The sequence below is a fragment of the Furipterus horrens genome, unplaced genomic scaffold (assembly GCF_987537825.1).
Source record: "Furipterus horrens unplaced genomic scaffold, mFurHor1.1.pri manual_scaffold_11, whole genome shotgun sequence".
In the NCBI taxonomy this organism is placed as follows: domain Eukaryota; kingdom Metazoa; phylum Chordata; class Mammalia; order Chiroptera; family Furipteridae; genus Furipterus; species Furipterus horrens.
In genome coordinates, this window is record NW_028327181.1 from 90,443,858 (window position 1) to 90,588,036 (window position 144,179).

A 144,179-nucleotide genomic window follows, 5' to 3' on the forward strand; every position below is an offset into this window, starting at 1 on the left:
CCCAGCACAACATCAGGCTCACCGCGGGTCCCACATGGGGGCTTTGAATGAGTCCATCCACAGAAGGCACTTGCTACTTGCTGGGGAGCATGATTATCACAGGGGCAGACCTCATAAAGGCAAATGCACTCAGGTTCAAGTTTCCATCTTCCTTTGGGTACCTAGCTCACTCTAAAGTTGGGAGTGGCCCACATTCCCCTCCCTCTCAGTGGTTCAGACGGAATCACGTATTACTTGCCTTGTCCTGCCCCCAGCGTGGTCTAGAGCAAGCATTTTTGTTCTGGGTCCTGAACCCATCAGAGAATCACATGAAAACTTGGGCCCCTCTTCCCAGAAATAATCTGAAGCCCAGACACATGAAGTTTTTTCACACACAGAAAAATTTGCATTTATCAGTGAATTTGGTTATTTCCCGAAGTCCATCAATAAAGAACCTAAAGGCATTTAGACCTCAAATTAGAGGATGGTCTGAGAAGCTTGGGAAGCAACTAGTGTAAATAGCAGAGGGCAGGGCACTGGGGTTTCTGGGTAGAAATCAGTCATAGTGAGTCCCAGAGGGCAGCCCAAACCGGCCCTCCCAGACCTTCTCTGGCCACCCTTTCTCCCTTGGCCCACCTTCTCCGGCTGAGAAAGCCTCCGTTCTCCCGGCCAATTGCGCTCTGCCAAGGAGGGTTATCTAACGTGAGTTGTTTTGCATTTACTTCATTAGAAAGCCTTTTAAAATTCATTTTCAGGCCTGTGTGTTCAGTACAGTGTGTCTCCATGTAAAAAATTTCAAGCAAATCACGTTAAGGAGGTTGTTTTTTTCTTCCGCCCAGGCTCACCACCCTCAGCCAGTGCAAACCGTGTGAGCTCATCATAAACCAAAAAGCAAATTCAGGGCTTCCAAGACCCCAGGCCTGCCTGATTTTCTCCATTGCACCTAACTGGTTGGGACTCCTGGCTAGTGTCTGCGCAGCTCAGCTGGAGACGTCCGTGTCCTCTCTCACTCCCAGACCCATCCCATGCTGACCTTGACCACAGCGACAAAAATCGCCCTTGACAGGGGTTATATTCTCAATTTTGCAGATGAGGAAAAAGAAGCCCAAGGAGATGACGGTGTCCTGCACAGTCACCCAGCAAATCCGTGGCCTGGTCTTCCAACTAGATGGAGGGTTGGGGGGAGGCTCAGAAACCTCTGCAGGTTTGTCGTTTTCTGCTGCTTAAAAATTCTAGGAGAAGAGAAAACTGTCAGAGGTGGTATGCAGAACCTAGCCTTGGTCAGGACTTTTCCAGACACTGCAGTTCAATCAGCTCCAAAAGGCCCAGACAGTGCTGGGGACAACTGCGGGGACAGGGCTGACAGCTGGGCTCCAGACCAAGTGTTCAAGTGCAAGCTGCTGACTCTGCATAGTGATGCTCAATATCAGGCCCATGAGAGGAGTGATGTGTCTGAGAGAAGGGCCGCAGCAAACAGCTGAGCTTCTGTGGCACAGCAGGCTGCCGAGGTCTCTGCGAGGTTTCTGCGGGGAGATTTCCTTCAGAAGCAAGACAGAGCCACACGGATTTCTCCTCTGAGCACACGGGCCCTGATGTCTACAGATGAGAGCCTGTGTCTTCAGGTCACATGTAGCCCCGCTCTCCTATCTGGATTTCTGTGCCCATTCTCTGTCTCCTCCTGTGCCCTGATGCTGCCTCCGTGGGCTAAGGAGCTCCCAGGCCAGGACCGATGCTCCCTGGGCTGGGACCCAACTTATCCTGTGACAGAGGCTGGTAATGAAGGGCCCAGCCCTGTACCTTGCACATGGTAGCCATTCAATAACTTTTTTGCTGAGTTAAAGAGTAGGAAAAATTCATGAGGGTGATCTAGAATCTGGGAAAGCAATTCTGCTGGGGAAGATGCTTTGGAACTGACCAAAGGCTCAATGGGCCTACCCTGGCCAGAGGAGGGAGCTAATAAATTCATGTTAGAGGCTCTCCACTTGCAAGGCCTCTTTCAAGTCGTGGGCCTAATTTTGTGTCCATAATTTAGAATTACTTTTCTTACAGAAGGTACCCAATGTAGTATAAGCTTCACGTTTCACAGAATCTGGATCCATCCCTGGTCCTGGTCCTCTGGCTTTGCAAACTCTGAGGCCTGCATATTTGAGAGTAGAATCCCAAAATAAGGTGGACTCTCAAAGATGATCTGGTCCATCTATCAAGCAGGTAGATCCATCAATTCTCAGGAACTCTTTTCTTAGGGGTCTGCAAGGGTAGATGTCACTCTGAATTGCCCATTCTAAAGTTTGACTTCCTTAAAGTCAATACATTGTTTTTATTAATGTACAATTACTGTTTCCCACGTTAGCAGAACATTATTTCCTCTTGGCCAGGCATTGTGCACATGGAGACCATATTGTCCCTTCCTCTAAGAATATTGCCATTTCCTCATAAAATCTTGTAGACAGGTGGCCAAGACAATACAGTATCCTTACCACATTGTATCCTCCTTCAGACTTCCCAGGAAGACCACATTTCCCATCCTCCCTTGCAGGTAATTTGAAACTGTGTGATGGAGTTCTGGCCAATGGATGTGGGTAGAAGTGATATAAACCACTTCACATCTCGGCCTTAGATCTTCCATGATCTTCCAGTTCTCTCTCCCCTTTGGCAGAGCCTTGGAAAGTCTTGTGTTTCAGATAGGTTAGCTATGAGACAGATGTAGCCTGGGTCCTGCAGCTACCACTTGAAGAAAGCTACCAAGCAACAGTAAGATGGTGAAATGAGGGAGGAATGAACCTTAACTGTGTTAAGACACTGACATTTCAGTGTTTGTTACTGCAGCATAGCCCAACCCACCCTGATGGGTACAGTCTTATTTTCTCCCCACCCTTCCTCTCTCTCAAGTTTCAGATGCCTCTTCTATGGAAACTTAGAAGTTCATACCCTCACAAAATAGGACAGTGGGGGCCATATCAGTACAGAAGTCACTTTAAGGAAAATGAACTCGAATGCATGACCGAACCATCCCTGAGCTTCCTCTCCGAGTTAAACAGCATCAACACCTTCAAACTTCCCCCTGGATCCAAGGTTCCATCCCTCTGATCACCTCAGGCTCCTTTCTCAGAATTTCCTTCAGTTTTCCACATCTCTTTTAAGAGCCAATGACCCAGGTTAGAAAGATCTGTCTGATAAGAAGAGAATCATTAACGTATTTCGTATAGAATACAGGAGACCAGCTCTGGTTCCTCCTTATGGCTATAGCTGCAAAAACACAACATAACTTGAAAGGTCCCATTTCAGGTTAAACTTGGCAAATTGAGTATATGGATTTATCATTGTACAAATTTTATTTTTCAATTACAGTTTACATTCAATAGTATTTTATAGTAGTTTCAGGTGTGCAGCATAGTGATTAGACTGTTGTATACTTTACAACGTGTTCCCCCTGGTATTTCTAATACCCACCTGGCACCTACATAGTTATTACAATATTATTGACTATACTTCCTATGCTGTACTTACATCCCCATGACTACTGTGTAACTACCAATCTGTACTTCTCAATCCCTTCACCTTTTCACCCGGTCTCCCAATCTCCCTCCCCTCTGGTAACCATCAGACTGTTCTATGTATCTGTGAGTCTGTTTCTGTTTTGTTTGTTTATATTGTTCTTTAAATTCCACATATAAGTGAAATCATATCATTACTTTTTTCTGAAATTCCACTAAAGTATGAATTAAGGAATAAAGAATGGTATAAGCCCACAAGAATGAAAAGAATGAGAACAAACCCAGCATAAGACAAAAGGTGTCAACAGATTTTTGGAAGACGGAAAACAGGTGGAGGAATTATCAGAGCTGAGAGATCTGAATACCATGTGCCTACACAGGGGGATGCTAATGAGAATAGCTCCAACTCAAGCTGCGGATTCTTGGCAAGACACTGGAATTGCAGGGACCAGGGACCACAAAGCAAGGATGGAGTGTAGAACTGGAAACTGGGCACCTTCAACCTAACCGGAAACTGGGGGATTTGTAGAAAAATGCCCGAAGTTCCTGCCCCTGGTCAGTCCAGTCCAGTGAACAGCATTCTCCCACCTCCGTAAGGCATTTATTAAGTAGAGAAATTGAGGGTCTAAACCGAAATCAACAGTAACAGGAGACAGAGGCATCAGACAGAAAATTACATGAAAAGTCTATCTACAAATGGTTGTACCCTCAGCCCCTCTGTGTTATACATCTATTTTCAAGGTTCTTAGCAACCAGATCTGCACCAGCTCACCCCAGTCATCCATCTCACCCCAGAGAGGATGTTGGTGGATTCTTCTCTGGAGAAATCAAATGGTCCCTAGAAAGAACCCATGCAACTGACATTTGGGGGACCCCAAAGAAATGGACCCCATATAACTCCTATGATGAAGCTTATTGATGGACCAATGACACCTATGCATACAGAGTGTCCAGAAGATGGTTTTTTAATCATGTTTTACTCTTAGCTAGTAGTCAAGTGGAAAGGAAAACCAAGACTGTGAGGAAAATCTCTGATACAGAAATCGGAAACAAACCAGCTGACCAACAGGGAAAGAGAGGACCCTGGAGGAATGAACATATCAAAGAAATGGTCATTAATATCTGTGGAAGGATAAGGGAAGATACTGTATTTCACCCATAAAACTAGAACAAAGGACTATACAAGAAGGAACAGTCCAGACTGGATTGTGATAATCTCTGAAAATTTACTAAAAATCATTGAATCATACACTTAAAGAGAATAAATTTTACAGTAAGTTGTATCCAAAAATTGTTTTAAAAAAGAGAATAATCAGAAAAAAGTGAGTAAGCCCTTGGATATTAAAAACATGATAGCAGAAATAAAACAGTCAGTAGGAGGATTTGAAAGATAAGGTCGAGGGAATTTTTCAGAAAGTGGAAAAAGAAAAAGATATAGAAAATACAAGAGGGAAAAAACAGGGAAAGTAGAAAATCCACCATGAAGAGCCAACAAAAGAACTAGAGAACAGAGAAAATGAAAGGGAATCCATTATCAAAGAAGTAATACAAAAATATTTTTTCAGAACCGAAGGACCTGTATTTCCAAATTTTAAAAGCCTGCTGAGCACCCAACACAATGAATGAATAAAAGCCCACACTGATTTCATGGTGATGTGTGTGAAAAACAAAGATCTTAAAAGTTTCCGGGGGGGCAGGGGGGGGACCACACAAACAGAATGATCAGTACTAAGAATGACATCACCCTTCTCATTCTAGAATCAGAACACAACTGAGCAATGAGTTGAAAATTGCCCCCTTAGAATGGTAAGAACAACAGCAGATAAACAAAAACAAATTTTTAAAAACAAGCCTTTGATGAGATCAATGTTTCTACATTCCCGTCTTCCATCTCTCTCAAAGACCTGCCCCCCAGCCCCCCCCTGCTTTCTTTCAGGTAATTGTTTATGCATCCTGCTCTCCTTCCTTTCCCTTTCCACTTCCTGTTCTCTCTTCTCTGTTGTCTCTCTTCCTTAACTGGCCATCACATTCAACAAAAATCTTTTTTTTTCTAAGTACTTTCGTCATTTGTTCAGTCATTTTTGTGTTCTTTGTTTTTCATTTTGGAAGCAAACATATGGAACATTTCATGTTTCTGCATTACAAAATAGAATTTTTGTTTTTTCCCCTCTGTGGTCTGGGAGGCATCTCCCTGGATTTCTGCCTGTGAAGCCCTGCCTCACTTCCGACTCGGGTGGGAACAGTTCATATTTTATGACTCACCTCGGATGTGTAAGGCACAAGGAAGCTAGTGACTCCCAAACCGGTAGGAAATAATTAGCAGCAAAGGGAAAATGCAATTAGAGGGTCTCTGAGCCAGAGTTAACAGTATTACCGTATCTACAAATCAGAAAAGGGGCATTCCGCAGCTCTGCACGAATGCCTCTGAGGACAAAGGATGTCTGAGATCAAAGGGGGGTGTAGTCATCACCAAACTCCGGGAAGTGGGAAAATGTACCTAGACAGCCCAGCAAACAAGACAGAGAAATTTCAAAGAAGAGCTGGAGACAGACCTATAACCAGGTCACCCCAAGTTAATTTTCACCCTCAGTTAATTTAGTGAATCGTGTGAGATTGTAACTCCGGAGTATCCAGCATGGAAAAACAGAGGAGGAGGGGGCGAGGGGAAGGGAGGGCTTTACTCACATTAGGATAAAAACAGCCAGCTCCATCTTTTCGGCGCACACCTTGATTTGGCTTTTAGGCTGCGCCCAGAGCTGCAGATCTGTGAATAAACAACTGCCTCGGTTACTGCTCAAGTCCTGTGTCCCGGTGTTTTATTGTGAGCATTTCTCACAGATGGGAATAAGAGATTTAACTAGTTCTGAGCTCAAACTCACCATGTACATGTAAAGACAATTCCAAACTGGTGTCTCCTAGTTCATTAGGAAAAAAGAGCTTAGATTTGGTCCTCAATAGGAAAGAGCCTCATCATTCTAGATCCTTCTATCTAGCTGGCCTTCTAAACACCAGCCTCCTAGGAAAGCAGGTCTGTTGCTCTAGGCCAGGCATCAGCAGGGACTGGATCCTGCTTGGTGTCAAGACTTGTGTGCAGGTGGATGGTGACAGCAGACAATCCGTTCCTCAGCACACGTATGCTGAGTGCCAACTATGTGGTCAGCCCTAGGTCTAAACAAACAACCTCACTGTGTCCGCTGTGATAGTAAATGTATGAACACGGCCTCAGAGCAACATGGAAAAAGGGTGGGGGTTTCCTTCCATCAAGGAGGAGGTGACCTGGGAGTTGAATCTTGAAGGATATATGAGACCTTGTCAGAGGAAGAAGGCCTGCGGTAGGGGAGGGGCAGGCTCTGCAGAAGGGATGACCTGTGCAAAGGCACTGAGGTGTGGAAGAACATTTCTGTGTGACTCTGGTGGATGTGAAATGATAGAGAAGAGGGTATCTCAACGGTTCCCTCAGAGCTCCCCAGGCCCTCATGACATCTGTCACTCTGGGGCGAGACAGCAAGTGTCTGATTCTGCACGGTTCCACGGTGAGTGACAGCTCTGTCATTAGCAGGCCAGAGGCATGTTGTCCCTGAATGAGGAGCTCCTGGATCTGACAGCTGCATTGTCAGCCACCAGCCCCACTGCCAGCCAGACTCCTACCTCTGCTGCCCCTCCCCGAGAATCACCAGCTCTCTCTGGAGACTGAGGGTGAAGGCAGCCCTGTCTTTGGTGGGGGCTGGGCTGGATCAGTCTTCAGGGGCTGGGAGGCCAGCTCCTCTGTAGCTACAGCAAAGCAGCAGCAGTGTGCATAGATCACAGCTCTGACAAGCTGTGGAGCCTCGGACAGTCCCGGGCAGGCTCACTGCACAGTCCATTTCTGTGTCCTCAGTACCCTTCCCGCCTCCTCAGGGCCTGACATGTGGCAGGCACTTCATACACGTTTGTTGAATGAATTCTGTGCTTAAGAAAAGAAAAAGGAAAGTAAGAGAAACAGACAGAGATTGACTGATTTTTAAAAGGGAGAAAAAGAGATGAGATGTTGGGGCACCAGGCACACAGCAGTAGCAGATCACACGTGATAAAGGCCAGGACCTATTGTAAGCACCTTACATGCATTAACCTGATGAACCCTTACGAGAACTCCACTTGGCAGTTGTGAAACTGAGGCAAAGTGGGGCTAAGTAACTTGCCCACGGTCACACCTGGGAGCTGGGTCTGAACCCAGGCAGTCCGGCCTCAGAGGCTGCACTGTGGAGTGTGATAAATACCACAGCTGTGGTCGGGAGGAGTCTTCAGAGAACACCAAGGAGATATGGGATCACTGGCCAGAAGGCAGGCACAGTACCAGACATCTCTTTTGCTCAGTGCAGGCTCTGGCCCTCAGGCCTCTGCACTGGCTTCCTGGAGACCAGCTCCCACGCTCACCAGCTATGGCAGCTTGCTGGCCTGAAACTGCTCACCAGGAACGTGGTGCTCTCCAGTGCGGTCTCCAGGAGGCCTTGGCCGCCACTGCCAGCTGCGGGCCAAAAGAGCTTGGCTCTCAGAGCCTCTCACACCATCTATTTTTAAAAAATTTTATTTATTTACTTGTAGAGAGAGGAAAGGGAAGAAGAAAGAGAGGGAGAGAAACATCGATGTGAAAAAGAAATATCAATAGGTTGTCTCTAGCATGCACCCTGGCTAGGGACCAAACCTGCAACCTGGGCATGTGCCCTGACCGGGAATCAAACCGGTGACCATCTGCTTTGCGGAATGATGCCCAACCAACTGAGCCACACCAGTCAGGGCTGACACCCTCTCTTTTTGTTGCAAAACAGCTGGCCAAGTGGTCAGCTCATTTTGCCTTATGCCCAGATCCCTGCCAGCACTGCTGCCCAGGGGTTCAGCAGAGGAAGGGTGGGTTTCTACAGGGCTTTCAAGAGTCACCAAGGAACCCTCCTCTCCAGAGCCCACCATCACTTCCCTCCCACAGGCCTCCCTCACTAGCTGTCCTAGTTTGCTCCCCGGTCAGAAACCCACCACCCCACTTGAATATCACCCTCTGCCAGGCACTCGGACCAGCCTAGTGCATGACTCATCTCAGTTAGTCTTCACTATTGCACCCTACAGGGCAGCTGTCTTTCTCTTCTTGTTGCAGGTTTGGGGAGGGAGGCTTAGGGCGTACCCCTCCTCACGCCCACTTGTCACAAAAGTGCTGGAGGTGGGGCTGGGATCCTGACCTGGCAGTGTGGGAGCCAAGATCTGCACATTAGCCTGGGCCTTTGTCTCCTGAGCACTGCGGGGGATCCTGGGCCTACTGTCTTTAGGTCCTTTCTCATGCCTAGCTCCATCCTGGAAAGGCAACAAAATTAGAACAAGGATGGCCTCTGACATCCCTCCTGTCACAGGTGGTTGTGCTAAGGATGCCCCCAAGGGATTGAAGGAGCTGCAGACACACCTGCTGCAGTGATTCCCAGAAGTCAGAGCTCATGGCCGGGCAGGAGATGCCTGGGCTCTATGCACTGGAGAGGGCAGAAAAGGAGAAATAGAGGATCACTGATTCAGCAGGTAGCTGGCCCTACGAGAAGCCAAATGTGACAGTGGGGACCTTTGTGGGGGCACCCATTCAGGACATACAGGAAGTGGAAACCCAGGTTACACCCACCCACCTATTACCAAACTCGCGAGTTTAGTCCCACCTGTCACTGGTTAGTCCCCAGAAGCGTTCTGTGGGCCACAGCGCCACCTGCAGGGCAGCACCGCAACAACACGGAGGCTACTGCAGCTGGTCTCAAGAGCTATTCCCTACTGGATCGTGAGCGTTCCCTGGAATGATGGTGGGCGACAAAACCAGCACCCATACAATTGTTTAACGTGTAGGGCAGTCAAGTAGGCACCCCTTTCCAGCAGCCTTCTAGCCGATTCACATCGACATGATCGTACCTATTTTGCGGAAGGAGAAAATGGGCCTCAGAAAGTTAGAATCTCCTAACCAGTTGTTGGTAGAGCCGTGCAGGATTGCAGCTCAGGCCCTTTGACAAGAAACTGTGCTCTACAGCTGTCCCTCCTGTAGCAGAAGAAAGAGAAGGTGCGTGGATAGTGGAAGATGAAGCAACAATCTGCTGGTTGGAGGGGTCAGAGAGGCAGGATCTGTGTCTTAGTTCTGTCACGCCAACTCTCAGAAAGGACCCTCCTGACCCCAGCTAGGGAGAACAAACAGCCCCAGATGACCCACCTTCCTGGGTCTGCCAGCAGAACACTGAGCTGCTTAAAGGGGATTGCCAAGGGGTAAGGTGGGTTCAGACACATCTCAATGACTGGCAGGGTAACTGAGAACGTTATTCTTATTCCCTTCAGAACCCGTCCTAGCAGCAAACCCTCGTCAGCCAGAACTAGGCGGCTGAGGCTGTCCACCCCCACGAGAGGATGCTCAAGTGGTCTAAATTCATCAACTTTTCTGAGATCTGGAATCTATACTTTTCTGTGAGTTAGCCCTCACCTTCTTGAGCTTGTGTTTAAGGCACGAATATGTATAAGACATTTAGCCCAGTGCCTAGAACAAGTAAGCCTCCAATAAATATTAGATGGTATTATTATTAATATTATTGAACCCCAGAATGACAAGGGCTTGCAATAAAATGTAAATATCACAAAAGCAGACTTTAAAAGTAAAATATTTTTCATAGCAAGAATACCAGGGAAAAGATAGACACCCCTGTTCAAGGCGCATGACATAATGTTAATAAAAGACTGAAAAAAGGTAAAGCCTTTTTTTTTTCTTTTTTTTGCCCCTAATCTCCTCCCATTTCCTTTTTTAAAGAGAATGATCTTCAACCTGGAAAGGTTACAAAACATGATTATGAGGTAATTAGGGCCCAAGATAGATAGTGCAGTGCTCAAGGAGAGCTGAGCTGCTATGCATGAGCTCAGCTCTCCTGATTTCAACTACATACATCCGAGAACCTTCCAGTGTGACTGTAGGACCCCCACTGGTAAACACCCAGAGAGACCAGGAAGCTGAAAGGTGGTGGTGGTTGGGGGGGGGTGGGGATTAGATATGGGAAATATTGTCCAAGTTTGAGAAAGCAGATTCCAGAAATCACGCATTGGTGTGTCTGGTGTTGATCTGTGGTCAGACAGATTTTCAGCACAGAGCCCGCGGCAGCAGCTTGTATTGCAAGGATCTGGGCCCCAGTGCCCAGACCTGCATTTGAGCCATGGCCACGGGGCCTCCAGCAAGCCCCTTTACCTCCTTAAAAGTTGGTTTTCCCTTTGGAAAAGCAGATGTAATACCCATGCCTTGCCAGGTATGAAGATTGCAGGGGATGTGTACAAAAGTGCCTAGAATGGTGTTCAGTATGCTTAATAAATAGTAGTGATGACAGCTTTACGGTTATGATTATTGCTGCCTGTATTATTATTGGCACTCACAAGTCCTCTGCCTTGGGGGCCTATTTTGCCTTTCTCTTCCAGGCATATCCCTGGCTGGTAGTTCCTGTTTCCTGGGTTGCCCTTGGTGTCCAGGCAAAAGGATGGATTCTCCTACACTTTGGGAATGCCCCTGGCCCACTGCAGCAGGTAGGTCAGTGGCATGGAGCGGCAGTGACACCCAGTGGCAAGCTACTTACTGGTCACATTAGTAGCTTGTCTAAGATCAGCCACCTTGAAGGCCACCTAGTTCAGAGGTCCCTCCAATGTGTGCATGGTCCATTCAGTGCTTACACGTACCACAGCGTACTCAAAGAGGCTTTCCCATAACATGCATTTGAGAAAAAGAAGAATGAAAATCAAAATAGGAGAAAAGTCCTACTGTGCTGCTCCTGAGAGACCACGAGGTGACACAAAAGCAAAGTTTAAAAGGCGTCCCACCAAATCCACAGGGCAGAAAGGAGAGCAGTGGTTAGTGGTATGAAAGAAACTGGGGAGTGGCTTTTAAAGGCCACAGGGTTTCTTTTAGGGGTGATGAAAATGTTCTAAAAATTGATTGCAGTGATGATTGCACAAATCTGTGAGTGTACTAAAAACCACTAAGCTGTACATTTTTAAATGGGTGGACCGTATGCTATGTGAGTTATATCTCTAAGCAACTACCAAAAAAGGTGAAAAGAATATCAAATTTGCAAAGGAAAAAGCATCTCCACAGCATATCATCAGGTTTTTTTTTCCATATTGTTTGACAATCTCTACCAGATACCTGTGGACCAAGGACTCCAGTCATGATAGGGTTTCTGTCACATCTCATCTGAAAACTACCTATACAGGAAAAATATAAACCCTGCCATCCTGAGCAACTCACATGCAAGTATTCTCAGCCCTAAGGCATTATTTAAAATAGATCAAATTACATCATCTACAATATATAGAATTGACTCACGGAGCTCCCCCTCATTACCCCATATTCTTGGTATCCACACAGAGCTATACCCCAGGTAAGCCTGGGAACTTCCTTTCCAGGTGAGGAAACCAAGGGTCAGAGGTGCAGGAGCCCAGCTGAATGCAGCTAGTGGCTGGATGGAGCTCTGATTTCAACCTCAGCCTTTGACTCCAGACTCAGCACTCTGGCCATTGTGATAGGGTGACTGCACATCCCACTTCATACCCGTGGTCCCTGCGTAATTCTTAGTGTGTTATTAGTAGCATTCCTCTCCCCCTTGAGATAAAAAATTTCATGGCAGCCTAGCTATGGGGCAGTCTGTAGCTCAGAACTGTGGTCAGTACAACAGCATATCAGCACTTTATCTAAAGCACCCTCCCACTCCCCAAACCTTATCTAAAGCACCCTCCAACTCCCCAAACCCCAAAGCCGCCCAGAATCGGCAACCCACAGAAACAGAGTAGATCAGGCATTGCTGGGGGTCTTGGGAAAGAGAGGAGTGGGGAGTGGGTGCTAATGAATCCAGGGTTTCTTTGGGGGGTGATAAAAATAGTTGAGAATTAGTAGTAGTGGTTGCACAACTTTGTGAACATACTAAACACCACAGAATGTTTAAAAGGAAAAAAGTAAGGACAGGACACAGCAATGTGCTCTTCTGAACCAGCGTCCCACCCGGTCTTATTAGCACTCCCCATGGTTAGAAAAGGACGGCAGTCAGCAAGGAGCACTGGGTGAGCAGAACAGGAGAGATGAAACGTAGCCCCCACCCCACGCCACTTCTCCTGTAACAAATGCTGATCACCTTGTGGTAAGCACTACTGTTTCCACTTGGGCATCAAGATAGCCCCAGGGGAACAGCAGAGCAGGGCACACAAAGGGCTGGGACATGTAAGCCTCACAACCCTATGAAGTAGGTATTGGCCCATTTAACAGTGAAGCAAAGTGAGGCTCAGAGACAAGGAAGTTGAGTACCTGGCCTGAGGGCAGCAGCAAGTGAGGGATAGAGCTGGGATGTGAATATGGCCCCAGTCTCTGCTCAAAGCCACTACACTCAAGTGTCCCCACTTATCCCAACTCATCAGCTCCAAAGTCACTGAAGGAGAAAGACTGGAGTTGGAAGTGTCATGAAAGCACCAGTGAGGAGGCTGCTAAAGGCCTAGCGCTGGGGTAAGTCCCCCTGTGGTCGTCTTTCAGTCTCATCGCTTAACTGTTTATAATGAACAGCAATCAAATCCAGAGCGTCTTTTTAATTGATCAAGTTTATAGTACTTAATGAATGCATGAGCTTTACAGGCTGAAATACTTTTCAAGTTCCTGAAAATATCCAAGATGAATGAGAACTTGGTTATTATCTTAAGGTTATACCTGCACCCACAGAATACAAATTAGAATTATCTAGTTAAATTTGAACAATTTTTCTACCCTCAATTGAGTAATTCCAGGATAAACATTGCTTTGGGAATTGTATTTTCCATTCTGTTCTCTTACTGATTATGCAAACTAGAAAACACTCAAACACCCACTTTATGCCACAGTATATATGGGCTCCATACATACTGTAATTCTTTAAATGGAATTACATATTAGAATAATTACACTTACTACATTTTTTTTTAAAAAGTGAGGTGATTTTATCAGCATATTTTACAGATGATCACAGGGAGTCGGACAGCGTAGGCATCAGTTTTATTCATCAAAGCTGCTTGTGGAAAGTGGCAGAATTTGAGTTGGGCTTCTAGGGTGAGCCAGCTATGAAGAAAAAAGAGGGGTCTCAGTTATAATGTGGACTATGTTCCTGTAGCCTGCACAGCTCTCCTTCCTCCTCACTAACAGAACCCAGGCTTTGTGCAAGGAGCAATGCATCCAGATTCCAAAAACCAATTTTCCCAGTTTTCCTGATATAATCAGGAGTTCCTGGGTAGCAACTGTTTAAAGAGATGAGGGACAACTTAGCAAGTGCACCCTCCTATCCTTTGACCTTCTTATCTTGCTTACAACGTAGATATGAGGATTCAGGAAGCAAAGCCATTCTGCACCCTCATCAAAGCCACACATTAAAGATGACATGGTGAGGCTGCTGTACCACCTACAGACTGCCTACTCTCCACGGAATATGTAGGTAAGAAAAATAAGCCCCTGGTGGCTGAGACACTGTAGTCAGATTTCTGTTACCTGCAGCCAAATGAAAGACCTAACTAAAGCAGTTGCTTCAGAGTTAAAGGAGAAAGGACGCCTAAGGGCTGGGTAGGAAAAGTCATTCCATGCCCAACAAGTTTTTACTTGTCACCCTCCTAGTGAGTGACTTTTGAAGAGCACACATAGGGTATAGGTCCTATCTGTGATTATTGATGTTGTTGCTCAATACGTGGGGATATTATTTATTACATTTTTATTTGTTTCTACATTACACAGCCCACTATAGTAGTTATGGGCTGGCACTGGGACAAAAAGGATCCCAGAGCTGAACAAGGAAAAGAAGGGGCTTAGTCCTTCAGTGAGGCCACTGGCTTCTGCCCCCGCCCTCCACAATCTGTGGTGTCACCGACGAAGGTGATCTGGGGGTAGATTCCTACTGGATGCTCCAAAGGGAGGAAAGAGGAAGCTGGCCACACCTCCGAAGAACAATGCATAGCGCCCAGGACAACCACGTTGAATTGGCAAGAGGGAGACCAAGGTGTCCTGTCAAAGGCACTGATTTTTAACGAGGCAATGAAGGGAGGGCAGTGTTGGGATGGGACGATGCCAGCAGTGGAGTTCTGTGGTGTGTCCCTACTGCCAGAGGGACACACAAATGTCAGCCTCATAGCCAAGAAGGCCAGCAGCCCCGTGCTCCCGCACTCTAGCAGGGGTGGTAGGAGGCAGGCTGCTCCTTACAGATCTGATGGCCCGGGCGATGGCAGAGACAAACAGGACTTGGAACAACATCACGCAAGGCGAGCGGCTGTACGGGACTTTGGTGCGTGGGCATACACGTAGGTGACAGAGAGAAGAGCTGACGAGACCCAGCTGTATCTCCGTCCCTGTCTGTCAGGCTCGCTCCCTCTGTTGCAGCCATACTGGCCATGTTTCAGTTCCTCTGATCGGCCAGCATTAATTCCTCTTTCTTCCACGACATCCATGGGGGACCCACCCCCACACTCCATGGGCACCTATTCATCTTTCAAGTCTCACCGCCTCACTTTCTAAGGGAACCCTTCCTAAATCAGCCTGGCTGGACCAAGTTCCTCTGGGGGCCCCAAAGCACCCTGTTCCTTTCCTTCACAGCACTCACTTCAGTGCAAAATCATACGTACATGAGATCATTGATTAACATCTCTTTTTCACACTGAAAAGCTCCAAAACAGTAGATCTGTGTCTGTTTCGCTTGCCACCATATCCCCACTACTGCGGCGCAGAGCCTGGCATAGAGGAAGTTTTTAATCAATACTTAAATAAAAGAATTTTACAAACCAGACAGTCATTGCTAAAGTGAAGATGAGAATCCTCACTATCTCACAGACTTAGGAAGTCTAAATATGTGAGTACATTATAAAGCATAAAGTGCCATTAAAAAATTATTATTATTATTAAGAAATCTGCTGAGATTATGATTCTAAATAAATGAAGAAAAGGAACCAAAAACATTCTTTTTTCCTAAAGGCTTACCTGAAACTTTTTCCTCAAGGCCCTTGTCATTACTGGGGTCAGCCAGTTCCTGTTTCCATATTTTCTTTATTGGTTATTGGGGTCCCACCTGGGCTCCTGAAAAGGTAATGAAAATATCAGAAACTGTGTTTTATGCCAATTACCAAGTGGATTTGGAAAGCATAAAGATAAGACAGTGTATTACCTTTCTACATCGACTTTTCTAAGTAGTTTCCGCAGATCTATCTGACTTTTACCAGGAGTACTGATAAAACAAAGGCATCAAAGTTAGCACTTGCTAGATTTTATCATTCTTCCCAAAGCAAAGCAGTCATTTTTATAGGCAACATACTAGAAAGTAGTTCTATTGGTACATTAACAGATAGCAGTAGATGCTGATAGGAGCATAAGGTGATATAATAATTCTTATATGCAATACCTCTTAACCTAGTAATTACATGTGCAAAAACCCATCTTAGGGAAAAGCTCAGCTATGCACATAGATAACAGACAAGGATGTTCATTGAAGAGTTATAGTAATAAAGTCATAAACAATCTAAAAGTCTCAAAATATGATTTTATCTATGAAATTTACATATAATAAACTGTGTTTATTAAAGAAGTCAAAGTGATGCTTTAAACTAATTTTTAATAAGCTGGGGGAAAGCTCATGACACATTGAATGGGAAAAGTCATAACTATCTACAATATGATTAGGCACAGGTATGGACACATATATAACAATATTGCCTTGATTCTAAGACAGACTAGTTTTCATATTTTATTATTTCTGAAACTAAGCTGTTTTAAATTTTATTTTGAGATATAAGTTACTAAAATTCTTGAAATATTTTTCCCCTGAAAGACTGTTATTAAATTAATGGTGTATCTTATAATAAACAATAGATTACATCCTAGAAAACTATTACAATGATAAACAATAATATGTTAACAGTGGCAACCTTCAATGATATATTTATTTGTATGATTTTTTGTTTTCTTCTTTAAACTTTTTTGTAGATAGCATTTTTTCCTACATACACGTATATGATTTTTAAAGTTAGAAAAAAGCAAAAAAAAAATCATCTTTTAAGTAGTGCCAGAGCATGACATGGTGTAATTCCTTACATTAAGACATTTGTCACTCGAGTCGATAACACTTTGGAGTTGGGCTTCAGGGTGACACGCTGCAGGTCAGAGACTGTAACTAGTGGATTCCGTGCCTTTGGTGATACGACCAGCTTTAATCACAAAATGAGACATTATTGAAAACACATGAAAAATATTCAAAATGTAAACATGCTGAAACAGTGCATATTTGAGTGCTAAGCATGTGTAAGATATACCCATTCCTCCACTCAAATTTTTATTTCAAAGCTACAAAGTACCTGCATGTCTCTACTTCTTCATTCAGACTAATGGTTGGTACATGAAACGGCCTAATTAAGTAATTTTGGAATCTACACATTTTGTCGCAGAGATCCACAACTACTTAAATAAAACATCAACCATTTACCTTGGAAGAGCTTCTGTACATAAGGCTTATATTTTATTTCCATAAAGGGATAACCAGGCTAATAACTGAAAGACTATGTGTATGGTCAATGATATCATACCTTCTTCCTTTCATCAAAACTCTGTGTTTTCTTTAATTTCACAGTCTGTAGATCTTTAACTGTCATCTGCATGGGTCCATCTTTTTTTAACGGTCCAGCTTTAAAACACATGGAGAGATTAGAATTCAATTTGGAATCATGACACCTAGTCAAATACAAATGCAAATATAGTTTTTAAGGACCTAGAGTTAAAAGTTAACTCTTATTTACCCTAGGAACCTATCAAATTTTTTTCACTCAAACAAGAATGATACTGTTTTCACTACCCAGAGATATGAAGGCTATTGTAAGTATTCTTCAAAAGGTACAGCTTTGATAATAAGACGGGCTAGTTCCCTGCTACCAGGTATCTTCCTCAGTGGTCATTACACTAGGACAGGAGTTGAGGTAGTTCCTCGAATCAAAGTGAAGTTTACCTGAACTACATGAAAAGATGATTCAGTTCCCATACAGCAAAAACACATTGTCAGAGAGGTATACATTAGGGCAAATGTAGCAATAAGCTTACTCTGGCTTTAACTCAGCCATTATACATCAAATGCATCTACGGTGGAAATTCAGATTTTAAAACAGGGCCATGACTATTTTAGTGATTCACAAATATTCCAGTCCCCTTAGCAGATAAGAAAATCTAACGGAGACTAGTTCTCCAACCTAATAGTATTGTACTTTAGGATCCTCTGGCTCTTTTTTTTTTTTAAGTATATTTTATTGATTATGTTGTTACAGTAGTTCCAATTTCTTTTCCCTTTGCTCCCCTTTTCCCAGTACCCTCCAGCAATCCCCACCCCCCTTAGTTCATGTCCATGGGTCATGCATATAAGTTCTTTGGCTTCACCCTTTCCTATATTATCCTTAACTTACCCCTATTTTGTACCAACCAATTATGCTTCTTAGTCCCTGCACCATTTCCCCATTTCTCCCCCTTCCCCCTTCCAGCTGATAACCCTGCAAATGATCCCCACAACTATGATTCTGTTCCTGTTCTGGTTTTTTGCTTAGTTTGTTTTGTTTTTATTTTTTAGAATCAGTTGTTGATAGTTGTGAGTTTTTTGTCATTTTAATGTTCATAGTGTTTTAAATAAGTCCCTTTAACATTTAATATAATAATGGCTTGGTGATGATAAACTACTTTAGTTTTACCTTGTCTGGGAAGCACTTTATCTGCCCTTCGATTCTAAATGATAGCTTTGCTGGAGAGAGTAGTCTTGGTTGTAGGTCCTTGCTTTTCATCACATTGAATACTGCTTGTCAGTAAAGTTTCTTTTGAGAACTCAGCTGACAGTTTTAGAGGCACCCCTTTCTAAGTAACTGTCTGCTTTTCTCTTGCTGCTTTTAAGATTCTCCCTTTATCTTGAACCTTTGGCATTTTAATTATGATGTGTCTTGGTGTTGTCCTCCTTGGGTTTAGCTTCTTTGGGACTCTCTGGGATTCCTGGACTTGTATGTCTATTTCCTTTGCCAAATTTGGGAAATTTTCCTTCATTATTTTTTCACATTAGGTTTCGATTTCTTGCTCTTCTTTTTCTCCTTCTGGCACCCCTATGATTCGGATGTTGGCACATTTAAAGTTGCCCCAGAGGTTCCTGAGCCTCTCCTCTTTTTTGTCAATTCTTGTTTCCTCATTTTGTACTGATTGACTGTTTTTTTCCTCCCTTATATTCCAAATCATTGATTTGAACCTTGTTTTCCTTCTCTTCACCATTGGTTTTGTGTGGATTTATTTTCCTTTGTTTCACTTAGCATAGCCTTCACTTCTTCCCTTATGCATTTGCCGTACTCATGCATATCTGTCAAGCCTGTGAGCATCTTTATCACCAGTGTTTTGAATTGAGTTGGCTATCTCCTCATCTGTTAAGTTGGCTATCTCCTCGTCCCTTAGTTCTCCCACTGGAATCTTGATCTGTTCCCCCTTTTGGGCCATACTTCTCTGTCTCCTCATTCTGACAGGCTCTTGTAGTGGTTTGCCTTGGCATCCCAGGTAGAGCTGTTGCTCCTGTTACATTGTAAGAGGCGGAGCCTTAGAGATTCATCAGTACAGGGCAACCTGTTTCACCACGTTGTGGCGCTGTATGTGAGGGAGGGGTCTGAGAGGGAGCAATGCCACCTGCCCAGCACTCGCCCCTTTTCCAGGTACCTCTCACTTCCACACCAGACTGGTGCCCCTCTAGCTACTGCCCTGGCCATTGTTCCCAGAGTGGGTGGGTCTGTGTACGTTCTAGGACCATTGTGGCACTTTAAACAAGCGGACTCTGCTGAGACTGGTAGTTTCTGCCTCCACCCCAACCCCCACTGGTTTGCACAGTCAGAAGCAATGAGGTTTGATTTTCCCCAGTGCTGGGGCCATGAGCTGTGAGGTCGGATGAGGAGCTGGGAACACTCCTCAGGTGTCCTTCCTGACTTTTTAAAACGTGTGACTGCGCTTTCTGCCGACCTGCCGCTGCGGCCACCACACCATGTCCTCTGCCCTGGCTCCGCCCCTCCTACCTGTCTGGATGAGTATTTCTTCTTTATATCTTTGCTGGACTTCCATGTAGTTTGATTTTCTGGAACTTCTGGTTGTTTTTAGTTTTGAGGTAGTTGTATTCCTTCTTAGTTGTGGAGGGAGACACAGCATGTCTGTCTACGCCTCCATCTTGGCCGGAAGTCTAATTTTTTATTTTTTAATTTTATTTTTTCCATTACCATTTAACCCCCTTATACCTCCCTCTCCCCTGCAATAACCACACTGTTGTACATGTCCATGAGCCCTTTCCTTTTTGCTCGATCCCTCCACTCCCTAACCTCCCCCTGCAGTAGCTGTCATCCTGCTCTCTGAGTCTGTCTCTGTTTTGCTTGTTAGTTCAGTTTGTTCATTAGACTCATATATAAGTGAAATTATATTTGTCTTTCTCTACCTGGCTTATTTCACTTAGCATGATGTTCTCCAGGTCCATCCTTATTGTCACAAAGGTTAAAACTTTCTTCTTTTTTATGGCATAGTCACATTCCACTGTGTAAATGTCCCATAGTTGTTTTATCCACTCATCTACTGATGGACACTCGGGCTGCTTCCAGATCTTGGCCCATTAATTAGTTGATTAATTTCATTAATATGAACGAATGGATTCTTATATTATTAAATGGTTTAGCCCATTTACTATTATAATGTATTACTCAGATTATTCAAGACTTAGCCAATGGGAACCTATTAAAGAGCTAACTCGTGTGTCCTTTTGAGATGTCCTCAAAATAATGCTGCATAGAACATCAGGTTGTTTATGTTCTTTTGAATTAGTGTTTGGATTTCTTCGAATATATTCCCAGAAGTGGAATCACTGGGTCAACAAGCACCAACCAGTGCTGATTTTTAGATTTTAAACCAACTTCACACTGCTGGGATGAATCTCACTTTGCTGTGCCATGTAATTCTATGTTTTGCTGGATTTTGAGAGCCCTTTTTTATGCTCTTCATGGTGTTACACATTTCTTTATGGCTGTTTTTCAACATGCTACTCCCCTAGGCAAAACTCAGAGCCACCGTTCTGAAGCTGGAATGAGTGCGAAGGTGTGCGAATTTCTCCCACTTAGAAGTTGAGCCAGTAGGTGGTGGGAGAATTGGGGGTTGTAGCCCCAAATCTTCTCAGGCCTGGGACCTGTGCTGTAGGAATGAGTGGGGCACGGGTGATCTAGGCCCCAGTGTTCTCAGTCTGCGTGTCACGGAGTTGGGAGGGGAGGCAGGAAGGAGAGAGGCCTTGGTTCAGGGACCACAGATTTGCTGTTCTTACCAATTTTACTACATTTTTTTGAGATGTTTTTCATTTGCTCTGTGCTCCTAGAACTCTATTGCTAGAGTCTTTAAATGGTTGTTTTCAAAGTAATTTTCACCAGTGTCATTGGAGAGCAGGTCTGCAGAGCTTTTCATGCTGTCAGGCTGGGAGTTGATCTTGAGACTTCTTTAAACACCCCAAACTAGCATTGATTAGTGCTGCTCCATATAGTACTTTGTCATTTAAAATAGAAACAAAGCAATAGTGTGTTTTGGTATGAGAGACTGTGTGAGGACTTTGATGGAAGGTAACACCACTTTTTATGAAATAATATTTTAAGAAAATATTTAGTATACACAAAATTTGAGTATCTTTCCTTGTTACCTTAAACTGTAGTGTTTTAAGCCTAATTTACTGCCATTAAGTTACAAATTCTATAAAGCTGTAATCTCTTATGCTTTACAATGGTTCTCAGGTTTTCTCTTTTAACAATTAAATGTTGCTAAGCTATCTTTCTATTTTTTTTTTTTTTAGGGCAATTTGACTGTTAATACTACCTGTACATGTGATAAGGACCAAAGTCTTTTTCTTCATTTTTGTATTTAAAAATATCCTGTCTTCACAGGAGAACGCTATTATGCACTGTTGTTAAAATTCTTTGCGGTGTGACGGTAATGTTAGTTATACTCTGTGGGCGTCATGAGTTGTGTGCATTCTTAGGTCTGGGGAAAATGATGTGGAGTACAACAACATGGAATTGGAAGAGGGGGAACTCATGGACGACGCAGCTGCTGCAGGACCTCCAGGTACAGTAAACAAGGAGTGAAGTAAAATAGAATATAAAAGGGCTGTGAGGGAAGCAAACTGGGTGCTAGTTACAGTGTCTGAAGAAAACGATTTAACGTGCCGGCTTTCACACCGGAGTGTCTTCTCCACGTGTGCGCACAGGGCAGACCTCTGAAAGGGCTGTCTGTCCTTACTTTGCTAGATCAAAGGCTGTGTTGAGCCAAGTGGGAGGGGCACCTTTCCCCAACCATTGTAAAGCATTGTTTACTGGGTTTCAGACCCTGTTTCCCAGAGTGCATTGCTCACTGTCAAACCCCATCTAGAAAAATTTTGGAGTCATCCCTGACTCAGTGGTAGCCCCCACCTAACAAGAGTGGCAAGTGAAGAATCAGACATGGATTCTGAGAATTTCCAGGAAATGACAACATTTTAGAACTATAAAGTGTGTCCTACAGCCATAATCCCCTGGGTGCATCACTCATGAGTGAAGAAGGCACACTCTACAAAGGATCTTGAGTTGTGGACCATCCATCTGGTGCCCTCACAGCCCCTGTAACTCGGACTGCAGTGCAGCAGCCTAGAAGCCAGCAGGAAGGGCACCTGAATGGGTTATTGCCCACAGTGGCTCCTCGTGCCTACCGGAAACTTCATCAGCATCCTTGGAATTGGACTGGCAGTCACCGCTCTGGCAGGATGGACCTATTAGCAGACTCCTCCTCCTAATTGTTTAGGTGTGTTTGGTATCATGTTTTGGCTTTTTATGCTGCTTGTCCCCTTCCTCCGGAGTACTAGTGTTAGAGACTGCCCCTCCGAGTGCAGTATACCGGTCACTTGGCCAGCTGTAGAAGGCGGCTGGAGATACCCTGGGGCCACTTCACTTATGGCCCAGACCGTGCTTCCCACTTATTGTTATGACAAGTCCAAAGCTATCTTATGAACACAAAGGGGAAACAAGTATTGGACAAGGACCCTTGACCTTGCTGGGGTAGTGAAAGGGCTGTGCAGAACATACAAGAGAAATGGGGAGCAACTATGCTGGACTTACTACCCTCAAGTAGGGCAGTCAAACAGGGGAGGCAAACAAGATGAGGCCCAGGAGCAGCTCTGGGAAACCATTAAGGAAAAGACCTTCGTAAAGTTGAGGGAGGAGGCTAAGTAAAACAGACTTAACCTCACAGTCATTGGAAGCCAACTTGTTTGGGGAATACCTTCCAATGAGCAGACAAGCAAATTAGTTCAAGCAGCCTGCGCGCTCTATCAGAACACCAGCACTCAAACCAGGACTTGCGGGACCTGCTTGCCGCTAGGCAGGGAAGCACTCACCGGGGGCCTCTGGGATGGGGGCTGGACAATCGGGGACCCAATCAAACAGCACCAACAGGGCCTGTAGCCACAGGAGTTTAACTCTATTATACCAACAACAACCGGACCTGTCTGCGGGGCACAGGAAAGCCCCTAGGCGCCCAAAATGTAGGAAACATACCTAGTGCCTTCTGTGGGAAAAATCAAACAGTCTCTTATAATCAGACCTGTTGCAATCCTTTAGGGTTATTCTACCTCTGTGGAGACACTGCCTACCGCTGCCTTGAGGTGAACTGGACTGGCTCTTGTATAACGGTATTCTTAGTGCCCAACATGTCTGTATACACTGAGGCTGAAGTAGAAAGCAGGCTGATTCCTACCAGGCAACACGAAAGAGCAGTGTTAGCAGCCCTAATAGGATTAGGAATTGCAGCAGGAGGGGGAACAGGAGTAGGGGGCATTAGTACATCCATCGGGCACTATTACAAGTTATCGCAAGAGATGAATGAGGGCCTGGAACGTGTAGCTGACACAATAGTATCCCTCCAGAACCAGATGAGCTCCGTAGCAGCAGTAGCCATGCAGGACAGGCGAGTATTAGATCTGCTCACAGCAGAAAAGGGAGAAAAACTTGTGTCTTCTTCAGAAAAGAGTGCAGCTACTATGTAAACCAATCCAGTATAGTAACTACCAAAGTGAAGAAGCTAAGAGACAGAATCCAGAGAAGAGAAGAGCTAAAGGAAGGGGACTACTGGGGCCTAGGACAATGGTCATCCTGGCTCCTACTGCTTAGCGGGACCCCTCGTCACTATCTTACTACTTGCCACTATTGAACCTTGCCTGGTTAATACCCTTATAAAACTGGTTAATACCCTTATAAAATTTATAGAGCAGACAGTCACCCGAAGAGCAACCACCAAAACCTTAGCCCTGAGGGGATATCACCCATTAGCTCTAAGTGATGCCTCATAGAGAAATAACAGCATCAAAGGCAGGAATGACAGGAAAGATAATCACCATGTTCTGTCTCTGTAACTGCTTGTATTTGCATCAGAAAAACTTTTTGAACAGTTTGCCCATGAACAATCTGCCAATAAGCATTGATTCCCACACTTCCTGGCAAAATACCAAAAGAGCCTGTAAAATGTGCAGCTCGGGGTTCAGACCTCTGGAGGCTACTCCTCTGGGCCCGCACGAGCGAATTGAAGTTTGCTCCTCCGCCTCTCCAAGTGCTGCTTGAGTTTCTCGCAATAGGTGAGTTGCTGCTACAATAGGGAGAGCCCCTGAATGTTTTCAACTGAGAGAGACAGGTGATTAAAATAAGAGGGTTATTTTAAATTCCATATGTAGAGTGATCTCAAGAGGAAAGCTTGATTCAGGGAGACTGGTAGAATACGTGAGCAAAATCTAGCAGTAAAGCAAGAAGAGTGGTTGTGATAGGAGGAGAAAGAACATCCTGGGAACAGTGTAAAGAAAAACTGACAGGCTGTAGTAACTGGCTGGAGTTGGGGAATGGGGTGTACAGGAAAGATAAAAATCAAATACGACCCTGTAAAGTTTCTGTCCTGGGTGATGAGGAGAACCACAGTGGTGTACGAGGTGGACAAAGAGCATTTGGAGAGGAGAGCCAGATTGAAGGCGATGAGTTCAGACTGGGCAGTTTTTATTGGGGAGCCGAGAGCAACCAAAGGATTCTGGTTGGGTGGAAGTGTCCACTGTGCAGAGGGACAGACAGGGACCTGTTTGACTTTTCTCACCTTCCTGGGAAACGCGCATATAAACTGGACAGGTAAGTTGTCGCTGAGGGACGAGGACAAAGCTAAAGGTGAAGATTCAAAGTTACCCACGGAGTTAGTGATTGAGACTGAAGCTCGGGAATTTCACAGCTTCTTTTAAACACTTGTAATTCATGGGTACAGCCTCCCTGTGTTGTTGGTGTTGGTGTTAAAGTCACAGAAACACACAGGATAAATGTGAAAATCCCACGCAGCACTTCCCGCCACTCCTGTTACCACTTTGGCATGTGTCTGTTCTTGCAATCTCTCTCTCCTTTTCTTCTTTTCCTTTTCTTTTGCAATTTTCCTCCTAAAGAGGTAATACCTTACTCCTTGCTCAGTGATTTGTGCTTTCCCTTGTCACATATGTCTGTGAGATCTTTCCTTATCAGTCCTTCTCATTTCTAATTGCCCTTATCTTCTAACACCTGGAAAGATTCCCACAGAGGGCACTGACCCAAAGTTTTGCTGTGGCCTGGCACAAGGTTTATTTATGTTAATTTGCTGATAATGATACATTTCTGCCATTTTTCTATTGAATTATTATTTTCTCCTTGGTTTGTACAAGGAGTAATTTTAGATGCAAGTGGTTTTGGAGAAAATGCAGTCAAAGTAATTAACTGGCATTAACTAGCCAAGATAGGAAGTTCAGGTTCTGAGGAGATGCCTCATGGTTTGTGCCAGGGGCCCCAACTTATGTCTTTATTAATTTGTGCAGACTGGGAAAGCTGATAGCTGTGGAAATTAGAAAGCTGGTATTTTCTGCATTTGTTTAACCCCACGAGGTTGCCATGGCTGTTTTACTTACTCTGTTCATTCTTTTCCTGCCTATTTAAAGATATTAACTGTGTTTCTTCGTAGAAATTTGAAAGGGAACTCTATTAGTCACCTTGCTAAGAATTCATGGAGGTCATACTGTTACAGAGCGAAAGGGGGTTCTTTCACATGGCGCCTTGGTGTAAAACCCAACAACTAGTGTTTAGGAAAACAGGTCTTTATTTACAATATTCCAACTTGGGGAGGACAGTGAGCACTTCAGCTCAGAGCCCTGTTCTCCCATGGGACCCAGCAATTCCCTTGCTCTCCAAAAGGCTAGAAGCCAAAAACATGCCCAGAAGTTCCCCATCCCTTATCTGTCAGCTGTCTCCTTCAGGATCTGGGGTATGATGTCATCAGACTCCACATAACAGTCCAGGAAAACATGTGCCATGTTGCACTGGATCACGCATGGTTCTCTCTTTGCTCTTTCAAAGCCGCATGGAATTCTCCTCTGCCCTCCTTGCAAACCGCGTAGATCTCCTCTCCTCCTCTCTCCAAAATGTTTGCCATCTTATTTTTAAATCCCTGAGTGCATCCTGTGATGCAGTGCACATGGTAACCAGTTCTGACCATTCACAGAACCTTGCACAGGCTCTGTATGCTCTTTCTGCACCATTCCATGGTCAAAACCACTCCCATCTTCTTGGGGCCTTGGCAGTACCAAAGACACTAGCCACTAGCCATAGTCATGCAAAGTCATCTTAAAAGCCGTTCCCTTTTCCCCATCCCCCAACCTGCAGGCTCTGGGGACTTTTGGAGACCCCCACTCTGTAACAATACCACACAGTTGAGAAACTGTGAGTATTCTCTCCAAAAATGAATACAAACAAACCTGACTGCATTGTAAGGTCCTTCTTGGTCCCCAATTTTGAGGTCAGTATCTCTGAGGAAAGGTATTCACCTCTGTATCCCAAATCAACCTCTATTGATTCCAAGTCTGTGTTTATTTTAAAAATTGGCAGGCTCTCTTTAAAATGAGTCAATTTAACCTTATTCTTCACTATAACAAGTAATACACGATTATATTCTCAGTATATAAAAATGAAATACAGGCATAGTGAAACCTTCGCTTCTGCCCTCATCCCCCACCCTTAAGGTGAGGCTGTTCTGAGCTGTTTACTGTGTGCCCTTGCAGACCTTTCCCCGTGCCTTTGCCTACATACTGAGAGCACAATAGGCATGTTGTGTGATTTTCATTTTTTTTTTTTTTTTACATAAATGGTAACAACTTGGTCCTTTCACCTCTTGCTATGTCTTAGATTTGTTTCCTTCCTGGTTAACAAATTCATTTAAACTCCTGCATAATATTCTACAGGATGGATGTGTTACAGTTAAAAATCCCCCTACTGATGGATGTTTAGATTATGTCATTTTCCTGTTGCATGTATTGCTGCAATGAACATTCTTGTACATGCATCTTTGTGAACATGGACAGGCTTTCTGCAGAATAGACATTTAGAAATGGAATTGTTGGGGCGAAGAGTATACTGATATAACATTTTGACTGCCCTCAAAGAAGTTGTGCCAACTTATGCTCCAGGCAGTAGTAGGCCACGAGAGCATTCATTTCCAGCACTGATAGTCTCCATTTTTTGGCTGATGTAATGAGTGAATAAAAGGGGTCCCATCTGAATTTGAATTTTTCTGGTTACTTGTAAATTTAACTGGAGAGTATCATGCTTTGTGGAATAAACCAGGCGGTGAAAGAAGAATACCATATTATCTCACTTCATACAGGAATCTAATGAGAAAACAAACCAACGAGCAAAGTAGAACCAGAGACATGGAAACAAGGAACAGGCTGACAGTGACCAGAGGAGAGGGGAGAGGGGAAAAGGGGGGAAAGAAGGGGAAGGGTCTAGTGACGAAACTAGTGTAAATGACCCATGGACATGGACAACAGGGAGGGGGTTGTCTGTGGGAGAGGGCTGGGGGTGGGCAGGGCAGGGGGAGCAATGGGGACAATTGTAATAGAACAATAATTGAAAAAAATTCTTTAAATATTGAACATTTATATTTTTTCTCTGACTTTGCCCTGTCCTTTTTTGCCTATTTTTCTTTTATCTTTTTTAAATCAATTTATAGAAAAGTCAGTTTAGGTACATAAGTAGTTTGGGGAAAATATTTACATTCAAAGTAATTAACTGGCATTTTTCATGAGAATTTGTGTGTCATATTATTAATTCAACTTGAATAGATATTATAAATGACCTCTGAATTAATAATAAGAGACCTAATAGCCATAGTAATCTAAAAATAGGGTTTATGACCACCCTCTAAGATATGTTATTGGTAACGAAAAATGCTAGAACCAGGCAGTTGTTTTCTTTTTAACTTATGAATTTCTTTAAAACTATATATAGTTTATATTTTCCATGATAGGGTCTGACTTGGAAATTTTATTTCCCAAACTTGTAAGAAAAACAAAAGTCATTTGGCACAAGAAATACAGTATTCCCTCACTTATCGCGGTAGTATGTTCTAGACAGCCCCCCCCCCACCCCCGCAATAGGTGAAAATCCGCAAAGTAGGAACCTTACATTTATTTTAGTATTTATATATATTTTAAGGCTTTATAAACCCTTCCCACACACGTATAAACCGTTCCCAGCCCCTTATTAACCTTCCCCACTCCCTTATTAACCTTTTCCACACTTTTATAAACACTACTTATGTTCTTAAAACATATTCTACGCTCTGAAACCTACGTAACTTTAACAACATATGTATACAGTACCACAAAATCGCATGATATAGCGAAAAATCCGCGATAAATAATTAAATATATTTTTAAAAATCCCACGATACAGTGAGGCCACGATAAGTGAACCGCGATATAGAGGGACTACTGTATACAAAAATTACAGTGGGCTTTGGTTTCCAGACATTTCATGGCAGTCATCACTTGATGATTATTCATGTCCACAGTACTAAGCAATATACATTGATTGTTTCCCTATTAAGAAATATTCATTTAAGATATTTTTTAAAAGGACACAAAATTTAAATAAGAAAAGAATGGGACAACTGTAATAGAAAAACAATTTGAAAAATGTTTAAAAAATACAGAAAATGATTAATTTTTACAATATACCTTACATATACTAAATGTATGTAAAAAACAAACAAACAAAAAAAACAAAAATAAACTTACCCTGGTACAGATGGAACAACAAAACTTGAAACAATGAGGACACGGGCGAGCATCCTGCAATTTCTCCATACAAATGAAACATCGGAAAACCTCAGCAATGCTCTGAAAATAATAAAAGATGTAAAGCCCACCAGATTAGGCTACTGAATCAAGAGTAAAAAGGATAACATTTTACTTTTAACTTTATTCCATATCAGGACTTGGTCAGTTAAGGTCCAGGGTACCTGAGAACATCTAAGCTTCACAATGGTTCTATTCTAAGGAAAGACTATCACATGCAAACAGACAGACTTATACACAAATATTTTCATGGAAGCATTAATTAGAATGGCAGGAATCTGGCTAACCCAAATGTCCAAATATTAATTAAATTGTCACAGTTAATTTACAGTCACTGCAAATATTTCTCCTAAAACCAAGGTAAAGTTATCAAACCTTTAAGAATTAAGAAGAAAATTACTAGTCTAATCATGACTCTGCTGGGCCAGAAAGAACCTGTGAGGTGCAGATGCTGGGGGGGTGGGGACGGGGAGGTGTGGACAATAAGACCATTGGATGAACTAGTTTCAAGTGGGGTGCCCAGTGACACTGTTGCCCTTACTAAGAAGCAAAAATTTATTTAGTATTTAGAAGGTTCAAAATTAGACATTATACAATTATGTCCAATAACCAATCCTTAAAAAAAAAATGTTCCTAGCCTTTACATAAACACACAGCATTTTAAATCACAGCTTACAAATGTCATATAAAAAGAATAGAGTTGTTCTGGCACACTACAGCCAAATTAAGACAGTAAGTCTTTAATTTTTGACATTTTGATTATAATGTGTCTTGGTGTGGTTCTCCCTGGATCCAGTTGTTTTGGAACTCTCTGTGCTTCCTGGACCTGTAAGTCTATTTCCTTCCCCAAGTTAGGGAAGTTCTGCTTCATTAATTTTTCACATAATTTTTCAATTTCTAGTTCTTCTTCTTCACCTTCTAGCAACCCTATGATTCAGATGTTGGCCTGCTTATAGCTGTGCCATAGGTTTCTGAGCCTGTCCTCATTTTTCTCACTTTTCGTTTCCTCTTTCTGCACTGGTTGACTGTTTGCTTCTTCCCTATGTTCCAATTTGTTGATTTGATCCCTGGTTTTCTTTCCCTCGCCACTAGTTTTGTACGTGTTTTCATTCATTTCAGCAGGACTAGCCTTCATTCCTTCCCCATCTTGTCTAAGATCTGCTGTTAGGTCTGTAAACATTTTTATAACCAAAGCTCTGAACTGTGCCTCAGAAAGATTTCCTATCTGCTGCTTCATTAGATTAGATCTTTGCTGTCTGGTCAGCTGCCTCTCTGGGATCTCTATCATGATCTGTGCCATCCTGACAGTTTTGTGTTTACCTTTGCTCCCTGGGTGGGGCTGTCACACCTCCTTTGCTATAGGAAGTGGAGCCCCGTACACTTGTCACAACCAGGCGATCCTTCTCACCACGCTGTGGCATTTTCTGTGGGGGTGGGGGTCCAAGATGGATTCTTGCCGTTCACTCTCCGCCGAGAGACCAGGAGCCTCTGCCTCCATCCCCACCCCCTCTGGGTCTCACAGACCGAGGCAATGGGGGTCTGCCTTCCCCGGCATAGGAATCGCAAGCTGACGGGTCTGGTCTGCAGCCAGGGGTGCTCCCAGGCGCTTTCACCTCCCCTTAAATACGGTGTCTGTGCTTACCGCTGTCCCGCTGCCATCACTGCTGCTGCCACTGCCAGCACAGCTTGACCTCTCTGCCCCAGCTTCACCCCTCCTACCCGTCCGGACAAGCACCACTTCTTTATAACTTCATACGTTGGACTTCCATTTATTTTCTGGAACTTCTGGTTATTTCTAGTTTTGCGGTAGTTGTATTCCTTCTTAGTTGTGGAGGGAGACGGAGCGTGTCAGTCTAGGCCTCCATTTTGGCCAGAAGTCAAAAGTATTATGTTAAGTGCAAGAAATGAGACACACAGACTGCATGCTGTATATAATTCCATTTACATGAAATTCAGTGGTTGTCAGGGAGTTTGGGAAGAGGAGGTTGACTGCAAAGGGGCATAAGGAAACTTTCCTAAGTTTATGAAATTGTTCTATATCATGGCTGTGATGGTGGTTTCATGAGTGTACACTTTTGTCAAAACTCACCAAGGTGTACAGCTACAATGGGTGAGTTTTAGTGTATGCAAACTATATCTTAATAAAACTCATTACAAAATAAGATGCTGGATTCACACTTTATTATATCTCATAATATTTTTTAAAGGCCTTTAAATCAAGCATCCTTAAGTTTTAAATTTGAGCATTTACTACATAATACACAGATTAAGATATGCAGCAAGTTATCATAGGAAATATACAAGTGACCTTGTTTTCATCACTTACTAATTCATCTTAAAATTCAGCTAAATAAAACCTGAGATTTGCCAACGCCTATCCAAATCTGTCACAGAAAGAAGCAAATTACAAAGTAGTACTCATTTAGATTAGCCATAACAACTTTAGCTATCAATTCTCTTAATGTGTTTTATAATGCATTAGAACAGTGAGTTTTTAATTAGCTAAATACATTTTTTTAATTGTAATTTTTTAAAATACTTTTAGTAATAACATTTTTTATAATAAAAGACAAAAATTTTCAGCAACAAAGATTTTCATAAATTACCCACAGGTACTGAAGATGTAAGGCAAGAATGAAAATTGTGGTGTGCATCCTGCTTTCAGATGCTTTGACAATACTATTGCACTGCTAGTGTAAAGTACAGTAGTGCAATAAAGTCAGAGCATTCGTTAGCAGTGTGGTAGGAAAGGGACATAAAAGCATCTTGCATCAGTTGAAGCTTCAGTGAGAAAAGAATTTAAAGAGAACTGCCACTTTGGACAGAAGGCATGCAAAACCTAAGAACATTTATATCAGTATTTTTAAAAAAGAACTGGACTCACATATCAAAGTGATGTTTTTTGATGACTAACCAATGATTAATATTGAAATAGAAACATGCATATAGGTATATAAAGGAATTTTGTAAATATGTCCTAAGCTTTACAAGTTATTAACATGGGTATAGTTAATACCTTAGAACTGGTATTAACAAAACTGGTTATAATTACTACTAAGGCTAAATTGTGAAAAATATCTCTTCTGCTGAGATATGTTGGTTAATTCCTCCCTATCGATTAACTGCCATATTAAACAAGTCTTTTGAATAAGAATATCAAAGAAGAAAAATAAGTAAAATAATATTTCCCAATCTCCATATACCCAATCAATCTCTGGAATTTAAACTAAAATACAAAAAGCACTTACCATCTTAGGGCTTTTTCTCTAGGGAATCAACGTGACCTAAACATGACACCATTATCCCTACCTAGGTGAATATTATGAAAAAGGACTTTAAATTTTCAGTTAACCTCTAAAACATCTTACACATAGGAGGAAATCATCTCCCTTTCTTCCAAACTTAAAATCAGAGAATATAATAATGAAATAATGGGGGTGGGGGCTAGATGTAAAGATTTAAGTATCAGGTTTCCTTGAATTCAAGCCAGTTAACATCCTAAACTTCTACCTGGTAGGAAACCATTTAAAAGTCAGATGTAACCCCAGAAATAGACAAATACCCCTGATTGAGTGTAGGAAAAAAGTTGGAGAACAAAGATTACCCTACAATAAGCATTTTCTTCCATTAGTAATGTTCACTGATGCAAAAATACTTTCCATTACTTTCACTAACCGTTCCTTAACATGGTCCAGTTCAGCTACTAGCTGGAGTGAACCTAGGAAGAAACGAACTCAGATTCAGGACAGCAGGAACATGAGTGTCTTGACCTCAAATCCTGGCCCACGTAATTCAGGTATTAGAATATTTCAACTAAAAATCAGAGGATTGTGCCAAAAATAATTTACCTTTACAATCTGAGAAACTAAACTGGTTCACAGATGCAAGGAATTTAAGAAGGTGCTTTCTTCTCTTTCCTCTCTTAAAAAGATTGTTTTAAAAACTACCCCATCATTCAAACATCTACAAGTTTGAGTCTGGCTACCTCATAATTTTCTAAAACCTACTTTTCAAGATGTACACTTACTCATTTTCCCTTTAAATAAAATATGTTCAATCTAAAAAAAAAAAAAAAAAAAAAAAGTCCTGTGACAATATTAACTCAATGTATTCAAAGTCCAGAAAAGGCTTAACTGGTACCTCAAAACTAAACAGCCAACCTGAAGGGTAAACTGTTAAAAGCAAAACTAGTATCATTTAGTATCTTACAATTGCGCAGAAGTAAGGATCTAGAGGGAGGATTTCAGAAGAAGGGAGAAGAGCAATACAATGCTAATAATTATGCCTGTTGATAGAATTGATCTACAATACTTTAACATGTTTTTTTTTTCTAAAGACAATTAATGATAAAAAATAACAAAACTCTGAACTAAAGGCTCATTATTACAGGTTTGGAAAGCTGCAGAACATCCTTCTTCTCTGGCATGTCTCTCCCTCCCTATCTCCAACCACTCCACTCCCACCCACCCAAGGAAAGTGAAGCTCAAAACACTGGGAACAACTGAAAGTTCAAATCGAATTAGTATATGAGGCACTTACAATTCATTGATACATCAGAAGAAAACGGTAAGTTATATCAAGGCCTCACACTTTCTGGGGGTGGGAATAGGGGCCAGGATGGTATTCAGTTTCTTCCAGGATCATTACACGTGCCGATGTTAACGTCACGCAAGATTTCGCTTGGAAAGAGTAACGCAGGCACAAATGTGTGATACCGAAGGAGCAATGCCAGTGAATGGCAAGGGAAGGAGGGGCGGATTGCGGGGGTAGAAAGCTTTTGGCTTCTTAATCTTACTTTTCTTTACCGAAAAACCGACAGGAGCTCAATGACGGTGAGTCCTCCAAATTCTGTGTTTTAAAGGAAGCCAGCCCAATTGAAAAAAACAAAACTGGTAATGCAGGAAGGAAAGAGGGCTGAAGGTAAAACAAGGGAACTAACAAGATAAGAAAAACGCAGCCGATCAAGCTAGTAGCTAGTAGCCTAGGGACGGAAGGGAGTGAATAAAGAGGGCAAGGGAGAGGAGGATCCGTAGAAGAAAACTAGGACACTCTCCAGCTGGGCGCCCCGGGCAGGTCAAGCAGCAACGGGAGTCCTTTCCAATGATTCGCCCCCGCCCCCTACTTTCACAAACGAACGAAACCAGGCAACTCAAGAGCAGGGTGCCTTCCTCGTCCGATCCCGCCCGTGCTCCAGGAAAGGAACTTAGGGTGCAGGTGGCCATCGCTCGCTCCCCCACCCAAGGACTGCCTGCGCCTTTGGGTCATACAAAAACTGGTCTAGGGCCGTTCTTGGCCGCTAGGAAGTTGAGCCCGCAAGTCTGGCATCCTTTCTCAGACTTCCCAGCCCGCCTAGGAGGATTCGAACAGTTTAGCCGTGATGGGATTTCTCTCCGCTCCACTCCGTTATCCCCACCCAACCTCACCCTCCATCCCCTTTTTCTGGAGTGTGAACGAGCTCTCCCCTTCTAGGGGCGTGTGGGGACCATTCCTGTCACATCTTTGGGTGGAAATACAAACGTCTACACCAGCTACAGCTCCTAGAGGGGCAGAAAGGTGAGGGCAAGGAACAAACAATTCCAATGGCCCCACACCCTCAGCATCTCCCGCCATTTCCCTCACCAGTTTCCCGGATGTTACCCCTTCCCCCGCAGCGGTTAAAAGACCAGGCTTTGGTGCAGGAGGAGGGAACTCAGGTTTGGTCCAGTCTCCGCCGCCCAGGGTTTCCGGAGACTCCAAATTGCGTCCACTTTGGAGGCCATGGGCGAAACATAAACTACCCAGTAGGTCTTCACTTTACACTCACCATCAATTCCAGCCTATCGACCACCTCCTCCATGTTGAATAGTTGACATTCCTCAGGCCGCCGAGGCGCTTAAGCCGCAAACCAAACTAGCACTGAGGGTCCCTATTGGACAGCTGTCACTCAAGGTCTTACACTCATTGGCTCCACCGCTAAACCGGCACCCGCCCATCGGGGACTAGGTAACGCCTTTCTTCATGAAACACACTTTCCTGTTGGGCAAAGATTCAAAACGCCACAGAAAGATTGGTCGCTGTTCTCTTACTTTTTTTCATTGGTTGCACCTTCATCTCTGCTTTCAACTTATTAGTTAGGGCTCAGCAGAGAATATTGCGATTGGTGCAATAGGAAGAAGAGCCAACCAATTACACAACGGCTTCCACAAACCCCATAGGAGGAGCGACACACCTTCTTTCCTCTCCTGCTTCTCCTCCCCTCGCTCCCGCCTTCTCCTTATTCATACCAGAAGCGCCTCAGCTCTGATTGGCCGGAGCGTGCTGCTCTCTCAGCCAATCACAAGCCAGGCCGTGTTTGCACGGCAGTGGGAACGCTATTCTTGGAGAGACCTTGGCTACGATAGCTCCCTCCACCGTAAGGTTTTAAGTTTGAATTTTTCTTCATGGCGAGGACGAGGCCACTCCCTGGACTTCATCTAATCCCCAGGCTCTTAGACCAGTAAGTGCAGGGATGTCTTCCTGTGTTACCCGGGCTCGCGTCTTCCATGGCTGGGCCTGTTGCTGCTTGTGTTGTTAAGGTTTACGGAGGTGGGAACCGGCTGGACTCCAGGGAAGATGGAGCCGGGTGTGGGTCTGAGGGGTTAAGACTGTCATGCCGGGTTCCACCTTCACCATGTTTCTAATACTTCTATTTTTTTTAACCCTCACCCGGGGTTATATTTATTGACATCAGAGAGAGAGGAAAGGAATGAGATAGAGAAGAGAAGAGAGTGAGAGAAAAACGTTGAGCGGTTGCATCCCGACCTGGGCTAAAATCCGCAGCCCAGGCAGTGCCCTGGCCAGGATCAAACCCACAGACTTCTGGTGTGTGGGAGAGCGCTCCACCCAACTGAGCCCTGGGGCCAGGGCGGGCCAGGTAGTCTCCTTACTCTTTTGGAAAGGGAACTAGTTATGTATTTTAACCTCAAGGAAGACTGCTGTGTACTCTTTCAGTTGGACAATTGTCCTCTACGGAGTATCTAATACTTTAATAAAGCAATGGTAATACAAACAAAACTTAGCTTGCCGAGTCCTTAGTCCTGTTTCAGGTAGGAATTATTATCTTTCATTTTTGATAGACCTGTGGTTATATTTCAATGTAACATTAATTTGAGAATATCTCAGACTGCACCTTTTGATACTGACAGATTTGACTTAGTCTCTAAATTCTCTGTATGTGCTAATTACTGTATTTATTTACAAGTCTATTAGAGTGACAATGACCCAGAGCCGAAGATATACACTCTCTCTCTTTCTCCCACAACCACATGCACAGAGCCAGAGAAGAGGAGAAAAGATGACTTAGTTCCTAGATTTTTCTTTTTTCTTTTTTTGAGAAATAATCTCCAGAATGACATACATCAGCTTTTGTAGGACTTTTGAGAAATTTGAGTGCATGGGCACTGGAACAACCACCAGGAAAGAGCTAGAAAGAGATGGCCCAGTTCCAGAATGGTGGTACTGTGTTCTTTTTTTCAAGCTAATAATGTATACCAAAAGTTAACTGTCAACTACTAAAACAAAGCTTATTGTAGTGAGAAACAAACAAAAAATGGCAGTGCTCTGAAGTCTCTCCCTATAATCCTGACTCCCACTTGCCAAAGGCAACATTATTTACTCTTGTAATTCTCCCTGGCATTTACCTCCATGCTTCTAAATAATATGTTTATAATACTGTTTCTCTCCCCCCCTCTTTTTTTCTCAGTATTAGACACATAAATTTAGACAACTACTGACTACTACTTTCTCTTTCTACCCCAAATACCTATGTCATCATTTTTGAATAAACATTCATTACTCACACTATTAAATATTGTGTAACAGCGGAACATATAGTATTGCATGACTGCATTTTTTTCTCGTGCAACTTCTTTCCTAACCATTTATATATGCTTATTTTTTAAAGCACTTAGCAGTAATTTGGCCCCAACTTTACAAAAGTACAGTCAATTCTAGAATGGACAGCTACTCTAGGTAATTTATCTGTTTCCTTTTTTTTCCTTAGAGACATTGTTACTGAAGCTCTGTTATACGCCTGCTCACTTCACTGGCTGTGTGCGCTCTAAGCCAGGGGTTGGCAAACTTTGTTTTTACAGGTCTCATGAACTAAGAATGGTTTCACAATTTGTACTAGTTGGGGTAAAAGTCAAAAGAATAAGGTTTTGTGACACTTGAAAATGATATGAAATTCAGACTTCAGTGTTATTGGAACACAGCCACCTTCATTTGTTTAAGAATTGTCTGTGGCTGTTTTGGTGCCACGGTGGCAGAATTGAGTGATTTTTAACAGAGACCGGATGGCTTGTACAGCCTAAAATATTTGTAATCTGGCCCTTTACAGAAAAGGTTTTCTGATCCCTGCCCTACACGTGCTTCAAAGTTGTCTTCCCAAGACTTGTGGTCACCATGACCCTGGAAATTCCCACAATTTATCATTATTCTGTTCTCACACTTGACTGAAAGTTTGGCCAGATATAGCTTCTAGGACGGAAAACATTTTCCTTTAGAATTCCAGTGTGGCTGTTGAAGTGTGATGACATTCTGTTCTCAGTCCTCTATATCTAGACTTCTGTTTCTTTTTGGAAGCTTTTAGAATCTCTTTATCGTTGGTATTATAATAGATGATGTGAATGTTGGTTGATATTTTTGTTTACTCTATGGAGTAACACAACAGCAAAACCCAAAGATTAGGACTTATCTTTAGTTACGTAAGCCACTTCTCTGATAAATCAGATAATCGTTTTCAAATACTAGAATAATATCCCTCAATTTTTTGTGCTATTCACAATGTAATGACCACAGACAAGACACACTTTTAAGTTTAATCTGCATTATTAACATTTTCTTCCTCACTTTCTTAATCAACAAAATAACAAATCAAGCTCTAACTTGTAGTATTTTATAGTACTAGTGGTATAAATACTCCTATCATGGCCAACTTCAAGTTTCCAATGTGAAGTCACTGAATGTGGAGTTGGGGAGAAACTGAGCAGTAATACAGCATTCTGTAGCATTTTTTACTATATAGGTACAATAAGGTAAACAACCTCAAGAGCATAGATAATAGGAAATCATTAGATAGTGATGCGTTTTGCATACTGATTACCTTTTTAAAATAAATGATCTAATTGTAATTTTACAGAATTTAATTGTAAGTGTGGATGTGTTAAAACTGACTTGCAGACTTCCTGGAAATGTAGCACTTGCCAACTCCAGGACACCATTGGAGTGGAGATAAAGATATGGAGTCCATCCACCAAGTTTAAGCAGAATGTGCATCCCCTTTGTAAAGCCTACTTTCATAACTTAGACATTGGTGAATAGAGGGGGAAAAGGAAGTGGGAGGCAGGAAGCCAGTTCTCTGTGTTAGACATCAAGGGTAGAGAGGGAACAGAAGGGGGAGGCTGCAAAGGGGCAGATGGGAGGCAAGGAAGGGGAGGTTACCATGGGAGTCTTGGATTCAAGGGATCTCAAGTGAACTCTGGGCCTTGGATAGAGGTTTCCAGTTACATTTCTTCATTTGTGGGCATGAGTTCAATGAGGTTTGTTTAACCTTATTTTCAGGCAGTCACAAGATTGCTGCTTCTTCCGATGCCTTCCCAAATATCTGCATTCAGAGTATTTTCATTTTGTGTTAAGTTTTTTTGTTTTTGTTTTAAACTTAATCCTTCAGACATCCCTTGTATTTAATAGTCCCTGTTTGGCCAACCTTCATTATTTCAGCAGAAAGAAAAAGTCATATAATAAAATTGAAATTATTGACGGTGAAACGGCACCAGGTATTAGATGAGTGGAGTTGGTCCAGGCGTTGGTTCAGCAACCTCAGTACTTGAGTTCTGGCTAAGAAAGAATTCAGACCCAAGGTAAACCCTAAGAAAAAGTTTGTTCAGAAAGTCACAAAGGTAGAAGTGAGCCGTAGAAGAAATGGGCTCAGAAAACAAGTTACTGAGGCAAAAGAAGGGCCCTTGGAGCTTAGGAGAGAGAGAGAGACCAGGAAAAATGTGCCAGGGTAAGGCGGTGGGGAAAGGTACTGGCATGCTCCACAGAGAGGGCCACACTGAGCCCTTGGTAAGGGCTTTTAAGAGCAGGGATTTTAGGGGAGGCCCCAGGGGAGGATCTCAATAGAATACTCATCAGCCTTCCAGGTGTGTCCTTTCAGGGTCATGGTCTCCACAGATTGGCCCACCCCAGGGATGGGGGACATTAAGTCATTACAGCTGGTCCTGAGGTCAGTGTGGCAGGTGTTACTCTGCCTGGTTTTGCTGCTTTTCTGGGCCTGGAGCTGAAACACAACTGATGCTTCGATGTTATCTCTAGGGCTTGATGCTTACAGGGTGGTTTTGCAAGGGCTTGTACGGGGATTCGTGTGAGGCTATTCTCCTGCCCTGTGCTCCTCCTCTGAAGGGGGCTCTAAAACCTCAGGACTAGTGCTGTGCAGGTGGAGGAAAGGTCAGGGGCTTTAAACCACGTGACCAGCAATATGCTTGGGGAGGAAAGGTCACCCTGAGACCGTGGTCCTTTGTTTTCCCAGTTTTTCTCAGTTGCATTCCACCCAGGTGACAGTACCTGGCCCATCGTCCTTGCTCTGCTCCTGTCTGTCTGACTGCCTAGCACAAAATAAACTCTTTTGGTGTGTCTTTCAAGCCTCTAAGGATGAAGGAGAATGCTCTGTTAATTTGAGATCTGGCAATTCGTTCAATAAGATGCTGTTAAGAATCTTTACTCCTAGAAGGCTGTTGATATTTGCACTGTCACATATTGCCATTAGGGCTGCCCTCTGCCAGGTCCAAAGCTCTTGGAATTAGGCCACTTCTCAGTTTTTACAACCCCCAGCAGGCCGGGGGCAGGTTCTTCTGTCAATGGAACCTGAGAGCCAAGCTAGCTTAGAGCTGCATACGAGTGCTGGAAGGTTCCCAGGTGAACCAAAGTGAAATGAATGTGTATTTTAAAGGCCTGTTGTTCCTATTCAAATGTGAGTGTGAAGGGAAGGAGGACCAGCCCTTGAGATCATTTTTAGTTCTGCTACTTGAATAAAGACATCTTTGTTCCCCACGGGCTACATCTAACTAAACCCAGAGTGGGGGCCTCTGGAACTTCACATCAAGCGAGCTCCACCTTAATTTTCATAAGAAAGGAATCCAGAATGAAATCTAAGTCTACTAGATAGTTTTAAACAGTGCTTTGAAATAAATGTTTTGAAACCTCCGGGTTTGGGATGTGGGGTAATTGTTATTTCGTTGTGTATCGCCTGCTGAACTATTGTGCCACAACATTGGAAAGAACATGGTGCTTGGAGACTGAGGGGTTTGGACTTAGGACAATACATTATTGCATTACATCGGGCAAATCATTCAACCTTGCCAAGCCTTGCCGCATTCTTACATAAAAATGGGAATAAAAATCCTCTTCCTTAGGGATAATGTCTTGTAGGATAGAGAGGATTCACTGAGAAAATGTATGTGGTGCCTAAAAGTAAATGGGCATTCAGTAAATGGTTAATTTTCTTTCTTCTGTTACCAGCTCCATCTATCACAGTGAATGCTCAATGAATGTTACTGGCAAAGAACGTTAAATCCTTTGAGTAGCATACCATTCATTAAACAACTATAGCTATTTTCTCAGTTATAATGAAAGGGAAAGTCACCTAATGAAGAAAAGCGAGACAAGTGAAATAAAATTAGTCATGTAATGCCAAAGCCAAAGTCTCTCTAGAGATTGTTTAAATCTGGGTTTAAATTTTTCTCTACATCAGGGGACTTCTGGGGTGCTTGTGGTGGCCTATTTCCCAATCAAGGTGGTGGTTACAGGGTGTGTCCTAGTTTACTTTGTGATAATTCATTGAACAATACACTCAAGATTCGAACATTTTCTATATGTTTATAGTATTCTTCAAGAAAACATGTTAAAAATTTTTTTCTCTACAGAAATCATGCTTAAGTTCAAACAACAAAGAGGAAAGCTAAAAACAAAAGAGAAAAAATTATTCAAAAAGAAAAAAAAAGCCTCTCACTCTCGGTCGAAGCTAATTACACCTTCCCCTCCACCACCCTCAGCAGAAAGGTAGGTATAATGTAGAACAGAGAAAATATTTAAAATCCCATCAGTTTAGGATAAAGTTACTAGATTCAGCAAATTAAAATATAGAATTCCCAGTTAAATTTGAATTTCAGATAAACAATGAATACTTCTGTATTTTCCCATGCAGCATTTATAATATACTAAAGCTTATTATTTATCAGAATTAAATTGTAACCGAGTATCCTTGAATTTTGTGTGGCAACCATAGTTTAAGAATTCAAGTGAAGTAATAATCACAAGGTAGTGTGTTGAAAGTGCACAATAACTATTTTCTCTTTTCCTAGTCAATTCAATTATATAAATATGGAAATGAAGTGATGAAAGAGAGGAATAATACTAGAATTCACGTCTTAGTTTTGGTGAAGTTTGGTCAGTTATTGACTGGGACTCAGGGCTTAAATGTGTTGTTGAAAGAGTACTAGGTGTCACAATGACGTGTTTTATACACACTGTTGTGATAGCTGTCTTTACAGAAGAACATTATGACAAACAGACCCTGAAAAAACCAGTAATCATGATACCATCCTCTCCTCTCTCCCGAATGTTGAGAAGGCCCCCTCACTGGTCTCCTGCCTCTGCCCTTGCCCCTCCGCAGTGAGCCTGTCAAACTCATGTCATGCGGCTTCTCTCCATAAGGCTCTTCAGTGTCTTCCTCTCTCAGAGTAAAAATTAAAGTCCTTTGTATGTGTTTTATGATGTGACTGACATTATTTCTTCATCTCTTCCCTTCCGTTTCTCCACTCAAGTCATCCAGGCCTCCCTGCTGTTCCTCAGAACAGCTCCTGCTTCCGTCTCAGGGCCTTTGCACTTGCTGTTGCCCCTGCCTGAACGCTCTTCTCCCAGATTTGTGCCGTGCTAGCTTCTGTACTTCCTTTAGGTGTTTTCTTCTCAAAAGTCCCCTTCTCAGTCAGACTTTCCCTGGCTCTGCTATCTGAAATCTCACCTCCATCCAACATTTCACATCCTCCCCACCCCCCACCCCTGATTTTTAAAGAAGATTTTATTTATTTTAGAGAGAGGGGAAGGGCGAGAGAGAGGGAGAGGAACATCATGTGATGTGGTTGCCTCTCTCGCGCCCCCAAACGGGGACCTGGCCTGCAACCCAGGCATGCGCCCTCACTGGGAATCGAACCAGGCCAGCACTCAATCCACTGAGCCACACCAGCCAGGGTCACATCTCCCCTCTCTTGCTTTATCTTTTTCTTATTAGTATTTATTCACTAACAACCCATATGTGCTACTTATTTATTTGTTTGTTTATTTTTACCTTTCTTCCATGAGAGCGTAAACTCCATGAGGGTAGCGCTTTTGCCTGTTTTGTTCATTACTGAATCCCTGATGCCTATTTATTTACTATTTTATTTATTGCTGTTTATTTACTCAACAAATATTTGTTGCATAAGCAGTTTCTAGAATTCTAGGATTTACTGAAGAATTGGGTGTTAGGTATCCTCTGTTTCTGACTTATACTATAAAACTAGCTTGTTGTTTAATTAAAGGCTATTGTTCCAACTCAGGAGTTTTTAAAAATTTATTTGGTTTTGTTTTTCCTACAGAGTGGTTATTTCTTCAACAGATATACCCCTTAGCAGAAGTTGGTTAAGCTCATCCTGGAACTTCAAATTTCCCAGTATCAAAGATGCAATAAAACTTTGGACAAGTAGAGGATGGTCTATGTACAGCTGGTGCCAGAACTGCATAGCCCAGGTATGGGTTCGACGTACCTGTTTTCAGCAATACGGTTGGTTTTTCTACACACTTGCTATGCGTGTCCACCCAGGTCAGCATGGCACTCAGGCTAAGCCCAGATATGATGAAATTGTGGCGTCATGCCTGCCTTCGTTTTTATAAAACATACATCGAACTACTTTCCTGTCCTCTTGCCTTGTCCTTATCTTGTTGCTCATGAGAGTCAAGCTTGTGTATTTTTGAATTTTAGAGTTTAGACGTATTGAAAGACGCCATCATTCCTTCCCGTTTCTGCCGACAAGAACTTCAGAGTCTGCAACAACGGTTTTGCATTTTGGAAAGTAAACTGTGCAAGCTCCAGGAAGCACTGAAGGTCAGTACCGTCGGATAAAAGACAAGTCTGGGATCAGGTAAGGAGGGAGGGGGGTGTCTCCCACAGGCGTCCCCAGGCACTTTCACTGGAAGAAAGAATGGCTACAGGAGAGCGCTAGTCCCGGACCTGTTTGCCCTCAGACCCGTCCCTGAAAACTTGGAGGCTCTGCCACGCACTGCAGGGATGCTGACCGCTGGGGGCCGTATTTCCCACGCTCCGTGTCCCCTGGTTCCGTGGTGCTGGGCTAACGGTAGACACTGATGGGAGACTGGACAGAGGGGGAAGACGGGGTGTTTTTCCCTTTCATTCTCTGTGTTGGGTAATTTCTCCAGCAGTGGTTGTAGTTGTCTCTCAGATTCCGGCTCCCACACGGGGAGTCCACCGCATCCTTGGTTCTCTGGGTTAACCTAGCTCCGGAGAGCTGGCTCTGCTGCTCTTTGCTGTGTGCCCCCAGCGTCAGGGCGCTCATGGCTTTCTGCCGTTGCTGATTTCCGGGCTGCCTCACCGTCCCCGGTGTGCTTCTCAGCTCTTCCATCAGCCGTGGGGCCGACTGCCCACGTTACATGCCCCCTCTCTGCCGTCCTTGACTGATAGAGGCAGGAGAAAGCCCTGTAACTATCTACCCTCTCCAGACTCTCCTAAGCAAGGCCTCTATTCTCAACAACCAAAACTCAAAGAATAAACTTTACACTCATTGGTTTGGAGAGAAGTTTCTGGGGTTATATTCCTTTCCCCAGAATGTGTACCTCAGGATGAACTAGCCAAAGGGGGGAAGACAAATCACCTCACACCTCTAGGCCTCAGTTTCATCATCTATGAAACGGGAATGATGCCATCTGTAATGGGCTGAATGGTGGCCCCCCAAAAGATATGTCTAAGCCCTAATCCCTGGATCCTGTAAATACTACCCTATTTAGGACAAAAGGGTCTCTGCAGATAACATTAAGGATTTTGAGTTGAGGAGGTCATTCTGTATTACCTGGGTAGACCCTCAGTCCAATGGTAAGTGTCCTTATAAAAGAAACACACAGAGCAGAACACGTGGAAAAGGAGGAGCAGCGGGACCACAGAGGCAGAGATCAGAGGGATACGGCCTCAGCCCAGGAGTGCTGGTAGTTACCAGTAGCTGGAAGAGGCAAGGGACAGATTCTTCCCAAGAGCCTTGGGAGGGAGCACAGCCCTGCTGACACCTTGATCTTGGACTTCTAGGCTCCAGGACTGTGAGAAAATGAAGTCTGATTATGTTAAGCCACCAAGTTTGTGATAATTTGTTACAGCAGCCACAGGAAACTAATACACCATTCTCCTTCATAGGGTCATTGTATTCGTTTGCTCGGGTTGCCATAACAAAGTAGCAAAGACTGAGTGGCCTGTATAGCAGAAATTTGTTTTCTCACAGTTCTGGGGGCTAGAAGTCTGAAATCAAGGTTGGTTGGTTGCTGTTGTTTTTTTCCTGAGGCCTCTGACTATGGTTTGCGTTCTTACATTGTCCTCACATGGTGTTTTCACTTTCCCTGGTGTTTGCTGTATAGTCTAACTTCCTTTTTTATAAGGACACCAGTCAGATTGGATGAGAGCCCACCCTGGCAGCCTTATTTTAACTTAATCACCTCTTTAAAGAACGCTATCTCCAAATACATTCTGAGGTACTGGGGGTTGAAACTTCAACACATGATTGGGGATGGGGGACATACAAAATTCAGTTCATATAGTCATGTTACAGCCCTTGGCCTTTTTATCAATTCCTTAAATATACTGTTTTCTTGGTTGCTAAGTGTTTTTCCCTCTGCTGGGAACCTCCTTTCACCAGTCCGTATCTGCCTTCATTTGGTAAATCTGAATTTGTTCTCGAGACTCTGACTAACGGTTACTCCCCGGTCTTCTCACTCTCCGTGCTCTCAGCACACTTCATCACTCCTACTGAGTTATTATTTCGTTTGGCTTTGACTCTATTTGTGTGCGTTTAGTGTCTGTGTTCCTCACCCGACTGTCAGCTCCGTGAGGTGGCAGGCAGGGCTCACATTGACCCATGGTATGAACGAATGAATGAACAAACAAGCATGTGATAAATGAGAAAATATTATGAAGCACAGGGTATACTGAGAAGGTGTTCAGTATAGGAGCTACTATTTTAATGATTCTCAGCTACAAGAAGCAAATTAATCTGGTATTCCTTTGCTAGATGTAATGTCTTCTTTCAGATCATCTCAGAAAATTCTTGTCCAGGCTGTGGTCAAACGTGTTACAGGAGCGGTAAACTTACAAATGTGCCTGCCTGTGCGCTGACGCCCCCTGGAGAATCCCGGGCCGTTGGTCCTGCCGCACTGCTACAGCCGGGGGGCTCTCTTCCTCCTCCTCCTGCTCCCCCGCCGCCGCCGCCTCTGCCTCCGCCTCCACCACCCACAGCGCCGTTGCTGCTCAGAAAATCCAATCTCACTAAAGTACTTCAGGTAAAACCACCTAGTAAAAGGGTGTATTGGTCAGTGTGTAATGGAGCAGTAAAGACACGTGTCCCTTTAAACTGGGCTAAGGACTTGGACAGGAAAGCTATATATTTTTCTATTCCATATCTTAATTATGTCAATTGTGTTTAGAAAAACACAGTCCGCTGGGAACTCACAAAAGTTGGATATAGAAGTGAAAGTGATTTTTTTTTTGTAAGGATACACAAATGAAACTTGTTGGAGTGGAAGATTTCTGTTGGTTTCTCAGCATATCTGTTTTTTTTTTCTCTTCAACTAAACCATTTTGTTTCCCTTGAAAACTGTGAGCATATCTTTTAACCGAAAGGAAAACCTCCCTGGGAAACCAAATTAAGAACAGAGGATGGCTTAGTGAATGAACTTAGAATAAAAAGAGTCGGAGGATCCTAAAGTATAATACTATTAGGTGGGAGATCCAGCCTCTGTTAGATTTTCTTATTTTCCAAGGGGACTGGAATATTTGTGAATCGCTAAAATAGGCATGGCCCTGTTTTAAAATCTGAATTTCCACCGTAGATACATTTCATTTATAATCGCTGATTTAAAGCCAGAGCAAGCTTATTGCTACATTTGCCCTAATGTATACCTCTCTGACAATGTATTTTTGCTGTATGGGAACTGAATCATCTTTTCATGTAGTTCAGGTAAACTTCACTTTGATTCAAGGACCTACCTCAACTCCTGTCCTAGTGTAATGACCACTGAGGAAGATGCCTGGTAGCAGGGAACTAGCCCGTCTTATTATCAAAGCTGTACCTTTTGAAGAATACTTACAATAGCCTTCATATCTCTGGGTAGTGAAAACAGTATCATTCTTGTTTGAGTGAAAAAAATTTGGTAGGTTCCTAGGGTAAATAAGAGTTAACTTTTAACTCTAGGTCCTTAAAAACTATATTTGCATTTGCATTTGACTAGGTGTCATGGTTCCAAATTGAATTCTAATCTCTCCATGTGTTTTAAGGCTGGACCATTAAAAAAAGATGGACCCATGCAGATGACAGTTAAAGATCTACAGACTGTGAAATTAAAGAAAACACAGAGTTTTGATGAAAGGAAGAAGGTATGATATCATTGACCATACACATAGTTTTTCAGTTATTAGCCTGGTTATCCCTTTATGGAAATAAAATATAAGCCTTATGTACAGAAGCTCTTCCAAGGTAAGTGGTTGATGTCTTATTTAAGTAGTTGTGGATCTCTGCGACAAAATGTGTAGATTCCAAAATTACTTAATTAGGCCGTTTCATGTACCAACCATTAGTCTGAACGAAGAAGTAGAGACATGCAGGTACTTTGTAGCTTTGAAATAAAAATTTGAGTGGAGGAATGGGTATATCTTACACATGCTTAGCACTCAAATATGCACTGTTTCAGCATGTTTACATTTTGAATATTTTTTATGTGTTTTTAATAATGTCTCATTTTGCGATTAAAGCTGGTCGTATCACCAAAGGCACGGAATCCACTAGTTACAGTCTCTGACCTGCAGCGTGTCACCCTGAAGCCCAACTCCAAAGTGTTATCGACTCGAGTGACAAATGTCTTAATGTAAGGAATTACACCATGTCATGCTCTGGCACTACTTAAAAGAATGGTATTTTTGCTTTTTTCTCACTTTAAGAATTATATATGTGTAGTATAGAAAAAATGGTATCTATAAAAAAGTTCAAAGAAGAAAAAAATCATCCAAATAAATATATCATTGAAGATTGCCACTGTTAACATACCATTATTTATCATTGTAATAGTTTTCTAGGCATATAATTATTGTTTATTATGAGCTACAACATAATTTAATAACAGTCTTCCAGGGGAAAAATACTATCAAGAATTTTAGTAACTTATACCTCAAAATAAAATTTAAAACAGCTCAATTTCAGAAATAATAAAATATGAAAACTAGTCTATCTTAGAATCAAGGCAATATTGTTATATATGTGTCCATACCTGTGCCTAATCATATAGTAGGTAGTTATGACTTTTCCCATTCAATGTGTCATGAGCTTTCCCCCAGCTTATTAAAAATTAGTTTAAAGAATCATTTTTACTTCTTTAATACCTAGTTTATTATATGTAAATTTCATAGATAAAATCCTATTTTGAGACATTTACGTTGTTTATGATTTTTTATTTCTGTAACTCTTCAATGAACATTCTTGTCTATCATCTATGTGCATAGCTGAGTTTTTCTCTAAGATGGATTTTTGCCCATGTAATTACTAAGTTAAAAGGTATTTCATATAAGAATTATTATATCATCTTATGCTCTTATTAGCACCTACTGCTATTTTTTTGTATGTTTTATTGATTATGCTGTTACGGTTGTCCCAATTTCTTTTCCCTTTGCTCCCCTCCATGTAGCTCCCCACCTCCCTCCAGCAGTTCCCCCCACTTAATCCATGTCCATGGGTCGTGCATAAATCTCTTCTCAACATCCCCCTGTCCATTCCACACCCTCCTACTATGCTTCTTAATCCCTGCACCATTTCCCTACACTCCTCCTTTCCCCTCCCAGCTGAGCTCCCCCCACATGCTCCCCATACCTATGATCCTGTTGCTGCTCTGCCTGTGCTTGGTTTCCTTTGTTTCAGTTCCCTGGCTTCTGTTGTTGATAGTTGTGATACTGTTTTCACTTTAATGTTCATAGTTTTGATCTTCTTTTTCTTAAATAAGTCTTTTTAACATTTCATATAATAATTGCTTGGTGATGGTGAACTCCTTCAGCTTTACCTTGTCTGGGAAGCACTTTCTCTGCCCTTCCATTCTAAATGATAGCTTTGCTGGATAGAATAGTCTTGGTTGTAGGTCCTTGCTTTTCATCACTTTGAATATTTCTTGCAAGTCCCTTCTTGCCTGCAAAGTTTCTTTTGAGAAATCATCTGACAGTCTTATAGGTACCCCTTTGTAGGTAATTTTTCTCTTCTCTCTTGCTGCTTTTAAGATTCTCACTTTATCCTTAACCTTTGGCATTTTGACTATGATGTGTCTTGGTGTGGTCCTTCCTGGGTCTAGTTTGTTTGGGACTCTCTGTGCTTCCTGGACCCATATGTCCATTTCCTTCCCCAAATTAGGGAGGTTTTCCTTCATTATTTTTTTCACATAATTTTTCAATTTCTTGCTCTCCCTCTTCATCTTCTGGCAACCCTATGATTCAGATGTTGGCACGTTTATAGCTGTCCCAGAGGTTTCTAAGCCTCCTCTCCTTTTTTAAAATTCTCATGTCCTCCTTCTGTACTGGTTGACTGTTTCTTTCTTATGTTCCAATTTGTTGATTTGAACCCTGGTTTCCTTTCCTTCACCACTTGTCTCGTATGGATTTTCCTTCATTTCAGCCAGGATAGCCTTCATTCTTTCCCCTCTTGTTTAACCTTTGCTGTCAAGTCTATGAGCATCTTTACCACCAATGCCTTAAACTGTGCATCTGTTAAGCTCTCCATCTCCTCATCCATTAGGCGTGCTATCTGCTTGTTGCTTAGTGTGTCACCGGGACCTTGATCTGCCCCCACTCTGGGCCATACTTCTCTGTCTTCTCATCATGAGTTTTCTGTGATTGCCTCTGTGATTTGGGTGGGGCTGTCACACTTCTTAGATTATAGGGGGCGGAGCCTTAGGTATTTGTTAGCACTGGCAACCGTTTCACTGTGTTTTGGCACTGTATCTGGGGTAGGGGTCTGAGAGGGAAAAGTGTTGGTCACTGCTGCTTTTCCAGGCACTTCTCCCCCTTCCCATACTGTGAGAAATGCTCACAGTGAAACACCGGGACACAGGACTTGAGCAGCAAAGCAAGGCGTTTATTCATGAGTCTGCAGAGTCGGGGACACCACCAGCCAGGAGCATGTGTGCGTGAAGTAGACAAAGAAAACTGGTTTTATACTAATGCGATTAGCTCCCCCTCCCTAACACGATTGGCTCACCCTCCCCTCTCCTTCTTCCCCATTTCTCCATTATTGGTTAATCCAGGTTCACAATCGAACACAATTAACTACTTAATTCAGGGTGTGATTAATCTAGTTATAGGTCTATCTCCAACTTATTTGCAAAGTTATCTGGCTACATCTTCCCATTTCTCTGTGTTTGATGAGGACAGTCTTCCTCCTTTTGATCCCAGAGATATGTGTGAGGAGCTGGGGGATGTCATTTCCTCGCCCCCTTTCCACGATTCATCTGTTAATTATCTCCTTCTGGTTTGAGAATCACTGGCTTCATTATCCCTAACGGTACTAAGCAAGCTGCCTCCTTTTTGAGACTAGTAGCTTCTTCCTCCACTCCAGCCCCCACTTGCTTTCACAGTCAGAAGCAGTGAGGCTTTATATTTCCCAGTGCTGGGACCGCAAGCTGCGTGGTCTGGTTTGGGGCTGGGATTGCTTCTTGCGTTTAAACGGACTGTGTTTTCACCATGGCTACTGCTAGGTGCCCCCGCAGCCGCTGCTCCGCTTCTGTTTCTCTCTGTCCCGGCTCTGCCCCTCCTACCTTCCTGGCTGGTTTTTCTTCTTTGTTTCTTTGCTGAATTTCTCTGTAGTTTCAATTTTCTGGATTTTCTGGGTTTCTTTTTTTCTTTCTTTTTTTTTAGTTTTAAAGTGGTTGTAAATTTCTTCTTAGTTGTGAGGAGACACAACTAAGAAGTCCTCTCTACTGCTATTTGTCAATGTACCAAATAGAACTACTTTTTAGGGTGTTGCCTATAAAAATGACTGCTTTGCTTTGGGAAAAATGATAAAATCTAGCAAGTGCTAACTCTGATGCCTTTATTTTATCAGTACTCCTGGTAAAAGTCAGATAGATCTGCGGAAACTATTTAGAAAAGTCGATGTAGAAAGGTAATACGCTCTCTTATCTTTATGCTTTCTAAATCAACTTGGTAATTGGCATAAAACACAGTTTCTGATATTTTCATTACCTTTGCAGGAGCCCAGGTGGGACCCCACTTACCAATAAAGAAAATGTGGAAACAGGAACTGGACTGACCCCAGTAATGACAAGGGCGTTGAGGAAAAAGTTTCAGGTAAGCCTTTAAAAAAAGAAAAAAGAATGTTTTTGGTTCCTTTTCTTCAAAATCATTTATTTGGAATCATAATCTCAGCAGCTTTCTTAATAACAATAATAATTTTTTAATGGCACTTTATGCTTTACAACGTACTCAAATATTTAGACCTCCGAAGTCTGTGAGATAGTGAGGATTCTCATCTTCACTTTAGCAATGACTGTCTGGTTTGTAAAATTCCCTTATTAAGTGTAAAGATTAAGCACTTCCTCTATGCCAGGCTCTGCGCCACAGTAGTGGGGATATGGTGGCAAGCAGGACAGGCACAGATCTATTGTTTTGGAGCTTTCGGTCTAGTGGGGAAGAGAGATGTTAATCAGATGATCTCACGTACGTACGATTTTGCACTGAATTGAGTGCTGTGAAGGAAAGGATCCCATAGGGGAACTTGGTCCAGCCAGGTTGATTTAGGAAGGGTTCCCTTAGAAAGTGAGGCGGTGAGACTTGATAGATGAATAGTCCTTAACTGTGGAGGTGCCCATGGGGTGTGGGGGTGGGTCCCCCATGGATGTCGTGGAAGAAAGAGGGATTAATGCTGGCCGATCAGAGGAACTGAAACGTGGCCAGTATGGCTGCAACAGAGGGAGCGAGCCTGACAGACAGGGACGGAGATATAGCTGGGTCTCGTCAGCTCTTTTCTCTGTCACCTACGTGTATGCCCACGCACCAAAGTCCCGTACAGCCGCTCGCCTTGTGTGATGTTGTTCCAAGCCCTGTTTGTCTCTGTCATCCCCAGGGCTGTCAGATCTGTAAGGAGCAGCCTGCCTCCTGCCACCCCTGCTAGAGTGCGGGAGCACGGGGCTGCTGGCCTTCTTGGCTATGAGGCTGACATTTGTGTGTCCCTCTGGCAGTAGGGACACACCACAGAACTCCACTGCTGGCATTGTCCCATCCCAACACTGTCCTCCCTTCATTTCCTCATTAAGAATGAGTGCCTTTGGCAGGACACCTTGGTCTCTCTCTTGCCAATTCAACGTGGTTGTCCTGGGCGCTATGCATTGTTCTTCGGAGGTGTGGCCAGCTTCCTCTTTCCTCCCTTTGGAGCATCCAGTAGGAATCTACCCCCAGATCACCTTCGTCGGTGACACCACAGATTGTGGAGGGCGGGGGCAGAAGCCAGTGGCCTCACTGAAGGACTAAGCCCCTTCTTTTCCTTGTTCAGCTCTGGGATCCTTTTTGTCCCAGTCCCAGCCCATAACTACTATAGTGGGCTGTGTAATGTAGAAACAAATAAAAATGTAATAAATAATATCCCCACGTATTGAGCAACAACATCAATAATCACAGATAGGACCTATACCCTATGTGTGCTCTTCAAAAGTCACTCACTAGGAGGATGACTAGTAAAAACTCGTTGGGCATCGAATGACTTTTCCTACCCAGCCCTTAGGCGTCCTTTCTCCTTTAACTCTGAAGCAACTGCTTTAGTTAGGTCTTTCATTTGGCTGCAGGTAACAGAAATCTGACAACAGTGTCTCAGCTACCAGGGGCTCATTTTTCTTACCTACATATTCCGTGGAGAGTAGGCAGTTTGTAAGTTGTACAGCAGCCTCACCATGTCATCTTTAATGTGTGGCTTTGATGAGGGTGCAGAATGGCTTTGCTTCCTGAGTCCTCATATCTACGTTCTAAGCAAGATAAGAAGGTCAAAGGATAGGAGGGTGCACTTGCTAAGCTGTCCCTCATCTCTTTAAACAGTTGCTACCCAGGAACTCCTGATTATATCAGGAAAACTGGGAAAATTGGTTTTTGGAATCTGGATGCATTGCTCCTCGCACAAAGCCTGGGTTCTGTTAGTGAGGAAGAAGGAGAGCTGTGCAGGCTACAGGAACATAGTCCACATTATAACTGAGACCCCTCTTTTTTGTTCATAGCTGGCTCACCCTAGAAGCCCAACTCAAATTCTGCCCCTTTCTACAAGCAGCTTTGATGAACAAAACTGATGCCAACGCTATCCAACTCCCTGTGATCATCCGTAAAATATGCTGATAAAATCACCTCACTCCTTTTTAAGAAATGTAGTACGTGTAATTATTCTAATATGTAATTCCATTTAAAGAATTACAGTATGTATGGAGCCCATGTATACTGTGGTATAAAGTGGGTGTTTGGATATTTTCTAGTTTGCATGATCAGGAAGAGAACAGAATGGAAAATACAATCTCCAAAGCAGTGTTTATCCTGGAACTACTCAATTGAGGATAGAGAGGTTGTTCAAATTTAACTATAATTCTAATTTGTATTCTGTAGGTGCAGTTATAACCTTCAGATAATAAGCTAGTTCTCATTCATCTTGGGTATTTTTACCCTGTAAAGCCTGTAAAGCTCATGCATTCATTAAGTACTATGAACTTGATCAATTAAAAAGACCTGCTGGATTTGATTTCTGTTCATTATAAACAGTTAAGAGGTGAGACCATCCTCTATCCAAACCCAACTATTTTCCAGGAGATTTGGAAGCAAAAGATCTAATGTGACCTTAAAAATTAGAATGTGTAACTTTTAGTATATTAGATAGGTAGTGATATCTGACTCACTGAATTCTGAGATATTTGTTATTTTGATGTCTGCTGTCCACATTCATACAGCTAAATATAAATTTCATGAAGACTCAACACGAACCTTGTATTTTCCACAGTACCCCGTGAAGGATTCTTCAAGTCCTATAGAAGGTTCACTGTAAGGCCTGATACCCTGTCCTCAATACCCTGTTGTTTCAATAACAGTAGTAATGCATACCTAACTGTATTTGTTTTCTTTCCTGCCAGTCCAGGGTTGCCAGATTTAGTAAACACAAAAATGTAACACCCAATCAAATTTGAAATTTAGATAAATAACAATGAATTTTAAATATAATATGTTCCATTAAACAATGAACAAACCGTTTTTTTTTGTATAATTGTGTCCCAAATATTACATGGGACATGTAACAAAATGTATTGTTTCCTGAAATTCAAATTTGACTGGAAATTCTACATTTTATTTGGCGACCCTGTCGGTCAGTCCCCTGCAAAGTTGCCAAGTATTTCTGGGAGCCCTCAGCGTGTCAGACTCACCTGCTTAGCAGTGGGCGTCATTGTAGCTTCAACCAGGCCCAGCACCGATGCTCTCAGTGCCTTGGAGGGAGGGGAGCGCTCGTTAGCGTGAATGTGCCTGGATGGGCCGGACCAGCTTTAATGCTGTAACCCCCACTGCAGTTCCGGGAATAAGGCCAACAGTTTTTCATGGATAGTCACCAAGGGATTTCACATATTCACTGCACTTTTTAGCCTGCGAGGAAGCAGCTACATACATGATATCCATGAAATATCTCTGGTTAGCTGAGGCTAAAAAGTTATTTTAGCAATTTCCCAGATGAATGTTGCTTTGAGGTGCCAAATAGTGTTATAAAAGTTACCAGACTGGGAAGCAGACCTGGGGACACTTTTGTTTTTATGACACCCACATTTATGTCTACAACACACTTATAGATAAAAATTCAACAGATAATAAAGTTAAGAAACATGTGCTTCCAGTAAGTTTTTTAAAACCTGCTAGCTGCATTTATATTACATGTGAGTAAAAAGAATGATTACCGAGAATAAAGCAGTTGAATATTTGTACAAACTATTTTATGAGGCATTCATAGTGTTTCTAATGTTAGTAAACCACTGTGTATTATATCAATTTAATTTAAATGATTTGATCATTCTTGTGGAATAAAGGTTCATTAAAAATGTTATAGAAATACTGTAGATAAATATTTGTAAAGCTGCTATTGCCATTGTGCCAGTATTAAAATGTATTCTACCTTGGATCACTTAATAATTTTTATGACATATTTTATATTGTACCTATTTGAGAATCCTGTAAATGCTATGGCTTCATTAAACTGTTGCTGATCATATGCTCCCATTGTTTATCCTGAGACTAAATGACAACCAGAGAACATAAACTACCAAGGTGTATCTGGTTATGTTTTTAGATAAAGAGCAATAATAAAAAACCTTTGATTTTTTTCTTTTTTAATGTTTTCACTACAACTATAGCACATCCAGAAAGGTATATAATACAAATATATAAATTAATGAAGCATAAAGCAAACACCCATTTAACCATCAAGAAAGAGGCATTATAAATGTCTTTAGAAGCCCTGTCTCCCTCCCCTATTATAACCTTTCCTCTAAACTAATTATTGATATACTTGTTACAATACATAGTTCTTGCTTTTGCCCTCTAAGAATGCATCCCTAAATGCTATGGTTTGTTTTGTTTGCTTCTGAACTCTACATTAATAAAACCATACATTATATATTCTTCTGTCTTCTTTCAATCAACATTTATTTTTTAAGATTCAGCCATGTCATTGTTCAGTACTATTGGGTTGGTCAAAAAGTCTGTTTAGATTTTTCCATAAAATAAAAGACACATTTTTAACTTTCACCAGTAATTTTGTTGACTTGGATATTTGAGTATGTGAACTACCTCCTGCTATTGACTTCTATAGGGTAGAGGCCAGGAGTGCTGCTAAACTTCTTTCAATGCAAAAGATAACCCCACAGCAAAGAATTCTTTGGCTCAAATGTCAACAGTACCAAGAAACTTTGCAAACCACTTTTGACATGTTCGATCAGTCACAGCCCCTTCTCCACACACTACACAATTTAAAAAATATTTCAGTTGCATTTTTTTACCTATTTTGCAGTAATAAAGCATATGTGCTCAAAATGTTGTCTATTTTCTATCTTTAGTATTAAAATGACTGCACAAAAGTTCACTGATTTTGCAGGGCTGCCAACTTGTTAATACAAAATCAAAATCATCCAGCCTTGTTTAAGCTAGAGGTACTTGGCTGAATAAGGCTTTTATTTATTTTTCTTGTTAAAATTCAAAGTTATTTCAGCCTATAGGTTTTATGATATACTTTGCCAATATCTTGAGAAGGCTGGTCTAGAAAACCTATTTAGAATAGGTATTTAGTAAAGTACTGTCAGCACCTTGAAATCAAGCATTTGCTAATTAAAGAAAAATTAACTTGTAGTTGAAATAGAATAGTTCTTGCATTTAACTTGTGTGAGCCTGATGGGAATACTTATGTGGAATTTTGAATTTGGAACCTCTGATGGCTACAGGAACAAAAGCTCTGGTGTCCTGGGCTTGAAGAAGCCTGTCTTCCTTTGAATTATGTGAGGAAGGGATTCCATACTGATGCTAAATTTTCAGAAACCTGATTCTAGCATGAGAGCCATTGCTATATGAGGGCAATCCTGGAATCAGTTCCACTTTGAAACCAGTACTATGTGCTAGACACTGGGAATAAGATGCTGCTCCTTCTCTCTTGAATTTATGTGCCAGAGTTTGTGCCAGGCAGTAAACAAGGAGTGAAGTAAAATAGAATATAAAAGGGCTGTGAGGGAAGCAAACTGGGTGCTACTTACAGTGTCTGAAGAAAATGACTTAATGTGCCGGCTTTCACACCGGAGTGTCTTCTCCACGTGTGCGCACAGGGCAGACCTCTGAAAGGGCCGTCTGTCCTTACTTTGCTAGATCAATGGCTGTGTTGAGCCAAGTGGGAGGGGCACCTTTCCCCAACCATTGTAAAGCATTGTTTACTGGGTTTCAGACCCTGTTTCCCAGAGTGCATTGCTCACTGTCAAACCCCATCTGCAGAAATTTTGGAGTCGTCCCTGACTCAGTGGTAGCCCCCACCTAACAGAGTGGCAAGTGAAGAACCAGACGTGGATTCTGAGAATTTCCAGGAAGTGACAACATTTTAGAGCTATAAAGTGTGTCCCCTTCCCAGCCACCCACACTGGTGTTTATTCTGTAGGCCAGCTACTTTTCTGAGAGCAGTGTAGCCAAAGGGAGGACGAATGTCACTCAGATTTCAGCTTTAAGGGGGAGTTCAGGTTGCAGGAGCTTGACCAGCACCTGGGCATTTCCTGGGATGCCAGGCCCTGTGGCTTCCTTGGGAAGCTCTGCATGCAGCACGCACGCCTGCCCCGCAACTTCCCACCCTCTTTACCGCCCGCGTCCCACCACCCCTGGCTGCTGGCGTCCGTGGCCACCCAGGTGTGCAGCCCAATCCCGCCTCACTGTGAGGGGCAAGGGGAGGCCCGTCAGGAGGGAGCTGTCCCCTCTGCAGGGAAAAGGACCCTGATTCTGGAGAAAAAGGCTCGCTCTCCTGTAGTACTCTCACCCCAGACTAATATAACTGCCTAAGTGAAGGTTGGAACCTGAGGCGGGGGAGGGGTGCTTTGTGCTAAGGGGCACGTGCATGATATGGCTGCCAACTGTGACACGGCTGGAAATTGTAGGCTCCTGCTCAGTGCGTGTGCCTGCACCTCAATTGTCTGGGTCTCATTGCGTTGCCCCAGACCCCCTGACCCCCACTCCAGATCGCTCACTGGGCCCTGGGCCCCCAGGTCACTCACTGTGCCCCAGCCCCTCCGGGTCACTCCTTGTGCCCCAGCTTTCCTGGGTTGCTCATTGTGTCTCCCGGACCTCTGTCAGCATGTCCGGGCTGCACCTCTGGGCTCCATTGATTATTTTTTTGGAGCTATTGTGGCTGCGGGCCGGACAATCGCCCACATCATCTCTACAGGACATCCGAGCTCAGGAGCCAGACGCCACTGAGATGAGAGACCCTCCTGAAATTACAATGGAGCAAGAGAGCTCAGCTCTGCTCCAATGGCCTCTTTATCCAGGAGACAATGCAGAACCTTCCACAGGCCTGCAGAAGTCTCCAGCTCAGCCTCCCAAGCCAAATACATATTTTAGAGTGACAGGTCGGCCTTTGGACCTGGAGCTAACTGTTCAGCCAGAGGCTACTGTGGAGGCTGAACGTCCGACACCGACACCGCTGCAGCAGACCACCGCTCCTCCGAAACACCCTGAGGCGATGCTTCCAGGTCCAGAGACTGTTCAGCCCCAGCAGCCACCCTGGTCTGAGCAGTTTCTCAGGGCCCATCAAGCAGTGTCATCTGAGGCCGGGCCTCCAGTGCCTGAACAGAAGGCTGTCATCAATATATGTGAGATCTGTTCCTGCCGAAATGAGACGCTGTCTTGTTCTGGTCTCGGCCCAACGCAGGCGCTCCACAGAGTGCCTGTGCCAGACTCCGACACGTACAAGGACATCTTCACCACCTTGTAAGAACTGCCTTTCTTCCTTTGTTCTCCGCAACCTGCCTGACCTGCCAGCCTTCTCCTCCTGGTTTCCCTGGGCCGTCCTCAGCTTCTCAAACCCACACTGACTACTTCCTGCTTTTATATTTTGTTTGTCATCTATTCCTTATCTTCATTCCCATTCTCACCATTGTTTCCTCCTCCGCATGTTTCCTTACTGGTTTTTCTTTAGCCCCATCGCTTCATTCCTTAACCCTCTACTCCCCTCCCACTTCTATGCCATACTCTTTACAGCTTCGTGGCCCTCTCCGAATCTCATTGGTGGTGATACAACAAATTGGTTAAGAGAAGAGATTCTAGAGCCAGAGTGCCCGAGTTTGAATGCAGTTATGCCATATATTAGTGTTTGGGTTCAATTTCATCATCTGTAAAGTTGAGATTATGATAGTTACCACCTCTTAGGATTGTTGTGAGTTTTAGATGAATTCACCTATATCAGTGCCTATCATATATCCAGTTATACCCAGAACTCACATTTGCCACCTGGCTTTCTAAATATATCACCCATTCTGTGTCCAGCCAGGGCTAAGTACTATGGGAGCCACAGAAGTATGACATTGTCTATGAAACGTGACAATGACAGGTGGGAAGAAAGGGAATATGACTAAAAAGGGAGATGATATATAGTTAAGTACTAAAAAAGATACAGACCAGAGGTGGTATAATTCAGCAGAGTCGGTAGTCACTGGCCTATGGAAGTCGGAAGACTGCATGGTTAAGCTGTAACTTTAACTGGGACTGAAAGGTGCCTGTGGTTTGTTACATCGAGGAAAAATAATGCGTACAGTCTTGGCAACAGCATGACTGCAGGAATGATCAGGACTTATTAGGCTAGTCTTGCTGTCAAGAATTGGTTTAGGAAGTGGTGAAAAATATGATTATGAAAAACTTTGGCTCTAGGAGTTTGGAAGTTGCACTGAGACTGGGAGAGCCCCTGAATGTTTTCAAGTGAGAGAGACAGGTGATTAAAATAAGAGGGTTATTTTAAATTCCATATGTAGAGTGATCTCAAGAGGAAAGCTTGATTCAGGGAGACCGGTAGAATACTTGAGCAAAATCTAGCAGTAAAGCAAGAAGAGTGGTTGTGATAGGAGGAGAAAGAACATCCTGGGAACAGTGTAAAGAAAAACTGACAGGCTGTAGTAACTGGCTGGAGTTGGGGAATGGGGTGTACAGGAAAGATAAAAATCAAATACGACCCTGTAAAGTTTCTGTCCTGGGTGATGAGGAGAACCACAGTGGTGTACGAGGTGGACAAAGAGCATTTGGAGAGGAGAGCCAGATTGAAGGCGATGAGTTCAGACTGGGCAGTTTTTATTGGGGAGCCGAAAGCAACCAAAGGATTCTGGTTGGGTGGAAGTGTCCACTGTGAAGAGGGACAGATAGGGACCTGTTTGACTTTTCTCACCTTCCTGGGAAACGCGCATATAAACTGGACAGGTAAGTTGTCGCTGAGGGACGAGGACAAAGCTAAAGGTGAAGATTCATAGTTACCCACTGAGTTAGTGATTGAGACTGAACCTCGGGAATTTCACAGCTTCTTTTAAATACTTGTAATTCATGAATACAGCCTCCCTGTGTTGTTGGTGTTGGTGTTAAAGTCACAGAAACACACAGGATAAATGTGAAAATCCCACGCAGCACTTCCCGCCACTCCTGTTACCACTTTGGCATGTGTCTGTTCTTGCAACCTCTCTCTCCTTTTCTTCTTTTCCTTTTCTTTTGCAGTTTCCCCCCTAAAGAGGTAATACCTTACTCCTTGCTCAGTGATTTGTGCTTTTCCTTGTCAAATATGTCTGTCAAATCTTTCCATATCAGTCCTTCTCATTTCTAATTGCCCTTAGCCTTCTAACACCTGGAAAGATTCCCACAGAGGGCACTGACCCAAAGTTTTGCTGTGGCCTGGCTGACGCAAGGTTTCTTTATGTTAATTTGCTGATAATGATAAATTTTTGGTATTTTTCTGTTGAATTATTATTTTTGCATTCATTTGTACAAGGAGTCATTTTAGACACAGGTGGTTTGGAGAAAATGCATTCAAAGTAATTAACTGGCATTACATAGCCTAGATAAGAAATTGAGGTTCTGAGGAGATGCCTCATGGTTTGTGCCAGGGGCCCCACATTATGTCTTTATTAATTTGTGCAGACTGGGAAAGCTGATAGCTGTGGAAATTAGAAAGCTGGTATTTTCTTCATTTGATTAATCCCCACAAGGTTGCCATGACTGTTTTAATTACTCTGTTTGTTCTTTTCCTGCCTATTTAAAGATACTAACTGTGTTTCTTTGCAGCGATTTAAAAGGCAACTCTATTTCTCACCTTGATAAGGATTCATGGAGGTTCTTCCATACAACTGAGAAACTGTGAGTATGTTCTCTCCAAAAATGTATACAAACAAACAGACAAACAAACATGACTGCATTGTAAGATCCTTCTTGGTCCCCAATTTTGAGGTCATTAGCTCTGAGAAAAGGTATTCACCTCCATATCATAAATCAACCTCTATTGATTCCAAGTCTGTGTTTATTTTAAAAATTAAATTGGTAGGCCCTCTTTAAAATGAGTCAACTTAACCTTATTCTTCACTATAACAAGTATTACATGTTTATATTCTCAGTATATAAAAATGAAATACAGGCATAGTGAAGCCTTCGCTTCTGCCCTCGTCCCCCACCCTTAAGGTGAGGCTGTTCTGAGCTGTTTACTGTGTGCCCTTGCAGACCTTTCCCCGGGCCTTTGCCTACATACTGATAGCACAATAGGCATGTTGTGTGATTTTCATTTTTTTTTTTTTTTTACATAAATGGTAACAACTTGGTCCTTCCACCTCTTGCTATGTCTTAGATTTATTTCCTTCCTGGCTAACCAATTCATTTAAACTCCTGCATAATATTCTACAGGATGTGTGTGTCACAGTTAAAAATCCCCCTATTGATGGATGTTTAGATTATGTCGTTTTCCTGTTGCATGTATTGCTGCAACGAACATTCTTGTACATGCATCTTTGTGAACATGGACAGGCTTTCTGCAGAATAGACATTTAGAAATGGAATTGTTGGGGCGAAGAGTATACTGATATAACATTTTGACTGCCCTCAAAGAAGTTGTGCCAACTTATGCTCCAGTCAGTAGTAGGCCACGACAACATTCATTTCCAGCACTGATAGTCTCCATTTTTTGGCTGATGTAATGAGTGAATAAAAGGGGTCCCATCTGAATTTGAATTTTTCTGGTTACTTGTAAATTTAACTGGAGAGTATCATGCTTTGTGAAATAAACCAGGTGGTGAAAGAAGAATACCATATTATCTCACTTCATACAGGAATCTAATGAGAAAACAAACCAATGAGCAAAGTAGAACCAGAGACATGGAAACAAGGAACAGGCTGACAGTGACCAGAGGAAAGGAGAGAGGGGAAAAGGGGGGAAAGAAGGGGAAGGGTCTAGTGAAGAAACTAGTGTAAATGACCCATGGACATGGACAAGAGGGAGGGGGTTGTCTGTGGGAGAGGGCTGGGGGTGGGCAGGGCAGGGGAGAGCAATGAGGGGAAAAATGGGGACAATTGTAAGAGAACAACAATTTTAAGAAATCTTTAAATATTGAACATTTATATTTCTTCTCTGACTTTGCCCTGTCCTTTTTTGCCTATTTTTCTTTTATCTTTTTTAAATCAATTTGTAGAAAAGTCAGTTTGGGTACACACGTAGTTTGGGAAAAAATATTTACATTCAAAGTAATTAACTGGCATTTTTTATGACAAGTTTGTGTGTCATATTATTAGGTCAACTCGAACAGATGTCATAAACGACCTCTGAGTTAATAATAAGAGACCAAATAGCCATAGTAATCTAAAAACAGGGTTTATGATCACCCTCTAAGATATCTTATTGGTAACGAAAAATGCTAGAACCAAGCAGGTGTTTTTCTTTTTTTTAACTTACGAATTTCTTTGAAATTATATATAGTTTATATTTTCCATGATAGAGTCTGAATTGGAAATTTTATTTCCCAAACTTGTAAGAAAAATGAAAGTCATTTAGCACAAGAAATAAATAAGATTAGTTTTCTTTAAGGAGTAGAGAGAACGGAGTAGTCTGAAAGATGGTGTAGGAGAAAAAACTTTGGATTGTGTAACTATATACCTATGGAATTTTGAGCCATGAGAAATATACATTGCACACTTTTTAAGTTAAAAATTAAACATTAGTTTTTTAAAATAACATCTGTTTGGGATCTTATAGACAATAGCATGAATCTGGGAAGTGTTGAAGATTTCTAAGTCAGCTTGAGATCTCTACCTTATGAGGGAGAGGTCTCTAACTTAGGGTCAATAGACCCCCAGAGCAGGATTTCTTCACCTTTTTGTGTTTTCCTTTAGTCTCTTTGGTGATTGGCAGAAGCCTCTGTTCTTGGGGACTATGTTTTTAAATGAAATAGAAAAACAATAAAAAATAAATTTAAAAAATATATAAGAAAATAAAGAAAAACTATTACTGAAAAAAGTTTTCAAATATTTTTTAAAGCTATCGATATAGTAATAGATCTGCTTCTCTTAACATACTAAGAAACGAGCTATAGTGGTAGATCTAATAACTGGTTATAGTTTCTAAGTAGTGATGTGAATGACATCTGCAACAAATGTGTGATTTGAAAATACGCATACAGTTTCAAGTGACTTAGGGAGGTACAATTTTTTCCAATGTTTTATATTTATGAAAAGGTTTACTATAAACATTGTTGGACATGGCAGCTTTTTTGCTTTTTCTTTTTGGACCATTTCTATGGAAATATGAAAGCGTTACCTAAGGGAGGTGAGAAAACAATGAATCAGAGCATCACCCCTGACCATTCCCCCTGCATACACATTCTGACCATCACTGCTGTTCCCTATAATGTGGTGAATTTCAAGTTGAGGCCAAGGTCTTTGATGCCTTTTTAGGACTCCAAGACTTGTTTGTTGGAATTAAAGTCTTTATGTTTTTATTTTCATGTTTTGTTTTTTTTTTAATGTAACTATATCTGTGTCATCTGAACTACCTTATAACTGAGAACAGTCCCTGATCTTAGTTGTTGAATTTCTGGGCCATAATATTTTGCCACATGCTATGAGTAAAGAATTAAGCTTTGGGGTAGAATGATGCTACAAGATGCGGTTATAAAAATATGTAGCCAACAGGAGAAGCGCCGAGAGCGCGGCCGGGACGGTTGGAGAAGAAGATGGCTCCCGGAAGGGGGAGAGACAAACTGCCGTAACCTCTGCCGTTCAGGAGCCCGGTTAATTATTTATTCGTTACGCTTTTTCTTCTCTCCCCCCCAACTTTTTCCTTCCCCCTCCTCTTTTATTTTTTATTTTTTGAGAGACGAAAAATCTCCGGAAAGGGGGAGGAAAATTCCTTTCGCTCTTTTTTAAATTTCCCCACCTCCTTCCCTCCCCCAGCTCTCCTTCCTCCGGCCTCTTCCTCCCAACTTAGAGGACGTCCTTCCCGGTGGCCGCCCCGACGGGGTCTGAGCAGGCGGAGGCGGCGCAGGCTTTTTGTACTGAGGTTTGCGCCTGCGCAGGGCGCCTGCCTCCGCCGTGCACGGGGCTGGCCCCCCCTCCGGGGACAGCGCGTGTCAGCTGCGCACCATCAAGAGAGTGCAGTTCGGAATTCTCAGTCCGGATGAACCGGTAAACGGCTCTGCTCTCGCTCTCTTCCTCCCTCGAGCGCAGCGCGCGGGGTTTTGACAGTTGGCTGCGGAAACTTGGTGCCTCTCGCTGCCGTTGGGGACAGGCAGGGGGATGGGTTAGCACCGCGGCTTCCCGGAGTTATTTTGCTAGGGTTGTGACCCCGGCCGCAGGTGAGGCTGGAGGGAGAGAAAAAGGGACAGAAGAGTGCCTGCCATCACACCACAGTGATACCGACTTAAACGGAGTCAGACGAATTATAGGGGCCGTTCGCAAGTTTAGATAAGAAGCCGACCCCCATATTTTTTCTCTCCTGTGTCTATAAATATTAATTGAGCACCTGTTATGCGATAGACACAAGTGCTGGAAATCAGAGTTGTGAACAAGGACAAGGAACCTGCCTTTTCAAGTACTTTCTGTGGGAAGGGGCACAGGAGACGCACAAAAAACATACAAATAAATGAACGAGCAAGATAATTTAATCATTGGCAAGTGCCCTGAATAAAGAAAAACTAATGCGATGGAAAGCCAATTAGGTGAAGCTAGTTTAGATGAGGTGGTGTCAGGGTCTGGGAAGGCCTGTCAGAGGAGATGGATGACGGACAAGAAGCAGCGCTGTCATCTAGGCCTGAGGAACGAATGAGTTTGGTGTGTCCCAGGGGCTGAAGGCCAGTGTGGCTGGGATTCAGTGGTTGAGAAGTAGAGTGTTATCCAAATGGGCTGGAGAAGGATGAGGTGGGGCAGGCCAGGTGGGATATTGTTTAAAAAAAAAATGTAGCCAACAGACATTGAGGGAAAGCAGAATGTTTCAAACGCTGAACTTGATGGAAATAGCTTCACAAGGCGACACAGCATGTTCTCCAGTCTCCAAGGCTCCTTTGAAGGGGGCACCACCTAATGTCATGTGCAAGGAGCGCGGAGTCTCCTGCAAGAGACACCCACGTTGACGTTCGGCAGAGCTGCTTCCGAACTGGCTCTCTACCACTCCCTCGCTCCGTTCTTGGAGGCACTGGCCCTGTGCCTTTCTGCTCCTCACATGTAGGAAATGAGTGAAACTCCCCTCACTCCCACCCCTAACCCCAAGCATGTCCCTCGTCGGTACTGAGAGACTAGATAAAGCAAAGGCCTTCACATTCCTTGGGCAGACCAGGTGTCAGGCTTGTCTGTGGATCCCTTCCTCTTTCATTATGGAGAATTCTGGCCAGATCGCTCAGTTTTCTAATTTATTCAACTGTCATTTCTGCTGCGCATACACTGACCATTGTTTTTATGAATGACAACACTCCATTTGTATAAGGCTGAGTTCATTCTTTTCACTGTATGTGCTGGCTGCTTACAGCTCTCTGAGGATATTAATTGTGCTATCCTGAAGTCCTCTTGTGCTTCCTCCGTTAACTCCGTATCATTGGCTGTAAACTCTTATGTTTGTTTTCGTTTTCCGTCCAGGTTTCTCCATATATATTTCTGTATAGTAAATAATTGTAGTTATTTTGCCTTTTGATCCAGAAATAACCTTTTTATTTTTCAGAATGCTGAGTAACAACAAGTTAAATTCATAAGGACTCATTTCGACTTCTTTTATTCCTCAAGTCTTTGTAAGTTAATTGTTTTTATTTATAATTTTTTAGTTATATTATCTATAAGATACATAGGGGTTCAAATTAGATAACTTTTACAATTTCTCCCAGCAATAAAATGCTACAATTCTGTAAGTGTGGATAGGGCTTCCAGCCCATCTTGAGCATTTATTATCTTCAATGCATTTTCAATTTTTTAATCATATAAACAAGATATAGGCAGGAAATTGTCTCCAGTTATAGAGGAAAAGTGGTAATAATGTCTGAGTACTTATACACACTCATATGAACCTTGTTACATAAGTGTTCATATATCATCTGCCTGTATTTACATTTAATTTAGGGCCCATGGATCAAATAGAGCCTATGGTATGTTTCCATACAGCCCATAAGTTAAGAATACTTTTTACACTTTTAAAGGGCTGTAAACAAAAAAAAAAAAAAGAAAAGAAAGAAGCGAAGAAGAATATGCGAGACAGACTGTCTGTGGCCTGCAAGGCCTAAAATATTTACTGTCTGCCTTTACAGAAAAGGTTTTAAAATGTTAATTTAGTAAAATGAGAAGCATTCAGGTTAACGTCAAATTGTCTCCTAAAGGACAAGAAAATATAGAACACTTACATTAATTTGAATGCTATTAGCCCAGAAATTTTCAATAATTTAATCTAAATTAGATTAACATTTACATATCAAATGTTTAACTAAGTAGATGAATTATGTAAACAATATTGTTATGAACGTGTTAAGTTACCAGGAGAGCAGATTTGGTGTTCAGGATTTTAATGTTTAAAATGATGGTTAAGGCCCTGGCTGCTGTGGCTCAGTGGATTGAGCATCGGCCTGCGAGCCAAGTGTCGCTGGTTCGATTCCCAGTCAGGGCACATGACTAGGTTGCATGTCAGGTCCCCAGTTGGGATCACGAGTGAGAGGCAACCACACAGTGATATTTCTCTCCCTCTCTTTCTCCTTTCGCCTCTCTCTAAAAATAAACAAACAAACAAACAAACAAATAAATAAATAAAAAACCTAAAAAAAAAAAAAAAAAAAAAAAAATAAATGATGGTTAAGTGGTATACTTAGAAATGTCTACACCAAATAAGCATATCAGAAATGCCCCTACCTTCACTAATTACAAAATAAAGATCTCTCCAGCCTCCTTGCCAAGGGAGAAACGCTTGCCTAGTGATTCCATTTACTTAGAGATAAGGAGATCTCCTTTGCTATAGGAACTCAATTCTTATTTTTTGTCCATGGCATTCAGAGATGTGTATGTCATTAATTTTTTGAAGCTAATTAATGATGCTTTTTAGCAAATAGATGTTTTTTGCAAATATAGAAGGCTTAAGGGAAGTGGGTAGAAAGAGCCTCATGAGGGACTAAAAATAGTCCTTTGAATTATGAAACTTTTCAAGCCTCAGGGCATAAGCACTTTTGAATTGGTCTTCTGGGGTATCTCACCATCTGGGTTCCAAACCTTACAAACAGGAGGAAGACAAATGAGGTAACTAACCGCTCAATAGATTAGGTCATTCATCCCCTCTGCTGTGAAATACTTTGTAAGCTAATTATTCCATGCCGGCCTAAGTATTCCCATTCATTAAAAAAGGCCAACCAACAAACAAGCTAAGAAAGAGCATGCCAAGCACTGTCGCTAGTATTGTAGGCGCAAATATGGGTAAGACATGGCTTCTGCCCTCTGGTAACTCATGATCTCACAGGGAAAATGAACGTGCAAGCTCCTACCACAATGCACTAGTAGTAAACAGAAGACAGTGCTGCAGAGGCGCATAGAGGGAGCCATAAAATAATAAAACCACATTTCCTTTACAACACTTATTTTTCTCCCTCTACTTCCCAGCTACTTGTTTATTTTATAAATACTTGAGTTTACATATGTTCACGTGCCACTTTTAAACATGGTAGACAGTGCAGGTGAGCAAGACCTCATCCATCCTTTCAAGGACTTTAGGCTCAGAGGAAATAGGATGCAAAAATAACTGTATCAAAAAGAAGAAATGGTGATGGGCAATGAGAAGTATGAATTGGTTTTGGAACACAGCAGAGGGAAAAGACACTTGAAGTTGGATCAGCAAAGATGTTACTAGAGCAATGCTGTTTGAAGACGACCTTGAAGGGCCCTTAGGGATCATCACACAGACATCTTGACTGGAATAAGCTTGCAAAAGGAGCGTGGGGAAAGGCAAAATACAGGAAAAATACCTTGAGTACCTGTAGAGTACAAGTAAAAATACCTTGAGTGCCTGTGGAGTACAGCTAGGAAGAACAGAATATTAGAGCCAGATCTTCTAGGGCTTTGAAGGCCAAGCCAAGGATAACATGCCAGGCTACCATGTTATCACACCTGTGCTGTAGGGCAAACTTTCGCCTACAACAGAATCACTTGAAGAGCCCGTTAAAACTCAAGCTCCACCCCCACAGTTACTGATTCAGTCGGTCCAGAGTAGGGCTGGGAATTTGCATCTTCAATAAGTTCCCAAGTGATGCTTATTTTGCATGGGGATACACAGTTGTCCCAGCACCATTTGAAAAGACGGTTCTTTCCACATTGAATAGCTTTGGCACCCTTGTGGGAACTCAATAGACAACACATGTGAGGGTTCATTTCCGGACTGTCAATCCTGTTCCATTGATTGCTATGTCTAGCCTTATGCCAGTCCCACACTGTGATTGCTGTGGCTCTGAATTAGGTTTTGAAACCAGGCTGTGTGTGTCCTTCCACATTGTTCCTCTTTATCAAGATCGTTTTAGCTATTCTTGGTCCCTTGAGTTGTCATATGATTTTAAAAATCGCTTGTCAATTTCTGGAAAGAAATCAGTTGAAATTTTAATAGAGATTGCATTGAAACCATAAATTGATTTGGGGAGTAGGTCATTTTAACAGCATCATTTTCCAATTCATGAACACATCATGTCTTTCCATTTGTTTACATCTTTTAAAAGTTTCTCTACACAATGTTTTGTAGTTTTTAGTATGTGAGTCATACACTTCCTTGGATATTTCATTCTTTTTGATGCTGTTATAGCTGGAGTTTTTTTCTTTATTTCATTTCTGGATTATTCATTCCCAGTGTATAGAAATACAGCTAATTTTTGCATATTGGTCTTGTATCCTGCAACCTTGTTGAACTCATTTATTAGCTCTAATAGTTCTTTCCTAGATTCTCAGGAATGTGTCCCATGGTCTTCCAATTTCCTGAGCATATTTTGAAAGCCCTTCAGAGTTTTTATGGATATCTCATTTCTCAGCTTTGACTTTGAAGCTTTTTGGTTAGGCTCTTTTTTTTTTTTTTTAAATTTTGCACCAACTGTTATCTGTTGCCTCAGCGGCTACCCTGTTAAAACATTTACCTGCAATTGTTTTCACAAAATTGCCCCTGAGGAGAGAGGCTTTTGGCGCTACCCAGCTCTCAGTCACGTCAAAGACAAACCTTTTCAGTGAGTCTTCAGGGAACTACCAGACAGTTCTTTGGGAATGAGATTGTATTCCATTCTGTTCCCTGTGGTACTGGGCATGTGGGCTGTTTTTCAATGTTACCCCTGGGATGGAGAGCAAAGGTCTAAGAAGAATTAAAGCAACACAGATCATTGATCTTACAAAAACTAATCACTTTTCTTGAATAAGTGTTCCCTGGATTCCTGCAAGCGTGCTGGTTAAATTTTCAGTTTAAAGAAAATTGAGTTTGCCTACAACATGGTTTTAAACTTGACTATACGTTAGTTAAATATTTAATCATGGGGGATGATTAGGAAACAGAGATAAAAACAGAAAATGTAATTTCTCATCGAGGGTCTCCCAGATGGGTACATGAAATTTGAAAATCTATTTCTTTATTTACTGGTCTCACAAGTAAGGTTAAATTACAAGTTATTTTAAACCCTTTTTCTTCATAGAAGTTAAACAGGCTTTGGAGTCAGAACTGGCTTCAATGTCACCTCTGCTTCTTACTAGCTTGATGACCTGGGACAAGCAATACAACCTCTCTGTGCCTCAGTTTTCTCATTGGTAAAATGGGATAATAATAATATTTATCAGTAAGATTATTGTGAGGGTTACACTAACGATTCTTGAGAAGAGTTAACCTAAAAACAGACTTTCTGTTCTTTCTTATTTTTGTCTGTTTTGCTTGTTTTAAAGAGTCAAGAATAAAATTTATTTCAGCATTTGAAATAAAAAATTTTGTCAAAAAACACATTTGTTCATTTTACTGATATGCAGTTAAAATGTTATTTATTTATTAAACAAACATTTATTAAATACCTAGAAAATTTTAGGCACTAACAGTCCAAGAAATTGACAAGTAAACAGGTGATTACATGAAATGTAAGGAAGCCTGTGATATAAGAATACACATGGGAGTATGTGATGAGACTGTGGTTTTCACCAGTTCCTCTTAAGATTTATCCCTTCTTTGGCTCTAAAACCAAGGAATTGGTCTTATTTTTATTTTTAACTGGGTGATTTAAACTGGAATTAAAAAAAAATTCTGTAGATGAAAGAAAAGCAACTTGAATTATGGAGGATGCCACAATAAGTATTTTCTGTAGAGCAAGAGCTTCCTGTCAGCATAGTCACCTCTAGGGTTTTCCATCTGAAAGTTCTTTGGCATACTTCTTTCTTTGCTATCCACTTATTTCTTCTTCTTCTTCTTCTTCTTCTTCTTCTTCTTCTTCTTCTTCTTCTTCTTCTTCTCCTTCTCCTTCTCCCTCTTCTTCCTCTTCTTCCTCTTCTTCTTTTTTTTCCCACTTTCGCTTCCCCACTTAATCATTTAGAGACCTGGATAGTTCCCCAGCAAAGAGTGCTTAACAGATTCTCTGGGTGATCTATAAGTAAAGACAGAAAATAATATTTTTTTAACCTTCTAGTTTTGTACTAACAAAATGAATATAAACTTTCGGGGCAATTATTGAAAATGCAGATAATTTTTATTCTATTGCATTTTTTTCAGAATCCTCAGTCATAAGCCTTTGAGAAGTCTTGATGATCCCTATCTTTTTCATTTGCCAGCATTAAAATATCTGTAAGTATTGCGACAATCTCTTGGTTCGTGAGATGATTTCTGCTCCTTTCTACTTTTGTCAGAGTTAGCATTTTGCATTTTGACTAAAAAGTCGTCATTTAAATTATAACTGGTTTATTGCATAAAAGTTATTTGCACAGTAGCCCTGGCTGGTGTGGCTCAGTGGATTGAGCGCTGGCCTGCGAACCAAAGTGTAGCCAGCTCTATTCCCAGTCAGGGCACATGCCTGGGTTGAGGGCCAGGTCCCCTGTTGGGGAAGCATGAGAGGCAGCCACACATTGATGTTTCTCTCCCTTTCTTCCCCTCTCTCTAAAAATAAATTTAAAAATATTTTTAAAAATAAAAAATAAATAAAATATCTTTCCCTATTGAAAAAAACAAAGTTATTGGCACAGAAAAATGATTAAGAGAGAAAGCAGGTGGACAAGGTAGCCAGCAGAGAAAGGGAGCGGTGTTAAAGAACACACACTGATATGTAACTTGAGAAGCATGTAGAAATACCATTGATCTCAGGAACAAAAAAGGAATAACTTGTACATTATGTATTTTTTAAAGAGTAATGAAGTGGTGGATGCTACTGAGAATGAGAAGTAGAATAATGGCTAAAAAAAAATAGATTGTACTGTTCACCGACATCATTAATTTGATGATGCAAATAAATTTAAATTTCTTCAAGAAGAGCTCTCTGAAATTATTATCCACAGCAAGTAAACTTTCGAGCTGGCTTGACAGAGAAGCCAAAACTGAAGTAAGCAGATATTAAGTGCCCTTTCAAGTACAGAATTTTGTCTTTGGGTTCATTTGATGCCTGTTTGGACTTTCTCCTTCAGAGACCTGGGGAAAACAGATGTGTCACTCACAACAGTTGAGCGCATCCTCGTGCTAAACACTAATTTGGAAAAACTGTAAGTTGATTTTTCTTATATTTATTTTCACTTAGTTGTTCTTTTAGGTTTGCCTTATTATTTTCTTAAGTTGGATTCTTATTTAATAAAATTCACTATTTTAAAGTATACAGTTCAGTGAGTTTTGAGAAATGTGTATTTATGTGCCACCATGCTATTTGAGATACAGAATACTTTCGTCATACCTAAAAGGCTCCTCATGATTTTTTGCACTCAGTTGCTCCTCCCACCATTAGTCCCTGGCAAGTACCAATTTGATTTTTGTCACGATAGTCTTGCCTTTTCCAGAGTCTCTTATCAATGAAATCATGTAAAGTGTAGCCTTTTGTGTTGACTTCTTTCAGTTAGCATAATCCTTTTGGAATTCATTCATGTTATTGCATCTATGAGTAGCTCATTCCTTTTTATTGCCGTGTAATTTTCCAGTTGTGTGAAGATACCAGTCTGTTTAAGTGGTCATCAGTTAATGGATGTTTGAGTTGTTTCTACTTTTTTTTTGGCCCTTCCGTTCTAAATGACAGCTTTGCTGGATAGAGCAATCTCGGTTTCAGTCCTTGTTTCTCATCACTTTGAATACTTCTTGCCAGTCCCTTCTTGCCTGCAAAGTATCTTCTGAGAAATCAGCTGGTAGGCTTAAAGGAATTCCTCTGTAGGTAACTCTCTGCTTTTTTCTTGCAGCTTTTAAGATTCTCTCTCTACCTTTACCATTTAGCATTTTAATGATGGCGTATCTTGGTGTGGTCCTCTTTGGGTCCGACTTATTTGGGACTCTCTGTGCTTCCTGGACTTGTATGTCTGTTTCCTTTGCCAAATTAGGGAAGTTTACTTTCATTATTTTTTCAAATAGACTTTATTGCTCTTCCTCTTCTGCTTCTGGCACCCCTATGATTCGGATGTTGGTACTTCTGGAGGTGTCCCAGAGTTTTCTTATTCTCTCCTCATTTTTTTAACTTCCATATTTCTTCATTCTCTTCTGGATGACTGTTGATTTCTTCCTTATGTTCCAAATCATTGATTTGGACCCTGGCTTCCTTCCCTTCACTGTTGATTCCCTGTGGATTTTTCTTTATTCCACTTAGTGTAGCCTTCATTTCTTCCCTTATGCTTTTGCAGTACTCAGTGAGTTCTCTGAGCATCCTTATCAGCAGTGTTTTTGAAATCTGCATCAGATAGCTTGGCTATCTCCATTTTGTTTAGTTCTTTTCCTGGAGTTTTGTTCTGTTCTTTCATTTGCGCCATATTCCTTTGTTTCCTCAACCAGGCAGCCTCCCTGTGTTTGTTTCTGTGTACGAGGTAGAGCTGCTTTGACTCCCTGTCTTAGCACACCTGTTAAGTTGTATGGGGTGGAGCTTTGGGTATTTGCCAGGGCGGGGCAACCCATTTCACCACTCTGTGGCTCTGTATGTGGAGGAGGGGTCAGAGAGAGGACAATGCCACTGCCTGGCTTCTGGAGGCTTGCTCAGCACTCACCCTGCTTCCAGTCACTTCACCCACTGGCACCCCTCTAGCTGTTGCACTTGTGGTGGTTCCCAGAGTGGGTGGGTTTGAGTGAGTGCATTCTAGAACTGTGGGGGCCCTCTAAGCAGACTCGCTTGAGTGACAAGTGGTTTCTTCCGCCACCCCAACCCACACTGGTTTTAATAGCCAGAAGTTATTACGCTTTATTTTTCTGGTGCTGGCGCCCTGGGCTGCGCAGTCTGGCTTGGATTGGGATCACCCGATCTTTATGCACCACACATGAATGTAGGACTGCCTGTTCTGCCAGCCATTGGTGCCTCCTCACCAGCACCACACAGTGTCCTTTCCGCCCCGGCTCCACCCCTCCTACCCATCTGGATGAATATGGCTCCTTTAAATCATTGGTTGCCGGACTTCCATGCAGTTTGATTTTCTGACAGTTCTGGGTGTTTTTCGTTTTGAGGATAGTTGTGATATTTCTTATGCTCGTGCAGGGGGCTGCTGAAGCATGTCTGCCTATACCTGCAACTTGACCTGAAGTCCTTTCTCTGGTTTCTTAAGATGGAAGCTGCAGAAGCTGAGTATTGCTTTAGCAACATCCCACATATTGACATCTCATGTTTTCTGTTTCAGTCAGTTCAAAATAGTTTCTAATTTCCCTTATGAATTTTTTCTTTGACCCATAGGGTTATTCAGAAGCATGTTTTTTAGTTGTCAAAACTGTGAACTTTTTTTTTATAGATCTGTTAATTTCTGATTTACTTTCACTGTTGTTAGAGAACGTATATTGAATTACTAAAATCCTTTTTAAATTATTGAAACTGACTTTATAGCCAGTAAATTCTGGTAATAGGCCAGAATATGGTCTATTTTGGCAAATCTTATGCGTCCACTTGAAAAAAGTGTACATCCTGCTGATTTGGGGAGGAGTGTCTTCTACACATCATGTAGGTGGATAGTGTTCTTCTAGTCTTCTATATCCTTGTTGATTTTCTATCTACTAGCTCTATCAATCACTGAAAGAAAAATATTAAAGTATCCGATTATAATTGTGGATTTGTTCGTTTCTCCTGGTCATTCTCACTTTCCTTCATCTATGTTTAAGCTCTGTTATCAGGTGTATAAGTTTCTAGGTAATGTCTTCATTATTTGACATATTTATTTTGATGAAATATAGCCTCCTTCATCCCTGGTAATATGCTTTGACATTGACTTTGTCTTATGGAAATATCACCACTCCAGCTTTCTTTTGGTTAGTGTTAGCATAGTATATTTTCTATCCTTTTAACCTATGTGTATCTTTCTATTGAAATTGTTTCTTGTAGACACATAAAGATGGCTTTTGCTTTTTTTTATCTAGTGTGACAGCTGTATTAGACCATTTCCAATTAATGTAATGATTGATGCAATTACATTTAAATCTACTGTCTTGCTATTTGTTTTTTATTTGTCCCATCTGTTTGCCTGTTGTTGTTGTTTTTTTTTCATTTGTGGTTTTGGATTGAATACATTTGAGTATTTTATTTTCTTTGTGGGCTAAAAAGGTATAGCTCAGATTTTGTTATTTTAGTGATTGCTTTATGGTTAATAGTATGCATCTTTACCTTCTCTGTTGCAGGAAGACAGATCTCTGGGTAGGGGCATTCTCATGCCCCACCACCCAGGTGGCATCCCGTGACTCAGGAGACGATGAGCAACTCTCGTCTCCGCCTTCGGCTTCAGGAAATGACCTGAAGTGAAGCCACATTACTTATCAGCGGTGTCTCAGGATTCACACTCCCAGCCCCCGTCCCTGAAGGGATCAAGGTTTCTACCGATGTCCCTTCACACAGCCTCTGCCTCATGGAGGGGCGGCCCAGGTGCCCAGAGACTTGGGGGTGTGTGGGTGGAGATCTGTGTTCAGCTCTAAGCTCAGAATCAGGAAACGCGCCCCCCCCCCCCAATCTCACTGAAGTCAGGAATCTACAAATGACAGCTACAACACCCCTGTTTTCATATGTCCACAAGCTAGGAATTATTTTAGGAAAAACTGGAAGGAATTTTGTGACATGTGAAAATTATATAAAATTCAAATCTCAGTGTCCATAAATAAAGTGCTACTGGAACACGGCCACGCCGGCTCATTTATGTATTGTCCATGGCTGCGTGTGAGCTGTCGCAGCAGAGATGATGAGACAGACAGTAGGGCCCCCATAGCTTTAAATATTTACTATCTGGCCCTTTACAGAAAAAGGTTGCTAACTTCTAATCTAAACTCTCATTTCCTGCAGTTGAAAGGATGTAAAAGTGGGTGGTGGTGATGGTGGGGAACAGAGGAGGAGGAGGTGTCCTGAAGCCCCCCACCCCCCAACAGGCAAAGTAGGGGGGACTTCGGCTAACTTCCCATATCCCCGCATCTCGGAGGGGCCATGTGATCATCAGGCGCTCAGTGTGCACTATCCCACTTTGGAAGCCCTAACTGGATGGGGAGTGGGGATAAGAATGTGACTAAGGCCTGTTCCCAGCATTCCCTCCTTCAGTGCTGTGTATTGGTGGCCCACCTCGGGAAGGATTAAGGTCCAGGGGACAATGGTGAGTGCCCCTTGCCCCCACTCCCAGGTGTTCACAGTCTGGGGTGGGAGGTCTAGACAGACAGGTAAACAACTACCAAGTGGTAGGTGTGACTCCTGGAGATAGGCCCCAGGGAGCCTGGGGGAAGGCTTCCTGGACAATAGAGATGAACCCCGGCTGCACTTGAGAATCACCAGGAAGAGGGCCTCGGCCCCCATGCAGTACCTGCACCCCCAGATATTCTGGTTCCATCTGTCTCAAGTGGGCCTTGGACAAGGGTAAGTTTCCCAGGTCTCCCAGGTGATTGGAATGTTCAGCCAGGACTGTCGCCCCTCTAAAGGATGAGTAGGAACTGGCTGGGTGACATGAGCAAAAGTGGTCCAGGCAGGGCAGAGGACAGACAGGGACAGATTCCCTGCATGGATGTGTGGGCTGCCCCAGCCTGCGGGCCACTGGGACCCCCACCCCCACCCCCCACAACAGTCTCCCACCTACCTCAGGTCCTCAGGAGCCCTTGTCCCCGGAGGAAGTCCGCCCTCCGTCCTGACAACTCCCTTATCTCTTTAGAAAAAGAGCTGATCCGATCAGATTCATTCACAAACTGAGCCAATTCCCTGGCTCAGGAAAAAGAATGTTCCGGGTATGAAGATAAGGGAGGAAATGATCATCTACACATCATTAGGTCAAATACCCCCCCTCCCCCATTTTCACACCCAAAACGTGCTGTTTTTAATCCCAGGGTGGAGAGCTCTCCAGGCCCAGGTGGGAAGACAATTTCAGCCTCCATTTACCCTCCTCCCTAACCCCTTGGAATTCCCTGGGAATGGGGCCTGAAGAAGAGGGAGTGTGTGTGTTTCCGGGGTGGGGGTGGGGGGCGGATACCGGTGCAGCCCTCCCTCTTCTGGCTCGCCCAGCCCCCAGGTCGTCCAGGCACTGACTCACAGACCCTATCTTTGATCACTCAGGTAATGGCCTGGCCAGCTCTCAGCGGAGGCAGGGAATAGAGTTAGCACCCACGCTCTGGGAGCCCTGACAGCCCGTTTAACAAGGTGTCCAACATCCCATTTCCTCTGCACTTCCTCTCGCCTTAATCCTTTTATGCGAAACTCACTCAGGAGCAAGCCCTGTGAAATTGAGGCCTCTCAGCACAGGGCCTGGCCTGCTCCTGCCCCTCCCCGAGCACAGCCCCTCCCAGCCCAGGAGCCTGGGAACAGCAGGGCTGGGCCAGGAGGGGAGACCTGCATGCCCAGAGGGTCACCCCTAAACCTCGGAGGGTGGGGTGCACATCAGGCACCCCAGATGTTTTAGAGTCACTGGCCTGAAGTGGGGCTTCTAGAGCTGCAGCTCCGGCCTGACAGCCAGGCCACCATTGGCTCACCACCCCCTCCCTCGCCTTCTTCCTTGTACCTTGTCCCCAGGTCACAGCCTTTCCTGGGTTGGGGACCTCCAGGCCTGGAGTCAGAACTGGAAGAAGGAAGAAAGAAGCCCCTGAGTGTTCCAAGAAACCCTCTGACCCCCTGCCCCATCCCTTCCAAGAAAAACTAATCATTAATATTTTAACATAAATATCCAGGGGCCGGAAGTGAGAGTTCTCCAGGCCAGCTGGGTACAGATAAGAGCTAGGTTATCTGGGAATATGAAATGTTCACACTCAAGGAGAGGTAGGTGGAGAAGGGCAGGCAGCCTGCTCCTCCACCTTGTCTGGCTCGGCTCCCTCCTGGCCTCCCAGCCAGCAGCTCTTCCTGCCGTGGATTCTGCCAGCGCCCACTCTCCTGCCCATGACCCTGGGCAGCCCCCGCAGTTCCTCCTGGGGAAGATGGGGACCAGACTCCTTCACTAATCTGGGGAAAGCCCCTGCCTACTATAAAGATGCCATTCATGCTGGTGCTCCCGGCTGTTTGCCCACTCCTCCCCTCTCGGTGACAAAGATCCTTTGCTTGGCCAAGATTCAGCCAGGCTCCTGAACCTTCTCCTAGGCCCATCCGTGTGCATCCTTTTAAGATCCAGTTTTAGAAAGAACCCGGTTTAGCCAAAGTGGCAAGAGTCCCCCATCCTTGATTCCTTAGCCTCCACCACCCCCAGTGTTATCTGATGCCGCCGATCTGTCTTCACTAAGAATCCTGTTAGGTTGGTTTAGCCCTGGTGTCTCCTCCTAGTAATTTTCCACCCACCCACACCATCCTTCTCCTTGGCTATCAAGTCCCACCTGCCCATGGGGCCTTTGGAGCTGGGTCCCAAACCCCTGCAACGTCCCATTGCAGCAGCCCCTGTACTCATTGAGGCAGTCCTGAATCAGGTCTGCCTTACCATCTTTGCCAAGTGTCACAAATATTTTTTCTTTAACTCCTTCCTGCATTCTACCCTCTCCAGGGCCTGCTGGTGGCACTGGGGGTTGTGGGGTATCAGGACCAGGTCCCTTCTCCTTTTGCTCTTTGGACCTGCCTTTGCTATGTACACAGGACAGGTGAGAGCCACACCTGGACAGCTGGCCATGGTGCAAAAGGTAGCTGGCTTGGGGCAAGGGCTGTGTCAGAAGCAAGGGCTCCTGTGGCCCACAGGCTGTCCCCACCCCTTTTCCTCCCTGGGACTCAGGGCCTTTCAGCCTAGCCCAGAGTGTATCTTCCTCAAAAGGGGCCTGTCTCCCCCTATCAGGCCCAACCTCCCTGCCTCATGTACAGCTTGGAAGGGGTTTCTGGCTGTCCCCCGGCTAACTGATGATGTCTAGGTTTGATACGTCCCAGTGGATTATACTATGCACTGGGCAGCAAGCATATGCCGAGAGCACCAGCAAAGCAGAGCCACTTAACTACAGCTTTAGAATGAATGTAATATTCCAACAAAAGCATATAAGTAATATGGGAGGATCAGAAATTTCCTTACACTGATTTATCACTGAGTTGTTGGGGTTTTAAATTACACTTTCAGAGTGCCATTTAATAGTCTTTATGTGGCCCTGATGCCCATTGCAGATGGTGTTGAGGCACAGACCTTTCCCATGCCCTCTCCATGGGCAAGGTTTGGATGCCAGCCAGCACAGGATTACAGGACTTGGGGAAGGCCACCCCTCTTCCTGGGCCCTCATTTGATAAAGGAGGGTAAAGGCCCACCGGCTCTAAGGTACCTCCTCTCCAGGACATCCTCAAGGCTCTCCCTACCTTGAGGATTGTCACACCTGCCTACAACCTCCGTCTTAAGGGTTATGGCATCCAACCCCATAAATTTATGGAGGAGGAAACAGGTTCAGAGAGGTCCCCGACTGGGCCAAAGAAGACACATAGCCTGGACAGGTGGCTTTGCCCTGGCCCCCTTGAGATTCAGAGGAGGGCCTGGCCTGTGGCTGGCGCGCAGTGAGGCAGTGGAGAAAGATGGCGGGGGAGTCCCTGAAACTGAAAAAACAGACAGAGGCAGACATGGGGCCAAGAATGGGTCTGTGAGCTGTGAAAGGAGACAGAGGGAACAGGGAAAGGAGGGCAAGACGGAGAGAAATGGAGAGAGAGGAAGATGGAGCGGCCTCTGAGGAATCCTGATCTTTATGATGACTGATAAAAAGCTCGTTCCAAAGACAAATTCTTTCATAGCAACAGCTCCAATGAGACCTTCCGTCATTCTCCCTATCTCTGCCTGGCCCCTCTCTCCAGGAAGAAGATGAAAGAACATCTTCATCTCCTTCTCCACCTCCTGTCCTCCCTTCCTGCTCTTTCTCCTCTCCCAGCACCTGCCACAATCAAACCTCCTTCTAGCCCCGCTGGGAGGCGCTCCCTGACACCCCCTCTCCCTTGGTGTCCCACCTCCACATTTCCCACACTGTCCCCCTCCTTTCCTTTCTCTCTGGATCAAGAGCATATCCCGTACCCCATTCTCTCTTCTTCTGTTCCCCTCTCCCATTTTCTCCCTCTCTTCACTGTCATCACTTCTGAAAGCACCCCTGCCCTGTGCTCCCCACCGTGATGGCTCATCAGCAAGGGCCCCAGGCTTTCTCCCCTGGATTTTGGAAGCAATCTTGGCTGGGGAAATTGGAACCAGAAGGGCCCCCTCTTTTCATCTCCTCCTCAATCCTTGCTGTTCTGGGCTCTAAGAGGGCCTGGGAACCAGGTGTGGTCCCTGGTCCTGGCCACCCAAGCCAAGGTGCCTTTCAAGGTTAGGGGTGGCCATTCTCTCCAACTCTGCCTCCTACTTCCCAGCTATGGCCGAGGCCAGGTGCTGCCCCTCCCCACTGCCTTCAACCTCCCCTTGCCCTCCGTAATGAGATCTTCCTAGTTCCCATCCAACCTCTAAGAGCACCTTGGTCCAAGATTCAAAAAAGAATTCTATTTCTTTTTGTTCCCATTCAGCGTCTTTCTTTTGTCAAACTCTCCACTTCCTCAGAATTCTCTCTCTCTTCCTCTAGAACAGCCCTTACTTATTCTTCAAGGCCCTACTTGACTGCCATCTCTTCTGGGAAGCCCTCCTGACATGCCCAGCATCCCCTTCTAAGCTCATTTTGCACCGTCACAACTTGTATGTGGGTCCGTCATCCCTGCTGAGACTGTGAACATCTTGAAAACATCAGCTTCATCACTCTAGAGCAAACATTTGTTGAACACATACTGTATGCCAGACTGGGAACATAATGGTCACCAAAACAGACCCTATTCTGCAACCCCCCCCCAAGGGCCTACACTCTAGTAGGAAACATGGACCCACAAAAGAGTTATCACAGAGGACAGTAAGCAGTGTGATGAAGGGAACTGACGGGCACTCTGGACCCCAAGGAGGGCGCCAACCCAGCTGGGAGAGTTGGGAAGGCTTCCTGGAAGAGGGTGAGTGAAATTTCCTGAGCTGAAGAAGAGGAGAGAGAAGGTCCTGGACCAAGGGCATTGAAAACTTGAGAGAGCACGGCTCAGTTGGGGACCCAAAGAGGTAGGTAAACCAGAAGCCTTTGGTGGGAGTGGCGGGTGGGTAGAGGTCAGGAACCATGCCCCAAACACCATCTTTCTCCAGGGCCTTGTGCTGTGTCCATAGGCCAGAGTAGGAACCAGGTACATTTCCTGACGTCGAACAAATGGAGGCCAGCTAATGTACATGAATCAAATGTCTACCGTGTGCAGGGCACTGGGGCTTGTGAATAAAAGACAAGATTTATAAGGATAATAATAACAAACAACAGCCAACATGTGTTCAGATGCTCACCTACTGTGTGCCAGGTACTGTGCCATGTGTTTTACAGGTGTCATCTCACCTTTTCCTCATGCTAGCCCTGTATGGGATCATTATGATGAGCTCCATAGCCCAATCAGTGTACTGAGCTCAGAGAGGTAAAGTGAATTTTCCAAAGTCACCCTGGAGCCCATATTTAAACACTAGCTTAATTACAACACAATACCCTCTCCCCAGAGAAAGAAGGCATTGGCTTTGCCAAGCCTTCTGACTGCCATCTTGCAGAAAGTCTGGCATCCCACCCCTCTGAACGGCATGCACACCTTTCCTCCCTCAGAGCCAGCCTTTCTGAGAAACTCATTGCATCATCTCTCAGCCTCCTCTTCCTTTCCTCTGACCCCACAGCCCAGGTACTTCTACGCCTCCCTGGCTAGCCTCCTCCCCCAAAAGAGAGAAAAAATGGAGAGAAAATGGATCTTTGAAGATACAGGTATCCATCACCATTATTTACATCCTAATGTGCTTCTGTGGCTCAGCTCCAGTGGGGGAAATGTAAATCAGGTGGACACCGCTCCCGAAAGCCCTAAAGAGCTTGGCTCCCTCAAATTAGAATAGAAAATGCTCTTTTAAAATGCACCTTTAATATGTAAAAGCCTGCCTACCTGGGCTCTAAATAAACCAAACTTGAACCAGATGCCAAATAGAGTAGATGAAGGACAGGTGCACACAGGGTCCCAGGCTGGGGAATGAGGCCTAAACAGCTATTTATATTAATGCAAAGAAAGTTCAACATTCTTCCCCTTGATATATGCTGCAGTGGGAGGTGGTTTTTGTCCCACCAGCGAGAATAAAACGCACAGCTCGTGATGGGCAGGGTCACATGTGCGAGATAAAAAGCTCTGGGTGTGATATACGTCCCCACTGCGTATTCTCAGCAGGCTCTGCATTAGATCTGCGGATGACAACAACAAACACTTACTCAAGTTTAGCCTCTGCTCGCCAGGCTCCCAATCACAGCATCCCGTCCCTAAGGGCATGTGGCTGCCTCCAAATGGGCCTGGCAGAGCCCCAGGTGGGCTCCTGGGGCACCCTGCCTGCCTGGGTGCTGAGTCTGCAGGCGGGCCCTGCTTGCGTCTGGAACCGTCCAAGGGGGCTGCTGGCTCTGGTCAGGGGATGCCTGCATGTGCCAGCCTGGGGGTGAAGGGGAGATTGAGGGGGATGTGTGTCCTTCCCACTGGGGACACCCCTGAATATTCATAGACTCCCTACAGACAAACTCACAGCTGCCTGGGCAGTTGATAAAGCAGGCATATATGACAGGGGCAGGAGTTGTGCTTTCCCACGTGTGTTACATGAAGTCCCAGCCTCTCCTTTGTGTGGAAGTCAGTATTCACCTGTTCATCCATTTGTTTCATGTAGACAGCATTCATTCATTCAACAGAGTATTCCTGAGCAACTGCAGGACCATAAGGAGAGGCAGTACAATGCAGAGGCTCCAGGAGGGATAACATGAAGGTAATAACAGCACGTGCTCAAAGAGATCAGCTAGGTAGGGTGCGTAGCCCAGTGCAGGGAAGTGGTGAGCAATCAATAAACGTTGGCCTCACTGTGCTTGTCGTCAGCAATGTGTTGTTGACAATGAGTTGGAGAGAGAGGGGAGACCAAATGATGACTGAGGGGCTGGTCATGTCATGAGAACCTTACAGTCTAGGGGGCAGTGAGCATACAGACAGATACGCAGATAAGAACAAGTTCACAGGATAAGTCTGCAGTAAAAGTACAGTTAGTCTTCAATGTTGTCGTTAGGTGCTGCGACTTCAAGCAAAACAACATATGATAAAACCAATGTTACCACAGGCTCATTGATATAAACAACAGCAAGTTCCTAAGGCATCTCATCGTTATCATGAAACAACATTAACTAAAAAGATGTCATTCAAGGACCTGCTGTATGTGCACAGGGCTACGAGGGGTCAGGCGGATTAAGGTTGGTTGAGGCCCTGGGCGCAGAAAAAAATATTGGGCCCCTTAAAAAAAGAGAGACGGGGAAAATAAAAATACATGGTTTTGCAAGGTCCTTCAGAAGTTGGTGCGCCCACTGTTAAATCTGCCTCTGTAAGGGGTACATATCAGGAAGGATGGACCAGGGAAGGCCTACAAGAACAGAAAATACTTGACCTAGGACTTTAAAAATCAGTGGACTCTCCTCAGGAGATGGTGAGTGGAAAAGTATTTTAGGCAAAGGGAATAGCATGTATAAAAAGATAGCTGTGCCCTGGCTGGTGTGGCTCAGTGGACTGAGCACCAGCTTGTGAACCAAAGGGTCGCTGGTTCGATTCCCGGTCAGGGCACAGGCCTGGGTTGCGGGCCAGGTCCCCAGTTGGGGGTGTGTGAGAAGCAACCACACATTGATGTTTCCCTCCTTCTCTTTTTCCTGCCCTTCCCCTCTCTCTAAAAATTAATAAATAAAATTAAGAAAAAAAAGAAAGAAAGAAAAAAAAGATAGCTGTGATAGAGCTTGCTATGATGAGGGAATAAGAAGAAGTTCAGTGTCTCTGGGCCTGAGAGGTGAAATAGGATTGGGAGTAGCAGGAAATGGGGTTGGAGGTGCAGGCAGGGGTTCACTCATTGAGGGCCTTGTCGGCCAAAAGAAGTTAAGCATTTAGTCTGTTGAGTATGGGAAACTTAAAAATTGCAAAACTGTCTTCCTTAATTGGGGCAGGCAGGCTGTGTATTTGACCCAAAGGCAACTGATCCCCGCACTGGTGCAATGAATAGCCTGGCCCGGGCAGAAATATTAGCTGGACCAGTCAGAGGCTCTTTCTTGGTGCATTAGTCAGGACAGGTTAGGTTACACTGTGGTAACAAACATCACCACATTTCAATACAACAAACATCTACTTTTTGCTCATGCAAATTTTTAGTTGGGTCTGGGCAATTCTTCAGAGCAGCTGGCACCACATGGGGACTGAGTATTCCAGGCCTGTTCCTTCACGGCACCTCCCTACCAACAAGTGCTTAGGTCAGGGGAAGAACGCTCTTAAATATTTGTACCTGGAAGTGACAAATGCCACTTCTGCTCACACTTCATGGGCCCAACCAAGTCACACTGCTATGCCTAATCTCGGTGGAACAGCAAGTGCAATCTTGCCATATGCTCAGAAGGCAAGTAGAACCCCAAATGCCACTGAGCACTAGTGATGTCTATTGCACTGGAGAAAAACAGAGAGAAAGAGCGAGTTCTTGGTGAGAGAGAAGGAGCTCAGAAAAGACAGAAACAGAGCAGAGCCCCAGACCCCACAGTGGCTGTGAACAAGAGATGGTTACAGTGGTTGGCTGCTGAGCAAGCAGGTCTTTTCGTCCTGGATTTTGGCTTGGTAGGGGCCTTAGTTTGTTCTTTTGTAACGCTCTTCCCAGTTCAAAACCTTGGGGATTCCAAGATTTCCCAGAAGCCTTGTGATCTCCAGGAGTGAGGAGGGGATGTTGGCACACAGAGGAAGGGGAAGGGGAAGGGGGCCCCACTTGTACTAGATCCAGAATCTCAGCAAACCCTAGAGAAGGGATGGATTGTGCCAATGGGCCTGCCACTCCTGGCACCACATCAAGATCTAGTTGATCTCGATTCATAAGTTAGAAACCGCCGACTGGCAGAAAAGGCAGGCCTGGGTGGAAGATATAAGGGCAGGGCAGGTTCTAGAACACCTAAACTCAAAGACCTAATTGCCCTAAGTCCTGAAGCTGGTGACCGCAGGCTTGGAAGAGCAACAGTTTTGCAGGGAGAGGGGAGTCTGGGTGGTGCATGAATGAGGAGCAGGGTTCACCACTCCCTTAGGTCCCAGGGAGCCCTGGCAGATGAGTGGAAGGCCAGTGCCTTTCAGGGGGCATTATGCCCGCCAGGCAAACACCACAGCCCTTTGCACTGCCTCGCACTTCCCCTTCCCTCAGAGGAGGAAGGAGGGTGGGAGTGGGGTCATAACCCCTGCCCCGCACTCCCTCCAACACCTCCAGATTGCTTCAGGGTTTGGCTCCCAAGGAGGACAACTGATGCCACAAATCATAGAAGTGGCAGGTCAGGCTAGATGGCCTCCGAGGTCCTTTACAACATGGTTGGAAATAGAGGCGCCAGGAGCTGGGTCCTGCAAGAGGGTGGGGGAAGGGAAGCAGCCCTGTGCGCCCAGCCTGTCCCCAAGGGATCATGGGAAGGGGAAGGAGCGGCCTGGTGCTGTGGCCCAGGAAGGGGGGTGTGTGTGGAGGAGCAAGGAAAGAGGAGGGAGGGGAGGGAGAGAGAGAGGAAAGCAGTGAAGGAGAAGGAAGGAGAGAAAGAAAGACAGGAGAAGCTTAAAGAAATCAAAAGGAGAAGAGAAAAAAGAAGGAAACAGAGAAGGAAGAGAGAGGAGGGAGGAAGGAAGGAGAAATAAAGCAGAAGTAGAAACAAAGAAGAAAGAAAGGGAAGTGGGAAGAAAGAGGAAGAAAGAGCGAGCTGGAGTCCCACCGCAGTCCTGAGCCCCGGGAGCCCAAGTGGGGCACCCCAGGTGTCTGGAGGGGAGCCCCAGCAGGCTGGCCCTGCCGCAATAAAGGAGAGCACAGTGGGCCACTATGAAGATCTATTGGGCCCCACAGTGCCATTGTCTTCAGAAGGAATTAAAAACAAATTGCTGAGGGCCAGCACATAATTTAAAGACTCAGGGCAATTTTATGACTTGCTAATGTTCCTAATTACATGCCCGTGAAAGGCTTAATTAATTGGGGGATGTAGCAAAAAGTGGAGCCTGTGTTTGTTATCATGGTTCCACTGCATTGATTTTAGTGCCTATGGAGAATTTAGGGCCTCTTTATTTGCACAAAGAAAATGCAAGTCTCTCGAAAAATGCACATTAAGATCAACCCCTCGCTGCTATCTAATATACTTTACTTAACCAAAGCGCTTGTAATCATATTTTGTAAATGTTGGTGCCGTTAATTGCATTGTGAGGGAAAATAGGTTCCACTTGGCTGGTTGTGGAGAATTTTATAAAGTTGGCTTCGTGCACCCCATTCCAGGGGACTCTTCCCTGGGAACTGGTGGAGAAGAAGTTGGGTTGCCCAACAGGCCAGGGAAGTTGGTGTGCTGGCCCCGAGTTTCCCTGCTCCTGGCCAAGGCTCCGCTGTCACTGCCTCTTGCACTTGGGGGCTCTGGTGGCGAGCAGAGGGCAGTTGGGTCCGAGTGGGGCTGGGAGTGCGGGCAGCAGGCACAGAGGAAGGCCACACGCAGCCCATCCTCTCAAGAGCACTGAAACAGAAGACTCAGTTCCATGGGCCCAGCCTTCTCTTCCCTGGGAGGCCTGGGATCAGGCACTTAACTTCTCTAGGCCTCAGTTTCTTTTTTCTTCTTCTTTTTTTATTGAATTGATTGGGGTGACACTGGTTAACAAATTATATAGGGTTCAGGTGCACAACTCCACAACACATCACTGTACACTGCATTGTGTGTGCACAGCCCCAGGTCACATCTCCGTCTGCCGCCATTTATTCCTCCCTTGCTCTCCTCCACCTCCCTCCAGCCACCCTCTCCCCGGCCGTCACCACATTGCTGTTCATGTCCATGAGTTTTTTCTGTTTTTCTCTTTTGTTCAATCCCTCCACCACCCCCAACATCCAGCCCTCCTGCACCCCACGGCTGTCAGCCTGCTTGCTTTCTATGAGTCTGTCACTATTTCGCTTGTTCAGTTTGTTTATTAGATTCCACATATGAGTGAAATCGCATGGTATTGTCTGTCTCTGATGGGCTTATTTCACTTAGCATAATGTTTTCCAGGTCCATCCATGCTGTCGCAAAGGGTAAGATTTCCTTGGTTTTCCCAGCCGAGTAGTATTCCATTGTGTAAATGCACGACAGCTTTTTTATCTGCTCATTCACTGATGGACACTTGGGCAGCTCCCAAATCTTGCCAATTGTAAATAACACTGCAATGAACATAGGGGTGCTTATGTTCTTTTGAATTAGTGTTTCGGGTTTCTTTGGATAAATTCCCAGAAGTGGAATCATTGGATCATAGGCAGTTCCATTTCAAATTTTTTGAGGTATCTCCACACTGCTTTCCACAGTGGCTGCACCAGTCTGCATTCCCACCAACAATGCATGAGGGTCCCCTTTTCTCCACATCCTCACCAGCACTTGTTGTTTGTTGATTTATTGATGATAACCCTTTTGACAGGTGTGAGATGGTATCTCATTGTGATTATAATTTGCATCTCTCTGATGGCTAGTGATGTTGAGCATCTTTTCATATGTCTATTGGCCATCTGTATGTCCTCTTTGGAGAAGTGTCTATTCAGCCCCTTTGTGAGCCTCAATTTCTTCACCTGTGAAATGGGGTAATGATTCCTGCCCCACTGACATCATTAAACAACGGAGTGGAAGTGAAAGAGACCCAGATCCAAGGCTTGTGGTTATTGTCATTTACCTTAGGGGACTGCAGGGAAGTGGGGGGGGGCGCTCTCTCTGGGAGAGGTACAACCACCTCACATTCTGCCTTTTATAGGAAGGGGAACAAAAAGGTTCACTGGGAGATGTGTCGGGTCCTGGGAGGTAGAGGGGAGGAGCAGTTCATGTCCCCTTCTCTAAGAAATTAATTATTCCTGACACTTTCCTCCCTGCAAATAGGCACTCACCCTTCCTCTATACTCTCAGGGCTTTCCCAGGCTCAGAACCTTTCCCAGGAGTTGTCATTGTTTGTTTATTGCAAACTCTTTGGGGGCAGAGACTGGGCCTCTCACCTCTTTGTCCCCAGTGGTTAGGTAGGATTGCTATCTTACTGAATAAGTGAATCAATAAATTAAGTCACTAATTTGGGCAATGGGGCTTGGTCAGAGTGGGCTATTCAGGCTTAGCTCCTTATTTCTGCCTCTCTGGCTGAGTTCACTGATCAATATCACCTCCCCAACCAGCTTCCACCCCCATAGCCATCTCACACACTAACTGCCTCATTTACTCCCCTGGGGCCCCATGCTGGGTGAGGAGCTTCTTCTAGAGATGATTAGAGTAGAAATCTTGGGTCCTAACAGGGACCTGTCACCATTCTTTCTCCACAAGGTGACCAAAGTGATCTTCTAAAAATGCAGATTAGACCATGTCAAGCTCCTGTTTAAGCCCCGAGGACTTTGCATTACATTTAAAATACAAGTCAGACTTCTCCCCAGGGCCTACAGGGCCCATCACCAAGATCCTGGGCCCCTTCCTCTCTCTCCCTCACCACACTCCTTCAAGGTCATCCCAGCCAACATACTGGCCTGTTTCCACTCCTCAGTGGGCCAAGTTTAGTCCTGCCTCAGGGCCTTTGCACTTGCTGTTTCCTCTGCCTGGGATGCTCTTCTCTGCCATCTGCATGGCCGGCTCCTCCTCCTCACTCAAGTCTTATCTCAAAAGTCTTTTCCTTGAACTTTTGGCCAAGATGGAGGTGTAGACAGACACACTGCGTCTCCCTCCACAACTAAGGAGTACAACTAACTCAAAACTAGAAACAGCCAGAAGGTCCAGAAAATCAAACTGCATGGAAGTCCAGCAAACAAAGATAAAGAAGAAATACTCATCCAGACAGGTAGGAGGGGCGGAGCCGGGGCAGAGAGGATGCGGTGTGCTGGTGGCAGCAGCGGTGGCAGCAGCGGGCTGGCGGAAAGCACAGTCACACATTTTAAAAAGTCAGGAGGAACACCTGGGATGTGTTCCCAGCTCCTCACCAGACTTCGCAGCTCATGGTCCCAGCACCGGGGAAAATAAAGCCTCATTGCTTCTGACTGTGCAGACCAGTGGGGGTTGGGGTGGAGGCAGAAACTGCCGGTCTCTCAGCAGAGTTCTCTTGTTTAAAGGGCCCCCATAGTCCTAGAATGTCCGCAGGCCCACCCACTCTGGGAATGACAGCCAGGGCAGCAGCTAGAGGGGCATCAGTCCAGGGCGGAAGTGGGAGAGGTGCCTGGAAAAGAGGCAAGTGCTGGGCGGGCGGCATTGTTCCCTCTCAGACCCCTCCCCCACATACAGCGCCACAAGTGGTGAAACTGATTGCCCTGTACTGATGAATCCCTAAGGCTCCAGCCCTTACAACATAACAGGAGCGACAGCTCTACCTGGGACGTGGAGGCAAACAAACACAGGAGCCTATCAGAATGAGGAGACAGAGAAGTATGGCCCAAAAGGGGGAACGGATCAAGGTTCCAGTGGGATAACTAAGCGACGAGGAGATAGCCAACTTAACAGATGAGGAGATAGCCACCTAACAGATGTAGAATTCAAAACACTGGTGATAAAGATGCTCACAGGCTTGACAGATATGCTTGAGTATGGCAAACACATAAGAGAAGAAGCGAAGGCTATGCTAAGTGAAACAAAGGAAAATCCACACAAAACCAATGGTGAAGGGAAGGAAACTGGGGTTTAAATCAATGATTTGGAACATAAGGAAGAAAAAAACAGTCAACTAGTGCAGAAAGAGGAAGCAAGAATTGAAAAATATGAGGAAAACTTCCCAAATTTTGCAAAGGTGATGGACATACAGGTCCGGGAAGCACAGAGGGTCCCGGGTGAGCTGGACCCATAGGGACCACACCAGGATGCATCATGATTGAGATGCCAAAGGTGAAAGATAAAGACAGAGTCCTGGGGGCAGCAAGAGACAGGTGGAGAGTTGCCTACAGGGGGGTGCCTGTAGGACTATCAGCTGATTTCTCAGAGGACACTTTGCAGGCAGGAAGGGACTGGCAAGCAGTATTCAATGTGATGAAAGGCAACCTGCAACCAGGATTACTCTATCCAGCAAGGCTATCATTTGGGATGGAAGGGCAGATGAAGTGCTTCCCAGACAAGGTGAAGCTAAAGGAGTTCATCATCATCAAGCCATTATTATATGAAATGTCAAAGGGACTTACTTAAGAAAAAGAAGATCAAAACTATGAACACTAAAATGACAACAAACTCACAACTATCAACAACTGAATCTAAAAAATAAACACAAAATCCAACTAAGCAAATCAGAATAGGAACAGAATCATAGGTATGGGGATCATTTGGAGGGTTATCAGCTGGGAGTGGGGAGGGGGAGAAATGGGGAAATGGTGCAGGGATTAAGAAGCATAATCAGTTGGTACAAAATAGACAGGGGGATGTTAAGAATAATATAGGAAAGAGTGAAGCCAAAGAACTTATATGCATGACCCATGGACATGCACTAACCCATGGACATGCACTAAGGGGGGTGGGATTGCTGGAGGGAAAGGGGGGTACTGGGCAGAGGGAAACAAAGGGGGAAAAATTGAAACTACAGTAACAACATAATCAATAAAATATACTTAAAAAAAAAAAAAGTCTTTTCCTCATAGGATGTTCCTTGACCACCAATCCAATATCTACTTCTTTAGACATATTTAACTCCCTCTTATATCACTTTAAACATGTTAAGTATACACACTTTTTGGTTCTCTGGTAACTCCATGAGATGAAATTCACAGGGACCAAAATCTGCTGCTCATGTTTTGGCAGACTCTCACTCACAGTTGCTTATTTCCTTGCTCGGTGTATAGCTTGGAGTGTGGGCTCCTGTCTGAACAGCTTTATTTATGGGATTGCTGAGATGTCTGGGTTGGAGGTCGGTTCCTCCTGAGAGGAGGTGTCTTCGCCTCAACCCTCAGGCTGACAGGAACTTAGGTTCATTGTAGTTCACTCTTTGCCTTGGGTTTTCCTGCTCCCCACGGTGCGGAGCCAAGCCCCGCCTCATGCCTGATGATGTCCCTCCATTTTTTACCACTGCCGCTGTACCTGTCTATTATGGGGTGTCTGCTATATTCTACCCAGCATTTGTAGGTGGTTTGTATTGGAAGGTTGCAGGTGCCCAGTTCATCCTATTGTAAGAAATGGAAGTCTCTCAGGCACTCTCAGTCATAAATGACAAGAATCACTTGTCCCCTGGTTTCCTGTCTTCCTGCTCCCACGGGCATATAAGCTCCACTGGGGCAGGAACTTGCCTGCCCTGCTCACGGCTGTCCCAATGTGCCAAGGTTGCAGGTTTGATCTCCGGTCAGGACACACAAGAGGCAAATAATCAATTAATACACAAATAAGTGGAACAACAAATCAACATTCCTCCTCCTCTAAAATCAATAAATAAAATTAAGGAAAAAAAGTAACCCAAACACTGGCAACAGCATTTTTGTTTCTGAATACGGAAAGGGCCAATTTCTCACCTGAGGCATTAGTAATATCTGCAAAGGAGCATCAGGAACCACAACAAAAAGCCCCGTAAGTTGAGCATAATGTGGTTTTAGCCCTCCGCCCTGAGACAATGACAGCATATATAAGGGCATATCACTATTCAGGGCTTTTACAGCTGATTCCTTTGGTCCACTTCCTAGTACTTTCACTACTTTGTCAGGCCCTGAGCACATAAACCTCTGACCTCAAGAGTCTTCATATTCAAAGCCAACAGATGCTTGAGCTGTGTCATCTCCCCGTCCTCCTCTTCCCATTATAACTGCACTTCTCTTTCCAGGAATAGCTTTATTTGGTGCATAAGGCAGAGTTGCCTCCAACGCCCTAGGCTTGGATGGAAACTATTCTGTCCAGCAGAGGTCTCACAACCACGGCGGAACAAATCTATCCAGGACACTGTATTTTGTCTGGGGGATAAGGGAGGCGGCTGTTCCCTCTGGTGGAGGATAGCACAAGACCTCTGTCCTTCATGTTTTTCATTGAGAAGGGTATGCATGGGAGATACAAGGTCAAAATTTATGAATCATCAATAGCTTTTAGGCACTCGGATTACAGTTGACAATAACAGATTACAAGTACCAGTACACAGGGCACAGTGACCAGTCTGTTTCAGGGTCTATTAAACATCTTGATGCCACACTAGCATTAGTGCAAATATTGGGAAATTGATACAATCCAATTTTCCATAACCTTTTTCTTCCAGAAGCTATAAAGGAAGAAGTGAGCGGGGCGGGGTTGGGTGGGGGCTATAGAGTTTTTCATTTAATATAACACAAAAAAAGTCTTCATTCAGAAAAGATCAACAATTAATGAGTAAGCAAATAAGTACATGTCAATAACTTTCCCTTGTTTACATACCACACAGCAGTCACATTTATTTTTCTAGATATTTTACTTCTGAAAATATGATTTTACTCAATTGGTAGTTAACAGGAAAAAAAGGAAAAAAAAAAAAACAAGAAAAAAATCCAGTCCACCTGATAAAAGTTAGCTGCCTTGATATCAGAGGGATCATCTCGAGGTGCTTGTTTCCTTCCACAGTTACAGGCACCAGTGGGTCGAGCGTGGCTGTTGTGATATAGCACAGGAGGATTTCTTTCAGCCTCTGGTTTTCTCCTGGAAAATGTAAGTCACTAATAATTTCACACACACAATGGAGAGTCAAATTTATTTTGCATTCTTAAGCTTCTAACCCCCAAATTTCTCTAAATAATATTTTGGAAATAAGAAGGAAAAACAAAACAAACAAACAAAAACCCAAACACCGAACCTTGACTAAATACACATAAGAGAAACAAGTGACAATACATTAGGCTTCCTAAATAAATTTTATCGTTATGGTGACCTTACACTTCATTATATTCATTTTAGTTCAACAAAAACTACATTATAAAAATCTTAATATGAAATTTCTGGAACTGTATTTTTTAACAGTTCTCATTTACTAATCCCTTAGGGTTCACTCTTTATTTTATTTTATTTTCTCTTTTCTCTCTTTTTTTTTCTCTCCTCTTTTTTTTATTTTATTTTTTAAATGTTTTTTATTGATTATATTGTTACAACAGTTCCAATTTTCTCCCCTTTGGGTTCACTCTTTAAATGCTCTTGTAATGCTCTCATGAAAGAGCCTTCTGCATTTGTTAAATATACTACATCTGTCAAAAAAGAAGAGACCATTTTTGATTATGAAGGACTCATGGGACAGCTTTTTGTCAGTCCAAAGCCCTACATGCCAGTCAAATAAGTTGGGAACCAGCAAATATCGGAATGTTGTTCAGAGAGGAGAAAAATAAACCCCAACTTAAACCTGATTGGCAACACAACAAAAGGAGAAAAGGTATGTTTTTAAAGGGTGTTATTGACTCAGGACATTCCACAGCGTGAAATAGAGTAACTATATTTAGGATGATTCCCTTGATCCCCAAGGGCCAGTTGCCAGGTACTGAAGAAAAACCAAGGCTGGAAGACCCCACTCAGTTACACTCGCTGCAGATCTACTGCGATTCCTCACGTTCATGGTCCCCACCATGTCCTGCTCAGATGCAGAGGGAGCACGAGGCTTCCCCTCTCTATTTTTTTTTTAATGTGTTTTTTTGATTATAATGTTACATTTGTCCCAATTTCCCTTCCCTCTTCTCCCCTCCACCCGGTGGCCCCCCTACCTCCAGTTGTCCCCCCTTTTAGACCATGTCCATTAGTTGTGCATATAGTTCTTCTCAACCTCTGTCTATTCCATTCCCTCCTACCATGCTCCTTAATTCCTATATCATCTCCCTCCCTCTCCCCCTTCCCCCTCCCTGCTGACCTCCCCCCAATATGCTCCCCATACCTATAGTTCTTTATCTACTCTTGTTGCCTGTTTAGTTTGCCTTTGTTTCAATTCCCTAGCTTCTGTTGTTGTTTCTTGTGATGCAGTTTTCATTTTAGTATTCATAGTTTTGATCCTCCTTTTTCTAAACCAGTCCCTTTAACATCTCATATAACAGTGGTTTGGATCTAATGAGCTCTTTCAGTTTTATTTTGCCCTGGAAACACCTTCTCTGCCCTTCTATTCTGAATGACAATTTCGCTGGATAGAGTATTCGTGGCTGTAGGTTTTGGATTTTCATTACTTTGAATATTTCTTGCCAGTCCCTTCTTGCCTGCAGGGTCTCCCTTGAGAAGTCAGCTGATAGTCTAATTGGGACCCCTTTGTACATGATTCTTTTCTTCTCTCTTGCTGCTTTTAAGATTCTCTCTTTAACTTTTGACATTTTGATTATAATGTGTCTTGGAGTGGTTCTCCCTGGGTCCAGTTGTTTTGGAACTCTCTGTGCTTCCTGGACCTGTAAGTCTGTTTCCTTCCCCAAGTTAGGGAAGTTCTGCTTTATTATATTTTCACTTAATTTTTCAATTTCTAGTTCATCTTCTTCGCCCTCTGGCAAACCAATGATTCTTATGTTGGGCCTTTTATAGCTGTCCCAGAGGTTTCTGATCCTCTCATCACTTTCCTTGCTTCCCGTTTTTTCTCTCTGCACTGGTTGACTGTTTGTTCCTTCTTTGTGTTCTGGTTTGTTGATTTGAACTCTGGATTTTATTTCCTCACCATCTGTCTCGTATTGGTTTTGTTCCTTTCAGTATGCGTGTTTTTCGATTCTTTCTCATTTTTTTCCAGATCTTTTGTTAATTCTGTAAGCCACCTGATAACAATGGCCCTGAACTGAGCCGCTGACAGGTTTCTTATTTGTTCATCTGTCAGATTCCTCATCTGTTGCCTGGTGAGCTGCGCCACCGGGATTTCTATAGTTGTCTGCCTCATTTTGACAGATGCGTTTTGTTTTCTTGGGCCGGCTGTAGGGGGCAGTGCCTGCGTACTCGTCACAACCCAGCGACCTGCGCCGATCCGCAACCTTTCTCGCCGGCGCTTTGTCGTCACTGCCCAGCGTCCACTGGCGATCCGCAACCTATTTCGCAGCCCTGTGGCGGTTTGTGTGGGGGCGGGGGTCCAAGATGGATTCACACAGTTATTCCGCTAGGAGACGGGGGATCTGTCCTCCTGCCCCCTGGGCCTCACTGTTCGAGGCGATGTGGTGGCTGCTTCTTCCAGCGTTGGGGTTGCGAGCCGCCGGGGTTTGACTGCAGCCGGGATTGTCCTCCCTGCCGCTGGGATTGCTCTCCCTGCCGCTGTCCCTGGTGCGGCCGCAAACAGCACCGCCCCCTTTCGCTCGTCCTACCTGCCCAAAGAGCGCCGCTGGTTTATAACTTCATACGTTGGGCTTCCGTGTAGTTTTATTTTCTGGAATTTCTAGTTATCTTTTGTTTTAAAGTAGTTGTATTCCTCTCTAGTTGTAGAGGGAAGCAGAGCATGTGCGTCTAAGCCTCCATCTTGGCCGGAAGTCCCCCTCTCTACCTCTTTGTGTGCTCGTGGTCTTGCTACCATCACAGGTGAGCGTGATTAAAACCCACGGCTAACAGGTCTTCATCGGGACATGCCCTTCTCCACTTACCCACCAAAGCATTAGCTTGGTCACTGCTTCCACACATCCCCGCCCCCCAGAACAAAAGGCCCTATACAGAAAAATAATTCTTGCTCTGTGCTTAAATTTAGGCAGGCACCTGGAATGCAGGTGGGTTAAGAGACTTGGCAGGTTGTGTGCCAATGTGTGCCAATGTGGAACGTTCAATACATCTATGGAATAATACTTTCAGATAAATTTAAAAAGCAAAATCAAGCCTAAAAACATTAAGAGTAGAAACCCTATGACATCCGCAGGAGTCCCATTTTGAAGCTGGGATGCGGAAAGGTAAAAGAACAGAAACGCAGTTACCGAACCTCTTACCTGCTGATGTGCTCCTTCGACATAATACGTAGCTATAAGCACAGCGAGCAGCAGTAAACAAGACACCACAGTGTTTTGACGATGCCATAATCTTAAAAACATATTTTAAAAAATTAATGAAATAGCTTAGTTTCATTTTCAGGATTGATCATTCTCAAAAACAATATCCTGTCAAAGCAGTTCGGTTTTTTTAGCTCAGCTACAGGATCAGTTCTTTCTGGGATGAGCTCTTTTGTCCTTAATCACTATGGTCTCTTGGGGTATAGAAGGGGTCCAGGGAAGATACATGGGTACAGAACTCAATTTTATTCCCTTATCCAAAGACTAATCTTATTTACACCAAACTTCTAATTAGGAGAAGCACTGTAATACACTGGAGAGCACTGGCCTTCAAGTCAGAAGACTTGGGTCAGAATCCCAAGTTTCTTAAATACTGCACTTGGAGTAAGACACTTAACCAGTCTGATTCTGTTTCTTGTTTTAAAAATCATGATAATCATATACTTGTTTTAGCTTCTTTATGGAGTTGCTTTAAAGATCAAATGAACTGAAAAATGTTACAAAATGTTTTATTAATTGTAAGTATAATAAAAATGCAAGATATTATAGATAATAACTTGGAAAGGCAAGCCAAAAATGATAAGGCAAGTAAAAGTTCCACTTCCTCTTTATGATGTCTGAAATAGGGCTTACAAGTACTAAATTCAAGATAGAACACATTTTCTTGGCAGTCTTTTCTCATTGGCTCAAACTGTCAGTAACAGTGCCACGTATCCTGAACCTTGTCCTACTAAAGAATCAGTGTATTCAATATACACAGGTCTTCCTCCTTAAAGCAAAGCCAGAAAAAAAATCTCGTTTTCAGTATTCTGTTTTGCATAAAAGATTCAACATGAGATAGCGGTCAACTGTCAATAGTATGTTCCCTTAACCTATTTTTCTGCAAACTATAGGAAAGGAAAATAAATATAGTCCCATAACATTCTAAATTCAATCCATTTCATAAAGCAGGTGGCAGGGAGTAGGAGCTTGCTGAAGATTTCTAAAATTAGTAAATAAGAGTTATATAAAAGATTATGGAAGACTCTTTACTTTGAGGTCCATCCTTCAAGATTACTAGGATTTCCAGAGAAAAATACTGCAAGGTAATGAGTGGCTGTCTCCACAGGACAATATTCTGCCTTTCTTCCCGATCCCTCTTCTTCTTTTCATTCATTGAAGAGGGATCTGAAAAACATTAGTGCGGAAATTAAAACAAAATGCTCGCTTTTTCCAATCACTTTCATAATTCGTCTACTTTCCCATCCCACATTTGAATGACGGCATATGAACCTCAAAAAAACAATGTGGTTCACACTAGGACAACTCTTAACATTTTTTATGCAATTATCTTACTGTTAGGACACAAGTTTCTCTTTTGTACATTACTGGAATACTACATTATCCCACCTCTACGGAGTGCAATTTAGCTTATATCGTAGAGCAAAGTGATTTAGAGCTCAAAATGTGAAGGCAAATTACTTCGTTCCAAATCCTGGTCTTGGCGCTTAACTAGTCCTGTGACCTTGGGCAAGTTGGTTAACCTGTCTATGCCTCAGTTATCTCTCTCTGAAATGAAGACGAAAATAGTACTTACTTTATAGGGTCATGATAAAGATTAAATTAATTCATATAGTAAAGCTCTCAGAAGTTTGACCCTTAGTTAAGGGCACAATTAAGGTTAGTTATTATTGTCATCATCTATCAAAATTGCAATACACATAGAGTAGCCCCACCTTATACATGGTTCCACTTTCAGTACCCATGGTCAGCCTTGGTCTGATTCCAGAGATCAGCAATTCATAGGTTTTAAATTGCGCACTGTTGTGAGTAATGCGATGAAATCTGGCGCTGACCGTGCTGTCTCTGCTACCTGCTCACTAGTCACTTCGTAGCTGTCTCAGTCACCAGATGGACTACTGCAGTTACCACAGTGCTGGTGTTCAAGTAATTCTTATTTAACTTGATAATAGCTTCAAAGCACAAGACTAGTGATGCTGATAATTCGGATACGCCAAAGAGAAGCCATAAAGCATATGAATGCATGAAAGAAAAACAGCATATTTAGGGTTTGGTACTATCCACGGTTTCAGGCATCCTCTTGGAATGTTTCCCCCATAAATAAGGGGACCTACTGTACCCTGTAATCCAATAATTCTATTTTTAAGAATGATTAGGTGTAAGGAGAAATAAGTTTTGTACAAGCTTATTCAATGAGGCATTATTTGTCCTAGCAAAAGATTATAAACAACTGAAATGTTATCAACAGAGGACAGAGGGATGATTCTAGTATGGTATACTCATACAATGGAGTACTAAGCATCCTGAATAAAGAACAAGGTCTTCATGTACAGTTATAGCACAACCTCTGGCAAATATTTAGTAAAAAATAAAACCTGTGGTAAAGAAGAGTATGTCATAGAAACATTAATTTTAAATTTCTGGGGGTGAGGCAGTAGGGGGAGCATATATAAATGTGCTAGTTGAAAAGACAAAAAAACATGTAAAAGCTACTAATGGGAGAGACCGTGACATATACGATGCCTATCTCTTAATCCTGAAACGCCTAGTGAAACAATGTAAAATTTATTGGCAAAGTAACCCAGAAGTCAGATCAGTGCTACAAAATGTGTTCTGCAAGGCCATTCAGTGATCAAAGCAAACATATGGCAACTGTTTCAGATAGCTTACACCTCTTCCAATAGAAGAAAATATCTGCTATAATAATATTACCATACTGGAGTATAATTTGTGATGTGTTTGAGATGCTAAACAATCTAGAAGTTAAAAGGAAATCCATTACAATGAACAGAAAAGGAAAACCTTTCATTTTCCTTTAATATACAAAGGAAAGATTTTTGTTAAATCATCTATATAAATAAATTCTGTAATTTTCAGGGTATATGTATGAATAAGAGTCAAACATACTGCAATTTACCCCACAAATTTCAAATTTGGTTAAAATATAAATTTGTCTCAAGATTTTGAAATAAATCCACAATAATCATATTCTGACTTTTTTGATAATTATATAATTTAGGGTTCCTGTAATAAGTAAATTTATAATCTATCTCTAAAGTTACAAAATAGCATCATGAAATTGGGCACCAAATACTTTTCATACAATAAAATTAACAATAATAATCTTGTACCTAGAATACTAAATGTGACGGTGGCCAGGCTGCCTCGACTATCACTGTGAAAAAAAATCACCTTATAGGCCCGGACTCATAATTTAATTTACTCTGAAGAGTAAACAAAATATAATTAATCTTATATAAGAACCTTGTATTATTACATAGAATATTATTTTACTATAAAAATAACAAATAATAGATATATTTCTATTTTATTCCAGTGAAAAGCATATAATTTAAACCCATAGATCTTCTCCCTCCAAACTGCCATACTTTACCTGTGAATTTTCCATTATATTGTTCCTTGTTCATTGCTACACGTCTCTGGTCACAATTTTTTCCATTCTCTGCCATTTCATAGATCAATAACTCTTGAGGAGCTAATAAAGCAAAATAAAATCCAGTGATACATTACAGTATTCCCTCACTTATCACGGGCATTACATTCTAGATCCCCCCGTGACAGGTGAAAATCCACGAAGTAGGAACCTTACACTTATTTTAGTATTTATATATATTTTAAGGCTTTATAAACCCTTCCCACACACTATAAAGCTTTCCCAGTCCCTTATTAACCTTTCCCACTCCCTTATTAACCTTTTCCACACTTTTATAAACACTACTTATGTTCTTAAACACATTCTATACTCTTAAACCTACATAACTTTAACAACATATGTATACAGTACCGCAAAATCCCACAATACAGTGAAAAATCCACGATAAATATAATATTCTTAAAAATCCTGCAATACAGTGAGGCCACGATAAGTAAACAGCCATATAGAGAGGGACTACTGTACATAATTCTGCTTTGCACCCGTGACTAAATAAAACTGCATACAGACACAACATGGCAGTACTACCATATCTTTACCTGAACAATGTGTTTACTTTATTTGTAGTTGGAGTAGTTAAGGTTAAATGAGATCGTAAGGGTGGGGCCCTAATCCAATAGAACCAGTGTCACCAGAAGATGAAAAGAGACACCAGACACCTCTCTCTCTGCAAGCACATAGAGGAAAGTCCATGTGAGGACACAAGAAAGCAGCTGTCTGCAAGCCAGAAAGAGAGGCCTCATCAGAACCCAACCCTGTCAGCTCCTCAATTTCATATGTCCAGACTCTGAAACGGGGAGAAAATAAATGTCTGTTGTTTAAGTCAACTAGTCTATGGCATTGTTATGGTAGCCCTAGCAGACTAATCCAACACTGATTAGTATAAACAAGGGGAATCAGATCACAGTACAGTAATATTTTTCTTGGTAATAGTAATAAATTGGTATTCTGGTTTGTGAACTTGGTTAGAATAATTCCATCCTCTGGTGTCCATTCAGATATACACTTACTACTTCAAATTTACAAGCTAAAAAGCTGAGAAGCAGACACTAAAATGTGGCATCTATACCAAGATCCAGATGCCCTGAGTGGACTAAACTGCGTAAGCCAGACCGTCTTTTATCCCAGATATACCCTAAGTATTTTGCAGCCCGTGTCTTCAAATCACAACAGTGACTACTCAGGCTAGCATTAACATACCCTGTTAATCTTACTCATTATCATTTTCAACATCATAAAAGGACCAATTTTATAGGGGAACAGAAAAACTTGGTTCCCCAAAGCTGCCAATACATCTTGATGGACTTCAGGTCATATCAGAGCAAGCAGCCCTTGGACTTGGTATGTCACCTGTCTGTATTCCACACCCTAGGCCGAATGCATTCTACCCTATTCTAATTCTATTCTCCTTAACTGAAAGTTGCTTTATTTACTGGAGCTAAAAGAATCCTTCCAGCATCATGTATTTATTAGCTGCACGACTTGAGTAACTAATTTAAGCCTTTGCATTTGAGTTCATTTGTAAAATATCCCCATTTCTATATTCATGTCATCTTTAATTTTTGTGTGTGTGTTGGTTTGGAGTATTCTCAGTAATTTAGTCTCTCTACTTCAAGAGAAATTATAGATAACTGTCATGCACAGTGACAGGTACACAGCAGGCACTTAATGTTAGTTTCTCCAAGCCCATTTCACGAATGTCACAATTTCCCAAAATAATCATAGTGAATTCTTCCCTGAGTAGTCACTTACAGACACTTGTTTTCCACATACTACACATGAACTTGCAAAACTGGTTTCCAGAGAAGCAGCCAAAGAATCAGAAAAATCTTACTTTGTTATGTTGGATAACAAAAATGAATTATCATCAATCTAAACATTTTGAAAAGTACTAAAAGGACAATTTGTTAAAAATCATTATGGAGTAAAGGGCTCTAGCCTACCTATGCAGCTAGGTAGGGTAAGAGGAAGTACTAATTTTTAAGGAGAGCCACTTTTCACGGTGGAACGCAGAAGCATAAATTTTGGAAATCTATGATGGAATAGTGTGTGGGAATAAATCCAAAAGGACTGAACTCTCCTCAAACAGGAACCTAGAATATCTTCCTGATATCCAACGGAGCTTACTGTGCAGTGGAAGTGTTGTAATATCAATTTTAACAGCATGTATTGAGAATTAAGTTGTTGAAATAAACTCTATAGGTCTGTGGATGAGATGAGAAGGTAGAAACAGGAAAGCATAATTCAAACATCCAATATAATTTTCATTGTGAAGACATATCTAGATACAAGAAATGCTTTAAAAGGCTGTAAACTTGCAGATTTTAAACACAGCTGAAGCATTCAAAATAAAAGGTTGACCTTAAGATATATGGGTTTTTTTGTTTGTTTCTGGCAGAAGTCCTTAGAAAATACTGCTAAAATCAGCTCACAAAGGTTCTTTGTAGGCTGTACATCGGTGCTAAGACTATAATAATCCATTCATTTTAAACATTAGCTGCATTTGTAATGCAAAAACACTGTGAAACTAAATTATTGTGAGTTCTTCAAAGAAACACAGAAACATTTAAGGAGAAAATGAAAACAGCAACTCCCTGAGTAATAGAAGAGCTACTGGGGAATTTAACAAGATGAAAAGGAAAAGCAAGTAAGATGAGTGAAACCACTGATTCTAATTTTCTTAGCCACTGTGTTGCAAAATAAAATGAGCACACTTCCACTTCAGAAAATAATCTATCCAAATGATCCCACTTTCTCACATACAAAAAAACTAATAAAACAGATTTTCCCATATAAAGCATATAAGGCAGCCAACTTGATTAGTATACCTTTCTTGCTTTCAGAAGTGTGTATCCTTAACTGGATTATTTAGTAAATTCGGTCATAGACTACTCCAAAATAGCTGTAGATTTTCCTAAAATTATTAAGATTAAGAAATTGCAATTTATTCCTGGAAACTTAATAAATAAGTGAAGAGTAACATATCTTGACTAGTGAGGCTTTGATACAGCATAAAGCCAAAGAAAACTCAAACACCACGCGCAATATCAGAGTGACTATCAGATCATCTGACTCAGAGTCAGACAGTATCTAACACATGCTTGTGGCAGTTCAAGAATGTGTTCTCAGAAGATGCATTATTTGAATGAGAACATATGAGATAAATTCTCTGAATCTTTTTGAACTTTCTAAGTCTTGGGGAATTCAACAAATTAAAACTCCAAGTTAGGATAGAATTTAAGTGTTCAAAATCTCAATAAATCTCCCAAAAATGGCTTAGTAGGTTATGAGGGTATACATTTCCAGCCTAAACTGTTCCCCCCATATTAGTGAAGCATGAAGTACACTAACCTATGGGAAGGGGAACCACCAGGTGCTGAGAGGCTCTGGCGCCAGAGCCGGTAGGAGACATACCCCGGAGCTTCGGGGCCAGAAGCACAGCACAGAGTTCCTGTGCGCACGGTGGGGGGAGGGGGGGGTGGTCACAGATGGCTGATCAGCTTCCGCTGAAGTCAGCTCTGTGCGCACAGGCTTGAAAAGCACTTGCCCTGGGACCTGTCTGTTTTCTCTGACTGCTCTTTGGAACCCCCGGCCCGTGTGAAAAAGGCCCCGGCTAACCTGCTGAGGCAGAGGGGACCATGTGGAGCAAAGGCATCCCAGCCAAGACCGGCCTAGCTAAAGAGCCACGCTAGCCCGAACCAGGACTGCCCAACCTAACTCACAGAATCACGAGAAATATCAAATGAATTTTTAAATCACGAAATTCTGGAGCTAAGTTGTTACACAGCAAAATACTCAATAGTGATAACTGCTACAGTGAAAAGTGAGGAAATTTGGGAGTGTGTATATGCGTGTGGATCGTGCACAAGTTTTCACAAGGTGGGTAAAAGAAGCTTTCTCTGAGAACTTAACATTAGAGAAAAGCCACGGAAAAACACGGGGAAGAGCACTGTAGGGAAAGAGGAAAAGAAGTACAAAGCCTTTGAGGTGGGAGCCTGCGGGCATGTTTCACCTCCCAACAGCTACTAAGGTTACTGATTGATTCAGATACTTAAATTTATAAAAATTATAGAGTTTTGCAGGTACAGAGATTTTAGCGATATCTGTAATTAGTATAAACTGAAGAAATTCCTCTACCCACAGAAGCAGCACTAAAATCTCCTAAAAATTAGATCTTAAAAACTTACAAGGGGCAGGAGAACCTTGTATGCTCTCCTGATTACACAGCTTTTGCAATGTGGAGACTTCAAAGTTTCTGGAAGGAAACAGACTCAAAAATGAGGAAAGAGGAGGTCAGTCAGATCCACCAATTCAACTTTACTGGACTTTATTCTGTCTTCTAGACCACAGAGCAGCATCTGACAGAGCTGAACATTTCTTAAAAGAATTCTGAGTAAATCACATGCTTGATACCCAGCCCCCTAAAAAAAATGACAAACCTTGCTCACCCCTCTGCCTCATCTGTGTAGCTGTAACCACTTTTTATTAGTGTTGGATTATCTGATCATTCTTTCTTCAAACACTCATTTATCAGTGTCCTTTGCTGGCTCTCATTTACCTGACCTGACCCATTGCCAGGTTTCTCCAAGTGACTTATCTGGTTCCATAGTTTAAAATACTAGCATGGATTTGTACTTCCGGTCCTGAGCTCTAGATTAGTATTCCTAATAAAGTACCACCTGGACGATTCCCAAGCATCTCAAATTTAACATGTTCTTTTTAACCCAGCCTCATCCCTCTTCCTCTTCTGGTAACACATCCAGTCCTCCCCAAACCCTCCCTCTCCCGGTGCTTGGCACAACCATCCACCCAGTTACCACACAGAGAAGCACAGCTATCCCTGACTCCTCACATCTAATTCAGGCCCCAGTACTCTTCCAAATATATTTAGCAACCGAAGATGCATAAAGACGTGGAACAACAAATCCATGTTTCTCTCTTCCTCTCTCTCTCCCGTCCTTCGTCTCTCTCTCTCACATCAATAAATATCATAAAACAAAAATATATTTGAAAGGACAGAACTTTTCTTTTGTCTAATTAAATTAGTATAAAGACATTAGAAAAATAAATCCATAAAAAGGGTTCTGGATAGTAGCACTCACAAACAATTCAAATCCATGGTCTTTAGTCAAATAGCATGTTAATAAAAACAAAAGCATAATATTATAATTCAACTGATTTCAATACAGATCGCAGAAACACAAGACTAAATTCACTCAGAAATTCTGTTATCTGTTTGAGTTTACTTTCAAACTCTTTGACAGCTGGTAAAATCACAAATCAACCAATACGAGTTTTACTCCTTTATGAATTATCTGCCCAACCTCAGACAGAGACCCTAATGAGCAAGGTTTAGATAACGCACAAACACAAATCTAGTATCTGAATAACTGAATTGTCTGTAGCTTCCAACTGTGAGAAAATATTTATAATATAATTAAAAGATAGGGCTTTACAGAAGCAGTTATTGTTCTACTTGTTGGCTGGATAGTCTAATGTTCAAAGAAACAGAATCATTAGACTCTTTCTGTACCAGAGCTCACTCTTGAAATCCAGAAAATAAAATTCTACAAGAATAACTCAAAACATTTGGAATCATCCTTTTATGTCTGCCTATATCTACAATGCCCTTAAACAATATTTTCATGTCTTGATCAAAAACATTTTATGGATTTATTGTTCTTCAAAATATACATTGCCGAGAAGGTACACTATCACATTTTTTACTGTTTTTCAAATTAGAATTGTTTTTTTATGGACTTGGCCTTTGAATCTTTCAAATAAAAAAGTATGTTATTGCCATTTCAAGGTGTATAAAACCCAGGTGATGAGGGTCCCTGTCATTTTCTCTTAATCCAATTCCAAACTCGACCTTTACCCAGTGAACAGGTGTGTGCTGTGCCTGTAATTTATCAGAGTGAGCGACCAGGCAGAAAAGATGCCAACAACAGAAGGCTGATAGAACCAAGCACTTAGTGCCTAGAAAGCAGAGCTTATCCCCACCATTATGAATATACTTTTATCTCCCAGTAGCAATTTAAAGATAAAGAATGATGGGGCTGAGAGAAGTAATATATTCATATTCCTTCAGTTGTTTTTTTTTGGAGACTGTTTTCATACCAACGGTCTTTCAGAAGCTGTTGTTAGAAATTCCTTTCTGAGATATTCTGTGGCTCACATTCCAATTCAACCTATAATATCGATATGAAAACAGCTATGACAGCACTTCTGCTAGGGCAAATAATGCCACTTCACACAGATAGATTTAATAAACCTTCAAGAACAAAGCGATAAATGAATAGTGCATTTCTTTGTATGCAATATGGAAATTCCTATGTATACCCTGCATTTGTCATATGGGACGAAACTTATTTAATTTAAAAACCAAGTATCCATTTATTAGGTATGGAGATGCACTAATTAAGTAATGTAACAGCTCAATACAAAGAAGCAACAGCTAATATTAGAAATCACACACAGTCTAATAGATAATGATCATTCAGCAGAGTAAAGCTCACCCCTACAGTGAATTTTTAGTTGGGTGAAATTTCTAAATATGCCCTATGTAAAAACATTCATAAATAAATAAAATAAAATTTCTAAGTATGTCCAATAGAAAAACATACTTGAAAAAATAAATAAAATGGAGAAAGCCCACAAATAGTTCTATAATTTCCCCATAAATATAAAATGTAATTTTAAAAAATTCTAACACATCAAAAAAATTTTAGAAAGCTCTTTAAAGGACATTAAAAGAGAAAAATACTTTGGCAGGTCTGAAGAATAATTTCAAAACATTACTGAAAAGAGACTTCATCACACTAATTTTTTTTTTTTTTAAACAATACAAGATTTTATCAAGTTTTCCTTTTTAAACTCACCCATCTGCTCCACAATCTCTGGAGGAAACACTCGGGAAGCAAATGCTCGTCGAAAAATATCTGAAAATTCCTTGTCCAGACCTCCTATTCCCATTTTTTCAAAGTTCCAGTCAGGATTGATGATAGACTGGCGGTTTTCCTTGGTTTTAGCCTTGCCTGTGTCAAACAAAGATAATCAAATGTGAAATGAGGACTTCATCAGTAAGTGTAAAAATATAGAGCTCACTGGGCATCCTCAATGAACAAAGAGAAGCTACCTTTATACAAAGATGAACAACATGCTCTTAGCTGATTTTCTAATAAGGATGAGTTTTGCTATGTTAACTGCTTTGCCTGGTCCCCATTTAGGGTCAGTAAAACACTTTCAAAAGGACTCACTAAACTCCTGCTGCAGTCCATTTGTAATCAATCCACGGAGCTTGGTCTCATCAACTTTTAATCCTAACCATGGTAAACTAATTTGGTTGATTAGAAGAAACACCATGTGCATATCTGATGAAGACAACACTAGCTGCCAGAAATGAAACTGAAATCTAGCAGTCCCTCAAGGTTCCCAAAGCAAGTGTAAATTTAAAAATACACACTATATTTATCAAGATTAAATTTATAATTGAGTATATAACCCCTCAGCCTGAGTAAGATCGGTTTCTTATTTGCTTTTTCTTCACTTGTACACAAAAGTCTAAAATCATCCTAAAGTCTTGAATGATTTCAAAATTCGGCTTTCAAATTCTTTCAGACAAAAATTATTTAACTCAAATGTCATAGTGCCACCTAAAGTAATTTAAGAGAACAACATTAATTATCACAAACACAAAGAATAAAAGTTCCCCAGTAGACTCTACTATAAATAAAAAAAGACAGTAATATTATATATATATTTTTTAATTAGAGAAGGAAAGGTTGCATTAGAAAAAGTTTATCCTAGACAGTAGTTTTTTGGTTAGAGTTCTGTGGACTTAACACGTCCTTTACGAAGCTACGGAAAATATTTTTCTTATGCTCTACTGCCCTCTTGTGGCCATACTTACTGCATGCTAAATCACAACACAATTTTATTTTACAATGGGAAAAAAACTTATCAATTACACCTTTGCATGAATTACTCAGAAATACCCACATGGTATGAAAGCCACACAACTCCGCTGGGACAAGCTATCTCAACAAAAGGTGTACAAAACACAGAATACAAAGAAATCACTGTAGAAATGCAATGAATTGATAATAGATTTTGATAATCCTACATCCATAAAATGACATATATAGTCATTAAAAATTATGTTGAAAAGCTGTATTTATCAAGATGCTTGAAATATGTTAAGCAGAAAGAACAAATTATAAAACAGTATTAAAATAAAATCAAATTTAAAAATTTTAGTTGCATGAGCTGTTTTGGGGTGTCTATCCATTTTTATAAAATAAATATCTTACTTTATAATTAAGAAAATAACAGTAAGAGGTAAAAATAATCTATGAATCAAGAAAAAAAGGTCACACGTTCTAAGAAAGTTAAATAACCTTGGATATGATAACATGCAACCAATGAAAATTCTCTTTCTATTGGAGTAGATATCAACTTAATTACTGGTGAGTTACTCTTCTTAAGGCCAAATCTGCATTATTTTAATCTAATAAAAGCAGGGCTAATGTAAAAGAGTATGACTGAACCATGAATCCATAGGAAAGCCTTTCTGCACCTACTCAGTCATCATTTAACTCAGCCACTAACAGAAGGGATGCCAGTATTTCATGTAACATCCACACAACCAGATGGGAGACATTCTACAAAATAACCGACCACTTCTCAAGGTCATAACAGACCATGGCAGTCTGAGGAACTGTCAGAGACTAGAGAAGACTACGGAGACTAAACAACTAAAAGCAACGTGAGATCCCGAAACAGAAAAAGGACATAATGAAAAAAACTGGTGAAATCTGAAAACAGTCTGTGGTTTAGTTAGTAGCAATGTAACCATGATAATTTAGTTTTGGTAATTGTACTATGGTTATTTAAGATGTAACATCAGAGGAAGCAGGTGAAGGGTATATAGGAACTCTCTGAACTACTTTTGCAAATCTCCTGTAAGCCTCAACTTCTCTCAATATAAAAACTTTAAAAAGTAATTTTATCTGTATCTTTTCCCTTATTTATAGAATGGTTACTAGGACATTAAAAATTACATATGTGGCTCACATTACATTTCTGTTGGTCAGTGCTGATCTAGTGAAGGTGTCAAACTTTTTCTTCATTAGCACATTGTGATTTTGTGCAAAGCTTTTCTCAAGGGAGGTACCCCTACTCTCCCTCCCACTTGGAAACCACTGTAGTTGGGTCGCATATAATTAACAGAGATGATCCCACTTCATTCAGAATCTTCTAAAAACTGCAAGTCTTACCAATAAGATTGAGTGATGAATTTTCTGCTTTTTCAAATGCAACTTGACTGTTTCCGACAACCAGTCCTACTTCAATCTGTACAGAAAGACAATAATGAGTATAGCAGTCTAATAGCAGACTTCTGGACTTCTCAAAGCAAAGCCAAAAACAAAGGGAAATGAGGTCTTTCTGAGCAATCTGTAAACTATCATCTAAGTGACATTTACTTTTGCCATAAGTATCTTCCAGTTATTCCTATTTTCTTTACTTCAATGCATATGTCTTTTCATAATGCTTGTCTTACTGTTATTATTTATTTAAAATACATATTATTTGCATTCAACTAGGATTACAAACTCCAAATTACTATTAGGTCTGCAAATAAGTGTATTTTATGTTATATTTTAATAACTGTTCGCTATAAAAGCAATTTTCTCTCCCTACTATTGTAAAAGGATACATAATATGAAATAAATCACTGAGCAAGAGAATTGGTAGAAAAATTCTATTAGTCTGCATAATGCACATCATAAAGATTATCTAATACAAATTATTAGAAATAAAACATACCTTCTGTCTTTTACCTGACGCAGACTCTCCCTTCAGGATGCTGGGATCCATGGCTTCAAGATCCTTTACTAGTAAGCCGAAAAGCTTTTCATTGAAGCTGAACACAAGCTGTGCGGAAAAGAGGCAGAGAAATCACTTCATGATATAATGGTTTGGTTCTCACATCATCACCAATGTTTTCCAAATGCACAAAAGCAACTTTGTCCTGTGTGTTCCTCTTAAGTCTGCCTCACAGGCAAACTACCCACCTAACCAATGAGAGGAAAAGGGAGCTAACATTTATTGAGTTATTTGCTGTATACAACCACCCCAGGAAGTTATGTGATTAACAGTCACAAACTCTCTTGGAGACAGAAATTATTCCTCCATTTTAATCAGTGAGGAAGCTGAGATCCAGACGGGGGCTAAGCCAGGGGACCCAGAGTCTCAGAGAATGATTCAGCCTGGCTCTGGGACCCTGATATCTATGCTTTTCTAAAACCAATACGAATGCCTCCCATACGAGCGCAGTGACAGCGTCTGATGCCGTCACTTGCCAAGTATTTACTGAGTGCTTTCCATAAGCGAGGCCCTCTCCTACATGCCGGGCATAACAGTAACTGCAGGAGGCAAAGCTGACTGTCAGTTCTGCCACTGCTACTACTGCTATGAAAGGGAATAAATACAAAGAACAGTGATTTGGGGTAAGATATTTATTTTTTTCTCTGTATTATGGAGAATTTTCTTTCATGGGTTTATAGACGTCTGCATGTTATTTGGCTTAAAATAATTACAGATACCAATGCATTTTCTAGTAAGCATTCTTCCAAGCATTTTCTACTAAAATACAAAAGCTAAAGGAGAAGGTAAAAACAATGAGGTTTAGCGAGGTGACTTGAGCTCAACTATCAGTCCAAAAATGTAGGCGTCCAGAGGAACATAGTATAGTTCCAAAAGCAATGAACAGGTAGTCAACACATTATCAACTAAATGTCCTCTTGGGGAGCATTCTCAGACCATTTAATCCAAAGCAGCACCACAGTGGCTCCCTAGGGCATCATCCGTTTTGCTTACATCAAAGTCCTTAACAGTTATGGCATTTCTTTCTTATTTCCTACCTTCCCAAACTAGAAAGTAAGCTCTATGAGGGCAGGGATTATGTGTATTTTGTTCCCTGTTGATCTACAGTGCCTAAAATAGCATCTGGAACAGACTAGGCATTCAATAAATATTTGTTTCATTAATTGGTCAATTGACTAGTGGATTCTTGTCTCAGTGACACCCTTGGGTGTGTCGCCAGGGCATGTCATTTACCTTTCCTGGACCTAAAATTCTTCATTTGCAAAACGAAGAGGTTAGACGAGACCAATTCCGAGGTTCATTCCAATTCTAGTATTCTTAAAAATAATAATAAATGTACTGTATCCTTGTCCTGTCTATCAGTAATTCAGTGTCTACTTGCAAAAGTTTGACATTATAATGTGTGGATTATCAAATTCTTAAGAGTCTTGCCCCAGATCTACTCCACTGAACAAGAGAATGAAAAGACACAGCAGTCTTACTCCAACAACTCTTTCCTTCTACCACTCCTCTCCCTCCCCATCTCACATGCCTTCCCGTGAGAGACTGCAAGGCTGGTCCAGGCAGTCATTCTCAGAATGCCGAAAGCAAGGGTTCTCAAATATTTCAGTCTCAGGATCCCTTTATAAGCCAAAAATTTTTGAAGACTCCCAGAAGCCTCTTTTTATATGGGTCATATCTATTGATATTTACTATAGTAGAAATTAGAACAAAAAACTAAAATTTATTTATTAACCTAAAAATAACTAATAAATCCATCATGAATATTTTTAATTGATAAAATACTCTCTATTTTCCAAAATCAACAAGCCAAGCCGGGAGAGCGGCGCCGTCACACTTCCGTGCGTCTCTCCCTGCGGACGGCCGGGCCGGGCCTGCTCCCGCAGTCGCTGTGCTGCACCGGCACCTGTCTGCGAACTCCGTTTGCCCGTGAGAAAGGAGGGGAAAAGACACATAGGTCTCGGTGTTAATATGAAAACAGTTCTGACTCTGCAAAGCCCCTGGAAGAGCCTCAGGGACCCCCAGGGGCCTTAGGACCCCACTTTGAGGACCACTGCTATGGAGCTACGGTAGGAGGAAGGAATTAGGAATGATTAAGAAAAGTCACGGAGAGGGAAACAAATGTAATGTACAGGCAAAAAAGCAATGATTATTTATGTATTTATGTGTACGAACAAATGCTATCAATTGAAATCCAAACAAAGGGCCGACATCAATAATATCATTTTAAAGGAGATAAAATCAGGGCTTCAGAAGTTTTATTAAAAAAAAAAACAACAAAAAACTGAAATATATATATATATATATATATATATATATATATATATATATATATACTTAATTTCCTTAAGATTCTCAGAGGTTCATAACCAAAAAAAGTTAAGAACTTCTTTTCTACAAAAATGTATCAGTAAAAGAGAAAGACACCCAAAGACAAACAAATGCCCTAAAATAAGCAAAGGAAGACATTTGAGACATGTATGTTTGCAGTGTTCCCAAAGGTACAGATGGAAAAGCTGCTTAAGTATGCACTTATAAATGACACTGTAGCCTAAAGGAACTTTAGAATTTTGGGGAACATTTCCCTCACTTGTTATCACACATCTTAGATATGCCTGTTCCTATGCAAAGCTCCTCTCGGTTTTTTAAAAGCAGAATAATTTTGGACAACGGCTGGGATTAGAATGCCTATGAAGTGAAAGGAAGGAAAGCACATGTCAAACTACCTGCTGTCCCACCGAGAAGGCCTGGTTGTTGAACTGCTGAATAAATTCTGCTGCCATCTTGTCAGTATCATAAGGGTTGGAGTCGATGCTTTTTTTCTGCAGGAAATCAATCTCGATGGTCATTGTGCCAATGCATTGTTTGGCCTTGTCAAATGTATATAAGGACACTAGGGACAAAAAGAAGCATTTTCTTTTTAAAATCAAAGGAACGCCAACTACTTGCTATGTTTCAAGTAACTAAAAGTCTTGCCTAAATGAATCATAGCAGAACTGGACCAAAAGGGAGCTATACGTGGCCTTCGTTGGGGGGCGAGGAGGGCACAAGCACAGATTTTAAAACATAGTAATCACCACTTGAGATTTTCTTCCCCGTCTGAATCAGTTAGAACACACTGAACAACACTCACCTACTTTTATTCCTCATTCGACTCCCACGGGGAAATCATGGGCCCCTACCGCCCCCAAAAGACCTCAGCATCTCCTCAGAACGACAGTATTTGAAGTTCCAGGGATGGTGACATGGAATGTTATTCCCAAACAGACTATTCTTTTGACACAAGAAAGAGCTAAGGCGAGAGATGTGTGGACTCTTTTGCCCTAACAAAGTGGGATGCAGGACAGCTCCCTGCCACTGCCCCCCGCAAAAAAGGCTGGAGAAATAGTGCTTACTATGGGGGTTTGCTTCAAAGCAACTTAAGAGTTTAACATTTCTTTAATACTATAAAAATATTTGCTGAGCACCTACTTTATCCAAGGAACTACAGTAAGTTCTACATGCTGTACATGTTTTAACTCATCTTTGTATTAATAGCACCTAACAGTGTATTTAGATGTTTAATATATTGATGAACTGTTTAAATGAAATAACAGCAAAACACCACACAAACGAAAAACCTACCATAGTCTCCATGCTAATAAAAAAGAAGACAGACTTTGAGGTCTGTGTGTTTCATAACAATAGATTCTGTTAGTAACTAAAAGAATCATTTAGCTCTTTGTGCCTTGATTTGTCCTATCTATAAAACAAGAAGACTGTATTGGATAAATCTTTATGATCTTTCATACTGTAACTTATGTTCTAAACTTATTTCTTAAAGCCTAGCTACTCGAGTTATGTACAAGACTTCTCTGTAAATTCTTTGAATAAAATTTCTTGTGTAATCATATTTTTATATTTTGATTTGCTATTATAAAGAGGGACACACATATTTTAAAGATAAACATTTTCAAAAGCAAATTAACAAAGAAAGCCAGGCTAAGGGGTGGAATATGTACTGAGGGTCACATTGCAAATCTCAGTTGGAAGTTTCAGAATATTCTCCTGCCCCCTCCACTTCTGGATATTTTGTTCTTAACATTTCCCAGAAAGTACCGTTTATATGCTAAGTAACATTCACAAGCAAGAGAGCTTTGTTGTTTCCCCACAGAGTGAAGATATGTATAGGATGAAATATTAATGTAAATATGAATTAGTTGATTCAGCAATTCCACTTTCAGTGTCTCTCCCAGAAAGACTCTTGAATATTTGCTTAAAAATAGATCAATAGAGACTTTCATCGAAGCATTATTTGTAATATTCAAACACTGGAAAAATGCCAATCAGTCGGGAAATGATGAAGAAAGTATGGCAAATATGAAATATTGTACAGCAATTAAAAATGATGTGTATTTAATGCAGATGAATGGCCCATTAAAGCATACCACTGAGTAAAAAAAGTACATTGCAGAAATATTTGTATAGTATGACACCATTTTGTGCATTAAAGACTCTAAAACAATTCCATAATGACACAATGCATACATATGTATGTGTGTATATACACATATGAATATATGTGTGTATCATCTTTATAGCAAAGAATTGAATAACTATAATTAAAACATCATCATCACTGAGTATAGTTTTCAAGTGCACTTAATCTAGGTCCATGTTCCTAAATAGAAAAGACCGAGCTGTTAACAGCAGTTTTGAACGCTACAGGCTGTGCCGTGGACAGAAGCGCAGGTAGCACGAACACCAACACCATCACCAGCCCCCAAAGGGGCAGGTGTCAAAAAGGGCAGGAAGGTTGAAAATGTTCTCTTATTTTATGGCTAATAGCAGTTCGATGTCAAAGCCTAATAAAAATATTTTTATAAGCAAAAACAATTATACCAATGCTTTGAATAAACTTAGATATCATAATGATAGGTATAGTATAACTGCCAACCGTGTTACTGAACATCAGTCTGTAATACTTAAAATATGGCATTTCTAGATGAAGAGGAGACTAAATGATTCTTTCGGAAGATTCCTAAGAGTAAAATCACTGCCTTGACTAAGGAATTCTCACCTTGTAGATAGAACTGGGGTTCCAGAACCATTGAATTAGCACTCCCCTTTATACCACTCTCCTTTCCTATTCTATCTTAGCACTTCTACACAGATTGTGAATATGTGGATATTCTTTCCCCTTTTAGATTGTAATTTCCAGGCAGAATAGCAGGCAGATAAAGAGGCAGGGATATAGGTACCATAACTAGTTACTGTCCATCTCATAGACTTAACAAGTAATATGATTAAGATGAGTGTATAAGGACCTAAGGCCACTAACAGAGAAGGGTACAGATCTCCATAACTATGAGAAAATCTCCTTCAGGTAGCTAAAATATTTACCTACCATCTATGTCTTGCCCAATAGAAAGTCCAGCCCATTTTCGCTGTAAAATAAAAGAGAAAAAAGACAAAGCCAAATCAATCAAAATTAGATAAATGAGGAAAAGAGGAATTTCTCTGAATTTCAGGAACACATTCAAAGACCAAAACATGGTATCTCTGGACCCTGGCACCCGTGAATGTGACCGTATGTGGAAAAAAGGTCTTTGCACATGGAATCAAATTAAGATGAGGTCACATCAAATCAGGGTGGGTCCTAAGCCAGTATGGTTGGTGTCCTTATAAGAAAGGAAGACACACAGACACGTGGGGAGAAAGTCAGGTGATGAAGGCAGAGACTGGCGCGATACATCTACCAGCAGAAGAACATCAAGGACCGGCAGAAACACCAGAGGCTAAGCATGGAACAGGTCCTGCCCTGCTGCCTTCAGAGAGAGCACATCCCCACTGACGCCTTGGCTGGCTACAGCCCCACTGATGCCTTGGCTTCAGACCCCACCCTCCAGGACTGTGAGAATAAACTTCTGTTATTGTAAGCTGGTACTGCTACAGCAGTCTAGGAAACTTACGTGCTACAGTGTATATCTGAACATCCAACCCCAAACATACAAAGCTTGCCTTTTTAAAGGAAAGCCGGCACCACTGGGTAGATGCTCCTTTGGATAACATAGTCCTCTTGAAGGTCTTTGTAGTATTAGATAATATTTCAGTGTTCTAAATGTAGTGTGGTTAGTTACACTGTTGGTTATAGTAACACACACACACACACACACACACACACACACACACATATGGTCACAACTAGTCTTTGAGTACTAGCCAAAGGATTTTCAGGCATTTGTGGCCAGACTTCAGCTTCTCCCAGGTTATGACTGATTACAGGAGCAATAATGCATGCAGGCAGGCCAGATTGTGTTTAGGCAGGAATTCGGGACTGGCCTGGTATAGGTTCAAAATTAGTAATCACTGATAACAGGCCAAAGAACAATGAGAAAAATAATTTTTGGCCAAAAATCAACAGTCTGCTGGTTAAGTCCAGACCTAGGGTCACAGAGAAGCCACATTTAGGTTCTGTACTTTAATCCCAAAGACAGCCTCAAAGGATGATAATCGTGTCTATATTATAAGGTTGTTTTGAGAATTAAATGAGTGAATGCATGCAAAAGTACAGTGATTCCCTCACTTATCATGGGTATTATGTTCTAGACCCCCCAGCGATAGGTGAAAATCCATGAAGTAGGAACTTTACATTTATCTTAGTATTTACTGTACAGCACTGCAGAATCCCGCAATATAGCAAAAAATCCATGATAAATAATTAAATATAATATTTTTAAAAATCCCACGATATAGTGAGGCCGTAATAAGTGAACCACGATATAGAGAGGGACTACTGTACTTAGAATCATACCTAGCCTATAGTAAATGTTGGAGAAATTCTTTTAATAGCAGAAAGATAAGGAGAAATACTCAGAAACCCCATTTCTAACCACCAAAATCCCAAATGGAGCTCTGTGAAAGGTGGTAAACCCTGGAACATCTCAAACCTTTGATCTATAGAAACAAATGTGAAAAGTAGTCCTGATAATGGAAATGTATCCAAACAGGAAAAAGGGAAACAGTGAGTGAAGACTTCCCATTAATTTCTGAGAGCTTCAAGTGATATTTAATAGTTCCCAAAACGAGAGTTTGATCTCTTTCCCTAGACCTCAAGAGGAGTAAATCAATGCTTACTAGCTAGTATACTAGAAGAAGGTAGGGGTAGTATTTACAATGCTTAAGACTGTGGGAATAGGGAGAAAAGGACAGAGACTAGAACTTGTGGTACTCCTAGATTATGTATTACATGCCCGGGGCAGTGCTGGACAATTTTCCCTCCAAAGAATCCACCAACAGTTACAAATGTGATCTTTACCCTTTCAGTCATTACTGGAGTCCAGCAAATTAGGTTGTAATTTGGGATAACAATTACTCATATCATAGCTTTAGTCTGACATCACTGCATTTAAAAAAGCACTATTAGTAGATGTCAATTTCACAACTCAATGTTATTTTTATATCTTCTCTGTTACCCTGGGAGTTAACATTAAAGTAACTTGACACCTTATCTGATAGCTAATTGATATTCAGAATTTTTTTAAGTTAGAAAAAAATCAAGGCAATAAAAGGCAGACACAGTAAAATAGGCAATAAAGGATATATCTTTAAATTCCACATATATTACCTAGATGTTTTTCTTCAATGTGCTTCAGTACAGTTATAGGGTGACTGATGCTTGCTTTAAATGAACTGATTCTCCTATGACTTTCAAGAATGGAAGAGAATAAATCAATATCCCAGTTACCTGAGGTAAGCTGAATGCAATGCTCCCTGGAACCACGGATGGATGGGTCCTCAACGTAAATGTGTACCTGTGGTTGGGGGAGGTCCTCACAACCACATGCCTGGAAGACAGAAATACAGTCAGGATTCCACGTCAAAGGAGACGAAGAATATCACTTCCGAATGTGTTCATGTCCAACCACTGAGACAATGAGGACCAGGTGGAAACACGGCATTGTAGGAGAGTCCTAATTCCATTTCCAAAACCTCAGCGATTCTCAATGTTTCCCAGGCATAAGGAGCACCTTGGGCCAAACACACATCAAGCAGAATGAAGACCAAGTTCAAGAGAGTACACACCATCCAGCACACCAACTTCATCACATTTCCACCTTATATAAAACTGATGCCAGTAATTTAGAGTCCTCTATTAATTAAAATGAGATAAATTTTTTTTCTCCTGAAAATTATTTCACTTCCTAAATAGAATAAAAAGCAGGAGGGAATCAAAGATAGAAGAAGCAGGATATGACAAGCAAAAAAGGTTAGTTTTGTCCTGGCTGGTGTGGCTCAGTGGATTGAGTGCCTGCCTGTGAACCAAAGGGTCACGGGTTCGATTCCCAGTCAGGGCACATGACTAGGTTGCATGTCAGATCCCCATTAGGGAGCATGTGAGAGGCAACCACACATTGATGTTTCTCTCCCTCTCTTTCTCCCTCTTTTCCTCCCTCTCTAAAGATAAATAAATAAGAAAAAATTTTGAAATTGTTTTTAGGACAAGTGTTTAAATCTCTTTGCAGATTCTCACAACAAGTTGAAACAATAACAACCTGTAAAACAAAGAAGATGGTAAAAATAAAATATTTTTCACACAATATATCAGCTTTCATATAGATATCAATATTTACTATTTCAAAACATTTTGTGCTAATTCACCCTGCTCAGATGTTATAATAGATAACTTATTACAGATAAAATATAGTCATCTCATAATATTCTCTTACACTAAGAAACTACCAAGAACTGAGTGTGAGACAGAAGCTTTAAACTGTTATATACTATCTTTCTTTAAATTATCTTTTAGAATGCTATAATTTTTTAATATCAATGGCTAATGTTTCTATATATATCAGTTTGCCACTAGCACACAAGGTCCTGATAGCTACTATATTTTAAGTAACCCCATTGTAAGCACAGTGAACACTTGACACACGCAGAAGAATTCCATAACAAATTCTCACACAGATGATCTACACTCCAGTTTATATGTGGCAAGATTGGTCTTTGACTGAGCATCACAGCATTTTTAGAACTGAAAACAATATCAATACAATCATGTAGTACAGCCCCTCACCCTAAAGCTGAAAACCACAGGTTATTACCAATTCTACTCTGTGAAACTCACATATTTCATAGAAGGCTCAAAACACACACACACACACACACACACACACACACACACACACACAGAAAGGCTCAGTTACAATCCTGCTTCTTTGTTCCTTATCTCCCTCGTCTGCCTTCTGGTACAGTCCCTTCATCTCCTGACCACAGCCAACCTTGGAAGTACAGGGATGGCACCGAATTTGGTAGCAGGGCCTTTAGAAGTTCTGCCAGCGGGTGACATGAATCAGTTAAAATAAATGACAATGAAAAATGCTTGTAAAGATCCTACATTTGTTGTGCATCTTCTAATTTTCATGTCTCTTAAATTATCTTAGCAGCAATGATCAAAATGGCTGACACTTCCTGAGGACCTGCTAATGTGCTAGGCACTGTTCTAAGTGTTCTATCTGTATAACTCAATCTTTACAGATACCGTGAGGAAGATATTGTCATCATCCCCATTTTATAGATCACAACACAGAGACGGTAACTTATCTGTGGTCATCAGGTTCATAATTGGCGGGGCCAGAATCCAAACTCAGACAACTGACTCCAGAGCCAAAAACCTAATGACGATGTTATTCATACAATCAGTATGTTTAGTTATGCTAAGAAAAATTGATTAAAAAAAGTTATAAAACGCAATGTATGAATTTAAAGACTTTATAATTATGAAAATTTAACACAGTAAAGACTGAAATACATAACTCTCATCTCCATTTGTTAAGTAAGCAAGAGGAATAAAAGATTATTCTTAAGTTTACTGAAAAATAAGGTCTCATCAGAACTTTCTAAAATACCACCTAACAGGTTAGAAGAATAACAAAGTTAGATACTCACTGGCCCGACTGGAAATCTTTTTCGTTCACAACTGCACAGTTGGTTAAAGATAATTCATCGGTAGGACATCTCGCAGCTTGCATACTCTAAAAAGTCAAGAATTAGGAAAATAAAATTATCTCTTATAAACTTAAAGAACAGTTGATGCCTTGTTATCCTCTACACATCACCTGTCATAAACAACTACTGTTTCTGACCCCCAGCACCCCTCCATCTGTGATAACAGCAAATCCCCTCTTTGGAAAGCTGTCCCTTCCTCATTGCGCACGCTTTTGTGGGCGTGCCAATCACAGCACACCGCCAACCAGAGTCTCATTCCACCCATGGGATCTCATGGCGACCGGTAATAAAAGAAAGGCATTCTCCCTTGCCTCACCACCACATGGAGGAAGACTTTCTGCTCTAAAAGAGAAAAAAACTATCACAGAGGAAGCAAAGGTAACAGAGACACAGACAAACACTTTGAAGCACAGACCTGACAACCAAGTTAAAGTTCTCGAGTCCTGAACATTGGTTATAAGCCAAGAAATTATCTTTTTTGCTCAAACTTATTTATACGTTTGTTTTCTATCTCTTCAAAGAGGAGAATTTTGACTGATTCAAGCATAATGAAGTAAATTAAGAAGTTTGATAATGTGTATCATGAAAAGTGTCTGTTATAAGAGATCCCAAGCGGCTATGAACCATATCTCCTAGAGACTGAGAAAACCATCTTCCAAATACCTCCCGACAAAGATAATTACAGGGTGTATATTTTTTAAAAACAGTGAATAACAATCTTTTTGACCAAGAGACACTTACTAGCAAAACATTCCTTCATCTAGCTTATTTAACCAATAACCTTCCATCATTCCCAAAGGTTTCCCAGTTAGTAAAATACAACACTCATAGTCCATTCATGATGGAAGTGCCCCATTCTTCAAGCCTCAGGCCAAAGCTGATTCTTCTTAAATTTGTTTCCCAAACACAAATTCATAGAGGAAAATTAATTACTTCTTGCCTCGCTTTTGTTTTAACGAAGGGCTAGTTCCGATAGTAATCCCAGTTGTCTAGAGTGGTCTCTGAAGTGGGATTATGTGCAACTGAAGGGTTTGCAAGATAACCCAAGTATCAAAATAAAATGAATTTAGAAACTGATCTCAGAGAGTTCAAAGAATAATAAAGCATCACTTGGCTTTCCTTATTATTAATGAACAAAAGAATAAATAAGAATACATTTTTCATCTTCGGCTCATCCTTTTTATTTCTTTTGGTATATGTTTTATTATGTATACAAACTTTTAGTGTATAAGTTATAAATATATATACACATATGTGTGATACATGACCAGTACATTTTTTAACTTCTGGGGTTCATGGTAAACTGTTTGGAAATTGCTAATTTAGAATATGAGCTGAATAAAGCCTGGGTCCTAAGTCTGCGTTCTGAATGAAACAGTGTTTTTGCCGATGGTCACGATTTGACCAGTCATCTGACAAAAATGTACGGGGTTCTTTCATTTACCACCTACCCTGGGACCTCTTTCCCCTACAAGCTTCCTTCTCTTCCAGCGGTCCTCCCTTGGCCATGGTTTCGCCTCCCGCAGTCTCAGTTACCCACAGTCAATGGCAGTCCAAAGATATTAAATGGAAAATTCCAGAGAAAAACAATCCCCAAGTTTGAAATTGTGTGCCATTCTGAGCAGCGTGATGAAACCCTGTGCCGTCCGCTGTCCCTCTCCATCCTGCCCAGGACGTGAACGATTCCCACGCCCAGCGCAGCCACACTGTACATGCTGCCTGCTCGTTAGGCATCTCACAGCCGTCTCAGTTATCAGAGACCGTGTTCACATAGTGATTATTGGTTTATTATTTTATTATTAGTGATTGTCGTTAGTCTCTTACTGTGCCTAATTTATAAATTAAACTTCATCATAGATATGTATGTATAGGAAAGAACATAGCATATACAGGGTTTGGTACTATTTGCAGTTTCAGGCGTCCACTGTGGGTCTTGGAACATATCCCCTGGGAACTGGAGGAGGGGGGAGACTACTGTATATTCCTCTCTCTCCCCTACTCTGAGCCCCTTGCCCGCCAACTCCCACTCATTCTACAATTCTCAGCTCAGATGTTACTTTTATAAGACATTCCTAGGCACTTTACCTTCCCCTCTAAACTGATGAAATAACTTCTAGTGGAAGCACCTAACTGCATTTTTATTTTATTGTTTACATTGCATAAAAGACAGTAAGCTTCTCAAGAACTGAGACTATTTTGCTCCAGTTTTTGGTTCTTGGGGCAGTACAGGGCCTGGCACACAGTGGATGCTCATCGAACATTTGTTGAATAAATGAATTTATGGGTCAATATAAATCTATCTCAACTGCAAAATAAACAATTCAAAGAATATGTACACAAAGGACATTTCAAGCTTATTTAGGACGTGATATAACTTAATTATCTAATAGTCCAAAATTACACAGAACTGATATAGCCAAAGGAATTTTAAAAATTACAAAATGCTAAGATAACCTTTCATTTGTAAACCTGTTTACTTGTCAAAGAGGTGGTGTCCTTCAAAAAACAGTGAAAAAATCTTTAGAAGTCATCTGTCTGGCCAAGTAAAACAGATGCTGTGAACAACAGGCCTTCCTCCTGGAATCTAGAAGCATCTGTGTTTTTATGGGAAGCCAAACAGGGTACCTCATTTTCTCATCAAAATGTAAGTCCCTATAAATAGTAGCTGTTCACTTACCACAGTAATGTCAAGGGAAAATTCCACAGTTTTTCTAACACTGACCTTACCTCTAGGAAACTAATAAAAGCCCAGCCACTAGGGCCATGCAGCTATTACGGAATGAAAATACAAAACTGATGAGCAATTTTATGCTAGTAATCTGAGTGACTAGAACATTTAGCTGTCTGAAGGCTTGAAAATGTTTTCATTAACAATTTCAAGTGTAAAGAATTATAACTTCATTGCTACTCAAAAGAATGAAACTTTAGTGGAAGTAATTATATCACTACTTATTTGAGAGCCTTTAAAATACAGAAAGATAATTTGTTTCTCTTCCTTGAAAAATAGGGGGGATTTAACCAGGACTCCTCTGGGCAACATTGTATAGTTTCTGAATTTAAGTAACATAATTTTGTCCAAAGAGTCACTTTAAAGATTGGTTTCAGTATATCCTTTACTGTTTACTAAAGAATTTAGTAAGGCAGATTAAGCAGGAAAAAAAAGTGTAGTACCCGACTAGAAGAGCTTATTACCAAGTAACTTGTCCCTACGCTCACTGCAACACTCTTGAATCCATTGGTTCTTCCTCTATTTGTGGTGCCTCGGGCCTTGGTTGCGTCTCTCTAGAGACACACAAGTCCCCCACAAGAAAAGGTGGGAGGATGGAAAACATGAACTTGCCCCAGAGCCAGCTCAGCTGACCAGTCCCACTCAATCAGTATGTTTCTTGTCAGACCATCTTTTCTGAAAAAGAACACTTTAGAACTGCACTATTCAATAAAGTAACAATAGACACATATGACTATTAAAATTAAAATTAATTAAAATAAAAAATCCTTCCGTTGCACTGGCCACATTCTGAGCGCCACATGTGGCTAGTAGCTACCACTGAATTACGTTTTGTTGGCTTGTGATACTGTAGAACAATGTGAGGGAGGCCATCAGCAGTAATACCTGTCTTCAGGCCCATGGAATCACTCTGTGTATAAACTTCTGTGATAATAATGTCTGTTAAAATTGTGAAGTCACATGGGACTCTACATGAAGGGGTAGAAATAAGTTAAACTTTTATGTCCCATAGTTCTTTCTCAAAGAGCCTCTAGAGATACCCTTCACATCATCCATCTCAGACCGTTATCCAACTATTCACACAGATGAACCTCCTGACATCCCCCAGGGCCTTAAAATTCCTTTACAAACTTAAAGAGAAAAGCAAGTTCCCATGCTGGTCTTTGGGGGTGGGGGGGAGCTGTAAGAGGCTGACAACATTAAATACTGGCGAAGATGTGATGCAGTTTCTTGTAAAATTAAGATGACCAAGCAAGTGCACCCCTAGTCATTTAGTCAAAAGAAACGCAAGCACAGTCACGTCTGTTTATAAATGTTCACGGCGATTTCATTTATAATGACCCCAAACTGGAAATAACACAAATGTCTACCAAGAGGTGAGTGGATAAACAAATTGTGGTATAACCCATACAATGGAATAGTATCCAGCAATGAAAAAGAAACTAACTACTGATATATACAACATGGGTAAACATCAAATAACGCCGAATAACAGAAGACAGACACAAGTACAGAGGGCAGAACCCTTCACCTGTAGGTTTGATCCCAACCCACAAGCCTTGTCTCTGCTGCATCTCGGGTCACTGCCAGTAAGCCTCCCTCTTCCTAGAGGCATGTCTACATCTCTCAGAGTGTCTTAAAGAGCAAAAATCCCTGACCTTAAATTATCAACCCTTTTTCTCTTTGCTTCACAACCAAACTCCTCAAGCCTCCCTTTCTTGCCTCTCATTTTCTAATCCTTTGGCAGTTTCCCCCCATCCTTTGAAATTTTGTCCAGCGACCATTTACTTCAATTGCTCTGTCTTCGAAGTCATGATGACTTTCTCATGGCCAAATTCAGTGGTGTCTCCCTCTCCACCCTGTGCACCCTTCCGTTCCTCTCACTGTCCTCCTCCTCGGTTAATACCATCATTATCCTTTCAAGTCACTCAAATTCACAATTTCAGGGTCACCCTTTCCTCCACCGCCTGACCCCTTGCTCCATGTGGGGGTCAAGACCTACTAATCCACTTCTACACTGTCACTTGCATTTGATTCCTCCCTTCCATTCTCCCAATGGCTAGTCTAGTTCAGCCTATATTAACTCTCTCCTAAAAAATAAAAATAAAAAAGCCTGCAATACCCTAGTTGGCTTCCCTGACTCTAATTTCTTTTTTCAAATTCAGTCTTCCCTCTGCCACCAGACAAGACCTAAAATAAAACATGTGATTTCTAAATAATCAAACCAAAACTCCTTAGCAGGATTTACCCTTGTTTTTCTGCACTATCTGCCTCAGTGCCCCGCCCTGACCCTATGCAACTCATATTCCGAACTCCATGCCACTGTTCTTTTTGCCTAAATTCCCTATTCCAAATCCCTGCCCTCTATGGAAATCTTATCCACCTTGCAAAGTTGTGTATGAAACTCCCTGGTTCTGAGTAAGACTGAATATCTTCACTATTTCCTTTATTTGTGCTTCTTAAACAGTTTTCTATTTATCACCACCAATTTTACACCAGGTAGTTAGATATCTTAATTCTAAGGTCTGGCATGCCTGTCTACCCAATGAACATGCAGTACGTATTAGCTGAACTTGTTGTTGTTGATTTTAGAGAGAAAGACAAGAGAGACGGAGAGAGAGAAACACCAGTTTGTTGATCCTCTTATTCATGCACTGATTGGTTGATTCTTTTATGTGTCCTGACGGGATCAAGCCCGCAACCTTGGCATATCGGGACAATGCTCTAACCAACTGAGCTACCCGGCCGGGGCAGTTGAGCTTTTCATTAGCATTTTTTGAAATACACTTCTGCTATGGTCTGAATGTCTGTGTCTTCCCAAAATTCATATGTTGAAAACCTAAAACCCAAGGCGATAACATTATAAGAGGTGAGGCCTTTGGGATGCAATTAGGTCATAAAGGCAGAACTCTTGCAAATGAGATTAGTGCCCTTGCAAAAGAAGCCCTAGAGAGCTAGCTCACCCTTCCACCAAGTGAGGACACAGCGAGAAGTCTGTGACCCAGAAGAGGGACTTCACTCAACCATGCTGGCATCCTCATCTTGGACTTTCAGCCTCCAGAACCATGAGAAATAAATTTTTGTTGTTTATAAGCAACCTAGTCTCGGGTATTTTGTTATAGCAGCCCAAATAAACTGAGACAAGATAATTTTATCTATTAATACAGGGTGGGGTAAAAGTAGGTTTCCAGTGTGAGCACGTGAAAGTTAATAAAGCTACTGTAATCATCATAACCTGAAAGTCTTTTTCCATATGAATAACTGTAAACCTACTTTTGTCCCACTCTGTATAACATAAAATTAATCATTTTAAAGTGTACATTTCAGTGCTTTTCAGTATAATCACTATGTAGCACAATCATCACCACTAATTCCAGAACATTTCCAGCACTCCGAAAAGAAACCTTGTACTTATTAGCAGTTAGTTGCAATTCTTGCCCCCTTTCATCCCCTGGCAACCACTAATCTGCTTTGTCTCTCTGGATTTGTCTATTCTGGGCATTTCATATAAACAGAATCATACAATCTGTTATCTTTGTGACTGGCTTCTTTCTGTTAGCAAAAATCTGTAGCATGTGACAGTACTTCATTCCTTTTTATGGCTGGATCATATTCCACTGTATGGATATATCATTATCTGTTTATTCATCGGCTGATGGATATTGGGTTATTCCCACTCTTTGGCTGTTATGAATAATGATGCTATGAATAGCCATGTACAAGTTTATGTATGAACATATATTTTCAACTCACTTGATTATATGCCTATGAGTAGAATTGCTGGGTCATTCTGTTTTAACTTTTTGAGGAACTGCCAAACTGTTTTCCGCAATGGCTGCACCATTGACATTCCCAGCAGCAGGGTATGAGGGCTCTGACTTCCCTACATTGTCACCAATACTTTCATTTTTAAACTATAGTGTACTAGTGGGTATCATGTTGTATCTCATTGTGGCTTTGATTTGCATTTCCCTAAGGCCTATGATGTTAAGCATCTCTCCAAGTGCTTTATTGGTTGTCTGCACAGCTTTTTTGGAAAGATGTCTACTCAAATCCTCTGTCCATTTTAAATCGAGCTGCCTTTTTATTGTTGAGTTGTAAGGGTTCTTTATATATTCTGGATACTAGACCTTATCAGACACATATGATTTGTAAATATTTCATTTTGTGAGTTGTCTTTTCACTTTCTTGACAGTGTTCCTTGATACATGAAAGTTTTAAATTTTGATGAAGTTTGATTTATCTATGTATTCTTGGATTAGTTATCTTTTTTTATGTTATATCTAAAAAAAAATCACTGTTTAATCCAAGGTTATGCAGATTGTCACCTATGTTTCCATCTAAGAATTTTATAGGTTTAGAACTTTGATCCATTCTGTATACGGTGTAAGACAGGGGTCTGAATTCATTTTTTTGCATACAGATATCCAGTTGTCCCAGCATCATTTGTTAGAAATACTTTTTTCCCCCATGGAATGATCGTGGCACCCTTGTTGAAAATTAGTTGATCATAAGTGTATGGGTTTATTTGAAAACTGTCATTTCTATTCCACTGGTTTATGTGACTGTCCTTATGCCACTGCCACATCATCTTGATGACTCCAGCTTTGTAGTAGGTTTTGTAATTAGAAAGTGTCCTTCAACTTTGTTCTTTTGCAAGATTGCTGTGGCTAACATGACTTTGCAACTCTTACCTGAATTTTGGGATCAGCTTGTCCATTTCTGGAAAAAAGCAGCTGGGATTTTCATAGGAATTGCATTGAATTTATAGATCAGGTTGGGGAGTATTCCTGTATTAACAATATTATGTCTTATAATCCATGAACACAGATGTGTTTCCATTTACTTAGATCTTGAATATCTTCAGCGTGCTTTATAGTTTTCAGTGTATAAATCTTGCACTTCTTTGGTTAAATTTATTTCTATTTTATTCTTTAGATGCTACTGTATTTTAAACTTTTCGTAATTTCATTTTCAGATGTTCATTGCTATTGTATAGAAATGCAACTGATTTTGTATATTGAACTGGTATCGTATAACTTCGCTGGATTCATTTATTAGTTCTAATAGTTTTTTGGGGGTAAATTCTTTAGGATTTTCTATATGTAAGATCAAGTCATCCACAAATAATTTTTTTTCTTTCCAATCTGGATGCCTTTTTTTCCTCTTGCTCTTGCTTAACTGCCCTACCTAGAACATTCAAAAGAGTGTTGAACTGAAGTGGTGAGAGCAGGCATCTTCGTCTTGTCCTTGATCTTCAAGAGAAAGGTCTTCAGTGTTCACCAGTAAGTATGATGTTAGCTGTGGGTTTTTCTGTTAGTTGAATTAAATTTTCTGAGTACCAACTCATAAGGTTGCACTGAGAATCTAACAAGAAAGATCTGTGAAGGTATTTTCTAAACTGTAAAAGACCATTCAATTTAAGATATTCTTATTTAGTAACTTAGTGCTCTTCCTCAGAAAAGTTTACCCCAAATGTTGTTAAAGAAATTAAAACAATGATTCTGAAGCTTTTTCTTTTCTTTTTTTAAATTCCCTGCATCCTGATGAAAGTTTGGCACCAATGTTCTTCTGAAGAGTGAAGAGGAAGAGAAGAGTCTTTGGAGAAGAAATCAGAACTAAGAGCCAAGGTCTAGAGCCTCTCTCCAGTCTAAGTCTTATACCCAAAGGAGTCTTCCCTTAGCAAGATGCAGGGCATTCAGGAAAGCAGAAAGTGAAGATACAAGACAGGCAAGAAGCAAGAGGCAGCATGATACAGAGGAAAGAACAGAAGGTTTAATGGAAAAGTCAGCTGTGACTCCAGTTGTTTAGAAACAAATTTTTAAAAAGACACCTGAAAATTAGGTCTAATAAACTTCACATCTCCAAAGCTACAAAATCTATTGACTTACATCTATAAGTTTGCACTACACTTACCTAAATTGCTGATGCTCATCTGAGTCACAATTAAAAACAATATGCTAATAATTCATGTTTAGTGCTTATACAATAATATTGAGAAGTTTCTCATTTAACAAAGTCCATTTGACAATACTAAATAATAATGGCATTATTTATAATTTTATTATCTAGAAACAATTATTTACCAATAACTGAGTCGAAATTGGTTGCTAGAAGGCAAAAAGGAATTACTAGCCTACTTCTACTCATTGGAAGGAATATTTAATATATATCTGTAATGTCCCAGGCACTGTGCTGTGTGCATATGCTTGAAACACAGTGCCTGGTACATTATATATATATATATATATATATATATATATATATATATATATATATATATATATATATATATGTTAGCAATGAAGCAGTGACTACTTTTTATATTTTTTGAATACTAAATAAGAATAAAATATTTATTAAAGGTGTGTAAGATATAAAACACCATGAAATAAACACCATGGATCTACCACCCAGTTTAAGAAAAAGAACATTACCATTTCTTTAAATCAACTTTTTATTAAGAAAAACATACATACAGTAAAGCATATATACACTGTAAGTATTTGGCTTAATGTTCACAAAGTGAACACACCCAAGGTAACCAATACCCAGTACAAGAAAGACATTACCGGCATTCCATACTGCCCTCCAGTCACTAGACCTTCACCCCAAACTGCAGTCTCATTTCTGTCACCAGACAGAAACCATAGATTTGTTTTGCCTGTTTTTAAAAACTTTGTGTAAGTGGAATCATACATCATGTATTATTTCATGTCTGACTTCTACCCCTCAATATTATGATTGAGACACACCCATGTTGTTGCATGTGGCAACAGTTCATTCATTTTCATTGCTTCCTACAGTATATAATTATATGAATATACGACCATTATTTACCCATTTAAGTTGCACCTAGTTTTTAATTATGAACACTGTTGCTATTAACATGTTTGTACACATCTTTTGAATAATATATGTATGCATTTCTATTGAACATATTCCCACCTCACCCTACTCAACCTCCAGTAGAATTACTGGGTCATAAACATACATGGCATATGTTCAGCTTTAGGGAGTTTTGCCTAAGGTATACAGTTAGTGTTCTGATGTAAATGTACCTTGTGTAGTGATTACCACAATTAAGCTACATAGTTACCACTGTGTGTGTGTGTGTGTGTGTGTGTGTGTGTGTGTGTGTGGTGAGCACACTTAAGATCTACTCTATTAGCAAATTTCAAGTATACAATATATTATTAACTATAGTTACCATTTTAAGTAGTTGCTATTGGTAGGTCAGGCAGGATACCAAATTTACTCTACTGCAAGAAATAATGATGCTTTCTCAAATGTTTGAAAATTGAATATAGGTGAAGGTATTAAAGGGATGAAAAAACAATAACTGGAAATGTAGAAATAACAAGGTTGAGTATACATTTAGAAAGAAATCTGGAAAAAATATCTTCAACAATTTACAGTGATTCCTCACTTATCGCGGGTATTACATTCTAGACCCTCCGCGATAGGTGAAAATCCGCGAAGTAGGAACCTTGCGTTTATTTTAGTATTTACAGTGCCGCAAAATCCTGAGATATAGCGAAAAATCCGCGATAAATAATTATATATAATATTTTTTAAAATCCCGCGATACAGTGAGGCCGCGATAAGTGAACCGCGACATAGAGAGGGACTGCTGTATAAGGAACTAAATGGGAGAGCTCAAAATACAGTATTGTACTACATCAATGGCTCTCAACTTGAGCATACGTCAGAATCACCTGGGGAACTCTTAAAAGAGAGTGCAGTGCCCCGCCCCTCCAAAGTTTCTAATTTAATCAGCCTGGGGTGGGACCTGAGAATTGGCATTTTGAACAAATCCTCAAGTGATGCTAACAAGCTGGCCTGCAGTCTCCACTATGAGAATCACTGTACTACTAAGGAGGGAGAAATAAACTTCATATAAACAGAAATACTGATAGGGTCATTTCCTTCTACAATAGAGAGAAAATGTGTGGAAAAGAGGCTTCAGTAATGCTCTTGGGTCTGTTTCACCATTTAACTGGGTAAATATAACTAAGTTTATTTTGCTGCTTGATAAGTAGTAGATTGATTAGAAGGCAATATGTACGAAAGACAGTTATCAGACTCAATATCTCAGGTGAAGGAAAGACTGCACTGGAGTCCAGTAGCTGTTTAAAGTTGTATCGATGCTCTCTAATTAATGATTTAGATAACAGAATAAACAACAGTGGAGTATTCAATAGCTTGGCAGAGAATATAACATTAAAATTCAAACTACAGACATTGTCCAAATGATTATTTATTAAGGTATCCAGAAATACATGTTCATCCATGAATTCAAAATTCATGAATACATTCATGCCAGGCTCTGTTCTAAACAGTGGGAACTAAGTCTGCTACCCTCGCACAAAATTTTGTTAATATTATTCTCTAGGAGAAAAGTAACTAGAACAACTAAAAAATTTAAATCCCCTAACATAGATTTTCTTTGGAAGACCTAGAATTAGTGATAATTACTATTTTCATTGCTTGTCAAACCTAGAAAATGTTTATATTCACATAACACTAAAAACACCTTACAATTTTAAAAAATCCATCAGTGAAACTCTACTCTTTATTATTTAGTGACTTTAAAAATAAGTAAAGGTTGGATTTCAAGAATGACAGGTTATTCTTATCTTAAATTAATAATTTTCCCATTTTATCCATTACCAAAGCTCTACATAGCTAGTGCAAAATACATCAGAACTTGAGCACTTCTTTCTGAATTTAGCAAAGGACCAAAATACCCTGCATTACTCATAAACAGCTGATGCAAATTCATTTGGTTTCAAATATATAGAGCACAAAGCTGTGATAAATTATTAGCACTTTCTGGCTTAATGTGAAAAGACAAAGTAGGTCAAAATCAATAACAATTTATCTATTTATCTAGATGAATTAAATTTAAAGACTAAGTTTTTTTTTTAAAGAGGAAGGAGTAATTTGTTCCTAAAATTCATATGAAAAAGGGCCAAGAAATGCCAAATGAAGAAAAATAAGGAGGAGGCTCACCCCACCAGACAGCAAGAATGATTTTAAATCTATGGTAACTGTACAGCATAGGAAATATAGTCAAGAATATTCTAATAAACTATGTATAGTGCCAGCTGGGTACTGGCAATACCAATGAGCAACACTTTGTAAAGTATATGATTGTCTAACCACTATGCTGTACACCTGAAGTTGATGCAAAATAATATTGAATGTAAACAGTAATTGAAAAAAGAATTTTAAGCTATGGTAATTAAAACAGTGGTACTGGCACACATATAAAGAATGAAGCAGAATAGAGTCCGGACAGATTAAATATAAAACAGAGATAGCATCCAAATCAGTGGGGAAAAGGATGGACTCAGTAAGTGATATTGGGACAAAAGATTCTACATATAGAAAAGATAAAATTAGCTTCCTAATTCACACCAAACACAAAAATAAATTCCAAATGAATTAAAGAGCAAAACGTGAAAAGCAAAGTTTTAAACCTTTTAGAAAAAAATCTTTCTGACTTCAAGGTGAGGAAAAATTTATTAAAAAACACACTAATCATAGAGGGAAAAATAGGTAATTGTAACTATAATAAGATTTAAATCTAAAACTAGAAACATGAAATAATCACCACTGTCTGAGAGAAGCTATTTGCAATTTAAAAAGAATGAGAATCCAAGCAACCCCTACTCCCCGAAAAAGGGAAAACTACAAATCAGTTTTTTTTAAATGCTAACAGCTCAAATGGGCAAAGGATATACAAATGTAACTCACAGAAGAGGAAATCCCAATGACCGATATGAAAAATGCTCAATCTCACTAGTAACCAGGAAAAATGCAAATTTAAACAACCAGATTGTTTTACACCTATCATACAGTATAAACTAAAATTTCTATAATATTAAGCGCTGGAGAGGACATAAGTAACGGACATTCCTATACCGCTGGTAAGCGTGCATATGTATATGTCTCTCGACAGGTATCCTAAAGAAACTCTTACATATGATAAGAGACATATACAAGAATGTGCACTCTAGAAAAATAAAATTTGAAACTACCTAAATTGTCCTCTGATAAGAAAACAGATAATCGTGGTATATTCAAAGAATAGAATACAATACAGTAGTTGTACAGAATTAACTGGCTCTCTATATATCAACGTGACTAAATCTCAAAAGTCCTTTTAAATGAAAAGATGCAGGTTGCAGAAGATATAGCATATAACACCATTATATACATTCTATATACACACAAAAAATATATATTTTTATGGACACAAACGTACATAGATATAAACAGGAAAGACCTATACCAACTCTAGGATAGTGAATATTTCTGGGAAAGGTTAGTGGAATCAAGAAGGGACACCAAGGGTCTACAGAAAGGAAGGAAGGAAGGAATCAGACATAGTGAACATTTCAGATTTCTTCCCAGCCAGTTGATATGAAATTAAGGCAAATTTCATTTTATTTATTTGATGAAAGAATCAAATTAAATCCAGAAAATAACAGGTTCTAAAAGAAAGAAAAACAGAAGAAGGGCTACAAATGGGATTCAATTAGAACTGTAATGTTTTATTTCCAAAAATTTAAAAATCTAAAGCAAATATCAAAGTATTTTAACACTTCTTAAATCTGGATAGTGAGCACATGGATATATATGTTATGTCATTTTCCATATTTTTCAGCATGCTTGAAATCTCTTCAAGCGTATATAAAGTTTATTTCTTCGAAATGCACAGAGATTATAGAAATAGCTATAGTCCCATGAGGAATATTAGTTGTCATTATAAAAAAGTTAGTTAGAAATTGGAGATTAAAGATTAACTCACTAGGAAATGGAAGGCAGTGTAAGGCAGGCCTCAGAGGCAATTCAAGGATATTAATACTGGAGTATGAAAAAGGATCTCATCAGAGATTATTATCTGAAATACCATGCCTAGAGTATTGACCCTTAAGAACAGCATTATTGCAAGTGTCTTGTGTATTGCAGATGTTTGTAATAGTTCACTGTTCTGCCAGCTCAGGCATTTTCAACAGTAGAACAATAAATATACTTTCACCTTATACCTTTGCACCTTGATTTAAATACTCGGAAAAAAAAAAGAATACATCCATCTAAGCACAAATTCCCTGGGTTTCAGAAAGCAGCTATTTCATAGCAAGAGTTCAAATTTTTTCTAAAATATATACTTTAAAAACATATACTTTTAAAAGTTCCACTAAATTAATATATAAAAGCAGTAACTAACAATGGCATATAAGATTGCAGAGAGTTGATACATTTTGGATAGCAAAACAATGATTTAGAAAATGGGACTATGAAACACTTTATATTACTTGTTTTGACTTGTGGCACTGCACAAGAGCTATCTCCAACTTGTAACTTGTGCTCCAAAACTTCATTTGAAGGTTGGCTATCTGATAAAGATATCATTCACCCAAAAGTGTAAGTGGGGAGGTTTCTGGACTAGGCCACGGAAGCTTCTTCAATATATTAACAAATACTAAATATACTAACCTAAGTCAAGATGTTCAATTAGGTCAATTTTACCTCTAGCATCTTTCTACACTCCTTCCAACTCCTAAGAGAGTTCTCGCCCTTTGGTCCCTATTTAATATCACCTTATTCTATTTCTTCACAACAAATTATCTTAACTAGGTATAGGAAGAAAGCAATCCATGGGTTTATTTGCATTAATATATGTATATTTTTTGAAAGGAACTGCTGGATCTCCAATAAGTGAGATTTCTGGTGATTTTAGAAGACAGATTACAAAAAAGTTCAGGCAATGTGAAAAGCCTTTCTTCTTTCCTTTTCTTTTTTTTTCTTCAGTAGTGGGGTGGTGGTGGTAGCATAAGGGGCCTCGAAAGCAACACCAATAGAGGAGCTTTGTTGAGCTCCCTGCCTTAAGTCAGCCTTCCTAAGCTATTAAGGCTGAATTCCAGATTCTCTCTTTACTTCGGATTCCATGATTTTAGAGCAGTGTAGCGTGAGAATTCTGAAAGATGACGTGGAGGCCTGGCGCAGTAATAACCATCCGTATGTGGAGTTCACTTTAAAGGAGAGTGCATATTCAATGTAAGTAGTGACAATTATACCTTTAGAATCTGCTTTATTAGCAGCAAAAATGTTAAACAGCTGAGGAAACTTATTACTTAATTGCATATTTTTGAAAGGCCAAAGGGAACCAGATAAACTAAGTTTAAGTCAATTGATCATTTTATTACAAAATGTATCCAACTTGTCATTCCATATTTATTCTCATATAATAAATACACTAAAACAATACTGACAAAAATTATTTTCTTTTAGGTTCTTTTTCAGATTAGGGACTTCAAGATATTTTAGGGATTAATCAAGTTCTGATGATCTCAATGCTATATACTGAATAACATCAGACATTTTATTCTGCAGCCAATTTCCCAAATGAACTAAATATGATGCTTTCTTCTCTGACCAGAAAAAGCAAAGGACAAGATATACTACAAGTAACTAGTGCTATCAAGAGCCAAAATCAGTGATACAATACACATACAAAACTTCAGTTATGTACTGAATATAAATATCATTTATAAGATGATGTCAGAACCCCAAAATTAACTGAAGTAAGCAAAATAATTCAAAATACCTTTTCTCCCACAAAAAGGAAATACAGAACCCATTTTAAGAGTATGACAACAAGGCTAACTCTATGTGCTAAACATTGATAGGAAATCACTAGAAAAGTAGAGCTATCAGAAGAAATGGGACAACCAGAGACGGACCGAAGGTGCCCAGATTTTCCAAAAGATGGAAGGTAGTTTTTGAAAATTAAACTTTGACAGCAACCTTCAAGAAGTTCTAGGTAAGGTAAATTACCAAAAGTGCATTGATGTGTGTCAGCCTAGAAGAGGGTCTCTAACAGCATGCCCAAGGGCTATTTCTGACCCTGTCTTTTTCTACCTTTTATCAATGACTGAAATGTAGACATAGAAATCACTACTATTAAACTGGAAGAAAGAGCTACTGTGTTGCATAACATGAAAGAATTAAAACTCAAGAAGACCTTCAACAAGTAGCAGATATGCTCTGACCTAAAACAATAAATTGTAAAGAAAAAAATGTAAGGTTTTACATTTTGGTTCAATAAAACAACTGTATAATACCTAGAATGGGGAGGGGCACTGATTTTTTAAAAATATTAAAGAGTTTTAATTGACTATAAGCTCAGTATGAGCCAAAAGTGTGATTTCCTGGAGGAAAAAAGCGAATTCAATTTTACCCTGTATTAATAATAGTCGTGTCCAGGTCAACAGAATATACATAATTCACGTATATCTTTCACTGATCACTATGTTCCATGCGGCGCATTTTAGAAGAAACGGTGACGTAACAGAGCATTTCCAAAGGAAGGAACCCTAAATGATGGAGGGTTTGGAATATCAGATATCTGGGAAATGGGGAGTGTTTAAATTGCAAAAGAGAAAATCTGAGGAAATATGTAATCTGGCTTCAAATATCTGAGGAGCTATCACATGAAAAAGAAATTGTTTAGTTCAATGCAGCTCTAAAAACGGAAATAATATCTATGTATATAACCTACATGGAACTCCAAATAAAAAACATCTCTTTAACATGTCAGTAAAATGGGCTCGCTTTTTGGTGATGCACCCTCTATCACTAGTGTATTCAAAGAGAAATTAGATTCATATTTTTAAAAATGTATTGAACACATAGGTCCCAGACAGTGAGCAAAGCACAGATGATAGTGAGTAAAAAACTAACACGGTCTAATGGAAGGTAAAGTCTAATGGGGGAGGCAAATAATCACACTAATAAAATTAAAGTAACAACAGATAAATCTAAGGAAAGGAGTGGAGTTCTTCAAGAGCATATAACAAAGGGTCCTGACTTGAAGTCTGGGATCGGAACAGACTTCCTTTGAGTAGCTGAGTGATCTGAGTAGGAGGGAAATGGTTGGGAGCAAAACATTACAAAGGAAGGAAACAGCACATGCAAAGACCTTGTGGTAGGAGAACCCACTGCAGGTTCAGAGAGTTGAAGGGCTTATATAACCTGAGCATAGAGAGGGTAAGGAGGGTAGTGGAGAGAAGCAGGAGCAAAACCACAAAGGACCTTGTAAGCCTCGTTACAGATTTGGTCTTCTCCCAAAAGTAATGAGATGCCATCAAGGGAGGGGTTTAATGGGCAGGGGAGGAAATAATCAACGTGGAGAATGACCTAAGGAGGCCACTTTGGGGCTTCCTGCAGCTGTTCAGGCCAGAAATGATAGTCATTTGGGAAAAGGAGGTAAAAATGAAGATGTTAGAGAGGTGGACAGATAGGAGAGATTTTTAGGATGTTAAAATGTCAGAACCCATGTGACCAGTCCAGTGGGTGATGTGGGTATAGTTTAAAGCAGCAATGCCCCAAGCCACAGTCTTCGGCCGTAATACCTTTGCGGGGGAAGGCAGATAGAACTGTCAGTTTGAGGGATGTGGTGAAAAGAGAATAGGCATAAAGGATGACATCCCCACCCCCACCCCAGGTTTTTAGCCTATATAAATGGATGGATGGTGGTGCCTCTCACTGAAATGGGAACCACAGGAAAAGTGCTGATTACGTGGGGCTAAGATCATGGGATTGCATTTCAACAAGTTAAATTTGAGGTGCCTTGTTTTGAATAGTTTGACATATTGATCTGAAACTTGAAGGATACGTCTGAACTGGAAGTAAAATACTGAAAATCACTGACATATAGATAGAATTTGAAGCTGTCGGCTTAGAAGAAACTGCCCAAGGAGAAAACAGAGAGTGAGAAGAGAACTTTGAGGAACACATGCATTGAATAACAGGGTAGAGAAGGGTGAGTGCAAAAGAGAGGTACAAGTAAAAACAGAAGCCACAAGAGGAGCGTTTTCCATGAAGGAGGCAGTGGTCAGTCAACAATGCCACATGCTTTTGAGACATGAAGCAAGACAAGGAAGGAAAAATGTCAATTACGCTTAGGGATGAAAAATGTCAGTTACATACACATTTCAGTGGAATGACACAGCCAGAAATCAGACTTCAGTGGGTGGAGGCGTAAGTAGGTGATAAACAAATGGAAAACATTCAATGTTGACAACTCTTATCAAGATGTCTGGCTGTAAAGAGGAAAGAGAAAAGGTGACAGCTGTGGAGGTGGAGGGGGGGTTTGTTTTAAGATGGGAGTAGCTTGGGTATGTTAAGATGGAGCAGCAGTGGGGTTCCGGAAAAGGTGGGAAAGCACGAATCTGAAACATAGGTGGACAGAGTAGCCATAGATAAAAAGGAAGAGAAAGAGGCGGAATTAAATGACCTTTAAGGTGTCTTCTCAATCTGGAATCCCACGACAATTTCTTTTAGATAGGACATTTGCATATATGCATTAATCTATGCAAACTTATTCAAATATTCCAGTGTAAATAATCATTCAAGCACATCCTTGTCCCCTAATGACGCAGTTAATGTCCCCAGGTTTATGATCCGTGTAATCTCTGGGCAGGACCCATCCCTCAAGAGAGCTTATACCTCAACCAACGCACACTGCAATACAGCACAGAACCAGCCCTCTCTCCCCTCGCCAAACCCATACTACACTGCGATCTTAGAGGCTAGAGGAGGAACTAAAATGTAAAACCCTGAAACTACAACACAGTCCGCTGCATTCGAAGCGCCTGTCATTCAAAACAGCAAAACGCGATACCCCAAATCCCCAGTCCAAGCTAAAGACATTCATGCCTGATCCGACAGTGACAGGCCCCCCAGATGGCCGGGGTTTTAACACTAAGTCATTTGCACTCCCTCCTCCTTCCCCAAGACCTTTTATTGTGAAGAACCAGAAATGGGTTCCTAATGACCCTGCCCATAGCTTTCGCCCCAATGCAGCAGATGGATCCTCCGCGGTTACTCCAGAGGCTGCACCTAGTAAGTCCTCGCAAGGGGGTGCGGAGAACCCCCAGAGTCCATCAGACGGGGATCGGGGATGGGAGGGCCACAACCCTGCGGCTGCCCTGAGGGGCGAGGGGAACAGCCCCAAGATATGGAAAAGGGGGATTAAGGGAGACGCAGGAAACCCGGGTAGCGAGGAGGTCCACCTACCCTCGAGCTTTCTTAGGGGGATGGAGTTTCTGAAGGGGGCTATTCCCCTACCACCGCTCCTCCTTCTCACCTTCAAGCCCTTTTCTGGCCTGCTGCCCCCTCCAACGCCCCATTTGCTAAGACCCATTCCCCCTCCCGTGGGCTGTCCGGACCTCGGCGTGCCAGCAAGCCCAGCTCCCCCGCCTTGAGCCGCGGTTCCCGGGCCGGCACTCACCCGGCCCGCCATCTTGGCGGACACGTCCGGCTCTGTAGCTGCAACTCTGCTCTTCGCAGAGCCCGCCCCCGACGCGCGCGCGCGCGCCCGCCGCCCGTCCTCGCGCAGGCGCGCAGCCACCGTGAGACCGCGCGCGTGCCCGGCCGCGTCCCCGGCTCCCCCACCCCGCAGGGCGCGCGCGCTCGTCGCCGCCGTGAGAGGGCGGGGCGCGGGCGCCATTTTGAAATTGAGGTTAGCTGAGAGCGGTGAAGGGTACTGTGACTTGTATTCCTGGGGCTTACGCGTCAGCCAGCGACTTTCTCCAGGGCTTCTTTTCAGAATCTCGTCATAGCTGGCCGTTTGCGCCGGACTTTGTAGCAAGGTTTTTGAGGCTTTAGTCACTGACCCCCCTGCCTATCCCTTTGCCAGCTGCTCTTTGCCCTTGGTACTTCCAGACCTACTGAAATGTGAAAATGTATATGAGCGCCCAGCTCGGGTTCAAGGCTGCCGCCAAGGAAGATCAGTAATGAGTGGCTGGTTCTGAATTCAAGTTATGCGTGAATTCAGGCTTTTCCCTGGAGCCGGACTTGTTTTCCTAGCTCCTGGAAGTTGGCATCTATATTTAGCTTATGTGTGGCCTGGAAAACTAAAGTTAATATTTTCTAATTTAAAAATGAATTGTGATTATTTCCATATTTTAATATATTATTTTATTAAGTATTTTGTTTTTATTTATAAAAGTAATTTGTGCCCTCACTGGCCTGGCTTAGTTGGTTGAACATCGTCCTGTGAAGCAGTAGGTCCCCTGTTGGCTTCCCAGTTAGGACTCGTGCGGGGGTTGAGGGTTCCCATGGCCCCAGCTTGTGTGGGAGGCAACCAATCTGTTTATCACATGATATTTCCCTCTTTCTCCCTTCCCCCCTCTCTAAAAATAAATAAAGTTTTTTTGGAAAGTGATTTGTGTTTTTGACAACCTTTATCAATCCCCAGTGTTGTGTTTTAGGTAGTCTATATGGTGGAATTTGAATGCACAGTAATATGCCCTATATCCCATCTTTTTTTTTTTTTTTTTTAAACCTCAATGTCATTTCCTGTCTACAGTTCCATTCCCTCACTGGAATCTCAGAATACATCAGCATCATCCTCAGAATAGATAATAATAACGATGGGACCCTGCAAGAAAATAGATTCTGCCAGACAGGTTCTCTGATGCTTTTATGGCCTCTACTATCTTATGTTTCTCTTCATATTTATAAAAGACAATAAGAAGTGATAGGATTCTGTTATCTCACAGTTAATTAGAAAAAATACTTTTTTTCCAACAGGAGAAAGGAAAGAAAAAAGAACTAGAAGAGCTGAGCATGCTTAGTGATTTAAAATGAAGAACTAATAAAATCAGTGAGTGACCTGAAGATACGCTAGGGACAGAAGAAAAGTTCAGACCAGCTTCATAAACTCTCACCCTGTACCTGAGAACCAGAATGCTTTGTTGGACAAATCAGATATTAACTAAATCACGGGTGGATCAGAATTTAATAGGTAAGCTATATTATAAGGGAAAATGTCTTTAATCTCTTCAACCAGGAGGAATATTTATCACCTAGGGAAAATAGAGCTTCTGGAGAGGTTCCAGTGTGTCAATTTATGAGCATATCTACCCATAATAAGGGGCCTTTTGTATTCTCTCACAAGTTATACAAATGCAATAAAACAGAATGATGTGTATAGCCCTGCAGGGTCTGCCAAAGAAACTGTAGGCAGACATGAGCTCCTGTGCTGAAAATGCTTGGCATCCAGCTGGAGGGGAAGATTCGGAGAAATTGCTCCTGGTTGTCACATGTCTATGCATCCCATCTGTGCCGCACTCTGATACTCAAGGTCATCTCGGACTGGAGCTCATGTGGCATCACTTTCTAAGCAATCCTTGCAGTGACAGTTGGTAAACAACAAATGTTCTTGCTGTCCCCCGTTCTCTGGTCACAGCTCCCCAGTTCATGCAGCCTTCGTTGCATTGTCAGACAAGGTACCCTGGCCCAGGAGGGAGCACAGAACCCAGGCAAAGACCTGCACTGCCCCTCTTGGAAATATCATTGTGAAGCAGACAAAGGTGGTCTTCAGAGCCCCTTTTGTACCCTTCCCTCTGCACCACCTCCTCTCTTTTCTAAGTTCATTCAGCATTAGGAACCAGTAGTAACTCTTCACAGGAGTATATGCAGTTGAAGGAATGCTGCCTGGGAGAGCAATGCCTAACCTCAGGAAGCAAATGTCCAATGACAAAAGTTCAGAGACTGTGACTTCTATATGGGGAGCTATATGTGGACCGCAGTCCTTGGTCTTGCCCCTCCAATCACAACCCATGGGTTAGCCACCCCTGACCTAAGCCCAGGCTTTCAGAAAGCCTTGTTGAAAACTTCATTTTATAGGCCCATCACACCAGTTTCAGGAAGGAGAGTTGCCATCTGTTTGTTTTCTGCCAGAGAAAACGTGTTTCCCAAAAATGATGGATAAGGCTAGAGAACAGCAAAATGGAGAAAGCATGAGGAATTTTAAAGAAAGGGAGAGCAGCTGATGCAATGCAGTATTCTAGCTGCAATCAGGTGTCTTTGTTTTTTTTTCCAGATGAATATGTCTTTTCTCCTTGGAAGATAAAAGACAAGCACCTGTAGTCACAAAAAGCAATTCATTTCAGGAAGTTTGAGTGGGCAGGAGAGATGATAGCGTTCTCCATGGAAGGGAATGAATGTTGCTATGGATACCAGAGGATCCTTTAAGGTGAGCCCCAATGCACTTGCCAGGCTGCCTAATCTTGCATACTAACACTGTGGATCCAGAGAGCTGCCTGCATCTCTTCGAAAAGGGATTATTCAGATATTGGTCTGATGAAACCTTTATGCATCTTGAGAAAAGGAAGTCAGAGGCTCCCAGGAGGGGCTGCATTTCCTAGACCTTTAAGGCACTAAAGGCCCACAAAAACTATAGTTGATTGGGATGATGGTTCTCTGGATTGGGATGACCTGTGACAAGTCTCTGGAGGGCTCCTGAGAAAAAGTGAAGGTGTGGCTTCAGATTTCTCCTAAGGGTGAGTTTACTGGAGGGCTGTTTCTAGGGCAAGTAATATGTATAGCAGGGCTTTCTAAGAGAGGGAGAAGACATCCCCTGAGCAGAAGTGTGACCAGAATAGAGGGATGTTAAGTGATACTTGGGTGAAGGCGGTCTGGGTATGCTGTGTGACATTTAAAATCTCTAAACTTAAATGTTTTCATGTGAGAATTAGATGTGATAACTATCATGGAGTACCTAATACATTCCACACCTGACTCAGCATTTACACAGCAAACACTGATTACCACTACCAAGAATACTGTATAACTAATACCAATAACACTATTAATCGATTTTAAATTCTAACTCAGAGATGAGGAGCTATCTCCAAATAAGATGTTTCTCAGGGTGAAATGCTCTCTCTGCTTCTCCTAAGAGCACTTTTACTTTCCATGCTGGGCAAATAATGTTGTATTTACCAGAAGTGTTTTCTATTAAGAGAAAAACCCCAGTGAATCAGCATCACCATAAGCAATTTATTTTTATTGAGTTACCACAGTTGAGCTTTATAAACTTCCCCTGAACGGCTATCATAATTTCAATTAAACCTCCTTCCTAATGGGCAGAATTCTGTATTTTTTAAAAAGTAAGTTGAGTTTTGCATTATAAAGTTAGTACATTTTCTCTTAAAAGAAATCACAACCCCACCTGCTGAATACGGTCACTAATAAATTAGGTTCATTTTCTTCTAGCCTTCCCCTGATATCCTTCATGCGTATTATTATTTTAAAATGAAACATATGTATGTATAAAGCATATTATATACGTATATAAAACATGTTTGTGTGTATGTGGTTGTAATTCTTTAACAATTGAGTACCGTGGGGTCAGGGGCTTTGTTTTATTTATAGGCTCAATGTATGTCTTGGGAAAGTAATGCATATTCTCAGGTTGTGAGGGGTGGAAGGATAAAGCCCTGTTATCAGCTTCAATAGTCCTTCTGTAGGTACAAACAATGGTAGGTAAAAATCTTATCTTTGCTATTTCACCTTTTTTTTTTTCCAGGTTAAAATGAATCCATTCAAACAGCATTCACAGTTGCTGGCAAAACAACTTGACATTTTTGCCTTGGAAGTTAGCAGAAGAGCATGAATAGGTCCTTGGTAGTAGATGAAATAAAAATACGACTAAACATTTGGAAAAAAATAAATAATCAAAAAAATGAAAATTAAACATGAGATACTTTTTTTGGTTATCAATTTAGCAAACTAACACTAATAACTCTCTTTTTTAAGAGCTTACCAGGTAGGAAGCAAGGCTTTCACTTGGTTTATGGGAATGTACATTTATATAATCTACCCAGCAAACAATTTGGCAATGTAATATGTATCAAGGACCTTAAACAGTCCTTAAACAGTGACTCCACTATTGAAATTTATTTCTTAAAAAAAAAAAAAAGGAATACAGGAAGAAAAAATAAGATGCTCACTACAACATTATACAAAACTTTAAAATAATCTAAATGTTGAATTACATGAAAATGATTAAATAATCAGGGTACATCATATGATGGAATATTACCAGCTATCAAAAATATTTTTAATGTTAAGTAATGTGGAAATGCTCAAATTAAAATACTAACTGGAAAAACAAAATTGTATGTATTCATAACCTGAACTATGTAAAAATTGCATAGAAAAATGACTGCAAAGAAATAAACCAAATGGTAACAGTGATTGCCCCTGGATGATAGTATGACGAGAAATTTTTTTCTTTTCTCCTCCCCTTCCTCCTTCTCTTTCTCTCTTCATGTATTTAAAAAAAATGACTTTGTGGCTGAGACCAGAGGGCTGTGCGGGGGGACACCCGCAGCTGCTCGGGGTCCACCCCGAGTCTATCTGGAGCAGCGTGGTTCTTTTCATCACAGAGGCTGCAAGTTAGGTTGAGATGAGAGCAGTGGGGTGGGGGTGAGGACTGGGGGCTCCGGAGCTGTCCTCGGTGCGTATGTCAACCAATGTTCCCACTGAGGCCTATAACTTGAATACTGTCCTATTTTGGAATTAACCAATCATACTGCGGACGCCTGTTTTTACTGTACAGGTGAAGACCTATGGGGAAGCAATAGGGATTGATGCCTGCAGTACCTCTGATAATTACTGTAATATTTTTTCCATGATTAATGAACCTTCAAGTCCTCTCTGGGCCAGAGTTAAAGCTAGGCTTGAACAAGAAGAATCAGCCTATGCAGAGTCAAGAGAATTTATTTTGGGCAGACAAGGGAAAATTGGGCCACCTAAACTGGGTATCAGACGTAAGGAAGACCAAACCATTACTGATATATTTCATTCTTTAGTTGTTGTAAATGGAAAAGAGCTGGAAGCCACATATGATGAAGAAAATACTTGTTGCACATTCATATGCAATGTGTATGTGGAATAAATGGCAGTCTGATCACAGCTAGAATGTACGTACAGAAGGAGGATGATTATTACAATGAGACTCGGTGCCACTCAAGCAATCCAGTGTCTCACTGACTTCTGAGTCCTGCAGTTCAGCAGAAGGAATCTCAGGGACATGGTTTGTTAAAACTGAAAAGTCCAGAGAACTTTGTATTCCTGTTTTTGATCAGAAGAGCATAAAAATGACTTTGTTTAATTTCTTTAATATTTAAGGAGCTGTGTAGAAAGACCTCTCAGATGTACTTATATTTACCCTTATGTATACAATCACTGTGACAAGAAAAAAAAGTATTTAGTTAAAAAGAGTAAGGTGTCAGACAGACCAAGGTTTGAATCTCTGTCCGGCTACTTAATTTTCCTCTTTTAAAATGTAATAATACTTTCTGAATCATAGGTGTTATGAGTATGCTGGTAAACACCTTGACATAGTTGCTGGCACATATGAGTATTTTGCATTCAATAGATGTTAGTTTTTCTGATTATTTCAGTTTTGTGTGTCAGTGAAAGAGTGTCCAGCCTATAGAAAAGTCTTGTAAGAGTTTATTTGAGCCAAATTTTGAGGTAATGCCAAGAAACGAAACCTCAATGAATTGAGAAAATGCTCCAGGGAACAGCAGTTTTGCAGCTTATTCTATATGTTAGAATCAAAGGAGGAGACGTAAGGAGGATTACATAAAATGCACGGGTGGTAGGTAAAGGGGGCAGGAGAAAGCCAAGCAGGGAAGGCTCTAGGATTGGATAAAAACTGAAACAAACAAAGAGGCACATTGGTGGGTGCAGGATAGTTAATCATGAACATCTACAGTACATAGAGATGGCATGAGGTGACAAGGTAACAATGAGGGGTTCTGTGGTCTGGTGCTTTGGAGCAGAAGTCTGGAAAATAAAATTACTCTGACCTTGCAAAGGTATAGAATCCTAAATGCACAAAGACAATAGACAGGCTCACTTAAGGTAATGACGAAACTTTGTGAAGGAAGCTACAGGCAACTGACCACCATGACCTGCTTTTAGTTACGAATTTTTATGTTCACGCAGTCCTCTGGGGCTGCTTTTTGGTCTCTCAGTTTGTAAGGCATGCCATGCGCTGCCCCCCTCCGATGCTCCCACAGCTGTCTGTGGCCCTTTCTCCATGCACATGTACCATTTACAGGAGTTTGTAACCTTTTCAGCTAACCAAATTGGTGTTTAAGGGACTGACTTATTGAGAGCATTTCTCAGGAAGTGACTGCGGTTCTGCAGCCTTTGAAGGCAGGTGCAGGTGGCTAGTGTTGTATTTTCCTCAACTGTTTAGAGGCAGGGGTGCAGTCCAGCTTCCGGTCGGATAGAAAGCTTTCCTTATGCCTAACCTCGGTGTCAGTGTCTGGGTGTTTCCTACACAAAACATCGTCCCAAACTAGTTTCTACTTGTAGCTGCACCCTAGCAAAGATCCGTAAATAGCATTAGGAACTTGGTACCGCCCACATGTCTCTACCCCGTTGGTCGGAACGCTCCTGGGGTCAGTCCAATCCTTAAGGCTTTTCCGAGTTGATTGGCCGAACGAACAGGAACTATTTTTACTTTTCTAGTTGTTCTCACACAGCATTGGAGCCAGATCTTCGTGCCTTCACGTAGGTCCCCAGGGGCAGCCCTCCTTCCGCCAGCCTCTTATTGTCCTTTGCATTGGCCAGAGATGTCGTCACTTATGAAACTTGGGGCTCATTGGTGCGAAAGCTACAAGAGGAGTGTTGGGTGCTGTGCGCGCCCCAGCTCATCACCCACCACCTAGCAGAGTGGAGCGGAAATCCTCAAGGCTGCGGGGAAGGTACTGGTGATCAGTGACGAGGACTGAGGCACAGGCTGGGA

General features: G+C 41.6%; 4 protein-coding genes and 3 long non-coding RNA genes across 9 annotated transcripts in view; 3 read left to right on the forward strand and 4 right to left on the reverse strand.

Annotated features, from left to right (window-relative positions):
* Window positions 1-13,071: 13,071 nt before the first annotated feature.
* Window positions 13,072-34,616, reverse strand: LOC149998830 (uncharacterized). The gene is made up of 7 exons (XR_016514323.1): window positions 34,503-34,616; window positions 28,640-28,741; window positions 17,055-17,152; window positions 16,567-16,679; window positions 15,644-15,703; window positions 15,460-15,555; window positions 13,072-13,563 (listed from the first exon to the last, which is right to left on the reverse strand). It is a non-coding gene; the product is annotated as an uncharacterized LOC149998830 (long non-coding RNA).
* A 384-nt stretch (window positions 34,617-35,000) lies between these two features.
* LOC149998831 (proline-rich protein 11-like) lies at window positions 35,001-54,376 on the forward strand. Its single transcript, XM_090292067.1, has 11 exons — window positions 35,001-35,174; window positions 35,409-35,591; window positions 40,639-40,774; window positions 42,349-42,499; window positions 42,732-42,854; window positions 45,056-45,304; window positions 46,299-46,397; window positions 46,773-46,885; window positions 50,095-50,154; window positions 50,243-50,339; window positions 52,253-54,376. The coding sequence occupies exons 3-11, from the start codon at window positions 40,644-40,646 to the stop codon at window positions 52,319-52,321; spliced, it is 1,092 nt and encodes a 363-aa protein (XP_090148193.1). The 5' UTR covers window positions 35,001-35,174; window positions 35,409-35,591; window positions 40,639-40,643; the 3' UTR covers window positions 52,322-54,376.
* Window positions 54,377-63,176: 8,800 nt separating this feature from the next.
* Window positions 63,177-73,927, forward strand: LOC149998832 (leucine-rich repeat-containing protein 37B-like). The gene is made up of 4 exons (XM_090257577.1): window positions 63,177-63,212; window positions 69,754-69,825; window positions 70,656-70,730; window positions 73,807-73,927. The coding sequence occupies exons 1-4, from the start codon at window positions 63,205-63,207 to the stop codon at window positions 73,925-73,927; spliced, it is 276 nt and encodes a 91-aa protein (XP_090113703.1). The 5' UTR covers window positions 63,177-63,204.
* Window positions 73,928-91,080: 17,153 nt separating this feature from the next.
* Window positions 91,081-102,191, reverse strand: LOC149998833 (uncharacterized). Its single transcript, XR_016514334.1, has 5 exons — window positions 102,129-102,191; window positions 97,882-97,983; window positions 95,520-95,654; window positions 94,428-94,518; window positions 91,081-91,224 (listed from the first exon to the last, which is right to left on the reverse strand). It is a non-coding gene; the product is annotated as an uncharacterized LOC149998833 (long non-coding RNA).
* Window positions 102,192-103,413: 1,222 nt separating this feature from the next.
* LOC149998834 (vesicle-fusing ATPase-like) lies at window positions 103,414-110,681 on the reverse strand. The gene is made up of 5 exons (XM_090257578.1): window positions 110,556-110,681; window positions 107,770-107,877; window positions 107,220-107,295; window positions 104,823-104,978; window positions 103,414-103,433 (listed from the first exon to the last, which is right to left on the reverse strand). Exons 1-5 carry the CDS (start codon window positions 110,676-110,678, stop codon window positions 103,414-103,416), a joined length of 483 nt encoding a protein of 160 aa, XP_090113704.1. The 5' UTR covers window positions 110,679-110,681.
* Window positions 110,678-117,840, reverse strand: LOC149998835 (uncharacterized). The gene is made up of 4 exons (XR_016514340.1): window positions 117,760-117,840; window positions 115,556-115,655; window positions 113,216-113,255; window positions 110,678-110,722 (listed from the first exon to the last, which is right to left on the reverse strand). It is a non-coding gene; the product is annotated as an uncharacterized LOC149998835 (long non-coding RNA).
* Window positions 117,841-143,856: 26,016 nt separating this feature from the next.
* Window positions 143,857-144,179, forward strand: part of LOC149998836 (ADP-ribosylation factor 2-like) — a 12,418-nt gene continuing 12,095 nt past the window's right edge. For all 3 annotated transcript variants that reach the window (XM_090257917.1, XM_090257916.1, XM_090257919.1), the window contains exon 1: window positions 143,857-144,138. The gene's annotated coding sequence lies outside the window, so the exon portion shown is untranslated. The remainder of the gene's footprint in view (window positions 144,139-144,179) is intronic.

Excerpts from the sequence above, each read along its gene's own strand:
- LOC149998834 (XM_090257578.1), bottom strand. The coding sequence starts at position 110,678 with ATGACCATCGAGATTGATTTCCTGCAGAAAAAAAGCATCGACTCCAAC. Across the intron at positions 107,878-110,555 it reads CCTTCTCGGTGGGACAGCAG|CTTGTGTTCAGCTTCAATGA; the intron begins GTAGTTTGACAT and ends TTTTCCGCACAG. Across the intron at positions 103,434-104,822 it reads AGAGATTGTGGAGCAGATGG|ACTATCCAGCCAACAAGTAG; the intron begins GTGAGTTTAAAA and ends TTTGAACATTAG.
- LOC149998831 (XM_090292067.1), top strand. The coding sequence starts at position 40,644 with ATGCTTAAGTTCAAACAACAAAGAGGAAAGCTAAAAACAAAAGAGAAA. Across the intron at positions 45,305-46,298 it reads ATCTCACTAAAGTACTTCAG|GCTGGACCATTAAAAAAAGA; the intron begins GTAAAACCACCT and ends ATGTGTTTTAAG. Across the intron at positions 46,398-46,772 it reads GTTTTGATGAAAGGAAGAAG|CTGGTCGTATCACCAAAGGC; the intron begins GTATGATATCAT and ends TTGCGATTAAAG.
- LOC149998832 (XM_090257577.1), top strand. Across the intron at positions 69,826-70,655 it reads TTGCCAGCATTAAAATATCT|AGACCTGGGGAAAACAGATG; the intron begins GTAAGTATTGCG and ends TTTCTCCTTCAG. Across the intron at positions 70,731-73,806 it reads AACACTAATTTGGAAAAACT|GAAGACAGATCTCTGGGTAG; the intron begins GTAAGTTGATTT and ends TCTCTGTTGCAG.